Source organism: Sorex araneus, chromosome 8 (assembly GCF_027595985.1).
Source record: "Sorex araneus isolate mSorAra2 chromosome 8, mSorAra2.pri, whole genome shotgun sequence".
Taxonomy (NCBI): domain Eukaryota; kingdom Metazoa; phylum Chordata; class Mammalia; order Eulipotyphla; family Soricidae; genus Sorex; species Sorex araneus.
Window position 1 is genome coordinate 46,017,824 of NC_073309.1, and position 117,991 is coordinate 46,135,814.

Below are 117,991 nucleotides of genomic sequence, written 5' to 3' on the forward strand. Positions count from 1 at the left end.
TTTTTTTTTTTTGCTTTTTGGGTCACACCTGGCGATGCACAGAGGTTACTCCTGGCTCTGCACTCAGGAATTACCCCTGGCAGTGCTCGGGGACCATATGGGATGCTGGGATTCGAACCTAGGTCGGCCGCGTGCAAGGCAAACGCCCTACCCGCTGTGCTATCGCTCCAGCCCCCACATTGTATCTTTTTAAACTAGCAAACCCTTTTACTATTCCTTTCCCTTGTACACCTAGCCTTTGTTCTGGAATTCACAGAGCCCTAGCACTTTTGTGCCAGACTTTGATCAGAGGATGGGACAGTCAGGTTACCTGATGGCTTGAAGAAAGTCCAGTTATCGGGACCAGGAGATAGTATAGGGGCCAGAAAAGTAAAATAGGGGGTTAAGGTGTTCCTCTTTCTTGTGGATGACTGCAGTTCAATTTTCAGCCTCACATATGGTCCCCTGAGCATCACCAGGAGTGATCCTGAGCACAGCCAGGACACTGGGTGTGGCAAAAATAAGGATCCTCATCCATTGGGGATAGGAATGGAGCAGTGCCCAGTGGTTTCCAGGCTCCTGGTTCTTTGATTTACTGAAGGTAATGTGAAGATCAATGCTAAACACTCCTTACATCGCATTGAATTCTCATGCTCATGGTCACAGACTAACTGTGGCCCCGCTCGAGCAAATCGAAGATCAATGGGATGACAAGTGATACAAGTGATGATCACAGAGCTAACTCTCCCAGTGGTATAAATGAGTACACGAGCTAATGCATCCAGGGTGAGCTATGTGGAAAATAGCAGATTTTCATTCATACCAAGTTCTGATACTTGAATTTCTGATTAGCAAAAGTCATCATCACTCAGGGGCTGGAGAAATAGCACAGTGGGTAGGGTGTTTGCCTTGCACTCGGCCAACCCAGGTTCGATTCCCAGCATCCCATATGGTCCCCTGAGCGCTGCCAGGGGTGATTCCTGAGTGCATGAGCCAGGAGTAACCCCTGTGCATCGCCGGGTGTGATCCAAACAAAACAAAAAGTCATCGCTCAGACCTGACTTTTGAGCTGTCACTGACCAGGAGCAAACCCTCCACAGGGACCTGTCCCATCTCCACATCCCCCTCCACCTGTCCCAGACAGAGACCAAGGGAGAACAGGCATCATTTCTCTGTACAGTTTTTAATTTTTTATTTTTTGATGTTGTTCAGATGAATGACACACTCAAGTTACAAAAATGGGGCCTTAAAAGAAGCACATTGTACAATGAACAAGCAGATTGGAGTTAAGAACACTGAAACGCTAACCCGCTACCACGAGAAGAGACAGGGAAGGGGAATACAGGATGGGCAGGGAGGGGCTGCCAACACCGGGGTCAGACAGAACTGAAAAGGGGGCTGACTTGGTGAGAACGGAGGAAAGGCAGGTCTCCAGGGCCTGCTCAGTCTCCCAGTACCACTTCGGTCTCCCTGGCCCTCTGTGCACCACCACTTCCCAGCCACTCTCCAGCCTGGTCCTTGAGTGAGTAGGCAAGACACCCACCCCAGGAAGGGCTGAACCAATCAGATCTTTGCAAGGTAGGGTGGCAGGTGGCACCTCACCCTGGTGTGGCCTTAAATTTGGGTGTCGGTGGTGGTGGCGGCGGTGGTGGCGACAGTGGAATAAGAAGCCAGAAAAGAGCTGATCAAACCTCTGGCCCCTGCTTTTCCCCAGATCTGCCCCTTCCTCGTGCCTCCAGGATCCAAAGGCCCTCTACAAGTTTTGGAGAGAGACCCCCAGTCACCCTGCAATCATATAAATAAATACTGAGCCCCTGGGCTTGGGGGGACAGACTGGGGAAGGGCAGCTGGGTGGAGGGAGGGAAGGAGAAGAGGAAGGAGGGCAGAGGGGAGGGGTCACAGACATAGTAAGTAGTTTGTCTCCGTCCCAGCAACACCTCTCAGGATTTTTCTCTCCTTTTTCTTTTGTGTTTGTTGAATAAGGAGCTAACATCTCAAGGACAAATAGTTAAAAATATACATTATTAATTTTTTTTTTTCTTTCTCGCCTTTCTCATCGTCATCTTGCTTTGGAGACTGCTGAGGTCAAAGTTCAAACCGCACGCAGGGACTGCGGCTTGGAGGTTTTTTTTTTTTTTTTTTGCTTTTTCTTTTTAAATTTTTTTCACTTTTTTTTTCCAACGTATAAAAAGGTAGCGGAGTTGTCTGTGGGTTTTTTTTTTTTTTAATGGTTAAATCTTTGGTTTGTTTCTCTTTTTTCTCTTGGAGGCCTTTATCTCTCGCACTTGCCTTTCCCACCCAGAGGCCAGTGGGGCCCGTGTGTCTCAGTCTTGCTGTCGGTCTCACTCTCACCCCGTTCCCTCCACCCTGGCCCAGCCTGACAGGAGCGAGAGGCACCTGGGATGTGGGTGGGGGAAGGAGGACAGTCACCTTCCCACCCCATCCTCATAGGTGTGGGGCTTCGAAAACCCTCTCCACCTCCTCCCGGGCAAGATGTGGGCTAAGTTCACATCTTTCTCCTTTAGCCCCACTCCTCCTGCGGAATGGGTATCCCATGTCTGCCCACCCCTACTTAAGCCCCCCTCCCCACCCACCCACTTCCAAGCACACCTCCCAGAAGAGAACAGAGAGGGGAGTCTGAGTTACTGGCATTGTTTTTTTGATTTTTGGCACACTTAGAAGGCCCACGCCAAGGGCAGACCCTCTCTCCCTCCCTCAAAGCAGGAGGTCAGGGTTGGGGAGCAGAGAAACCCAGGGACCTCTTTTCTCCAAATCCACTCACCTTCCTCTCTTTTAGCCCAGGGCCCTGCCCCCTCCCACTGCCCCCCGCCCTCAGAATCTCACCTAGCTCAGAACCTGACCTGGGGTCCCTGCTCCCATGCCGCACACAAAGTTTCCCAACCCCCCCAACTCTCTCGTTCACACACAGACACACGGACGCAGGCTCTGTACAGACCACAAAATAAAAACGATGAGATAGTTTTGTTTCCCGGAGTCGAGACAGGGGAGACTGGAGTAGAAAGGGGTGAAGGGGGGTGGGGAGCATGAATTCCCCCACCCTCACCCCAACCCTGGCTCCCTCCAGCCCCCCCCAGCCCCTTGCCCTGGCTGGCCCCCAGCCAACGATATTTGGTTTCCTTTTTTTTTTTTTAACATTAAAGTTCTATGAGGTATTTGGTGCCTTATCTCGAGTCCTCGGGGGAGGGGGCCCGGGGGGAGACCTGGGGCACACTGGCCCCTCCCTCCCTCCCACCCCCTTCCCAATATTTGGTTTCACAGCTGTAGTTAAAGCTTGGGATTTGGTATTTCTGCCCCCTCCCAGGAATTTCTCTTTTATCCTTGTTTTTCTTCTCCTAGTTAAGGGGGTTGAATGGGGAGGGTCCCCACCACCCCCGGCTGCACGGGGGTCCCTCCACCACTGTCAGGGCATCAGCCCCCTTCCTGCCCCCTGCTTCTTCCTCTCCTCTCTGCCCCCCTGCCCGCCTGGGTTTTAGGGTGCGGAGAGGTCCCAGGTGGTGGCAGGCGGGAGGAGGAAGCAGGAGGAAGTGGGCAGCGGGGAGTCCTGGATTTGCTTTTCCTTTTTTTTTTTTCTTTTTTTTTTCATTTTTTTGGTTTTTTTTTTTTTGTTTCGTTTTGTTTTTTGGTCTAGAATCATAGTTTTTGTTCGAGTCATCTCCACCATGCCTTCCATGCTGCCTGTCATTTCAGAGGGGTTTCCGTTGTCATTCCTTGGCTCCAATGCAGTCCTCCTTGTCTGGTCAGGCGCCTTTGGCCCCCCCCATTGCCGCCACCGGGGCTGGGGTTCAGGCCCCTGCTGCCAGGCGCGTCTCTTCAGGAAACAGGAACGGCCACACTGAGAGGCAGCGAGGGCAGGAACAGGTGACTGGCATCGCTGGCGTCCCGGCGAGGAGGGTCGGAGACTGAAGCGTCTCCACTGCTGCCCGACGAGAGGCCCCCCCAGACCCCTGCTTTGGGGAGTCTCTGCTGCTCCTGGCGCAGCCCAACAGTTTCCTTTCCCGGGGCAAGAAGGGCAAGAAGTTAAAGAGAACGCGGAGGCCTCTGGGGGGGGCCCTGGGGTGGCCTCTTCTTGGTGGGGCGTCCGGCAGCACAGCCTGTCCCAGGACTCTGGGCCCCCCTCCTCCTGCCCAGCCAGGTGGGAAGGGGGGTGTCCCCACAGCGGCTGTGGTGGGGGCCCAACTCTGATTTCGATGGCTCGCGTCCTTCACAGCAACACTTTGGTTTGAGGAGAGACACGGAAAGGAGCTTGAGAGAGGCAGGAGGGGGGCGAGGGGCGGGGTGGGGGGTGGCAAGCAGAGAGGAGAGGCAGGAGAGAACAGAAAAAGGAATCAAAGGAGAATCAAACCACCCAAAAGTTTGCTACTTTGCCTTCGTCCATTCTTTTTGCTTTCTTATCCATTTTTTTTTCCTTCCTGTTTCCTGTTTTTTTTTAAAGCTTTTTTTCAGTTGATGGGGGGTTTAGGGGGTGGTGGAGCGGGGAGTTCGGGGCTCTGCACCCCTGTCCCTGACAACCTCTCTCAGCCCTGCCACCCGCTTCCATCCGCCCCGGCCCAGGCCAGGCGCTGCCCCCGCCGCCCCTCGGCTTCCCGAAGAAGACGACACGACGTGCATGAGGTATTTGTGAAGAGAAAGAAGTATCTGTCCTTCTGTCCGACTGACCGGCCGCCTGGGGACCGAGGCCTGGCCCCCCGGGTAGGGAGCGGCTCCTTCTTCACCCAGTGTCCTCGTCTTCTTTCCCTTAAATATATATATCTCTATAAATTCTTTTTTTTTTCTAGTTTTCATTTATTGTTTGTTTTTTTTGTGTTTGGTTTTTGTTTGTTTGGTTTTTTTTTTTTTTGGTTCAAGACAGCTGGCCTCTCCGACGGTGGGGGGCCAGTGGCTCCCAGCGGCTCTCCCTTGGTGGCGAGGCGTGTCCAGGGCTGGGCAGAAGCGGGGTGTCGCCGAGACTCTGGGGCCCAGGATGGGCTCAGATGAGGACCGTGGGTCATGGTCCAGATCCCGTCAGCCGCAGGGACCCTGATGGGCCGCCCCTGGAGGAGCCCCACCGCGGGGTGCGTGCGTGTGTGCATGTGGGGGGGGGCGAGGGGGACAGGGGAGACGAGGTGAGTTCTTTTTGGTTTCTGGTCGATGTCAAGAACGGGAAGGATCCCACGGATAGGCACTGGAATATGAATTTCTTTTTTTTTTTTTTCTTTAGGGAAACTGACAGACAAGGATGGAAAACAAGACGACTCGAAGGCCCAGCATCCCCGGCCCCCTTGCTGGAACCGGCCACCTGCCCACGGACTGGGCGCAGGGGGAGGTTCCAGAGCAGAGAAGGGGTGATGGGGTGCAGGGCCGGGGGCAGGGGTTGTGAGAGCTAGAACTTGGCAAGACGGCCTAGCCCACCCTTCGAAGGGAGAGGTACAGGGACCACAAGCTGTCCCCAGCGCTCTCCCAGGGCTGGGGGAGGGAGGAGGTTAAAGCACCCCCTGCCCACGGAGGAGAGCCGGGGCCCAGGGAACAGAGGGAGACATGGGTCGGGGGACACATTCTGTTGAGCACAACGCTAAAAATTCTGTACATCCTTTGGATGAAGCTACGGAATATTTGGTGTACGGTGTCGGGCCTTTCTCTTTACCTTCCGGAAAAGAACGTTTGCTGGGTGGCCGGCCCTCCCCGTGCCCCTGGGCCGCAGGTGCCCTGTCTGTGCGGCCCCAGGGCAGGGGGCCTGGGGCAAGGAGGCTGGCCCCTTCTCTCTTTCCTTCTCAGGCTCCCTCGAGGGGAGGCAAGGTGGGGCTTGGTGCCCCCAGCTCGGCCTGGCTGAGGTCCAGCGGCCATGGCTCCCGGCCGGGCTGGGGGTCATATTTGGTGTCGTAGCAGTGAGGGGGTACACGCTGAGGTCTGGCTCGTGACTGGTTTTTGGTTTGGTGGGTTTGGTGGGGACGGGTTTGGGGGCGTTTTTGGTTTGTTTTCTAGTCACCTCTGGTTCCTTTGGGGCAGCTGGTTTCTGCTGTGATTATTTTTGGTTTTCTTTGCCGTTGGTCGGTTGCTTTTTCTTTTTGGTCGGTCGGTTGGGTTGGGTTTTGGTCTTTGCTCCCTGGTCACTCCTGCTGCGAGGACCCTCTGTGTCCCCCGAATGCTGGCCTCCTCGACCAATTTTTCCCAGACTGGGGGCCGAGGAGGTGGGGGTCAGAGGAGGAGGAGGGGGGAGGCGGGGAGCGCCCTCACTCGGCCTTGGACCCGGCCTCAGGGCCTCCGGGGGTCTGTGCTGCCCCCTCGCTGCACGTGGAGGAGGACGAGGAGGACGACGAGGAGGAGGAGGACGAGGACGAGGAGGAGGACGAGGAGAGTCCGGGGGACTTGCTGGAGATGGAGGCCGCCACGGCCGCCGCGGCCGCCGACACCAGGCCCACGCCCGGTGGGGCGCTGAGCAGCGGCAGCCCCGCGTGGTTCAGGAAGAGCGGCGAGGTCACCAGGCCGGGGCTCCCCGGGGCCGCGCCGGCCGCCCCCAGCACCAGGTTCCCGCTGCTGTCAAGGCTGGTAAGGGGCAGGGTTCCACCAGAGGCCAGGGCTGGCAGGGGGGAGAAAGAGAGGCGGGGGCTGGGGGCGCCTTCCCACCGCCTCGCCGCCCCCTCTCTCCCTCCCACTGCTCCCCTTGGCACCCCCCAGAGGTGAGATGGGGTGAAGAGGCAGCAAGCGATGCAGTGAGCGGAGGGCAGAGCAGGGGGCGGGGGGAGGAGGGGGCAGCTGAAGGCAGGGGGCAGGGCTGGTGGCCGGGGAGTAGTGGCGGGAGGCGGCACGCACCTTGGATAGTGGCCAGAGGGTTGTTGCTCATGAGGGCCGGGCTCAGCCCCGAGCTCAACCCCACCATTGTGCTTCTGCAAGAGGCAAAGCAGAGGTTAGCGCGGGCAGCTCCCCGCCCCGAAGCCCCCGCAGCCGGTCAGCGCCCCGCAGCCGCCCGCGCGCGCGGGCGCGCGCGACCCACTCACCCCGTGCTGGGGTTCAGGCCCGACAAGCCGATCGCCGAGTGGCTGCCTTGAGGGCTGGGGTTTGTGCTGTTGGTGGTGGCCGGGGGTGGAGGCGTGGCGGAGGGGATGGAGTTGAGCGGGGGCGCGGCCCCGCCCCCGGCCCCGCTGGCTGTCCGGCTGGGGTGCAGCGTCCCCACAGCTGAGGATAAGGTAGTAACTGCGGAGAGAGAGACACACACGCCTGAGCCGCGCCCTCTCCCCGCCCCCGGGTCTGTGCCCCCCGCGAGGGGTCGCGGTCAGAGCAGCTGCCCCGTGCCCGGCGCACACCCCACAGACCCGCCCCGCTCCCGCACGCCCCGACCGGAACTGCGTCCGGGAAACCCAGCCCCGGGGCTCCCTCTAGCGGCCAGGCCGGGGGCTGCCGCGGAGACGGCCTCGGAGCCCAGCCAGCCTCAAGCCCCGCGCCCTGGGCAGAGCTGTCACCTCCCCTCTTTCCTACTGTTCAGATCTCCGCTCTGGGGACACGGCCCCGATCTTCGCCGCCGAGTAACTGAGGCGAGGACTGCAGGGGGCGGAGTTTAAAGTTCTTTCCCAGAGCTTTGGCCATCTCTGTCCCAGGAGGGCTCTGGAGGCCTTTGCCCAGCACGCCCTACCCCAGGAAGCGGGTGCGGGGTGCAAAGTGTGAGCACATAGGCTCCTTCATCTCTGTTCCTGTATGGAGCTGTGACATGTCTAGGGACCGAGACTCAGCTGTGAGGGCACTCTGGGGGGCAGCTGTGAGCCAAGTGCATCTCTCTTTGGCAGCAACCTGTTCTTGTGTGTGTGTGTGTGTGTGCGCGCGCGTGCATGTGTGTGCGTGTGTGTGTATGTGTGTGAGTGTGTGTGTGTGTATGTGTGTGAGTGTGTGTGTGTGTGTGTGTGTGTGTGTGTGTGCGCGCGCGCGCGCCGGGGCTCAGGAGGCCCTGGGATCCCTCCGTGTGTTTCCTGGCTGACTGGACCTGAGGGTGTGCTGCTCCAGTCCTGCAGCGGTGAGGATCATCTCTTGGGGCCACCTCCGCATGGCTGGGGGGCCTCTAAGGGTGCACCTGGTGATGTTCAGGGGACCATGTGGTACCAGGGATTGGCCCGTGCAGGACCAGCACCTTGGTCCAGGCACTGTCCACCAGCCCACACCGTACGTTTCTCTCTTAGGAAGTCATGGAGTGGGTGAGGAATGCTGCTGTGGCCCGGGACTGTGTGAGAACCCGGGGCCCATGCTGTGACCCCACCCCAGACCCCACCCCAGCATCGTCAGCACCCCCTGACCTGTTGTGCTCAGACTGCTGGAAGCTTGGGACAGTGGCAAGGTCCCGGCGCCCCCTTGGGGTGTAACCTAGGGAGGGAGGAAAAGAACAGGTCAGGCCACTGATTCCCCATTGCCTGCCCACAGGACGAAGGGGGAGAGGCCCTGGGGGACCAGGCTGGGCATGCTTCTGCTGGGGCTTCCCTAGGCTTCACGGAGTGACCCCCATCTTCTCCGATGCTGCCAGCTGACTAAGGTTCTCGGCAGATAGCATCATCCCGTTGGGGCACGGATGGTCCCATTACCCTGGCCATCGGTTTGGCCATACTGAAACCCCCTCACCTCCAGAGGCTGTGGGCTCTGCCCTTTAAGAGCAGGCATGGAGACAAGAGCAGAGAAGCAGAGTGACCCCTCAGTTTCTGAGAGACCCCCCCGTCAGGCAGTGAGAGGGAGCGAGAAGGGAAGGATAAGGTGTGTCCTGCTCTGTTTTCCTGCGGTCACGGGCAGCCTCCTTCTCAGCTTTCTTGCCTCTAGTTTCAGCCTCCCCTCACCACTGGGAGCCTCTCTGTTCTCACTCAACACCCCCACTTAGCTCCTCCCAGCCCAGAGTTCCAGTTTAAGCTCCAGAGCATGCAACTGGGGGTCCAGCCCTGTTGTACCCCCCATTCACACAGAGCGAGATTCCAACCCCACCCGATCTCACTGGAGCATCTCACACGGCCATACACCCAGGCTTGGGGGGGTCTCTTCCTATGTTCTGTTCCTTGGGAGCACTCAAGTTTGGGGGCCACACCTAACAGTACTCAGAGGCTACTCCCATCTCTGCTTAGGGGTCCTTCCTGGAGGTGCTCAGGGGACCAGGTGGTACCAGGGATTGAACTGGGACTGGCCACATGGAAAGCAAGTGCCTTAACTAACCCCTGTCCTGTCTCTTTGGCTCCACACTTGGGCCCCTTGGTTCATTCCATGACTGGCAAACTTGCTTTTTTTTTCTTTTTTCTTGCTTTTTGGGTCACACTGAGCAATGCTCAGGGGTTACTCCTGGCTCTGTACTCAGGAATTAATTCTGGCAGTCCTTGGGGGACCATATGGGAGCCAGGGATCGAACACAGGTTGGCCGCGTGCAAGGCAAACACCCTATCTGCTGTACTATCACTCCGACTTCAAAACTTGCTCTTGTCCCTCATGCCTGCCCTCAGCCCCGCACGGACAGAGTCCCTGGGGTCTTGTGCCCCCCCCTCTGCTGCTGTGAAGGTGTCTGCCTGTGTCTGCCCCTGAGCCCGTTTTGTGTGTGTGTGTGTGTGGGGGGGGGGTCTGTCCCCTGCCTCCATTCGGTGAGAACTCTGTTGAGCTATGCTGTGTCAGTGGGTGCTGGGGCACCCAACCCAGAGACCCCCACAGCTGTCCCTTCACTCCTGTCCACCCCAGGGTGGACCTCCCAGCCTCAGCCCCAGGCGCTGCAGACAAGCAGGGAGGTTATGCCTGACACCATACACAGCCGAGGGGCAAGGAGGTGGGGTGGTGCCCGCGGGGCTCTGGGTACCAGGTGGGGGCTGTAGCTGGCCGGCTTCCCCGGGCTGGGCAGCATGGGGGCGGCACTGCAGGGGTTGATGCGTTTCTCCTTCTGGCGCCGGTTGCAGAACCAGACGCGGATCACCTCCTTCTCCATGTGCAGCTGCTCGGCGATCAGCAGGATCTCCTCTGAGGTAGGCTTCTGGTTCTGTGGGCACAGGGCGCCTCAGTGGGGGTCCTCCCCACACCCCTGTCTTCCCTGGGACCCCTCAGAAGTGGGTTCTCACCGCTAGGAAACTCTTCTCTAAGGCGAAGCGGACGTTTGTCTCGATGCTGGTCCTCTTCTTGCGTCTCCGGCCGGGGAGCCCGTCAAAGCCCAGGCTGGGGCTGCTCAGCTGGTTGGGGCTGGGCAGGCTTGAGTCCACAGACATCGTCTCTGTGGTCGGGAGGAGGCAGATTGGCGGTGAGCGGGCGCCTCACTCCATCCTGGCCCCTTCCCCGTCCACCGGGCCCTGCCTGTCCACCCGGCCCAGTCCCACCTGCATCGTTGAGCCACTTCTCCAGGAGGGGCTTGAGTTTGCACATGTTCTTGAAGCTCAGGTTGAGGGCCTCGAAGCGGGAGATGGTGGTCTGGCTGAAGTCGTTGCCATAGAGCTTGCCCATGGCCAGGCCCACGTCACCCTGGATCCGTGGGCCAATGGGACGGCTGTCAGGGTTGGGGACTCAACATGCCCACCAGCTGGCCCGCCCCGCCCTCCCCGCCCCGCCTCTCCTGCGACAGGCCACGCCCCTTAGCCACGCCCACCTCCACTCCCGGGGCATCACCACTGACCTGCGTGAAGCCCAGCTTGATGCGGCGTTGCTTGAAGGTGCGGGCAAACTGCTCCAGCTCCTCCAGGTCGCTGGGCTCCTCGGGGTGGGATGGTGGCTCCAAGCATTTGGGGGGCTGTGGGTGCGAGAGGCGGGTCACGGCTGGGTGGGAACGCCCCAGGAGGCCCCTCTGTCACTGCCCATCAGGGTGACACGGCGCTGTCTCCCTCCCACGGACCCTCTAGCTGCCTGGCACTGCCTGGCACTGCCCCGCCCAGCCTCCAGGCTCCCAGCAGGCGCTGCCAGCCAGCCTCAGCCAGCTGGGCGCCGCAGCTGGGGGGGCCTGTCCGCTAGGTCCTGCTCGGCTACAGCATTTCTGGATCACTCAGGCCAACCTCTGAATACAGAGAACTCAGCTTCCCCTCTGCAGGATGGGAGGATTTGGTTTAAAATGTGTAGTTTGCAGGGCCTGAAAGACTCCTAACTGAATAGCTAAGGAGCTGGAGCATGCGCTCTGCTTGCCGGAGGTCCCGAGCACCAGGAGTGAGAAATAGCCCCTGTGCAGTGCCAGGTATGCACCTCCCAAAAACCGTAGATTGAAAGTAAAGGAAAAGTAAGTTGGGGACCAGAGAAATAGTATAGTGGGTAGAGCACTCGCCTTGCACGTAGCCAACCTGGGTTTGATCCCCGGCACCACATGTGGTCTCTGAGCCCTGCCAGGAGTGATCCCCGAGTGCAGAGCCCAGAGTAAGCCCTGAACAGCTCTGGTTTCAGTTTTCTTTTTGTGTCACATGGTGATACTCGGGGATTACTTCTGACAGGGTTTGGGAGACCCTATGTGGTGCCAGGGATCAAGCCCGGGTTGGCCATGTGCAAGGCAAGCACCTTACCTACTCTACTCTCTCTCTCCAGGCCCAGTCATTTTTTTGGGGGGGCCACACCCAGCGATGCACAGGGGTCACTTCTGGCTCTGCACTCAGGAATTAATCCTGGCGGTGCTTGGGGGACCATAAGGGATGCCAAGGATCAAACCCAGGTCGGCTGTGTGCAAGGCAAACATCCGACTGCTGTACTATAGCTCTGGCCTCAGTCATTATTTTTAATAGGTAGGGTAATCAGGTGGGCATTTTTAATAGGGTAATAAGTGGAAGTAGGGGGACCTGGGAGAGGTTTTTGCAAAGAAGCTAGTGCATTCCCAGGAATACCTTATTTCTCTAAAACTAAAAATTTTTAGGGGCTGGAGCAATAATACAGTGGGGAGGGCACTTGCCTTGGTTCGATCCCCAGCACCCCAACACCCCACCCCCCGCCAAGCCTTCAGAGTGATCCTGAGCCCAGAGCCAGGAGTCAGCCCTGAGCACCCCTGGGTGTGGCCCAAAAATCAAACAAACAAACAAAAAATCCAACAAAAACAAGCAAAAAAAACCTAAATTTTTTTTTCTTTCTGGGTCACACCCGGCGATGCACAGGGGTCACTCCTGGCTCTGCACTCAGGAATCACCCCTGGCGGTGCTCAGGGGACCATGTGGAATGCTGGGAATAGAACCCAGGTCCGCTGCGTGCAAGGCAAACGCCCTACCCACTGTGCTATCGCTCCAGCCCCCCAAAAACCTAAAAATTTTGAAGAAGGTGGAGGTGTGTGTCAGGAATTGGTACTCACAAATTCTTGATCTAGTACCCAAATACCGGGGGCTGGACACATTTGGGGATTCAGATATTTTTCAAATTTTAGGAAGACTGGGGATGGAGTGATAGCATAGCGGATAGGGCATTTGCCTTGCATGCGGCCGACCTGGGTTTGATTCCCAGCGTCCCATATGGTCCCCTGAGCACCGATGGGGGCACTGCCAGGAGTGACCCCTGTGCATTACTGGGTGTGATCAAAAAAGCAAAAAAATAAAATAAAATAAAATAGTAAGACTACCCAGACTGGAGCATATGTCATAGGCAAGATGATCTCCCTCTGGGTCAAGGCATCAGCCCATCACCGGACACATCCGCAGGTCTCAGTAAAGCATGAATATTACCCAGGGTGTAAAGAGAATCTTGCCCCAAGTCGCCTCACAGCCTGGCGCCCACATTACAAGAAAAGCTTGAATTTCTGAGCACTCCGGCTTTCAGTTTCAGAGCACAGCTAAGCCCTGTGTTAGTCCCTAACTGCCTGGCCTTTCTAAAAGAGTTTCTGAATTTTTTTTTTTAAAGGGATGTTTAAAACACAGGTAGGAGGGAACTTGGAAATCCTTCAAGGATCATGAGACATACTGAGTGAAGTTAAGAAACCGAGTAGCAGGGGGGGAAGGTGGCTGAGAGAAGTGGACAGGGGACACTGAGCTGGCACTAAATGGCAGCAGAGAGGGGCTGGAGCGATAGCACAGCGGGTAGGGCGTTTGCCTTGCACGCGGTCAACCTGGGTTCGATTCCCAGCATCCCACATGGTCCCCTGAGCACTGCCAGGAGTAATTCCTGAGTGCAGAGCCAGGAGTAACCCCTGAGCATCGCCAGGTGTGACCCAAAAAGAAAAAAAAATGACAGCAGAGTCCCTGGCCAAAGCTTCTAGTTTGTTTAGAGAAGTTGGGGGATCTGGCACCTTCTGGGAATTTCTATGTTTTTTTTTTGGGGGGGGTGGGAGTAGGGAGCACCTGTCAGTCCTCAGGCTTACTCCTGGCTCTGCTCTGAGGACTCACTCCTGGCGGTGCTTGGGGGACCACATAGGATGCCAGGTATCAAACCCAGGTCAGCTGCGTGCAAGGCAAGCGGAAGGCCCTGAAACCTCCTGGGTGCGCGCACCTGTGCTTTTAGGGGCCACAGAGGACAAAGCCAAAGCTCATAGGAGCTCGAGTGCTGGGAAGGGCAAGAGCTGCCGGCCTGGAGAACCCCTTTAGTCTCAGAGGATGCAGCTGACAAAGTGACGCAGTGGCTCCAGACATGGTCTGTGGCAGAGGTGGTCCCATGGTCCTGTCTGCATTGCCACCCTATGGAGGTGGACTGGGCCGTACAGGGAGAAGAAAGCCACGCCCGGCCGCCTCCCGGCGCCCACCCCTGCTGGCCAGCTGCTGGTCCGAGTGGGGACTCACCTGTGTGGGCAGCCCGGCCCGGGGCTGGGAGGTCAGCAGAGCTCCCTGGGTTTGCTGAGGTAGCTGGAATAAATTTGGCGTCGGTAGCAGGCCTGGAGAGATAAGGGTGACAGAGGGGTGAGAGGGATGAGGGGTGGAAGGGTCGTGGGCAGGCGCGGGGAGGCAGGTGGCTGTGGGTCGTACCTGGCTGGCTCTGCTGGGCCTGTGGCAGCAGGAACTGAGCGGGTGGCTGGAGGTGGTGGCCTGGCACGAGAACCAGCTGCTGGAGCTGGAGTAGCTGCTGTATGTCCTGTGGGAGGAGGGTGGGCAGGAAGTATGACGGCGGGGGTCTCAGCCCAGGCCACACTCTGCACCCTGCGCCCCCCGGGGTGCCTCACAGAGCAGCCTGGTGTGAGGCCGTGAGGGACAGAGCTCTGACAGCCCCTCCCACCCCGAGGGGCCTCCCAACCCCAGCTTATACCTAGGCCCCCCAGGAGAACTCCTGCCGCACCTTTTCTTCCTTGATGGGATAACTGACGTCTTTTAGCCTCATGGAACGGAAAGAGATTTTGTGTGTTTTTTTTGGGGGGGTCACATCTGGCAATGCACAGGGGTTACTCCTGGCTCTGCACTCAGGAATCACCCCTGGCGGTGCTCAGGGGACCATATGGGATGCTGGGAATTGAACCCGGGTCGGCCGCGTGCAAGGCAAACGCCCTACCTGCTGTACTATTGCTCCAGCCCCGAGATTTTGTTTTCTTTGATTTCACTTTTGGGGCCACATCTGGCAACGCTCAGGGCCTATTCCTGGCTCTGTGCTCAGGAATCACTGCTGGTGTGGCTCAGTGTGCCATAAGAGGTGCCGGGGATCGAGCCCAGGTCGGCCACATGCAAGGCAAGAGCCCTTACCACACGTAGGATCCTTCCCACCCCACAAATCATATTTTCTGATGAAAGCAAACCAGGGGCCAGAGAGATAGTCCAGGAGGTAAGGCACTTGCCCTGCATGCTGTGGACACCAGTTCTAATCCCTGGTTGCACATGTGGTCCCCTGAGCCTCATCCGGAGAGATCCTTGAGCACCCCCATTCTCCATCTTCATGTGACTGCCTCTCCTCAGAGGGGAGGAGGAACTCAAAACTCGCTCTAAGTAGGAATTAGAGCTTCTCGACCGCCATTCCCAGGGATAACAGGTTTCCTGGGGGTGGGGGCGGGACTGTACCTCCAAGAGAGCACAGTCTCCTTCCACACCGAGCACCCGCTAGAGAGGACCGCCTGGCAGGACGACTGAAGCCAGCGCGAGGGAACGGCCGGCGCCGGCCCAGATCCGCCGCTAGGAGGCGCCATCGCTCCACCTGCCGGGTCTGAAGCCACGGGGGGCCGAGCGAGGCGGGCGTCAGGGCACCAGAAGTCGGAGCCCCGAGGGTTAGTGCGCGGGTGCGATACACACGCGGGCAGGTGGCGTTCCGCTCGCCGCAGCCTCTGACCTTCCCCTCCGGCCAGCAGGGTCCCAGGGACACGATTCAAAGGGATCCCCGCAGCTGCATTCTTGACCACAGATTGGGGGCGGAAGAACCAACCACCAGCGATTTGCACAACTAGACACTCACGACCGTGGGCTGGGGTGGATTTGCCGGCTCGTGGGCAGAAATCCAGGGCTGTCAACTCGAGGTACCTGCCCGGGCCACCCAGAGCCCAGGGCAGCCCCACTGGGCCCCCAGCCCCGCCCCACACCCCTGTCCCAGGCGGTGTGCCCAGTGACTCGCCATCGCCACCATGAAGAGGTGACGATGCTGGTTAGAAGGGGTTACTGGCCCTTCTTAGTCAGGGACAGGCTGGAGGGGAGTCAGGAGGGAAGTGCATCTGCGGGGTGTGCTGGGATGGAAGGATGGAAGGAAATAAAGCGAGGACAGGGGCTAAGGAGAGCGCAGAGGTGCTTGCCTTGCACACAGGGAACCCGGGTTCACATCCCCAGCACTGGGGCCTGAGCGACAGCACAGCAGGGAGGGTGTTTGCCTTGCTACCCTACTTGGGTTCGATCCCCAGCATCCCCAAGGGTCTCTCAAGCACCGCCAGGCGTGATCCCTGAGCCTAGCCAGGAGTAACACACCAAAGGGTATGGCCCCAAAGAAACAAAATAACAAAAGAAATCCCCAGCACTGCACAGGCTCCCCTGACTATCCGCCAGGGGTCGCTCCTGAGCACAGAGCCAGGAAAAGCCCCTGAGCACTGCAAGGTGTGGTCCAAAAGCCTGTCTTCCCCCTCATCTCGCTCCAAATAACAGAAAAGGAAAAAAAAGGCAGGCCAGTCTTCACAGGGCTGAGGGCTAAGTCATGACATCACCTTATGCCTCTCTGGCATGAGCCTCCGGGCACCCCCTCAGGGCACCTCCATGGCTATGTCTCCCCCCATGAGCACTGGGGACCCTGTTGGATTTCATGCTCTCTTCTTCTTCTGAAAACTCACAACACCTGGCTCCTGCTGACAGCTCCCCAAACCCTGCCCTCCCCCTGCCCCCCAGCCACCGTGGAACCCAGCTGCTCACAGCAGATCTAGGGGTCCTTCTCAACCTCTCAGACCCTCACAGAACAGCCTTAGAGGCCCCTCCAGATGTCCGTAAGGCCTGTCCCCTTCTTGGAAGTTCCTTCTCTCCAAAGTGCTTGGCAGCCCCTGTGATGGGTTAGTGGTTCAGGCCACTTACCTGTTGGGGTACACTGATGCTGCCCCCATCCTTAGCACTCACCCCAACTCCTCTGCCGCCCAAAACTGGCCTGCTTGCTGTCCCAGTCCCCCAAACCACCTTCCGTTGAGCCCAGAGCTCAGAAGTCACTCCCCGCCTTTGCCCTCTGCCTTCCTGGCGCTCCCTCTGCCCATTCAAGCCTTGGTTCATATGCAGAGCCCTCACGGACACTTGTTCCAACCTCCTGTCCCCAGTGGTGTCCATCCCCAACACGACACACACACTAATAATAAGAAAAGCTCAGGGTGGAGGAGCTGGTTCTTGCAGCAGAGAGAGGTTCGACACCCAGCATCTCATTGAATCCCCTGAGTCCACCAGGAGTGATCCCTGAGTGCAGAACCTTGAGCACCACTGGGTGCAGCCCCATAGATAAAGGAATATAAAACACAAAACTAAGGGGGCTGGAGCTATAGCACAGCAGGTAGGGCGTTTGCCTTGCACATGGCCGACCCGAGTTCAATTCCCAGCATCCCACATGGTCCCCTGAGCACCGCCAGGAGTAATTCCTGAGTGCAGAGCCAGGAGTAACCCCTGTGCATCGACGGGTGTGACCCAAAAAGAAAAAAAAACTAAACTAACTAAAATAAAAGGAAGGTCCCAGGGTGGGCGTCTTCCTGGAGGAGGGGCTGTCTGGGGAACAGACAGGAACTAGGGAGCTCCCTGGTGCCTTGGAGGGGGCAGGGGTGATCTGGGAGTCTCTCTGTGTGTTGGGATGGGGGGTGGGGATGCAGAGACTTCTGTGGGGTCCCTGCAGGGGACACTGGGACCACCTCGAGACTGTGCTCAGGTTGCCAGGCTCCAGCCCAGTGTGGCCTTGGTGGTCAGGGGAGGGTGGCAGGGGACAGCAACCCTTCCTGCGGGGCTCCCCACACTGTCCACCTCAGTTCACAGATCTCACTGGATGCCCCAAAAGATACTTGAGGCATCCCAATCCCTGAGAACAGCCCTTCTTTGGGAAGGTCTCTGCAAGATGGCCCAGTGAAAAGTGGCCCTCTGGGTCCTTGTGCCAGGGAAGGAGTCTTGACTAGCAGGGGAATCAAGTCACCTTGGTTTGTATTTGGGCCATACCTGGAGGGGCTCAGGGATCAATCCTGGTGGTGTTCAGGGGACCATATCGGATGCTGGATATTGAACTTGGGTCAGCCATGTGCAAGGCATGTGCCTTAAGTCCTGTACCATCTCGATGGCATTATTATTATTATTATTATTATTATTATTATTATCTGTTTTGGTTTGGGGACCACACTCAGTGGTGCTCAGGGATCACACCTGGCAGTGTCCAGGGAATCCTAATGGGTGCTGTGGATGGAACTGGGATAGACGGGATGCAAGCAAACACCTGAACCCCTATACTCCCTCTCCACTCAGGGTTGAACCTCACCCAGCAGTGCTCCGAGGCTACTCCCGGTTGTGCTCGGAAGCGACCCCTCGGAGTGTTTGGGGGACCCCATGTGGTGATGGGGATGGATGGAGGGTTGGTGAGATGCAAGGCTGAAGCATCTCTCTGGCCCCTCTGAGACTCCTGAGGGCCGATGGAACCACCTGGCGTGTGGCTGGCAGGGAGAACGATGCCCTCTGTCCCCCAGGCCCTGCCCCCATGGCCCCTGTTGGCCAGAGCATGACCCCTGAGACCCTTACCTGTGCTGTGAGCTGGATGGGCTGGGACAGGGTGAGCTGGGGGGTCCCGGGGGGCTGGCTGGCAGGCTGCGGTGGTGGCAGGTCGCCTCCCCCCGAGGACGTGGGGGGCTGCGAGGCAGAAGAGGAGGCAGAGGAGGAGGAAGAGGAGGAGGAGGAGGAGGAGGAGGCGGCGGCGGCGGCAGCGGCGGCCGTGGACTGCTGCACGGCGGCGGCCAGGAGCTGGGCCTGGGCTTGCTGCAGAAGAAGCTGCTGCTGGGCGGGCATCAGTGCCGTGAGCTGCAGGCAGCGGCGGGTGGCAGAGGGGCGCGGGGGGGGGGGGGCAGAAAAGGTGCAGAGGCGCGGGGTTAGTGCAGGGGCTGTGGGCAGCGGTAGGGGGGAGAGGCAGAGAAGGCGCAGTGGCTGCAGGGTTAGTGCAGGGGCTGCGGTCAGAGGTGGGCGCCTGCGAGGGGCCCTGCGGGGAACCCCCACACCAGCCCCGGGCACTTACCCCAGCCAGCTGGCTGCTCGTCAACATGAGCTGGGCCTGGGGCAGATGCGGCTGAGCAGGTGGGGGCGGCGGGGGCGCAGCGGGGGCCGAGTCGCCACTGGGGTCTTCAGCCTTGATCTGCGGGGGAGAGAGGCAGGGTCCGGGACCCCAGAATGTTAGGTGGAGGCCAGAGAGAATGCTCACCTGTGAATCAAAGAGAGGGCAGGTGGCTGGCACCAGCCGCCCGGGGTGGGCGCAGGGAGGAGGACGGGGCGGGGAGGGGGCTTCCCTGGTGGGCAGATGGGAGGGCGCGTCCCTGCACCCATTCCCCATGAGAGGGCCGCCTTTGGGGTATTTCATCCTATGGGGAGGGGCAGCACGTCCTGTGAGGAGTTCTGGGTCCCACACCCCTGTCTGCTTCTGCTCTGCCTTGGTCAGTGGAGGGGCACGTTATTGGGGGGGCTACGCCCAGCCGTGCTCAGGGCCTGCTCCTGGCAGTGCTTGAGGGACTGTATGAGGGTTGGAGACTTAAACCGCGTACAAGGCAAGTCCCCAAAGCTCCTGGCCATCTCACTGCCCTGCTCTTGGAATATTGCTCAAAAACTAATCCCTGCCGAGGGGCTACGGGAGACTCCAGGTTCCATCCCAGGCACCATGCAAGAATCGACTGAGCCCTCAGAGTGACTGAGTGATTGGAGCGATAGCACAGCAGGGAAGGTGTTTGCCTTGCACGCTGCCGAACTGGGTTCGATTCCTGCGCCCCTCTCAGAGAGCCCGGCAAGCTACCGAGAGTATCTCGCCCGCACAGCAGAGCCTGGCAAGCTACCCGTGGCGTATTCGATATGCCAAAAACAGTAACAAGTCTCACAATGGAGACGTTACTGGTGCCTGCTCAAGCAAATCGATGAGCAACGGGATGACAGTGACAGTGACAGTCTGAGCCCAAGAGAGACAGTTTGGGGGGCTGAGGCCCAGGCTGTGCCAGGGAGAACAGTTCAACAGAGCCCTGAGCAACCCCCGGAGACAATTCCCCCAGCACTGGGCCAGCAGGGGTCCCCAGCAACGGCTGGGGCGACCCCCAAACAAAGCAAGCAAACAAAAACACAAGCTACAAAGGAAAAGGCAAAAGGAAATTGGCAGATGCAGGAAGGGAAAGGCAGCGCAGCTGTGGGCAGGGAGGTGTGGACAATCATGGACAGTCAGAGGTGTGGAGGGAGAGGCATGACTGGGGGGAGAAGTGGACAGGGAGGCGTGGCTCCCCCTGTGACTCGGTTCAGAATCTGGCCGTGAGTAGGGGTGAGAGCACATCCTCTCTGCAGGCCGAGTGAGGCCTGGGTGTTGCTGAACTCGTGTGGCTGTGGGGGCATCTCACATCAGACAGCCCCAGGTGGGACTCACCCTCTGTCCCTCCTGCGAGTCCCCTGAAAAGTCTGATGGGGGCTGGGGAGGAAGCGCATAGGGCTAATCACACGGGAGAGATCAGGGCTGGTCCCCCAGCGCTGCCGGGTGTGACCTCCCAAAATGTCAAGAAAGAAGTCTGGGGGCGGAAGACACAGCACGAGGGGGTTAAGGCACTTGTCTTACACACAGCCAACCCAGTTGTGCTCCCTGGGACCACACATGGCCCCCTGAGCACTGAGCACAGAGCCAAGAGCAAATCCTATGCAGAGCCGGGGGTGGGTCTCAAAACAAACAAGTCTGATGGGTAAAGGAGCTGCACAGGGGGGTTGGTGGTGGTGGTTGCCCTCCAGCCTCACGGGGCAGCACGAGGCTGTGCCAGCCGCCCAGCGTGGCAGGGTGTGGCATGTGGAACCGACACGGGGCGTGGGGGCGGTGTCTGACGGGAAAGGCCTGACCCTGAAGGTCAGTTTCAGGGGTGCCAGGTGCGACATGCAGCCAGCGTGGAGCAGAGAGACGGGTGGCGCAGAGCCCGATGAACGTGCTGGCGACCCACGGCCCGCCCCCAGGACCCACAGCTGGTGGATTTTGGGGAAAAGTGGGGACCGGCATCTAGGCTGGGGGGTGGGAGACTACTCTTCTCAGCTCTTGGGGGCCCTCAGCAGAGGCTCCAGGACACCTGGCTCCATCCCCACCCCGCTGGTCCCCCCCTGAGTCCAGGGGGGCAGCACCGGGCCCAGGGTCTGGCACTTGGCAAGGCCTCGGGGGCACATTAATGATCTGCTTTCATTTCCATGTCAGATGAGTCTTCTTTTCCATTCGTGAAGTTTCCATTTAAAAAAAAAAAAAAGCTGATTTCAGCTGTTGGAAATGTGAGGTACCTCACAGGGGGACCGGAGTCAGGCCCTGCCGGTGTGGCTGCCCCCCACCCCCCAACTTTCCACAGCAGCAAAGCCTGGAAAACGAGCCAGAACGAGATTCTCCTGCGAGTGGCTGTCGGGGTGGGGCAGAGCTGCTCACGCAGTTACAGAGTGGTGACCCCGAGGCCGCTGGGGATGAAAAGCCAGCGTCCGTCCGGAGAGGGGGTGAGATGTGAGATCAAGCGCCCCAAGGGCGGACAGACACCCCAAGCCAGGGGCTGGGCTTCAGGGGATGGCAGTCATGAGCTCCTCATTCCTGGGCACCCCCTGTAATGCTTCACCGGGGAAGGAGAAGCATCAAGATCCTGTTGTGAGAGTGTGCGTGCGTGTGTGTGTGCGTGCATGCGTGTGTGTGTGTGTGTGTGTGTGCTGCACGCGTGCATGGGGGGGCTGGAGAGCAGAGGTCAGAGGTGGGGGGTCAGCACACTGTCCCCTCTCCTGGGCACTTGGGCAGGGCAGCACAGCTTAGGTGGTGGGTTATTTCGTATTTTTTGTTTTTCTTTTGGGGGGTCACACCTGGCGGTGCTCAGGGGTCACTCCCGGCGCTGCACTCAGGAATTACTCCTGGCGATGCTTGGGGGACCCTCTGGGGTGCAGGGCAAGCGTCCTCCCTGCTGCACTATCATTCCCACCCCTTAGGTTGTGAACTAGAACCCAGAGTGCCCCCTTGTTGAAGCGAAAACTGAGAAGCCCAGAGGGGAAGGGGGTCTGCCGAGGACCCCAGGACAGGTCCAGCCCCCCGCCCCCCACACTTCTGACAGGAGCCCCGTGCCCTGGGCAGCAGCACCCTCCTTTCAGACCTGCTGCCCCATCAGCCTTGCCCCCTTCACCCTGGTTTCCTGGGATGGCCCCTGGGTCTGTATGTTGGGGGGCTGGAGGTCTGGCCCCCTCTTTGGGTCAGGGAAGCTGGGATGGGGGCGGACCCCAGCTTCCTGTTGTTCAGCACCCTGGGGCTCTGGGGGGGATTTCCCTGGCCACCCCCACCCCCCAGGGAAGGGGAAGGAGCGGGGTGAGTCACAGACTGGGGTGGGAGGGGCCTCAGGCCTCTGTTGCGGGTGCCGTGTGGCCCTCTGGCCTGGGGCCCCACAAACCCCCCCACCCCAGCTGTGTGGATGGGGGGGCTTACCTTGGTACTGGGGCCAGTCGGGGACACAGAGAATGGGGCGGTCTTATTCTGGGGGTTCTGCAAAGAGAAAAGTGGGGTGAGGCTAGGGCAGTGAGGTGAAGCCACTCCTGACACCCTGCCCCCCACTTCCCTGCCCCCCCACCCCCACCCTCCCAGCCTGACCTGGTGGTTAGTGTCTGGTCCATTTTGCTCGGGATCTATAAGGAGAAGGGAAGGAGTCAGCATGGCCCTGGCCCCTCATCCCACCCACCCCCCTGCACCCTTCCACCCTGCAGCCCTGGTCCTCACAACCTTGCCCCCTGGCTCCTTGTCCCTTGCACTATCCCTCTACACCCCTGCCCCCTCTCCTCCCCGCCCTCTGCCCCCTGCCTCCCACCGTCTGCCCCCTGCCTCCCACCCTCTGCCCCCTGTCCCCTGCCCTCTGCCCCCTGCCTCCCACCCTCTGCCCCCTGCCTCCCGCCCCCCCCTGCCCCCGCCCCCCCCCTCGAGCCCCAGCTACCTGTGTGCTCTGACGGTGAGTCCAGGCCTTGCTTCTCGGCCTCCAAGGGTTTAGACATTCTTATTTCTGGGGACAGAGTGGGTGGAACTGGGGTGAGGGAGAGAGCAGGACTCAGCGTCCCTCCCTCCTTCACCGGTGAGGAGGGACACCCCAGCCTGTCCCCAGCCCCCCGGCCCCCTTGCAACCTCTGCGTGTCTCATGTCCTGCCCCTCCAACCCCCAAAATATAGCCCCGTGTACGCGGCCCCCCACGCCCCCGGCGCAGGGCGGGCGATAGAAACCAACAGTGCCGGGCGCGGGGCACAGGTTTCGGGGAGGCACATTTTCCACCCCGAGTGGGCCTGGAGGAGACGGGTTGCTGCACCCCCAGAGGGACTCGTCACGGGAGCACTTGCTGTGATTCAGCACCCTCGGGCCCGCCTGTTCCCAGCCCTCCTCTCCCTCCCAGGGCCCCCTGCTCTGAGCTCGGCCACCCCACTCCACCCTGACCCTGGCGGCCCGCCTGCCCGCAGCTCTGCCCGGATCCCGGCTGCCCCCACGGCCCGCAGCCGCACACATGGACCCTGGAGACCCAGGGAGCGTTGAGGGGAACCCAGTGCCCCGGCCAGACCCCTTGATGACCCTGGGGGCGACTTCACCCCCTCTCCATGGTCACCTCACGCCCTCCCCGTCCCCTCTGAGCCTGGCCCCCTGCCCCCACTCACATCCATACTTCACGGGACCCTGAACCCAGCTTTGCTTCCCTGGCCCCCTACCCCCTCCCTCAGAGCCCCCCAGCCCTGCTCCCCCCTCTCAGGGGTGCTGCATGCCGAGATGGTTGAGGAGGCCCGTGGGAGCGAGAGCTGGTGGCCGGCGTGGGGCTGAAGTGGAGATGTTTTGCAATGGAGGATTGTGCAACGTGGCGCCCCGCTCTGGAGCCAGTGCTCCCCCACTCTTCTCCTGGTGGGCCCCGGAGGAGGGGGCGTGGGAGCCACCCAGCAGGGTAGGTGAGAGGCAGCACGGGGTGGGGGTCCCACCCCCTTGCTCCCAGGGGGGTCCCAGCAGCAGGGCCCGAGGACACCCACCAGAGAGACGGCTCCAAGGGCAGAGCGAGCAGGGCCGGGCCGGCAGAAGGCCGCCCGGGGTGCTCGGTGGGAGCACTGCCGGGAGCAACCCCAGGGCCCCTCAGCACAGTCAGGCCTGGCCCCGAAACCAGGACAACAGAGAAGAAGGAGCCCAGAAGAGCTGGAGGGTCGTCTCGGAGGCCGAGCACGCGGAGGCCGGGATTCGCGGGGGGCCGTGCTCCGGCCTGAGCGCCGCCGAGTGTAGCCCAAGTGTGAGCGTGGCAAGAGGGTCCGGCAGACACAGGCCAGGCCAGCCTGAGCGCACTGCCAGGCCCACGGGAACAATGGGGGTGAGGACGGGCGGGGTCTGGGACGTCTGGTGTGTGTGTGGGGGGGACGTAGGGGGGTGTCTTGGCCATTCGGGTTCTGGATCCGTTTGATGGTTCCCCCTGAGTCTACAGGGATGTTAAAATCCACGCAGCTGTGCACTGACACCATGACCTTTTTTTTCTTTTTGGGTCACATCCGGCAATGCACAGGGGTTACTCCTGGCTCTGCACTCAGGAGTTCCCCTGGCAGTGCTCGGGGGACCATATGGATGCTGGGAATTGAACCCAGGTCGGCCGCATGCAAGGCAAATGCCCTACCCGCTGTGCTATCACTCCAGCCCTGAACTTTTACTCTAAGGACGTGTCTTCATTGCAATGCCAACGGGCAGACAGAACCCTGCGCCCAGTACTCTTAGGATGCAAGTGGGGTGGGGGGCGCAGCCCCTGTGTCTGGGCTGTGGGGTTGGAAGGGGAGAGGCTTCCCTCCTCATCTCTCGGACCCCGAGAGATGAGGAGGGAAGGAAGAAGGGGAATAGCGGGGGGAAGAGTCTTCCCACTCAACCCTTTGGCCACTCCTGGATCTGGGCCTGCCCTGCCCACTGACTGCAAACCCTCCCGTACCCCAGTGCCCCCCAACACCCTTCCCTGCATGGTGCCGGTGCTCTGGGCCCTCCTCAGCGCCCCATTGCCCTGAGAAAAACCCAGACTTACCCCCCCACCTCCAGCCTGGATTTCGGGGTGTGGCCCTTGTCACCCTCCACTGCCCGTCCCTCTCCCCTCGACACCCCCCCGCTGCCCGGTCCCTGCACTTGGGGGTTCTGCCTGACTGCGGAGGTGGGGGGGCTGCTGCTTCCGGTCACTGCCCGCCCTCCCGCCCACACCCACTGACGCCTGCTCCTCTTCTGCATCTGTCAGGGGCCGAGTGGCGCCCCCACCCCCACACTTGGGCTGCAGGCTGAACCCTGATGGTGACTTCAGGGCCTTTAAAGGGGCAGCTGAGGGGCCAGTGCAATAGAATAGCAGGGAGGGCGTTTGCCTGGCATGCGGCTGACCTGGGTTTGAGCATCCCATAGGGTTCCCCGAGCACTGCCAGGAGTAATTCCTGAGTGCAGAGCCAGGAGGAACCCTTGAGCATCGCCAGGTGCAACCCAAAATGCAAAATAAAATAAAATAAAATAAAATAAAATAAAATAAAATAAAAGGGCAGTTAAGGTAGAATGAGGTTAGAGGTGGGTCTGGCCTGGCCTGGGCCTTTCCTTCTTTGATTTATATTTTTTGGTTTTGGAGCCACAACCGGCAGTGCTCGGGGCTTAGTCCTGGCTCTGGGCCCAGCGATCACTTCTGGCGGGACTCAGGGGACCATAGAGGGTGTCAGGGATTGAACCTGGCTCAGGCATGTGGAGGAAAAGCACCTTCCCCCCTGTGCTATGTCTCCAGTGCCTGGACGGGGTCCGTCTCTCGGCCCGCTGGGGACCCCCTGCAGGCACCTTCCCCTCGGCTTCCCACACCAGCACCCCTGGGAAAATGATATCTGTGTGGAAACTGGTCACCAGGCAGCCTCCCAGGGCCCTGCCCCACCCATCCGGGCCCAGCCTGGCTCCACGATGGCCCTTGGACCACCCAGCACTAAGGTGCATGTGACAAATGCAGACATCCCCTCAGCTGCCGCTGTCCTGCTGACTGTCCCCAAGGTGAGGCCTCTGCCTGGGCCGCTGCTCCCCACGGTGCATCCAGACACCCACTCCTCACCCCACAGGCCGAGGTCCAGGCTCCCTCCTCTCGGGCTTCACCCGGGGGCCCAGCCTCTCCCCTCACCGGTCTGGGAGGATGGCGCCATCTCCCCCATCTTTTTGCTTTTTTATTTCGATTTTTCTAAATAATTTTTTTTCTTTTGGGGTCATACCTAGCATTGCACAGGGGTTACTCCTGGCTCATGCACTCAGGAATTACTCCTGGTGGTGCTCAGGGGACCATATGGGATGCTGGGAATTGAACCTGGGTCGGCCGCGTGCAAGGCAAATAAATTCCCTACCCACTAAGCTATGGTTCCAGCCCCTTTCGAAATAATTTTAGTTCTCGTCTGTGTTTGATTTTGTTCCTTCAGTTACACCCCTGTGTGCTCTGGGCTCATTCTTGGCAGTACTCAGGGGACCCTATGGGATGCCGGGGATCAGACCAGGGTTGGCCGCATGAAGGCCATTACCCTCCCCACTGTCCTATTTCTCTGCCCGCATCTTCCATATCTGATTGGAACCCCTTCCAGGCCCCAAGTCCCCTCCCTCAATCCTCCTTTGTCCCTGTCCATCCCCTGGTGACCTCTATGATCCTGCTCCTCTTCCAGGGCCAGCTGTCATGTCACCTCCTCTGTGAAGTCCCCCTGGACTTGCCAGGTGGTGGGAGTCTCTCTCGTCGGGGCCCCCATGCCCCTGCCTGCCTGAGACAGCTGGACCCCCTGGGCAGTGATGCCCTCACCCCAGTCTGAGGGGTCCATGTTGCTATGATGAATGATGCCAGCTGAGGCCCCGGGTCCCCATCCCGACCTTCCCAGCATCCCGGCCCGAACCCGCGTGTAGCTGCCCCTGATGCGCGGGGTCTCGGTGTCTGCTGGGACCCTGGCTGGGAGGCAGGAGGGCTGAGGGCAGGTGCCCACCTTCTCCTTCCCTCAGTGCCCTCCCCACCCCAGGAGCACCCCTGTCCTGTGCCCCGTGGTTCCTGCTCCTTCTCCCCCAGAGCCTGCTGGGAGAAGAGGGGTGCACCCAGGGCCCCCACCCCACCCAGGGCCACTGTCAGGACCCAAGCAGGGGCCCCAGGGAGCCTGCCAGCCTCTGCCCCAGCCGCTCCTGTGGCCACGGGGGCTACTGGACAGGGCGCTTCCTGGTTGGGGGTCAGCAGGGCCCCTCCCCCCACTCGCCTGGACTCCCCTTCCCTTCTCCAGTCCCAGGCAATGAGCCAGGATTTAGGGGCACTGGGAAAAGCAGGGCCCAGACCCAGCAGGGCTGCCCATGCCCCCGGGTCCTGCCCATTTGGGGCCCCGGTCTCTGAGTCCCCCTGGCCCTCCCCACCCCGACTTTCACTTCTCTTCTGCGTTTCCCCCAGCCGGTTTTAGCAGACTCGGACCAGCTTCTCGTTAGCACTTACCGAAAACGGGCCTAAATATAGAGCCCTGCCCCTCACCCTCCGGGACGGCCCTGTCCCCTGGGCCCCGTCCTCACAGCCCGCTCAGATCCAGGCCCCGGCCCGGGAGCCCCTGTGGGCAGCCTCTGTGCTGCCAGGAACCTCGAAGGGCCCAGCTGGCTGCACCCTGCCCCCAGGCTAGCGGCCCCAGCCCCAGCTGTGTCGGGGCAGGCAGACTTCTGGGCTCTTAGGGGGATGGTGACCCAACACAGCAGCAACACGGCAGAGGTGGCCCCACAGCTGTGCTGACGGCAGGCAGAGCTGCCACAGAGTCCCACACACCTGTCACGGACCCCTCCCACTATGCCTGCCCCAAGACCCCAACCACACCTGTCACGGACACCCATCACCATGTCTGCTACAGAGACCCCACCACAGCTGCCATGGACCCGCCCACACCTGCCATGGACTCCCACACACCTGCCGTGGACCCCCATCACCACATCTGCTACAGACCCCCCACCACACCTGTCAGAGCCCCTCCCCTGCCTGCCTGCCCTGGAGCCCCTCACACCTGCCATGGCCAGAGGCAGGCAACCCGCAGTGACAGCAGACACACCTGGACAGATGTGCTGAGTACCTGGGCGGGAGGCCTGCGGGAGACAAGTGCCCAGACACAACAAGGGCCAATCTGTAAAACACCCCCTGAGGTGGTCTGCACACTCGTGTGTGCATGCGTGTTTGGGCACATACATGGACACACGCACGCACAGGTTTGGATGCATGCGTGTTTGGGCATACGCATGAACATATGTGTGTGCACACACCCAGGGACACCTCATCCTGGGAGACTGCCAGGGTGAACCCCTGAAACTCGTTTCCCAGGGCGGAGACCAAGACCAGACCCCTTGGCTGAAGGGCATCCTGCCCACAGGGGGACCCAAGGGCGTGCCCCACCCTGCAGGGCCACGCCGGGGAAATTCCATCAGAAGAGTCTCACCCGGAACGGTGCCCACAGGCTCCCATTCCAGGCCTGATGGGGGAAGACTCAGCAGGGGGCAGACGAGGCTCCTGGGCAGACCCTGGGTTTCTGGGTACAAGTACATCTGCCTGCAGTTTTTGCCAACAGTCACCTCAATAAAGACACACACACCATCCCGCACATCACCCGCTTTCCACCCTGCAACCCCCCTCTTTCCTTGCCTTCTCACAACCACTTCTGTCTCAGCTCAGACATCACCGCCTCCATGAAGGCCGCCCTGATAGCCGCCCCACTGAAGTGGGCTCCCCTGTGCCACTTGCATCCCCGTCCGATCTGCCCAAGCCTCCTCTGCCACATGACGTCAGGTCTGTCTCCCTGCTGGACTGCGGCCCACCCCCCCTAGGATAGTCCAAGCCCCACCTTTTCCAGTATAGAGTCGCTGGGCCATCACAGAGCTGTGCGCAGAGACCCACTGACAGTGCAGACAGGGAGACCCTGAGAGACCAGAGCCCCCCACGTTCCAGACCCTATGTTTACACAACTTACACCCAGGACCTCAGCCCAGCAACTCTCCACGCCCCTTCCCCTGCCAACACTGAAACCTGTCCAGGAATAATACTTGGTGCTCTGAACCCACTGACATTGGAGCCGGGGTTGGGGGGGCGGTCATCTGTAGATAAGCACACACGAATGTAATATAATTTCTGGTGGCCACAAGTGCAGTTGAGAGAAGGCAAAGCCAGGCTAGAGGAGGTTCAGAGGGGCAGGACTAGCTGCCAGTTTGGATGAAGAAATCAGGGAAGGCTTTCCAGAGGAGGTGACCAGAGAGTCAAATGAAGTAAAGACGTGAACCAAGATCCTCACCCAGGCTCCCCTTCTCAGCTATGCCTGCCCAACGCACACAGACACCTGACAGTCACACTCTGGCGACCCAGAACCACTCACAGATCCCCAGGTCACACAGTCACACATCGGCACAGCCTAGTCATTCAGCACCCCCAATCCCGTCTGCAGCCCCCACCCCATCATTCACTGTATCACTGTCATCCAGTTGCTCATGCGGGTACCAGTAACGTCTCCATTGTGAGACTTGTTACTGTTTCTGGCATATCGAATACACCACGGGTAGCTTGCCAGGCTCTCTGAGAGGGACGGAGGAACTGAACCCAGGTAGGCTGCGTGCAAGGCAAATGCCCTACCCGTTGTGCTATCGCTCCAGCTCCCTCCCCCCCATCATTACCCACCTTAAGTTGAAGGAGGCCCGCACCTTGCTCCACCTCCCTCCCACCGCCTCCCCAGAGCCCCGGAGCAGAGGGGTAAAGCACTCCATCTCAGCACCCCCAAGCTGGTGTTGAAAAGGAAGGGTGAGGCGGAGAGAGGGCAAGAGACGCGGGGTGGGAGAGGGAGCGCAAGGCAGGACAGGCAGCGAGCGGCGGGGGGTGGGGGGTGGGACACAACCCCCAAGGGTCAGCCGCGCCCCCGGCCCCTTACCTGGAGCCCCCATGCTGGTGAGAACCATGCTGCCCTCCCCGGGGCTGGGGGGAACAACCGTGTCATCTCCCCGCCCTCTCTGGGGACCCAGCGCTCGCTGCCGGAAGTTACCCGGGAGGAAACCACAGCGCCCGCCTCCTTCGGAAGGGAAAATACCCCGGCGGGCAGCGGACCCCGAACCTGGCGGGGCCGGGGCGGGGCGGCGTGGGCCGGAGGAGGGCAGCTGCGCACCCGTCCGGCCGCGGCCCGGGGGAGAATGCCCACCGTCGCTGAAGTTGGGGGGTCTTTCCCCGGGCCGGGCTCAGCACTTCCTACTCTACTGGCCGCCCGTCCTGGGGCCGTCGCGCTTCACTCGACTTTGCAGATGCAAAGACTGAGGCCTGGCCAGCGCAGAACCGAGGGCGCCGGGAGCCGCGAGGGGCTCGGCCCGGGGAGGCGCAGCCGCGGGTGAAGCGCGGCTCTGGGGGGGGCGCGAGGGGGCCCCCCGCCGCGCACCTGCCCGCAGGTGAGGCGTCCCGGGCCGCCAGGGAGAGCGCGCGGGGCACGTGGAGAGAGCGGCGAGGGCCGGGGGTTCGGCCGGCGGCAGCAAGGAGTTGGCTGGAGCGGGGGCGGGAGTTGGGGGGGCACAAACGCGAAGAGCCCCGGGCCGCTCGCCGGCGGGACCCCGCGCGGCGCGCCCGGGCCCGTGCTTTCCCCGGCGCCCGCCAGGGGGCGCGCGCGCACAGCCACTGGGCCGGAGGGCGGGGCCGGGCGCGAGCAGGGCGCCCCGCCCCCCCACCCGCGCGCACACCTGCGCGGGTCACACAAAGGCGCAGGACTCCCCGCGCCGCGCCGCAGACAAAGGCGCGGCCTGGCCCGCCGCCTCTTCCTGCTCCAGGCCCCGCCGGCCCGGCCCAAGCGCTTCCGGGGAGGGGGGAGGACCCCAGGACTCGCTGCGCCCTACGCCAGCGGGGAGGGGGGCTTTTAAATCCCGCGCGCGCACTCAGAGGCCTGGACTCACACACACACTCTCTCTCTCTCACACACACACACACACACACACTCAAGTATTTGCACACATGGACCCCAGGCTTCTCACGGGCGCATACGCAGACTCCCCCAGAATGAACCCTCCTGCCCCATCTCACTCCAGGCTCCCCCCTTGCCAGGGACACAAGGGTGCCCACTTTCACCCACGGCACTCAGGTGGGATACACACACACACACACACACACACACACACACACACACACACACACAGAGGCCCACCTCCATGGGGCTCGCTGTACTCCAGCACGCCCAGGCATTAGGCCTCTGCAGGGCGGACCAGGATCCTCTCACATCTGCTCTATCTAGTCCCCAGCTCTCAGCTCGCCCGAACATCTCTTTTCCTAGATCTCCAACCTCCCCCGCCCCCAGTGTCCTGGGCTCCCCCATTTCCAGTCCCCTCTTCACTTGGCCCAGTGGCATATATGGGAGTCATCTGGCTGCTTCCACAGGCCGCCTGTGTTGAAGCCGTATTTGTCCAGTGAGCTGTTTTGCGCTGAGATTTATGTTGGGGGTTGGGGGCTTGGGAAGGAAAATCAAGAAGGACCTTATGGAGGCGAGCAAAATGCTACCAAGTGAGCCCCATGGTCCACCCCGACAGGGTCAACAGAGTCTGCCGTCCTGTCCTGTCAGAAGCTTCGGGAGGCAGAACCACGCTGCCCCTGGGAGCTAGGGGCCAGGGTGCGGCCATTTCCAGGGGTGCTGCCTTCCCTGCCCTCACTGCAGAGGGGGGCAGCCTTGCAGGTTGCCAGTGGGAGGAAGTGTCCACCCCCTGACTCTTCTGCAGCATCCCCCCAAGGCTGGGAACCTGGCAGGAGAAGGGCCTGCCCATGAGAGGGTGAGCGTGTCAGTCTGAGGGGCCTGGTGGGTGGGACCTGGCAGCGGGGATCAGGGAGACCCTGGGCCGGGGAGGGGACATCGGAGACAGTGGCCTCGGGGCCAGAGCAAAGGCCTCGAGTTCTGCGGAAGGCGGCAGGTGAATGGGGAGCAGCGGTGGGGGTGGCACTGGGGGTGCGGGGCGCTGGGGGGCAGGGGGCGGTGCAGGGGAGGCCCGGCCGGGCTCAGGGCTGAGCGGTAATTAAAGGAGACGTAGGGGGCTCCCCAGGGCCAGCGGGGCTGGTAACTGACACGCGGGCCCCATTGCTCCGCTCATATTTCTCACCGGATCGATACGTTTGACTCCCGACAAGACAATAATCGCTTGTACGCGGCCGGCGAGTCGATCAAATACATTATTAGAGCGAGGTCCCCCGGGGGCCGGGCAGGAGTGGTAGTGGGGGGAGCAGCCAGCCCACTGGGGACAGCAGAGCGTGATTCCTCACCCCTCAGGGCCCCCCAGCCGTGGCCTCTTCCTCCCCGCTACCCCCGGGGACCTTCCTGGTGGCTTGGTGCCCGGCCCCTTTCTGGAATTTCACCTTGCGAGGCCACCGCACTGTCCGGGTCATCAGCACGGTGTACCTGCTGTACGTGGGGCCCCTCTGGGCTCTCCCCCACCACACACGTCTTCTCCGTAGGGCTGTGCGGGAGGTGGCGAGAGGCCCTTGGACTGCCCTCCTGGCAGGGGGCGGGCAGAGCACTGCAGCCTCACAGGTGGTGAAGAGAAATCCTTACAGGAAACCACCTGCCTGCGTCTACATGGCTTCCTGTCTACACAGCCTCTCATCATCTCCCATCCACACAGCTTCTCGTCTACACAGCCTCTCGTCTGCACAAGCTCCCATTTATGACTTCCTTGCAGAGCCAGGCCAGGGTGGTTGGAAAGCAAGTTGAGGGCTGGCACGTGCGCGCGCACACATGGAGAAAAAGGGTGTCTAGTGGGTCCTGCTGCAGAGTCTTGGGCTCTGCCAGTTGGCCATGGGTTAGACCATCAAGTCAATTCTGGTCCGTCTAATCCTCATCTTCCAGGTTCCAGCCCATTTCCGGTTTGGACAGGCCCTGGGCCTGGCCCTCTGAGCCGCTTCTCCTGTGGCACCACATCAAGTCAAACTGTCACCAGCCCATGTGGGCTTAGGAGTGTGATGCCAAGGGCTTAAGTACTGCCATGGACAGCACCTGGCACTGCCCGCCGGTGCTGGATGAACCCATGCACTGTTCTTCTCCCCACCATCTGGGCAGGAAAAGTCTGCTACCATCGCCTTCCTGCTCAAGTCTTTGTTTTTGAGGCCACACCCAGGGGCTCTCGGGGCTTACCCCTAGCTCTGTGCTCAGAAATCACTCCTGGTGGTGCCAGGGAGACCCTATGCAAGGCCGGGGACCAAACCAGGGTCAGCTGCATACAAGGCAAGCACCTTACCACTGTCCTAGCCCTCCAGTCCACATTCCCCTTTCTTTATTTTGTTCATAGGGGTCTCCTCCACAGTGTTATACCCCGGGGTACTTGGCCTAGGGGCAGGATTGGGGATCAAACTCAGGGCCTCACTCCTGCATGGCAGGTGCAACCATTCTTGGGGCTAACGCTCGGCCCATATTATTACGCAGGCTTTGCATGCAGGAGGCCTGGGTTTGGATCCCCAACACCACCTGGTCCCCAGACACCTCAGGAGTAACTCCTGAGCACTGGCAAGTATGGTAAGGCCAGGCCAGGCTCTGAAGATAGTGATTCAAAGTGTGCCCACCATCCAGTGCACCTCAATAGTTGGGTAATAGGATCTGGGAGCACGCAGGAGTACGGTGCTCACCTTGCTGGTTCCAACCCCGGCAGCCACATGTGCAGGGAGCACTGCTGAGGACAGAGCCAGGGATAGCCCCTAGAACTGCTGTTCGTGGCAAAATAATAATAATAATAATAATAATAATGTAGCACTGTCACTGTCGTCGCGTTGTTCATCGAATTGCTCGAGCGGGCACCAGTAACATCTCCATTGTGAGACTTGTTGTTACTGTTTTTTGGCATATCGAATATGCCACGAGGAGCTTGCCAGGCTCTGCCGTGCGGGCAAGATACTCTTGGTATCTCCAGGCTCTCCAAGAGGGAAGGAGGAATCGAACCCAGGTCGGTCATGTGCTGTGCTATCGCTCCAGTCAATAATTTTTATATTAATAATTATTATATTAATAATAATAATACATAAGGCAAAGATGGGCTTTTTCTTTCCAGTACAATTTACAGAACAATCTCCCCACCCTCTTGCCCCTCCCTCCCCATAGAGAAACCAGAAGTTTTATCTCTTGGTTTTTGTTTGGGAGCCACACCTGGCAGTGCTCAGAACTTACTTTGGCTCTGTGCTCAGGGATCACTCCTAATGGTGTTTGGGGGACCATGTGGGGTGCCAGCAATCGAACCCAGGGCAACCACGTGCGAGGCAAGAGCCTTACCTTTAGTACTGTCACTCCAGCTCCCCAAAGTTTTATCTTTTTTGAAACATTTTCTACATATTTATATGAGCACACATATATGTGAATAAAAAATCAGGATTAAAACAAAATAGGTACATATTATATATAGTTATATACACTGACACCCCCTTATAATTGAGCCTGAATTTTTTTCTGGGTTAGATCATGTAGGTCTATTTCAGTCTCTTAATTGTTGCAAAATATTGATGAAATGGTTTTGACACAATTCACTTCCTATCATGGCATTGGAGGGCATTTGGGTAATTTCCTTGTTTTTTTTTTTTCTTTTCCTGCTATTACAAACAACATGACCATAAAATACATACAGAATCACTCTGAGTTTAGCATATGTATGTTGTCACTATGCATCATTTCTATATTACCTTTGACAGAAACTCTGTTGTTGTTTTTGGGGGGCCGCACAGGGCTGTGCTTAGGGATTACTCATGGCTCTGCACTCAGGGATCACTCCTGGCAGAGTTCAGGGGTTCATATATGGGTGTTGGGATGAAACCAGAGTCAGTCGTATGGAAGCAAGTTCCCTGGCCCCTGTACAATCTGTCTGGCCCTGAGAGCAACTTTTTTCCCCCTTTTTAAAAGTCATTCAATAGCTGTATGATTCCTAGTTGTAAAAAGCTTTCATAGGACCTGGAAGAGGGGGTGTGCCTGGGATGAAGGAGTGGGGGCCTGGAGAGGGCATTTCCTCAGAGGAGAGGAAAGGTCGGCCAGCAGGTCAGCGCGGGCCAGTAGGAATGCAGCACCGGACCCGGCGTACTGGCCTTGCAGCCTTGCGGGTCCTGAGCTCAAGTGCCCGGTGCCCGGTTATGCCCTGGACATGATCCTGACAGCTCTGCTGTTTGAGCCTGGCAGCCCTGAGAACTGTGATCCCAGGTGCCACCGAAGCCTGTGGCTCGTATCCTTGCTACAATCTTTCCGGAAAGAGTCCGCGGCATCCGTCACCATGCACCCACCTGGACCAATCACGAGGCCCAAGCAGCAGGTGCCTGGCACCGCCCTCCCACGAGGCCCCGCCCCCGTCTGGAGGCCCACCCCCTAGACCAGCCTCCCTGCACAGCGCGCAGCTCCCCTGGCGCACCGTCCCCTGAGCTTGGAGCTGTCCAAGTGCTGAAACTCAAGTGCCCTCGACCAGGGGCTGGAATGCGTCCAAGGACTCCCCGCTGCCTCTAACAACAGCCCAAACCCCTCTCACCCCAAAAGCGAGATCACACCCCGCGGGTCAGCCTCGCTACAAGAGGCCAGTGGGTTACTTTTTGTTTGTTTAGGGTTACTCCTGAATCTGTGCTCAGGGATCAAGCCTAGCAAGTTCGAGGAACCGGGAATCAAACCCTGGGCGGCTGCATGCAAGGCAAGCAGCTTCCCGGATGTACTGTCTCCAGCCCTCCTGGGTCCCCATCTTTAAGACCTTTGACTTTAGCTGGCCCCTCCTAAAGGATGCCCGCCGGAATCTTTCTCCTTCCCCTGCAGGACTCAGTTCCGGGGGCCACCCCGCGGAGATCCTCTTGGGGAACTTCCACGGCACTCCACAGTTCTCTCCTGAGGCTGCCACCCTCTGCGCCCCAATGGGAGCTCTCTGAAAGGACGTTTCCTTTTCTGCCCGTCCTCTGAGGTGTCCCCGAGACCCCCACGGTGGGTGAAACAGAGGGGTGTGCAAACTCAGTTTGGGGACTGAACCTCTCAGACTCCCCTGAGCCAAAGGTGAAAAACTTCGGGAATGCTGATTCCTGAAGTCCAAGCCAGGGGAGCCCTCACAACCTCTTCCTTTGGGGGGAACACACCTGGGGTTATCAGGGAATAGATGCTGGGGGAACACGCAGCACCCGGGATGGAAGCAGGGCTCCCACATGCAAGGCCTGTGTCCCAGCACACTGAGCTCACTCCAGCCCTGCAGCCTGTTAGCTGCTGTGTCTTCAGAGAGCACCTTCTGGGTTTGTTCATCTGTTTGTTTGGTTTGGGGGCCGTGCCTGGCAGTTGCTCAGGGATTATTCCTAGCTCTGAGCTCAGAGATCAGGCATAGTGGTGCTCAGAGGACCAAATGGGATGCCAGGAACTGAACCCAGGTTGGCTATCGGCATGGCCAGCTGTACTGTCCCTCTGGCCCCCAAAGTTCACCTTCCTTCCTCTGTTCAAGCTCTTGGTGCTTTCACATCCTTTGTGCTTTCTATGTTTGACACACACACACACACACACACACACATTCTATCGACCTCTCCTGAAGCCTCCCCACTCCTAAAGTCTTCCCTGCTTCCCCGGGAGGCCCACTGAGTAGTGATGACTCAGTCTCTCCGAAATCCCAGGAAGCATCTTGGGTCCTGGCAATCTTGGAACTGGGTGCTGGGTGGAATCACCATCCAGTGCACCCGCCCCACGGGGAGAGGTCGAGGGTATGACTGGATGCCAAGTGGTACTCAGGGGTCTCTCCTGGCTCTACGCTGAGGGATCCCTCCTGCCAAGCTTGGGGAATCATGTGCTGGGAATTGCACTCGGGACAGCCGCATACAAGGCAAATGCCCTCCTCGCTGTACTATTGCTGTGGCTCCCTCCAGGAATGTTGGCTGCCTGAGGGCCCCTTATCCCTGCAGACTACAGTCATCTGGACAGGACTGGAGGAGCACTTGTCAGAAAGGCTGGCAGTAGAGTCTGGAAATGGGCTTTTCCCATTCCCTTGCTGTGTGACTCTGGGAAAGTGAGTTCACCTCCTGAGCCTCCAAATTGAGGCTGTTCATCAGTGCCATAAGGGCGGGAACACAGGGGGCCACTTTCACCTTCAGTGGGATGCTTGTGCCAAGCCCACAGAGGTTGCCATGTTCACCCAGCACCCGTGATTGGGAACCACCATCCACAACGGGCGGCGCAGGCACCGGCTGGACAGCGCACAGTCGCGAAAGGGAGTGCGACCTGCAGAAAGACAGGCAACAGAACGATCAGATCTGTCCGGTCTGCTACTGTCTGCGGGAATCACGCCCCCGTTTTCACTGGCTGGTGCACGTGTGGAGCCAGTGCAGTGGGCAAAGGCCTGGGAGGTGATTGTGGGGACCCGAAGGGAGGGTTCGCCTCTCCTGCTCCGGGCTAGGTAAGAAGAGTGGAGATGCATTCTTTTTTTTTTTCCATGTCTCAGTGACCAGGCTATGGCGACTGCTGAGGAAGAATAGCCCCATGCATAAATCACAGAATCACTCTGGCCCCTTCTATCCACTGGAGAGCTGTACATGAACAACAGCATCCAGAAACCACAGGGCCTGAGATGCATTCTTTATGAAGGAAATATCCTAATATAGGTGAGCACAGAGCCAGGAGTAAGCCCTGAGCACAACTAGGTAGGCCTGCAATTCTCACGAATAAAACAAACAACAACAACAAAAACAAAAACACCCACCCACAGGTGAGTCCAAAGCAAAGAAATGAGTGTCTCCAAAGTGAGGCCAGGGGAAGGAGTGATAGTACAGCAGGTAGGGCATTTGCCTTGCACGTGGCTGACCCAGATTCAATCCCCAGCATCCCAAATGGTCCCCCAGCACAGCACCACCAGGAGTAATTTCTGAGTGCAGAGCCAGGAGTAACCCTTGAGCATCGCTGGGTGTGACCCAAAAAGCAAAAAACAAAAACAAAAAACACAAAAACAAACAAACAAAATAAAAACCAAAGTGAGGCAGAAGGGAGCTCCAGCAGGGAGGATGGGAGTCCCCAGGGTGGGAGCTCAGGGTGTAGCCTGCCTCCTATGTTTGCATCTAAGTGGAGCACGCATAGAGGTAGGCTCCATTAAGATCAGGGAAACCGTCCCTGGGGCACATTCACAAGATGACGCTTCCTGCAGGAAGCCTTCCCATACTGCTGCAGACTCTTCTGCCCCGCCCACTGCCCCTATCAAACTCAACAGCCCCCTTTGTTGCCTGCAGTCCACCCGGCTGAGGCCCAAGCTGCTGTCCAGGGTGCTAGTGGGCACCACCATGCCTAGTAAGGCAGTGTCCAGATACCTCAGCCTGGGCACTCGCCTTGCATAGGGTGACTTGGTTCAATCCTTAGCACCCCATATGGTCCCTCGAGCCCCACCAGGAGTGAGCCCTGAGCATAGCCAGGTGTGGACACTGCCCCCCTCCACCCAGGACACCTTGGGCTGGAGTAATAGTACAGTGGGTAGGGAGCTTTTCTGGCACATAGCAGCAAAGGGTTGGATCTCCAGCACCCTATATGGTTCCGGAGCCCAACAGGAGTCATCCCTGAGCACAGACTTGGGAGTAAGCCCTGAGTACCACCACGTGTGGCCCAAACACAAAAACAAACAAAAAACTGGAGCTGGGGGCTGGGGGGGGGAGCACCCACCTGGCCCCAGGAGGAAAATGGGTGGAGAAATCAATGACCATCCCTTCCAGCCCCAGGAACCCTGCCAAACCCTCTGAGATCAAGCCCCTGCTCATCCTGGCTCTAAGTCTCTCTGACTCGACTGACACTGACCCAGACCTGCTCTCTGCTCCCCTGCTTTGCCTGGGGGCTTCATCCACATGCATCCACAGTCTGGATGCTGTCATTACCCCTCCCCTTCAGGGGAGCACCCTGAGGTGGGTCCAAGCAGACAAAGGCGGGCTCAGAACCCAGCTGTCCCTGCACCCCCCTAAACTGTCGTGGCTGCGTGAACTGCATCCCCCTCCCCTCAAAATGGTATTTAAATAGATCTCCCAAAAAACCTTGTAGAGATGCATCAATGGAACCATGTTACCTAAACTATAATAATAAAAAAAGAAATTATTTTCAAAACATTCATCTGTTGGGCAGGAAAACTGGAAAGGGGATTTGGGCACGCCTTGGATGGAACCAACCCCAGTGTGATCCCCACACCACATGGCTCCTTGAGCACCAGGTTGGTGGTCCCAGGTGACTGCTGGCACCCCAGGGTCCATGCAGCACCCCACCCTTGGGTCCCCGCATCAAATCTTCAGCCCAGCTGCTCAAGAATCACTGATAGGGGGCTGGAGCGATAGCACAGCGGGTAGGGCGTTTGCCTGGCACGCGGCCGACCCGGGTTCTAATCCCAGCATCCCATATGGTCCCCTGAGCACTGCCAGGAGTAATTCCTGAGTGGAGAGCCAGGAGTAACCCCAGTGCATCGCCAGGTGTGACCCAAAAACAAACAAACAAAAAAGAATCACTGAGAGGTGCCCCTGGGTTTCAGGAGCACCTCCCGGAAGGGCCCCCACAAATAGCCCTTCCATGTGACATTTTTATTGTCTCTGCTAATGGCACAAGGCAGCACCTCCATTCTGGTGTTCCCCAGAATACTGGGGGCTTCCAAAATAAGATGTGGCTTGGGCTACTCTCAGCGTCTGTGGAGCTTGCTGAGTCCTTGCTGTGTGTATTTGAAAAAGCCACTCAAGCTCTCTGTGCCCCTTCCAGGATGAGGTGGGTGGCCTTTGAGGAGTTTGCCTCAGGCACTGATCTACAGACCTTTATTTTGGGGGGTGATGGGGGAGAGCTTGGGGGACCACACGTAGAATCCAGGATCGAACCTTGGTCAACAACATACAAGTGAAGGGCCCATGTCCCGAGATTCTGTTGACCTCCTTGGAGAAGTCTTCTCCCAGGGAAGGGGGCTGCCCCAACCATGAGAAAGTGCCCGACACCATGGGGACCAAATGCTGAGCTCGGGGCACTTACAGAAAGCAAGGGACCTGGGGACACGTGGAGGTTCCTGCCCTGACTACCAGCCAGCAGGAGTCCTGCCAGAGAAGCACCCAGAACCCCTGGGAACAGACCCACATGCAGATGAGGCTTCTGATGCACCACTGGCTAGAACTGTCCAACGGGGCTCACCGGACGTTCCTCCCCCCATATGGCCACACAGTGCTTTTCCCTCTCCTGACCTTCCACCCACTGGCCAGGGACATCGACATCAGGGACAAGGACTGGACGGGGGCTTAGACGGTCATGTCCCCATCCCTGGATCAGGGGTCACCCGCACTTCGTGCATGACCCGCCCTGCCCTGAAGGGGTTGGTGATCACAGGCGGGCCACCTGGCGCCCCTCCCAGGAGCCTGAGCGGTGCTGTGGGCTGTGTCCTCACTGTGCCGGGCCTGTGTGCCCACCGTCTTATCTCCTCCTGCCCGCCTCGATGCCAAGCTGAGCTCTTCCTCGGGAGGGAGGCGTCGGCTCCTCTTCCCCCGCCTCTGGAGTGCGTGTGGATGCCCCACTCCCCTCCATGGCCCCCTCACCCCTCTCACTGCTGCCTCTCCAAGACCCCCTTGCTGCACCTCCCCTATCTGCCCATCAACTGATTGCGTCTCCCACGTTCCCCTCGGGCAGTGTCCCGGCCACTGTCCTGATTCTTGTTTGACCTTTTGCTTTGGGGAGGGACACACCCAGGGATGCTCAGGGCTGACTTGCAGCTCTGTGCTCAGGGATGACTCCTGGTGACTCTTGGGGGATCCGACATGGTGCCAGGGCTGGAACCTGGGTCGGCCACATGTAAGGGGAGTCCCTGCACCCCTGTCCTATCTCCGGCCCCCACTCCCTATTACTGTCTCTCCTGACGGGGTGCCCACCAGGGGGGATTTTGCCATGATAGTCATTCAAGGAGATCTTGCAGCCCGCTCCACCCTCTCGTGGGTCCTCCCGCTGTCGCACCCCTGCCTCTGCCCTTCAGGGCTCTATAGCTCCTCAGCTCGAGCAGGACCGAGCACCTGGGCAGGGCACCAGTGCCCTGAGCCTCAGTTTCCACTTCTGTCGAGCCTGGGTGACTCTGTTCCATGCAGAGTGTCAGGGAAGCCGAACACACAGCGGTCTCTTCAAGTCTGAAAGCTCTGGGACCCCGAGTGCAGGCGGGGCTGGGATGCAGGCAGGGCCGTGCGTCCGGGACACAGCCTGCTGTCAGTTCCCTGGCTCTGCCCCTCTGCAAGAAACTGAGGCTCAGAGATGAGACCCCACCTTTCCGCGGGGTCCCCCAGTCCAATGCCATGGCAGCACCAGGACTGGAACCACCTGTGTGGAGGCAGGGACCTGCCCTCTATGATGAACTCTGGACCACCATTGTGTGTGTGGGGGGGGGGGCGCAGAGAGAGGGAGCTGGTAAGGCAGACCAGCGGGTCTGAGAGCCTCGGTGTGCCCTGTCTGTCCAGCAAGACGATGACTAGTGCCACCAGCATGGGTGGCTGGGGCCTTGGATAGGACAGGTAGGAAGCCCAGGAGAGGGACAGCTGTGTGGGTTATGGGACCAAAGTCCTGGGGGGCCGCCGGGGGGGAGAAGAACAAGAAGGGCAATCACAGAGGACAGCTCAGAAGAGGAGGCACATCTGCAGCCCCCTGGGAAGGACACGCAGGACCGAGCTGGCCCTTCCGTCTCCACTGCCACCTGCCAGAGCCCAGCTCAGCCTCCGCGCAGGCCCCCCGGTGAGAACTATCTCCCAGGTGGCTCCCCACCAGTGTCGGCGCTGAGGGGGGCATGTTTCGGCCTGAGTGAGCACATGGGATGTGTGGGTGGGGGCACTTGCTTCAGAGCACCACCAGCCTCTTCCCGCCTGCCCGGGGGGGCTGGCACCGAGCTCCTCATGCCCCCTTCCCAACCTGGAGGCCGGTGGGGGGAGGGTTGCGAGGCCTCGGAATGAAATATGGGCACTGCGGGAGGGAGGGGAGAGCTGAGTCCTCCCCAGAGGCGGTGGCCTCCTCCCCAGCCTCCTCCCTCCAGCACGGGCATCTCTCGAACCCCCTTTTCGAGTGTGGCCACTGAGGAAGGGCCGAGGGGTGCAGACAGGCAGACAGGAGTGCTGTGTCTGCAGGGAGAGCCTCTGAGCTGGGGTTGCAGTGGGTGAGCGGGCGCCGCGGCTTTCTCCAGCTGCCTCTTCCCAAGTTCAGAACAGGGGTGAGGGCAGACATGTCAGGGGCGTGGGACCGTGGGGTGGCCCTGCTCCCCAGGCTGGGAGCCTGGAAGGCATTGGTCTCCACAGGAGGGGCTTCACTTGGGGAAACTGAGGCTCAGGGCAGGAAAGCCAAAGCACCTCACCCCCCCACCACCACACACACAGAGGCAGATGGATGTACCCAGCTCTGTCCCTGCAGGGCTTGGCCCTAACTCTCCTGGAGAGCAGAAGGGCCTGGGACTTTCCGTCCCTCTGCACCACCCACCCCTCCCAGGGCCGCACTGGCTTCCATGGCTTCAGGAGACAGAGATGGAGCATGTGTGAGACAGGTGGGGAGGGATGCGTGAGGGAAAAAGCAAAGGGGCTGGAACGATAGCACAGCGGGTAGGGCATTTGCCTTGCACGCGGCCAAACCGAGTTCAATCCCCAGCATCCCATAGGGTCCCCCAAGCACCACCAGGAATGATACCTGAGTGCAGAGCCAGGAGTAAGCCCTGAGCATTGCCAGGTGTGACCCCAAAACAAAACCCCCAAAACAACAACAACCGGAAAAGCAAGCGGCAGGTCCAAAAAAAAAAAAAAAGAGGTGTGTGTGTGGGGGGAGGGTCTTGAATCCTGGGGGCTGTGGGGTGTGGGGAATAAAGGGGCTGCAGGCACACTGAGAGACAGAGACCGCAAGAGACAAAAGGCGAGGCTGGGGGGGGGGAGCAGGCAGGCCGGTGGGGCCTCCCTTCGGCTCACCCCACAGTCCTGGGAGGCGGCACTGCCCTCCCCGGGGCCGAACAAGGCGGAGGCAGGCGCGGAAGGGCATCCGAGCCCAGCCTGACCTGTGCTCCCCCCTCATCCCTAGCAGCTCCCCGACTTCAGTGTGGAAGGAGCAGCCCTGGAGGGGGTTGCGGGGGGCTGCAACCCGCCTGCTCCCCGCCCTGTGTCCAGCAGCTTTGCTGTGTCCCTGAATTTCCCCCCTCTGTTTCCCTCGACCAGTGTCCATTCTGCGTGCCCACCCCGCCACCTGTCCGCCTCCGGCACCCCCACCCTGTGCACACATCCCAAGCCCACCGTCCTCTCTACAGGTTTGGGGGTGAGGAGGGGCTGTGGCGGCGGTGGCCGCAGCTGAGGAGGAAGAGGAGGGCATGGCCGGTGCTGGTTCCGTGGTGGGGGGCAGTGGGAGGGGGTGGAGGGGGGCTGGGGGAGGGGTGGCGAGGCAGCGGGTTGAGGGGGGGGCAGGAGCGGGCTCACATTTGGCATTCAGGGCAGCTGACAATAAAAATGCTTTATTGCCAAGAAACTGGATCGATCGGGGCTGGAGGGGGCCGGCAGGGGGGACGCGGAGGGCTGGGCACAGAGGCCGGCGGCCGGGCCTCCGCAGCGACCAGGGCCCAGCCGCCCTCCCCCCTGCGCCCCCCTCCCCGCCTCCTGCCCTTTCTCTCTCCTGCAGCCACCGCTTAGTTCTTATTATATTTTTTCTTATATATTTTTCCCCCAGCTTCTGCTCCTGTTATTTTTTTTCTTTTAATTTTTTTTTTCAAACTCGGCCCACACTCCCGATGCCGCAGGCGGGTGGGGGTGGGGCTGAGGCTGGGGGGGGCCCACCCGTCCAGGCCCCTCTACCCACAACCCCCAGCCCTGGGCTCTGGGCCGAGCCCCACTTTCTCTCCACATCCCCCCATGCTTGCTGAGATCACCCCCCCCCAGCCCACCCCACGTGGCCACTCATCTCCTCCGGCTACTCATCCTGAGGCCCCCCCACCTCACACCCCCTACCCAGGGCGCCAAGCCCGGCTGGACTTCCCTCCCCTCCCCCCTACCTGGGCCCCTGCTCGCTCCCAGAGCCATTTGGCTGATGGTCAGACCTGTCCGTCAGGGGCGCTCGGAGCCCCTGGGGACGCAGATGGGAGGAGGGAAGGGGAGAGGTCGGGGGTCAGGCCACGTCCCCTCAGCTTGGCTCTCTCCCCTCCCCCTCCCTAACAAAGGGAGCAGCAGCCCCAACGCTGGGGGGGGTCTGCCTGGTGCTCGGGGAGGCCAGTGGGCGAGGGGCTGTGGCCACGGGGATGGCCACGGGCAGGAGGCGGGTGGGGCCTCCCCCTCAGGTCAAGGCTAAGGTGACTCCCCAGGCTGGAGGGAGGAGGGTCTGCACAGACAAAGAACAGAGCCCCGGGGAGGGGGGCTGGGGTCCGCACCTGGGACCCGCAGTCCCGGCTGGGCTGAGGAAGGGCCGCAGGCACCCCTCGGGCCTGGGCTCACCCTGAGGCAGCCCAGCCTCCCCCTGTGCCTCGGGTCCGGGATCTGGGGTCTTCCGAAGCCTTCTGGGCTGGGCAGGGAAATGCGGGGGAACCAAGGTCCAGAGAAAGGAGAGTCGGGGGTGGGGTCCAGAATGGGGCACCCACCCAGAGTGCACCTCCCTTCCCTACCCTCCTCCCTAGGAGACCCCCCCCCCCGCAACACACACACAGTCAGTTTCACCCAGACCCCATCAGGGAGGTTCAGAGGACTGAGGAGAGGGACAGGTGTGGAAGGTTCCAGAGAGCAGGAACCTGGGCTGGTGGGGGCGGGGACCAGGAGAAAGAGATTCCGAGCTGGCCTGTCTCTAGCTCTGTGTGGACAGGGCTGGGGACGGCAGGAAGCCCTGGCCAGGGAGCCAGGAAAGGGGGTTGACCATCCGAGAGGGTGTTCCCTCTGCCCATAGTCACACAGCATCCGAGGAGTCACCCTCCTCCTCACCTGTTTTAACCCCACCAACACAGGCCCCCGACTCTGTGCCCCCCAACACAGCCTCCAGCCAGCCCCCCCGTGGAGACCTGGGGGGGCCAGGGTGGGGAACGGGCACGGGGAGAAAGGACCAAGGAGACAGCCACAGAGGGGCCGGCCCCGGACCCGCAGCCCAGAGGAAGAAGGGGTGGATTCGGGCCTCTCTGAGGAGGGGGCGGCCGGGACAGGCCTCCCCAGGCTGCCAAGGAGGCCCCAGCTGGGCTAAGGACTATCGGGGTCCCGCAGCCCTCCCCCAAACCTCCCCTCCCTTCGCTCCCTCTTTCTCGGCTGGCTATCGACCGGCCTGTGACATGGTGGATCAATACGGCAGGGATATAAAGCCGCCGGCCGCCGCCGCCGCCGCTCTCTCTCTCTCCCCGCTTGCCTCGCCTCCCCTTCCCGCCGCTGCACCCACGCCCCCCTCTGAGGGGGCAGGGTCCCCCCAACCCCGAACCCCCGACTCCGCAGCAGTGGGGGAGCTTAGGGAGGCCGAGAGAGCTTGGACGGCCAGGAGAGGGGTGAGTAAGGCAGTGGGCAAGGCAGCAGCTGGGCAGGGGGGGTCACGGTGGCAGGTAAGGGGGCCGGGACCGCCGGGGGACAGTGCCCTGGAGAGCACAGGCAGCGGCGTGCGGAGCCGGGGGCCCTCGGATGGAGCCAGGGCGCTGGAGGCAGGCAGGGGCCCTGGGGAGTGGGGAGACACTTCCGCGCCCAGGGGTCCGGGAAGGCCCCTGTAAGCAGATGCCCAGGACAGCGGCCTCCCCAGGCCGACTGCAGTCCCCCCACCCCGGCCGACCTGCGTGCTGGCCCTGGACTCTTCGAGGGCAGACCCCCAGCCTGGCCTGCACCGGTACCCCCAGTGGGCCCCCAGCGCCAGGGGAAGGTGGCAGTGTGTGCACGCGTGTCCCTGCTCCTCGTGCCTGGGTTTCCCCGGAGCATGCGGGCCCAGCAGGGAGAGCCTGGCCCCCACCCCGTGTCCCACCCCCACGTTCGCATCTGTGTGACCCTGAGACTTGGGGTGTGTCCCAGGAGCCCCCTCCCTGCACGTGTCCCCAAATGTCTGAGTGGGGTCACGCTGGCTGAGCCCTCAGCGAGATGAAGTGGGGGGCTGGGGGGCAGGCAGGGGCCTCTGACACCAGGTCCTGGGGTGGCCGTGCACAGGGTACCCTGTGTGCAGGGAGGAGCCTGTAAGGTGTAGGGGTCCCGGCCTGGGGGGTGACCCCTGTCCATCCCAGGAGTGGCTCCGGTGTGGCAACCCTGTGTGCTAAGGGCTGAGAGCAGGCTGGAAACTCTGGGAGGGTCCCTGTGTGCCTGCCGTGGTGGGCTCGGAGCGGGGGTGGTGTCGAGGCAGCAGACGCCAGTATGGGGGGATGCTGGCCGCCGGTCTGCTGTGGGGCTCCTTGTCCCCAGACCTCAACGTGAGGGCCTGTATCCCCCTCGCCTCCCTCCTGTATGGCCGAGGGGCCCCAGAGTCGCACCAGGTGGGCTGGGGGTTCTCCCCCCTCCCCCCGGTGGCTCCAGACCGCTGCTCCTAGCACCCCCTGCTCTGGCGGAGGTCACCTCAACTCACCAAGCGACCTCCGTCCCTCCCAACCCCCCCAGCGCCACCCGCTCCCCCCGCCCTCCCCCACCACAAGTCCAGTCCAACCCAGACAAAAGCAATTACTCCTGAGGTTGGATGTGAGTGTGGGTGTCAGAGACAGAAAAAAAGGGGGGAAGGGAGGGGGAGCGACACACACACACACACACACACACACACACACACACACACACACACGCAGAGGCAGGGACCGAGCCGAGACCCCAGGAGACGGGGAAGGAGCCGGGGCGAGTGCGAGACAGCCATGAAAGAGAAGGGAAGGGACAGGGATGGCCGCGGAGGACAGGCACGCGGGGAGGGGCGGCAGGACACAGAAACAGAGACAGAGGGGGACAGGGACTGGGCTGGGAGGAGCTTGAAAGGGCGGGGTCCGGAGGGAAGGGGAGGAGGGGCAAAGATTCAGGGGGGCAGAGGGGGCTGAGTTTGGTGCTCCCCACACCAATTTGTGTGTCTGCGTGTGGACATGTGGGCGCTTCTCACACATATACATGTGGGCGCTTCTCACACATATACGTGCACCTCACAGTGCCCGGCACACGTGTCTCACGTACATGCCTCGCACACATGCCCACACACATGCCTCACACATGTGCCCTGCACACATGCCTTACACATATACCCACACACATGCCTCACACAAACCTCATGCATGTGCCTCACACACGTGCCCTGAACACACATGTCCCCCACATGTGTCTTGCACACATGCCCCACACATGTGCCCCGCACAAGTACCTCAGACACATGCCTCACACACATGCCTCACACACAGGCAGTCCTTGCTTCCCCAGCCTTCCTTTCCCTGCACTCTCTGGCCCTTGTGAACAGGAGGAGCTCTGTGTGTGTGTGTGTGTGTGTGTGTGTGTGTGTGTGTGTGTGTGTGTGTTGGGGGCGGGGGAACAAGATGGACACTCAGGCGGGGACCGCAGCTGGGCTTCCTGATGCTGGGACACAGATGTCCCTCCCACACGCCCTGCCACCCTCTCTCCCCACACTGAGGGATACCGAGGGGGACTCGTTCTTGCTCCCCAAGCACAGCGGCAGGGGTGGTGGGGCCCCGTCTCTCTCCTGCTGCACTTGGGGCTCCACTCTTCCATCTCTGTGTCCCTTTGTCCCCCGTCCCAGCAGCACCCTCCCTCCTGCGTCTGCTCTGGATGTGCCCCCGGACCCCCCAGGAGTCTCTCTGCCAGCCAGCTCCCCCTGGGGTGTCTCTGGCCTCCTGTCTACATGTGTCCCAAGTGTCCCAGGAAGAGGAGGGGGAGGGCAGGCGGGGGGAGGGGCTCCCCTCTTTCCCTTTCCTTCAAGAGCTTTTTCTCTTCCTCAGCCCCTTCCTGCCCACCGGGTCCCCGTGTGGTGGTCTCTTGGGACAGAAAGCCAGACGCAGACAGCACGCGCCCGGCGTGGAAGACTGGACACCAGTGGCAGTGCCGAACCCCGAGCCCTCAGCGGGAGTTGGGAGAAAGGAGGGGCCACGGCCGCCCGGCACCCCGATGCAGGAGGAGGGGAAGGAAGCAGAGAGGAGACCCCCAGGGCCACCGGAGTCAGCCCGGCGTGCCTCAGAGCCTGACCCCTGGGATCAGCATGTGGCACTGGGGTCTGTCTTCGCCGTCTGTGTGACTGTCTGTTGCGGGGGGGCCCAGGGCCCGCAGTCCCAGAGGCTGCAGGACACGTGGGTCCCGTTTCTCACCACACCCGGACCCCCGCTGTGCGGCACAGCAGGGAAAGCGGCCTCGAGAGACTGAGCCCCGCATGCGGGGTCGTCAGCCGCCTCCCAGCACCCTGGTGCTTCAGCAGACAGGAGCATCAGCACACGCTCCCCCCAACTCCATCTACACCCTGGCCCCGACACTGACGGCCGCCACTCTCTTTTGAAAGCCCTGGCTCCAGGCCTGCGGGAAAACAGACGGGTACCGCCTAGGGCCCCCCACTCCCGCACTGCCCCCTGCTGAAGGACGGCCTCCCCACTGCCTGCAAGCTGGCCTCACTCCAGGCCGGTGCTGGAAGCCCCCCCAGCTCAGCTCCTGCTTCTGCACAGCCCGACTCACGTGTTACCCTAAGCCTGCTCTGTGACTCCAGGCCTGATCCCCTCAGAAGGTCAGAGCACACGAAGGGGGACGTGGAGGGACATGCCCCCACCTGACTTGGGAGGGACTTGAGTGCCCCAGGGTGCAGCTGTACCCCAATAGTGAAAGCCAGCCGAGCCTGCCACCTCCCCCTCCCCACCTGTCCAGCCAGACCCCGCTCTTTGGCTTCTCCTGACCTCTCAGGACCCCCCTCCCCCACACAGTCCCCTCGGACTCCTGGGACCTCCCAGGTGGCTCGTCACCCTCTCCCTCGCTGCTCTCAGGCCCCCCAGGTTCAAACTGGTGGCTTTGTACCCATCTTCTCACCCCGGGAGGCTCCCCTTGGTACCCCTGGACACCGGCTGCAGGAATAAACGGGCGGCTCTGGGCTCTGCCATCTGTGTGCTCACGTTTCAATCCATTCCCCAGACACGACCGAGCAGAACAAATGCCTGGACCTGGAACCCACCTGGCCGGCTAGAGGAGTCCCCCTCGATGTCCATGGGAGCCCCGATTCCATTTACCTGGTGGCTAGCTGGACAGCAGCCCCGAGCAGCCCCGCTGCTTCGTCCACTGCCTCAGTTCTAGCAAAACACCCGCAAGTAGCCCCAGTATCGTCTAGGATTGACCATCACCCTTCACTGTTACACATTTTTGTGGGGGAGGTTTGATTTCTGGCCACGCTGGGCAGTGCTCAGGGGCTACTCCCAGCTCAGTGCTCAGGGGTCACTCAGTGCTGGGGATCAGACCTGGCACTCAACCTGTGGAGCTCTCTGGATCCCCCAGTTACATTTTTCACAGGGGCTGCATGCAGTGGGCCTGGAGTCCTGGGGTCACTCCAGGTGAGGCTGGGAGGGGGTTCAGGCGACCTGCCCCCACAGCCAGCGTGCCCCACGTCTTGGCTAGACGAACACAGACGAGCTGCCATCCTGTTCTGCCTCAGTTTCCTCCTCTTGCCATGGCTGACCCACACCCCTTCCCCAGAGTTCCCAGGAGGGCCAGCCTCATACCTGGCACGGAATGTCAGTGTCCTCAGGAGGACGCAGCAGCCGCTGCCTGGTGTGCCTGGGAAAGCTGGCACACTGAGGTGGCCCAAAGGGCTAAGCACTGGCAAGGCAGGCAGGATGCCCGGACCCTAACCCCAGCATGGTCCCTTTAGCTTCGAGCCCCTGAAGCCCTGAGTCCCGTGCACGCACGCGCGCGCACACACAAGCACACACAGACATACACAAACAAAAAACTTGAGTACTACTTAACCTCCGGCAGTCTAAGCACAATACTAAAACCAGCAACCTGATCACGACCTTCTCCAGCTCTGAAAACAACGTCCTTCAAACGCCTGCAGACTTCAACCCGAACCCGACGCCTGGGCACAGCCCAAAGCCAGCAAAAGTTTCCTGCAGCGATGAGGCTTTACAGCCGGGAAGCTCCCTGAGGCTCCCTCCCACGCAGAGCAGCCCCCTCCGCAGGGCTCTGAGACCCCCCTCCCCCTGGAGGAAGCTGCCTGCACCTCCAACTGGGTGCCTTCTCTGGGCAAGTGTCCCGCAGCTGGAGCACTCATGGGGAGGAGGGGGTCTTCTCCGGGGAGAAAGGCCACGGCCATGGCTGTTTGAGCTGAAATCTATGGGCCAAAAAGGAACTGAAGTGTGTGGTTTGAAACTTTCCCCTCAGTGCACACGTGTAGCACTAAGCCACTGCACAGCCGTCTGGCGGGTATCCGGGCTGTGCTTTATGATCAGAAAATCCTCAGGACCAGAGACATGGTGCAAGGGATAAGGGACTTTTGCCTTGCAGAACCTGGCAGGACTCAGGTTCAATCCCGGGCAACCAGGAGAGACCCTCGAGCACAGAGCCAGCAGAAAGCCTTGAGCACTGGTGGGGGTGTCTCCAAAACAACAAAATATTTTTTAAAAATAATAAAATAAAATCAGAAAATCCTGGGTTGTGGAGATCTCTTGAAGGGCTTTGCATGCCGGGGACCTGGATTCAGTCCCGAGCACTGAATGGGCCCCTGAGCACCCCAGCATTGTGTGAACTGAAAAGCCAAAATAATAATAATAATTTTTTTTTACTGGAAAGTCTGGAGAGTGAGGGCGGCTCCCACAGGGGCTGATGAATGGAGCTGGTGGGGGAAGTGGCCCCGTCTCCACATACGTGCGCGTCCCCCGACAACCCCAGCACACCATGGGCTGACCTGAACTCTAGCCCTTACCTGCTTTATGGGGTGCACGTGAGACCCCCCAGGTGCCCAAAGCCTTGAGGGAGCTCCTCTGGTCTGCACTCATGTAGGGGGCACCTCTGCAGATGGGGGAGGGGTGCAGGCAACAGTTCCACCAACATTGTGTGGTGGGTGCAGACAGGGAAACTGAGGCTCCCTAGAGTGGCCCCCACAGTCTTTTCTCAGCTGCCTGAGGAGACAGAGCCCTGACCGGGCCCCCCACAGGGGGGCGTGGCCCAGATGAGTGGGGAAGGAGTCCCCTAACCCCCGCCCCGGGAAGAGGAGGGGAGAGCAGGGGGCCGGGACAGCCCTTACCTCTTAGGTAGACGCAGCGAAGCTAATACATTCAGGCCACCAACCCGGTCCAGCCGAGAACCTGGAGAGAGAGGACACGGGTCAGTGCGGGGGGCCTGTGTCTTCCCTGCCGCCACACACTTCTGAGTCAGGGACTCAGGGAGCCCCGGTAGAGTTGGCGGGTGTAGACAGCATGTGTGGGGGGTAATAAACTAGCAGTACAGGCAGTGTGGACAGAAGGGGCATGGAGGGCCAGAGGGAGCCCTTTCTGCAGGGCCGTCTCTGCTGGCTCATTCCTGGGGTGCTTCCAGCAGAGTTCCTGGCCCCGCACAGGTGCCACGCTCTCTGCCCAGTCTGTGAAGGGGTGCCAGGCAGGCTGGGGTGAGCGAATCAAGGAGGCCTTCAGGGCCTGGGAAACAGGAGGGACTGTGGGACATGGACACGGAAGGCACAGCCCAGGCCTGGCAGGCAAGTTCACTTTCTTTTAATTTTCATCTTGGGTTACACCTGGCGATGCACAGGGGTCACTCCTGGCTCTGCACTCAGAAATTTCTCCTGGCAGTGCTCAGGGGACCCTATGGGATGCTGGGAATTGAACCCGGGCGGCTGTGTGCAAGGCAAACGCCCTACCCGCTGTGCTATCGCTCCAGCCCCAAGTTAACTTTTTTGTCTGCTCCCTGCAGAGACTGGGCTGAGGGCCTCCAGCTCAACAACTCAACTTTTTAGTCAGCCAGAGAGAGAGGGACTCACCTCTGCTGGCCCTGGGTCTGCCGAGATGGGCTCAAGGGAGAGAGGCTGGGCACAGCCGCTGGGGCGTGGGGAGTGGACATGCCCCGTCTTTCTAGCCTGTTTTTTTGTTGGTTTGTTTTGGGGGAACACCCCATGATGTTCAGGGCTTCCTATGGGGTTTTGGGAATCGAACCCAGGTCGGTCGCATGTAAGGCAAGCGCCCTCCCTGCTGTGCTATGACTCTAGGCTCATGTCTAACTGAACACACTTTGTGGGAAGGATGGAGATGACAGCCAGGTCCAAGGAAGAGCCCGGCCCCTAAAAAGGGTGTGTGCTGGGGGCCTCCCTGAGCCCGGTAAGGACGCACAGGGACCCACTTCACAGACAAGATCAATGAGGTGCCCCCACTTCCAGAACCAGGCCCAGCTCCTGGGGGTACAGCCAGGAGTCCCGTCTTCCTGTGGGTGCCCCCTGAGACAAACTGTCTGAGCTCAGGGCCTCGCGGTGGGTCTGCAGAGAACCGGGGGAGTGGCAGAGGAGTGCCTGGTGCGGGCAGAGCCAAATTCCATGTTGGGTGCCCCCGGGTCCCTGGAGCACCTACGGGTGTCGCCCCTGAGCATGATGGGCTGGACCCTGAATGTTCCCCGCTGAATGTTCTGGGGTGGGGGCGCTCCCAAGAGAGGAGCCCGGGGGAAGAGGTATAAGCTGCCCAGGGAGCTTGAAGGGGGGTGGACTCCTCGATGCTGCAGACCCACGAGCATGGTGCCTAGTGGAGGCTGAGCCCTGGGGTGCCTGAGGACCCCTGGGCAGGGGAGGGGGAGGGTGGTGTTAGTGCTGGCAGGACCGAAGTATAGGAGGGAAGAGAAAGCGGCAGAGAGCGAGACGAGGGTGAGGAGGGGCAGACAGATGGATGGACAGAGAGGAAGAGGATGGACAGGTGGGGATAGGAGACAAGAGAGAGTCATAGGCTGACACGCCAGAGAAAAACCCAAATGGCAATGAAGAGGGGAGACTGGGAAAAGGATTCGAGTCCGCCCAGCTCCCCCAGGCCCTCTGCTCCCCTACCTGGGGCTGGAAGGGGACCAAGCTCCCCGTCCCTGGGGGGAGGGAGGAGCTGGGGTTTCTCCCCCTTCGGGGCTGCCCCCACCCCCGCCCCGCCCCGGAGCTAATCAGCGGCTGTCATCTCCACCGTGAGGTCTTGGTTAAGGAGATTTAGGGCTGGGATCAATAGGAAATTTAAAAATCGATGCAGCGCGCAGGGCAAAATCGATGGCGTTTAATCGCCTTGCCGATTCCCAGTCAAAACAATTAGCCGCGCTGAGTGTTGAACACGGTGGCGACACGGCATTAACCGTCAATATTGGTGTAAGTGATGGTGGGGCGGGCAGGGGATCCCCGGGCCCGGGCGGGGGGCCTGCCGTCAGACAGTGCCACAGGCCCAGGGGTTTCCCCAAGGCGGAACCCCACGTCGGCAGAGCTGGGGTGCACCACTGAACCTGCCTCCCCCGGCCCCATCCCCTGGCCTCTATCTCCCCAACTGTACCTCTCCGGCCCGGCTGCTCCCCAGTCTGCTCCTCGGCCCTGCTCCCAGGCCCACACCCCGCCACGGCAGGGGGACAGCGCTGTACCCCAGCAGCGCCTGGATCCTGCCGGGTCGGCAAGAGGGTGGTAGCTACAAAAGCACTGTTTCACAGAAGGGGAAAGACTGAGAGACAGAGCGGGAGGAGCCGGCCCCCAATTTGGGGTTCAAAATCTCGGCATAGGAAGTGGAAGAGATGGGACTTGGAACCCCAATGTTTCTGGCTCCAAAGTCTGTGTGCCCCACCCATGCGCCCCAAGGAAGGGGAAATTCCCACGCTCCTCCTCTCAGGCTCCTCAGTGTTCACTGCTGCCCACCGGCCTGGCCATGAGCTCCAAGGGGTCACCTGGGGTCTGGCTTCTCTTGGGAGTCCCCCATCACCACGCAGCGTGGTGCTGAGCTGAAGTCTGGAACAGAGCCACGCCCCCGTCCCGAGACAGTCCCCTGAGGGGACTGAGAGCCGAATGACCGGCTCCCGCAGAGACCGAGTCCAATAAGTTTGGCAGGAGCTGTCTTGGCATATTTTGAGCAGATTCCGAGAGGGAAAGCCACTAGCTCAAGGTTACACAGCCAAGAGGGACAGTTCTTTGGACTGGACTCTGAGGGACACGGGTCACAGAGTAAACATCGCAAGTCTGCAAGCAAGAGCAAGTGGGGAATGGGTGTGCAGGAAGCGGGGTCCCAACAGAGGACCCCCCCAATAGGGCCAGGAGGCAGGGGAGTGGGGGACAATAAGAAAGGCAGGACAGAAGTGTTGTTGCAAGGGCTCTGGGCTCCAAACTGGCTGGATGGGATGGGGACAGCCACGGCGACACTCACTTCTTCCGCACCTGCCCACGGGCTCCCTATGTGGGGTGCAGAGGGGGCCCGGGTAGAGGCCTTTCCCGGCCACCTGCTCCCTAGATCGGAAGAGCAGGGCGGGGGTGTAGGAGGGGAGGAGGCCGCGAGATGAGTCGGGCATTGATCTGACAAGGTCCTAATCAAATGCTCAATATCGCTGACCTGACCACTTAACCTATTGATAAGCTGGCAAGGAAGGAGCAGTGGGAGAGAGCCAGGGAACCTGGGGGGGGGGCGCCTGCTCCTGGGCCTGGAAGGGGGTGGTCTCCTCCTTGAGGCCCCCACCTCCACGCTGACAGGTGACACAGTTTCTGTTTGGGGGCTGCTACTCGCGTCGCTGCCTCCTGTTGGCCCCTCAGCCATTCTGAGGGCGACCAGGGGTTCCCCCAGCTCCCAGGGGCCCGGGTCAGCTCTGCAGAGCCTGCAGAACTGCCCCTGGAGCCCCGGCCTCCTCATCACCTGTGACTGGATGATTAGAGAGGGGAACCCCGAGAAGCTCCCAGCTCTCCTCTGGGAATTGTTCCCGTAAAGTGACAGCCCTAGCTCAGGAAGACTTGGGGGCTATAGGAAGCACCCCCGAATACACCCCCAACTCAGGAGCAGATGCGCCCGTGGACACATCGCGGCCTAGGCATGGACTCCTTCCCACGCAGGGGAGCCCGGGGATCCTGCAGACAGAACCTGCACCCCAGCCCTGAGTGGTCTCCGCGCCCTGGGTCCCTCGGTCCACGGGTCTCTCCTCATCGGGCCTCCAGAGAAAAGCAGGGAGGGCCTAGGTCAGCATTCCCTGCGTGGCCTCAGGCGCCTGAATGCCCACCTTTCGGGGGCTGAACCCACAGGCAGAAAACGCTCTAGAAGGATAAACATAAGGTTTGGTTGTTGTTTCTGGGCCAAACAAGAGATTACAAAGCGTAGGGCACTTGCCATGCATGCAGCAACCCAGATCTGACCCCCAAAGTCCCTGAGCCCCACCAGGAGTGATCCCTGAGCGCAGAGCCAGGAGGACACCCTGACCACCACCCGGTGTGGCCCTCTGAGACCAAAACTCCTCCCCGAAAGGCTTCCCCCCCCTTTGTCTGGGGGATTTAATTAAACAATCATGGTGGGGTGTTCCCCTCAAATCTCGAAATTTCTGGATCTTTCCTTTTCCCACTTGCAAAGGCCCTGCTAGGGCATCCGTGGGGGCCTCCCCTGCCAGGCTCCTCTGTTCCCCTGTGCCCAGCCTAGCGTCGATGGCCAGCCCCGTGAAGGGCCCCTCTGACCCAGCAGAAAGGAGAGAGGACCCCCCACACACACCCCTGCAACTCCCGTATTCTGTGTTCTGAACTGCAGGAGGGGAAGCGAAGCCAAGGTTGGGAAAGCAGCTCCTGCAGGGACAGAGGCTGGGGTGCCCACTAGGGGTCTAGTGAGTGGTCGGGCGGGGGGACAGCCCACAGGGCCAGGGGAGCTCAAAAGCAGGGCACAGCCTCACCGTGCAGAGGTCTGGGGTTTCACTTCTGGCATGGCAATCAGGGTGGCACTGGAGGGCTCAGAATTATTGCTGGGCACATGTGGGAGTGGCCCCTGGGCCCCCAGACCACTACTTGTAGATGCCCCATCCCCCAGAGGGACAATGGAACAGTCATCTGCTTGCTGTGTGACCCTGGCATGCTGCTGCACCTCTCTGAGCTTTTGTTCCTTCAGACATAGGAGGGGAGAATCAGGACAGCTTTTTTTTTTTTTTTTTTTTTTTTTGCTTTTGGGTCATACCCAGTGATGCTCAAGAGTTACTCCTGGCTCTGCATTCAGGAATTCCTCCTGGTGGTGACGGACGGGGTGGGGGAGACCATATGGGATGCCAAGGATCGAACCTGGATCGGCCACGTGCAAGATGAACGCCCTACCCACTGTACTGTTGCCTGGCCAGGAATCAGGGTAGCCTTTTCCAGCTCTTCCTAGGAGCGTCAGAGGGCCAGGACTGAATGCGCGAGGGAACGAGCTTGGGAGGACCGGGTTCAGGTGCTGGTGTGAGGAGCAAGTGAGGGGGAAGGCAGTGAAGGCGAAAGGAGAAAGGAGGCCTGGGGCATTGCACCTGAAGGAGCACACGCAGAGACTGGGTTACTAAGGTCTTTTTCTTCCTCTTCCTTCCTTCCTCCTCCTCCCTTCCCTCTCCCTCTTTTCCTTCCTCCCTCCTCCCTCCCTTCCATCTCCTTCCTTTCTTCCTCTTCCTCTGTCCCTTCCTTCTCTCCCACCCTCTCTCCCTCCCTCCAGTCTTTCCTTCCTTCTTCCCTTTTTCCTTCCATCTCTCCCTCCCCCCATTCTGAGTCCGGCTCTAGGCCAGAACCTCAGCAGAACCTGCCGTTCTCACAGGAAGGACTCAGAAAGGGGAGTGGGGGCCGAGCAGGGTGGCCCCTCTCTGGGTGGTCTCCCAATTGTCTCTCGGCTCCCGCAGCGTCATGCAGGTGGGCTGTGACCATCTCTGGAGCTCTCAGTCCAATCTGGGCACCACGATGCTGGCGCCACCCGCGGGTGAGGGGGGGATGGCTCTCCTTGGGGTTTGGTTTGGTTTTGGGTTGGGGCGGAACTCCCGGCAGTGCTCCGGGCTTACTCCTGGTTCTGTGCTTAGGGATCACTCCTGACCGTGCTTGGGGAACCACAGGGAGAGATGCCAGTGCCTTCCCCACTGTCCTATCTCTCTGCCCCCTCCATGCCCCGTGGGGAATGCCGGTAGGGGCCCCAGGCCACAGCTGCCACAGTGTCGCCTCACGTGACCCCCTTCAACCCACCCAAACCTCATTTTGGTCAAGGCTTCAGAGGAGCAACATGAGGGGCTGGAGCCATAGCACAGCGGGTAGGGCGTTTGCCTTGCACGCAGCTGACCCGGGTTCAATTCCCAGCATCCCACATGGTCCCCCGAGAACCGCCAGGAGTTATTCCTGAGTGCAGAGCCAGGAGTAACCCCTGTGCATCGCCGGGTGTGACCCAAAAAGCAAAAATAAAAACAAAACAAAACAAAAAGGAGTGATGTGATTTGCCTGTGACTTCCTGGGCGGGATGCAGAGTGACCCCAAAGTCTGGAGTGTCCCCTCCAAGCCTGCAGAGTGTGTTTGGGGGGTGGGAGGAGGGTGACGGCCAGTCAAGTGGGGGTAAGTGGGTGCTTGGGGGCAGTGTCGAGGGGTGCGTGGGAGGACTAGGGGGTGCCTGCTCAGGGTGGGTCAGTGTAGCCTGTCCACAGCATCCAGGGTGGACAGCAGAAGCCGCTCCCCCCTTCTGCTGGCAGACCGGGGTGACAAGGGTAAGGACTAGCATGTGCCCCTGAGCACCTCCTGGTTCCAGGTCCACCTCGGGCCTCAGTGGATGGGGAGATGAGTCCCGTGGGGCTGGGCAGGTCCCAGGGGCTATGACTTGGAGGCTCGAGGTTAGGAGAAGGGCCTGTGGGGGTGTGGGGCAGGCTCTGAGCAGCCCCCCAGATAGAGAAAGGCAGGTCGAGCTCTCCCGGACAGGAAACGGGCAGGGGCGAGTCTGGGTGTGCTGTTTCCTGGGCCTGGGCTCTGTGTGGGGCCGCAGCTTACCTCCCTGTAGGCGCTGGTGCCCGGGCGCCCCTCCATGGCTTCTCTGTGCCCTAAGAAGGGGCTCAGCTGGGGAGACATCTCTGAGGCCTGGCATGCCCTGGGCTCCCTGCACCCAGCGCTGCAGGGTCCCCAAGTACCCCTGGAGCGTCCCCCGTGGCCCCCAGCATTGCCAGGCTGGGCTTCGTATTGCTTGCAGGAACCCGAGGAACCCCTCAGTAGGGCAGGAGAGACCCCTGAACAGTACCAAGAAGGTGCTAGGAGCTTTGTCTGCCCACACTAGGGCACCTTTCAGCCTGGGAAGGGCTTGGCACCTCCTGGGGTCAGCCCCGGCCACGGGAGGCCTCAGGGAAAGGCACAGTATTAGCGGCCACTGATGGATGGTGCTCCCCGGACCACACCCCAGCAATCTCCACTGGGGGCCAGGTATAGCTGTTGGGGGGCCCCAGGAGAAGGAGCAGGGGAGGGAGGTCAGCAGAGGCTGCCGTGGCCCCTCCCCACCTCCTGCTGCCCCTCCTCCACCCTGATTTACCTGACTGAGGCCCTGCTCATTCCTGGGGTTCTTTCTTCAAGAGCCTTCCATCTGAGAGCACCTCCCATTCCTCCTCTCCTGGTCACACAACACCTGGTCTTCCCCCTGCAAGCCCCCTGCCCCCTGCCGCATCGCCTCTTCTTCCTGGGGCTCTGTCAACCCTTCCCTCATTGCCTTCAGAGGCACCCGGGCACCTGGCTGCAGGCTGGAGTAAGGCAGCATTCCCAGAGGGTGGGGACCCCCGTCCCCCATCATTTGTTCCTGCTTGTGGGAGGAAGGCCTGGGGCGTTCAGCGTGGATGTCTCTTCCCTAAGCTGCTCCCCCATCTCTGCTCCATCTCCCTAGGACTGTGCTACCTTGACAGGAAGGGCCTTGGCACCCCACCTAAGCTTCTGGGGTGCCCGCCCTCCTTCAAAAGTCCTAAAAACCCTGTCTCCATCTCACCGTCCCTAAATCATCGCTCCCTGCACCTCCCACCTTTGGCCCCTTCCTTCCAGACTCAGCATCGCCCCACTTCCTTCTCACCCTGGAAGGAGGTCATGGCAGAATCGGGGAGGGAGGGCGGTGCTCTAGGGCCTCTGGCACATGGGTGCTTCCTCAGGGGACTGAGTGGCCCATGGGCACATGGGCTGGGGTGTTGCTGTGTTGCTGGAGGTATCTGCAGAAGCTCTGCTCTGGGGATGTTGGGTCCCTCCCAGTCCAGGGGCTGGTGGGAACTGGCCATGTGCTGGGGGTGGGAATGGGGGTGTTTACTCATCTTGTTTCCTAGAGCAGAGTCCATTCCCGCTGGCCTGTGAGCTCGTGTCTGGGTCCACAGGTAGCGATGGTGTCTGTGTCTTTTCCCAGCTTTGACCTGTCTAGTTGGTGTTTAGGAGGCTGTGTGTGTGTGTGTGTGTTTGCATATATTTGTGTATTTTGGGACTGGGACAGTGGATACGTACATATCAGTCTATTTCAAAGCTTGCAGTGCGGGGCTCAGAGAGCGAGCAGAGAGATTCAGGTATTCGCTTTACATGCAGCCGACCTGGGTTTGATCCCCGGTACCACAGATGGTCGCCTGAGCCCCTGCGACGGGTGAGCCATGAGCACGGCAGAGCATGGCCTTCCCCCACCCCCAGATTTGCCTTTGGTGATCTCTGGAGTTTGGTGCGTGTGTACACGCATGCGAGTGGCTGGTGACACGGGCATACGGATACCTGTGTCTCTCCTGTCCCGGCTGCTGTCGCCTCCCTGCCCAGACCCCTTCTCCATCTCACACACGCTCAGCGTGCCATGTGCATGGGGAGGGCCCGGGGTGTCAGCGAGCTCTGGGTCAGAAGGTTAATTTCTCGGCAGCCAGGCAGGCTGGGCCCTGAGGGGAGTGGGGGGGAGGGGCTGGTCCCCACAGCCCCTCTGATAAATATGTATTTGGGGCTGCTGTGCTCAAAGGTCATGGGGGGGGGGGAGGAGGGGCGGCCTGCAATGCGCACGACTGCTGGGTCCCAGTCAGGCCTAGCCCTGGCCCTCAACCAAGCACAGGGATTCCGGCCATTCCAGCCCTGGAGGGCAGGACCCCAGCCTGTGGGCACCCAGACACCCATGGTGCCAAGGGTTGCACAAAGACGCCCAGCGGATGCAGGCAGCGTGGGGAGCGAAGTGCCACAGACGCCCCTTCTCCCTCATCCAACCTTCACCCCTCCCCCCATGCTAAAAAAGAAACCCCGGCACGTGGGGGCCAAGCACCTTCCCCCTACCCTGCACCTGATGGACACAGGCACCGCTCCCCGCGCCGCCCCCCCCCCCGCCCCGCGCACACACACATACACACACTCACACACAAAGGTGCAGGGGGGTTCCGACCAGGAAGGGCCCGGCCCTGCGCGCAAACACACCCAGACACAAAGGCCCGCACACGGAGGCCTCCCGTGAGTCCAGGAGCCACGAAGTTCTACCCACTCCGGGAGGCGCCCAGCGGCCCTGGCCGAAGAAGGCGTGTGCGCACGCGCGCGCTCACACCTACCGAGACCCGGGCGCGCCTGGGCTGCGCTCAGAGCCCGGCCAGGGTGGGCTCCTGCGCCCACGCCACCCGCTCAGGGGCCCTTCCCCGCGGGGCCGGGCTCTGGGCCAGCTCCAGCCCTGCACGCCATCATTGGTCCGGCCCCGAGTCACATCCATTGTGCAGCCTCCCCTCCTCGCTCGCTGGCCAGCCGTCTCGGCCACCGGCCGCCTCGGCCATTAGCCGCCTCCCGCCTCTGGCCTGCGTTTGCTGAATCGCCCTTACCTGGCAGAGCCGTCCAGACCACGGGAGCCCGTTCCGGTCTGCCCAGCCCTTTCCTCAAGGGAGTCTGCTGGCCCCCGGGGTGTGACCCGCGGCCCCTGCCTCACGGCCACCCCCCCTCGGCACACTGCTCATGCTGTCATTCTTCAATGACCGCCGGCCTGGCTGGTTCTGGTGGACCCGGAGACGGTGTGTGAGTGAGTGTGCGTGTGTGTGCGCGCCTGCTTGCAGGCATGTGTGGACAGCGGGACGGCTCCAGGCGTGCTCTGAGCCAAAAGGAGTGTGCGTGTGAGTGTGTGCATGTGTGTGCGCGCGCGAGCCTGTGTGTCAGCGTTGAGTGTGCGCCGGGGCCCGCGCGCCTGTGGAAACGGGCTCCGGGTGCCAGTGGCTGCGCTTCGAGTATGTGGCCCTGTACATGGGGAGTCGGGGCGTCCGGGGCTGCGTTTCCCTTGTGCGCACCTGTGTGTGCACGTGTGTGCGCCTCTCTGCAGAAGGGGCTCAGTGCAGAGGTCCAGGCTGGTGGCAGGGGGGTGGGGGCCTGGGGCTGCGCGGGGCAGCGGATGTGAGGAGCTAGCCGAGTGCGTCTGCTGACCCCTTTGCCTGTGTTTGTGAAAGTGACAGATGCTGCCTGCCCGGCCTCGCTGCTGCGGATTAAGTCCGAGAGCACCACATGAGTCCGCACGCCGGTGGGGGAGGGTCCCTGGCCGACCGCACACACTCACGCGCGTGCGTGTGTGTGCTGGGGCGGGGGAGGTTGTTGCCCACCGCAGGCCTGGCGGGACAGGATCCCAGGGACATGGGCCGTCCGGGGGAGGGGGGGACTGTACCTGAGTGGGTGCCAGGACGGAAGTCTGCAGGCGCACACTCATGGGTACCCCACGAACCCGAGGACCCACGACAGAGGATGGAGAGGAATGTGCATGCAAGTACATGTGATAACGTGTGTGCTCTCAATCAGACATGTGCACGGGATCCCGGGGCTGCTCTCGGTGACCCTGTCCTTCTACCTCTTCTTGTCCACGCCTGGGCGTCTCCATACCCCAGCTCCCTGCATACACGGAGGCTCCCAGGGGTCCCCCAGTCCCTTTGTGTGACCCCCCAGCACTCCTGAATCCCACGACTAGCTGTGACGGAGCCGTGAGTCCATGGGTGCCTCACGACTTCCCTCACGACTGGGGTGGGCCTGCTGCCATGCCCGGCTGGCTCAGGGAGCCACTTCTGGGTGACCCTCGCCAGCCCCTGCCCTGGGCTTGATGAGCGCTGAGATGTAGGAAGAGGCACATTCCCATCCCACATGTCTGGTGGGCTGCAGTGTGGGGACCGTGAGCACTTTGCACCCCTGTCTTTGCGTAGGCCCCTACCGAAACGGCCCGGGTGGGGCTGCTACCCTGTTTCACGGGCAGCCCCCCTTCAGGATACATGGTAAGACACAGCCCGCAGACCCTGGCTGAGTCCCCTGTCCTCCGCAGGCATCTATCCACCTGTCAGGGCTGGGAGAAGGACCCGTGGATGGACATGGTGGGTGGGAGGGAAAGGCTGGCGCTAGAACGAGGCGCGACCCTCAGACTGCTGGCCGGAGAGAGGCCAGACCTCGCTGCCGGCCCTCCTGGCTCTTTATGGGCTGTGAGGATGGTGTGGGCCGCAGACCCCACTGCGGGAGGGGGCGGCCCTGGGGCTGCTGTGGGAGCCAGCCCACGTGACGGGTGGGGGAGCCTGGTCATCCTGTTATTAGATCAGGAGGGGCTGGCCCATGGGGGGAATGACAGGTGATATATATTTAGAAGAAAGAACTGAGACCCCCACACCCACTCTCTGCTCTAACGATTCCCCGGGTTTTTCCACCCTTTTAAGCCTGGGGAAAAAAAAAAGAATCCTGGAAATGCAGCAGCACGGGTCAGATACGACAGCGGCTCCCTGGCCCTGTCCACGCAGCCTCTGGCGTGGCCATCTGCCCCCCCCCCCCGCCCCACGTACATTAGGATTATACATCAGGGCTCGGATGAGGTCTGTCTGGTAGGGTGTGGAGGCTGACCCCACCCCCAGCCCCCGAGTGGCTGTCGTGGATGGGGGAAGGGATTCCGTCCAGGGCCCCTGTCTACAAGGGGAAGAGTCTACCCCATGATGGAGGTGGGCTGACACGACCATGGAAGGACCCGTTGGAAATCAAGCCCGGCCAGCCCGCCGCCTGGGTCTCTCTCGCACACTTCTCGTGCCACCGTGGGCCGGGCACACATGCCATGCCCAAGTCCCTTCCCGATACCACACTCTCCAGAGGTGAGCGTAGCCCGGGCCCCCGAGGGTGACACTGCCACTGGAAACGGGGGTTGCGCCTCTGCCACGGGCACCCACCGTTATCCAGAAATCAGGATGCTGGTGCAGAACCCAGGGACGGGCCGCTGGAGAGATTGCCTGCTCCCCTGACCCACCTCCCCCTGGATGGCACCCCACCCCCAGGCCCTAACCCTGGACGCTTTGTTACCACGTAGAGTGGGGGACGGTTTCTGTGGGGGACTTTGGGTGGGAACGTGTTTGTGTATTTTGCTTCCATGAACCCCGCTTCTAGGGGACCGAATGCCCGCCAGTTCTGTGCTCCTCTCTCCCCCCTGGCCCTGGCTGCTCACCCTCTCTCTCTGCCCCCCCACCCCAGGCTGTGGAGGCCCCTAATAACACCCGCAACAACAATAGTCGGGGCTCCCTGCAGTCAGGCCACTTTCCCAGGTGACCTCGGGCAGCGCGGCCTGTCCTATGCACGCACACCGCCCTCCAACCGGGGGCCCGCACACATGCACACCAAGCCTCTGTGCCCACCACGCCGCCCCGATGGACTCGGACCCCCCCCACCCCGGCGCCGGGCCTGCACGCACACACGCCAGCTTCACATGGCAGCGCCCCCTCATCCCCCACGCACACGCACATCCCGGGAGCCATGACCATCAGGATGACGGAAGGAACAAGAAAAATACACACATGACTCCCGCGCACACATCCTCCACAATGGGGGACCCCTCTGACCGGGATCCCCGCCTCCCCCCACACCCCCCTACCACCTTAGCTGAGGCGGCCAGGCCCCGCGCACAGTCAGCCCACCCAGAACAGCCCTGGCCACATGGACACACAGGCCTGATCCACACGCCCCACTGCCTGCCGCCATGGCCGGACTTGGTCCACGCCAGCCCCCCATTGCGCACTGCTGCCTACTCCGCTGACCTGAGGGGGGTGGGGGGGTCGAGTACCTGCCAGAAGGGCCAGGGATTCAAAGAAACTGAGTTCAGCGATTCATTTGGCTGGGGCTCCCCAACTCCACAGGCCCCGGGATTGGGGGGAAGAAGCAGGGAGCGGTCAGCAGGCCAGAGGCTTTCTCTTAGGGGTTTGTCCCCGGGACTCCGGGAGCCTCTGGGGGAACCACCCCCAGGATTTCCCTGTTCCCCGCTCCCTGTCCACACCCAGCTCTCTCCAGGAGCTCTGGAACCAGGACCCCAGTCAGCGACCCCAGGACTTCTCTGGAGAGGAAAGGGGAGACCCAGGCCCAGAGCACGGGGAAATGAGGTTGGCAAAGTGGGGGCGGGGGCGTGGAGGGGGTGGGGGAAGGTGTTGGTGGGAACTTGGGGGCTTCTTATCTCTGCTCAGAGTCCCTCTCCCTGTCACGCCAATGCTACAAAGTGATGAATAAATGAAATTGAGGGAGGGGACCGCAGGACAGGGGACAAGGGAGATGAGTGGCAGGGAGGAGAGGGAAGAAAAGGAGAAAGGGGGGGGAGGGAAAAAAAGGGAGGAAAGGGAAGGGAGGGTGGAGAGGATAAAGATACGGGGGAGAGAAAAACTCAGGGAGGGGCCCTGGGGCCAGGAGGAAGAGAGAAACTGGAAACAGGGGGAAAGAGAAGGAGAAGCTGGCCGAGGAGATGGAGGAAAGAGGAGCCGAGAAAGGACAAGAGAGGAAGAAAAGAGAAGGGGGCGAAGGGGCAAGCGGAGGCAGCCAAAGGGGTTCCCCAAGTTACAGACTTTGCCCAGAAGACTGAGGGGCGCACGCTGGCTCCCCAACATCACTCCTGGTCCAAAGCGCCGCTGCCTGCTCCGGACCCAACCGCCTCGGCTTCTGGGCGCCCATCCCGGCCGCTCCCGCTCCTGCCGGCCACCCTTCCGGCAGCCCCGGGTACCCCATTTCCTTCGCTGGCCCCTCATTTCCACACCTCCCCACCCATGCCCGCTCCTGCGCCCTCTTACCTCTCCCCCCAAGCACCCTGCTTGCTTTGGAGCCTCACACAGCAGCACCAGCCACCGCCTCCTCCTCCTCCTCCTCCTCCTCCTCCTCCTCCTCCTCCTCCTCCTCCTCCTCCTCCTCCTCCTCCTCCTCCTCTTCACTACACCGGCCCCCACACCCCCAGCCAAGGCGGGAAATGGGCACCGCCGCCAGCCCCGGCCCCCTCTTGCCTCATTTTCTCCCCGGCCAGTCCCTGCCCCAAAAGCAGGATCCAGACGGGGATCCCGCCCTGCCCAGCCCCAGAGCCTGTCCAGAGACGCGAAGCCAGCGGGAGTGAGTGCCGCCCCCCTTGCTGACTGGAGGCTCCTGTTTTTTGTATTTGGTCGCCCGGCTCCCATGTATTTTATTTTCATCCGTTTTCTCTCCCCCCCCACCCTTTCTTTCCATTTTCCTTTCTTCCCTCTCCTCCACCCCCCAACCTGGGGTGGCAGCGGCCGCCGCCGACCGCGGGTCTCCTCGGCCGGCTCCGGCCGTCCGTGGCTCTTTCTCTGCGCCCGGCTCGCCTCCCTCCTTTCTCTCCTCTGTCTCATCTCTCGCTCCCGTCCTTTCCAATCCGCCTCAGCCTGCTGCGCTCTCCTCTGTCCGCTGCCTCTTCGTCCACACCGCGCCTTTCCCCATCCCTCTTGCCCCTTCTCCCCCCTTTTTCTTCCTCTTCTCCTCTTCGTCCCCATTTCTTCCCATCCCCCCCACCTCCACGCACATCTCTCCTTTGGTTCTCTCGCTGCCATCGAGAGCAAGCCGAACCCCCCACCCGCGCGCACACACACACACACATTCCCCAAATAATAAAAATACCCAGCCAGGGGGCAAAGCCCCGCCGCCGGGCGCCGGGAGGGGAGGCGAGAGGGCCGGGGCCCCGGCTGCCGGAGCGCGGTGCGCAGCGCGCGGCGCCCGCCCGGCTCCCCGCCCGGAGAGCCCTCTGCAATAGGCCGAGCCGGCTGCATTAAGCTTCTTGCAATCAATAAAGCGCGGGTCAGATTATGCAAAGCGCAGATATTAATATGCAAAGTTTTAAAGATTTTTAAATGGAAGGGCGAGCGCGGCGCGGGCGGGCGGGCAGGGGCTGCGAGGGGAGAGGGAGGAAGGGAGGGCGGGCGGGCGGGCGCGCAGGCGAGCTGGGGAGAGGAGGAGGCTGCCCGCCGCCCGCCCGCCCGCCCGCCCGGCTGCGCCGCGCCGCCTTGCCTTACCGCTGCTCCCATCGGTAGGCGCCGCTGTCTTCGCCATGCGCGTCAGCTGCACGGCTCCGAGGGGATGGCCGAGGAGGAGCCGCCGCCGCCAACGCTGCCCCCGCTCCCGCTCCCGCTCCCGCGCCCGCTCGCTGCCTGCTGCTGGCGCTGCTCTGGCCGCTGCTCCTCGCCTGAGCTGCCGGCGCGAGCCCAGGCGCGCGCCATCCCCGGCTCCCACCTTGTCCCCATGGCAACCCCGGGCCCAAGGATGCTCAGAGAGAGAGCGCGAGCGAGGGAGCGCGGGGGGAGCGAGGGAGAGGGAGAGGGCGGGGAGCGCAAGGGACACGGAGGCAGGGAGAGGCCTGAGAGCCACAGAGATACAGAGACCCACAGAGACGCGCAGAGACAGAGAGACATGCAGAGACAGAGAGACACGCAGAGACAGAGAGACGCACAGAGACAGAGGCGCTCTGCCAGGGAAGGCGGGGGAAGAGAGAGGGGGCCAGTAGATGGGGACACAGAGACGGGAAGAGACCAGAGAGACACAGAGACACAGAGATATGTGAGACGCAGAGATGCTTGGAAAGATACAGGAGGGACAGGGGGTGGTGGGGAGCACAGGGGGACCCCAAGGCAGAGACAGACCAGAGACAGAGACCAGGGAGAGCTCAGGACACAGAGACAGGAAAAGACACAGAGACAGGAAAAGACGCACAGAGACAAAGAGATGGCCAGACCCAGAGATACCCAGAGACATGGAAAATTTGGGAGCACAGGGTCAGAGTGAGGGGATGGGCCGAGGCAGGTCAACCTCGAGGAACCATAGGAGGGAGAGGCCCCGGGGCCAGGGGAGAGGGGACACCGGGACCCCGGGTCGAGAAGGGAATCCCAGCACCAGAGAGATGCCAGAGACATCAGGATGTGCATGGACACTGGAAAGGCGGTGTGTGTGTGTGGGGGGGGGGGGCGGGGAGCAGATGGGGATGCCGAGGCAGAGTGGCCTCCACAACCACAGAGACCTCAGAGACAAAGAGACAGGGCAGGGAGAAGGGTCAGAGCAGGGAGAGAGATGAAGAGCCAGAACAAGTCATGGGGAGACAGACTGTCCGGGAGGGTCGAGATGAGAGATAGAGATGAGAGAGACAGAGACAGGCAGAGACAGAGACACAGAGATGGAGACGCTGAAACCAGAGACAGGCAGAGGCAGAGACACGGAAATCAGAGACAGTTGGAGACACCAAGATCAGAGACAGAGACAGGCGGAGATGGAGACATGGAGATCAGAGATGGAGACACAGAGATGGAGACACAGAGATGGAGACGCTGAGGCCAGACACAGAGGCAGCCATGTGCAGTGTGTGTGTGGTGGGGGGGCTAAAGAGGACACAGAGAGACAGAGGAGTACAGAGATAGTGAGACAGGTGCACAGAGATGAGAGACAGGCAGAGCCAGAGACAAAGAATGAGATTCAAGAGAGCGCAACAGGCAGATGGAGGCAAAATCAGCAGGACACCAACAGAGACCAAACGAGAGAGACTGAAGCAGAGACAGAGACAAAGGAGGGAGACAAGGAGACACGGAGGCCAGAAAAAGAGACAAAGCAGCAGAGACAGCAAGAGACACCCAAGACAGGACAGAGACTGGGCCGGCAGACACCTAGGAAGACAGAGGGACAGAGAACAAGAAGGAGCGGGATAAGCACTAGGGGCCCATGGGAAACGCAAGTCGGAGTCGGATACGAAGGGAAAAGTGGGGAGCAGAAGGAACAGTGATGATGGGTCCCCTGCACCACCGAGGCCCAGGGGGGAGTGGAGAGAGGGCAGTGCCCGGTCCCCCAGCACCTCCCCTCCAGGCACAGTAAGCCTGGGGCGGGAAAGGGGGGCCTAGAGGGAATGAAATCTTGGGCCAGGAGGGGGCGTGGGGGGCGTGGCACGAGGCTCCCGCGCCGCTGCCGCCCCCTGCCGGCAGGGTCTCGGAGGTGCGGGAGGAGAATGGGGCTGCAAGTGGTACCCGGCCCGGGCGGGGGTAGGCGGGAGGAGGGTGGCGGCGGAGGGAGGCCGGGAGCGCGCAAGGCGCGGGCTCGGCTCGGCTCGGCTGCCGCAGCCGCCAATCGCTTTGTTACCCGCCCGGCCGGCCCGGCGGCGCGAGTGGGCACACGGGACCCTGGCGACGCGTGCGGGAGCGAAACACGAGAATCCTGACTGCCCACGTGCACCGGGCAGGCTCCCAGGACCGACGCTGCCCTTGCATGGCAGAAATAAATGCGGTAAACACCTACCGACCGACCCTGCAGGCGGACAAAATAAGTCCACAGTCCCGAGCGCACCGAGCGACCCACAGAGGCCCCGCGGGACCGCACCGCGCAGAGCACAGCGAAATCCAAGAAACACCGGCCCGAGGGCGCGCACGGCTGGGCCAGGACTAAGGCAGTTCATGCGGAAGAGGCTCGGAACCGTGTCGACCCCTGCAGGGGGCAGGCCCGACCCCACACTGTACACCGCACGGAGGGGGGCCTGTAGGAAGGGCCCGAGGGCCGTGCCTGCGGTGTAGCCCGGCGGCCCTAAAGGCTCTCCCCACGTCTATGATAGACCCCCCTCCCTAAAGCGGGTTCTGAAGACACTCCCTCCCCAGTGCGTGTGGCAAACTAATACAAGAAACACCCACCCCGTGTGCTTACAAAGACACCCCGCCGCTAGCATAAGGGAACTCAAAAAAGTGTGGGATGTATACGTGGAAGCCCTTCCCTCCTCCCACGTGGAAGGAGCTACACACACACACACACACACACACACACACACACACACACACACACACACACACACCGCGCTGCGACCCCCTGCCGGAAGTACACCCTGCAGACTCCTGCGCGTCCCCTAGTGGGCGTGCACAGGAGTGCAGGCACCCGAGGGAGGCCCGGGAGAAAGGCCATCCTAGCGTGCGCAGTGCAGGGGTGTCCTGCTGCCTGTCTCTTCCCATCGCCTACGGGGACCAAGTGTGTGTGGAGGGAAGGATTATCCCTTGCGGGTATAACTAAGTACAAACGGTGATGTATACGGCAAAAGCGCACTGCATGCTCTGATGTGCGCATCCCACATTGCTGCCTTGGGGGCCTTAGAGGTTTCCTGGGCCGCGAGTGCTAAGGCTACATTAGAGAGGGTCTCCGCGGAGAACAGGACAGTGGGGACGGCGCTTGTATTGGTACACGACCGACCTGAGTTCCATCTCTGTCATTCCATAGGATCCCCTGAGCCCGCCAGGAGTGATCCCTAAGAGCAGAGCCTGGAGTAAATTCTGAGCATCTCTGGGTGTGACCCAAAACCCATAATAATAATAATAATAATAATAATAATATTGTTATTATTAATAATTTAAGGGTCTTTCACAATAATAGTTTCAAAAAGTTATTCTCATAAAGAAAAGGTTTTGATGGGGCTGGAGAGATAGTACAGCGGGTAAGGTGTTTGCCTTGTATGCGACCGACCTGGGTTCAGTCCCCAGGTCACCTGAGCACTGCCAGGAGGAATTCCTGAGTGCAGAGCCAGGAGTAACCCCTGAGCATTGCCAGGTGTGACCCAAGAACAAATGGAAAATAAATTTCAAAGAAAGAGAGAGAGAGAGAAAAAGGTCTGCATACATTTTCCTCAAAGACATAAAATATCATCCAAGAAGCACAAGAAAAACATGTTCAACAACTCTAGTTTGGGTCAATGAGAGCTGCAGTTATGTAAAGAAATTCCCATTCACACTTGTTAGGAAGGCACTGCCTGGGGGGGGGGGTGCCTGACCCCAGCCTTCGAAAAAAGAGGCATCTCCTAATTATTAGACAATCCCTGCGATGCCCTCTGTTGATCCTGGATGATTGATTGACTTGTGGCAATTGATCCCCATTGCCACAAATGCTCTCGAGGGCTCATCCAACTCTTGGTAGCAATCCCACAGTGAGAATATGGGTGCCATCCCTCTTCCCAAAGCACCCCAGTTGCAGAAGGCCTGGCTGTCTTTGATGAGGCAGGTGTGATGAAGGACCATCCTGGGGAAGAGGGCACACGCTGGGTCTTTCCAGGTGGGTCCAGACCTCCCTCCCTCCTCCTATGCTACCTCTGCACCTTTCTCTCTCTTTCTCTTTCATTCTCTCTCTCTTTGTTTTGGGGCCACACCCAATCACACCCAAGCTTAGAGCTTACTCCTGGCTCTGTGCTCAAAGATCTGACATACTCCTGACATATGGGAGGCTGGGGATTGAACCCTGGGTAGTCGTGCATAAGGCCTGCCCACACACCCTGCCCACTGTACTATCTCTCCAGCCTCCTTCTGTACATTTTATTTTTAGGGGGTGTTAACTGTTCTGGTTTTGGCCTTACCCAGCAATGCTCAGGGCTTACTTCTAACTTTGCACTCAGGACTTACTCCTGGTGGGACTTGGAGGACCGTATGGGATCAAACCCAGGTCAGTCTCACCTTACCAGCTGACTATCACTCCAGCCCCCTCCCTCTGTGCTTTCTGAAGCATGTAGAGTTGGTACCTGGGGTAAATAGAGCACAGCAGGCTACAAGCTCTGGACACACTCACTCCTGTGTGAGAGTGACATGCTTCCCACAGAGGCTCACACTCACAGAGGCATCTTGTGTGTGCATGCTTGTGTATGCCTGTGTGTATGTGCACATGAGTGTGAGAGTGTGTGTGTGTGTGTGTGTGTGTGTGTGTGCGATAAGGCTTGGTTCTTCCTTTTAGCCATGAGGATGCAGAGGGTAGAGAAAGGATGGGAAGAAGAGAAGTAGAATTAGACTCGGGATATCCTTGAACAGGAAGAGAATGGGGGAGATGAAGAAAGGAGGGTGGCTGGGAGGAAGAAAGGGAGGTGTGTGTGGCGAACATAGGGACATGAGGAGAAGGAAGTGAACTGAGGAGTGGGAAAGGGGGTGGGGGAGCCAAGAGAAAGGAGAGAGATTTTGAAGAAATTGCCCCAAGGACCTCCTGCAGGAAGGTGTTTCAGTGGGATGAAGGGCAGAAAGCAGGGCAGCGGGCAGAGAGATATCACAGGAGTTAGGGCATTTATCCTGCAGGGACGTGGTCAATCTGCTTCATTCCTGGGCACCACACATGGTTCTCTGATTCCCACCAGAAGTGACCCCTGGGCACAGAGCCAGGCGGAAGCCCTAAAGTACAGCCAGATGTGGCCCAAAAATCAAATAAAGAAAAACAGAGGGGCTGGAGCGATAGTACAGCAGGTAGGGCGTTTGCCTTGGAGCGAGCGCAAACCTCCGGGCAATGCCTCCGTGGACTCCGTGTAGCCATTGCCCCCTGGTGGCGGAAGAGCTGCATTACCGAGGACGGAGGCGCAGTCCGAAGTTCGTCCAAGGGAGATGGCAGCCAGGCCACTCCCATCACGGTCCCCACTCCCAGGCCGCCTTCTCTTAGGTAAGCCCCGCAGGTGCTTCTCGTTCCTACTTGATCTGCCTCCCTGCGGGCCAGGACCACAAATATCTTTCCTTTTTGGGGGGTCTTTTTGGGTCACACCCAGCGAGGCACAGGGGTTACTCCTGGCTCATGCACTCAGGAATTACTCCTGGCGGTGCTCAGAGGACCATATGGGATGCTGGGAATCGAACCCGGTTGGCGCGAGCAAGGCAAACGCCCTACCAGCTGTGCTATCACTCCAGCCCCCACAAACATCTTTCTAAAGTTCTTTTTGTGGGGCTGGAGAGACAGGACGGTAGTTAAGGTGTCTTGCATGTGACCAACCCGGATTTGATCCTTCACATCACCTGGTCCCTCAAGCTCAATCAGGAGTGACCCCTGAGCAAGAGGCAGACATAGATCCTGAGTACCTCCAGGTGGAGCTTCCAGCCTCCCTACAATAAATTTTTTTTTAATTAAAAAATCCCTCACGGCAGAGCCTGGCAAGCTACCCATGGCATATTCGATATGCCAAAAAACAGTAACAAGTCTCACAATGGAGACATTACTGGTGCCCACTTGAGCAAATCGAGGAGCAATGGGATGACAGTGACAGTGACAATTAAAAAATAAAAAAATCCAGAGCATGGTTGACATGAATGCTGTCTCTCTGGAAGAGCTTTTGGGCTAAGGAAGACACCGGTAAGAGGCTCTTTTGAAAGGGGGACAGAGGAAGAAGAGACCCTCTGTGGACCAAAGAAGCTGGCAGAGAGGAAGGAGAATTATGTATGCCCTACAAGTGTAGAGTAAGAAAAGTTCCTCAAGATGAAGTCATGAAATTTGCTTATAAATGGATAGAAATTGAGAATATTGAAATGAGTCAGAAAGAGAGAGACAGACATAGAAGGACTGCGCTCATTTGTGGAGTATAAAATAACATCACATGAGACTGACACCCAAGGACAGTAGACACAGGGCCAGAAATATTGCTCCATGGTTGGAAGCCTGCCTCATGAGCGGGGGGAGAAGGCAGCCGGAATGGAGAAGGGATCACTAAAACAATGATGGTTGGAAGGATGGGTTGGGATGGGAGATGTGTGCTGAAAGTAGATAAAGGACCAAAAGTGATGGCCTCTCGATATCTATGTTGCAAACCATAGTGCCCAAAGGTAGAGAGAGAGCATGTGGGAAATTGTCTGCCAGGGAAGCAGGGGTGCGAAAGGGGGGTATACTGGGGAGATTGGAGGTGGGAATGTGCATTGGTGGAGGAATGGATATATTTTTTAATTTTTTATTTATTTATTTTTTATTTATAATGTAAGAGCATTGCTATTTATTCAGCCATTGATTAAGCTAATTGAATTGGGCATGAACTCCACATTACTTTAAATTTTTAAAAATTTTATAAGTTAGTTCACAATGTTTGATTACATTCAATATTCAAACACCAATCCCACCACCATTACACCTTCCTACCACCAAATTAGGGATGTTTCCATTCCAAACCCCAATCAATGTCCCAAAACACAACCAAGAAAATATATTTCATATTGTCTGATATGAAGTAACTGCTGAACATGCCTTACAAAAAAGTGTTCATATAGGAAACAGAGTGAAGGTTGTTCTATTTTGGCAGGAGCCATTAAGACATTCTATAGAATATCACTAAGATGTTGTTAAAGTTTGGGTAATGTGAGCTTTGGTGTATATATCTGAAAATATGTAAATATGCATATATATATTTCCCTCTATGATTTGTTGCCTACCATCTGAACCCCATCAAACGTGGTGTGATAATTATGGAGAATGGGTAGGGAGTGTTTTATGATGTGTCGCATGGCCACTTATGCTGCCATGTGTGTGGTCCAGGAATATGTTTACTCATATGTGAGGTTTGGCCCAAGTGTGTGGGGAATGGCCTTGAGCGTGGCGGCTGTTGGGTTGTGGAGGTTTTTGGCTGTTGGAGCTGGGTCCCTTGGGATGGGGAGGGCTCTCACCCACCCCCTCCGGGGCGCCCTGTGTGAGACAGCCTGGGCAGGGTCTGGTGGCATGGTTATGGGGGGCTCACATTATGCTCCCTTTCGGGAGAAGCAGCTGTGGGATCCAGACGGTGGCCAATGGCGAGGTTATCTGGCACTGGCAGGAGGTGGTTTATGGACATGACCCCTGGGTCGCTGGATATTGGGGAAATCGAGCAGAGAATCTCCCTCTTGGTCCTGTTGAACCCAGAGTCCAAGGTCACAAAGTTCTGCATTACCTGGGTTCCGTAGGACTTCACTCGTGCATGAGGCTCGGCCCGAGCTGTGGGGAGCAGCCTTTGGCATGGGAGCGGCCTTGGGCATGGCGGCAGCCATTGGATTGTGGAGGTTTTTGGCTGCTGGATCTGGGTCCCTTGGGGCAGGGAAGGCTCTCACCCACCCCCCTCTGGGGTGCCCCTGTGAAGACAGCCTGGTGTGGGATCAGGACATTCTCCAGTGCTCTCTTTCAGGAGTTTTACTTTATAGCCCCTGGGTCTTGGCCATTGGTGGGATTACATGGCACTGGGGGCAATTTGTGGGTGTGACTGCCAAGCTACTGGAAAACTGGGGATCTGGGTGGAGAAGGCCCAGTCCCGATCCAAGTGGGCCTGGAGCTCTCAGTCACGGGTTCCCGCCTATGTCTGTGCTACAGGCCCTCTAACTGCGTCTTTTAATCTCTTTTAAGATTTATGAGTCTCTGAAATAAGGTCAATAAATGAACTTATATAACTGAGCCGGAGGTGGTTTGTGGATGTGTTTCCCACATACCTAACTTTTGGCTGTTTAATTTCTTGGTAAACTTGGCCCCAAGTCATTGGGGTCTGGCCAAAGGCACAGCAGCAATTTTGGGGTATCCGGGAGTCTGAAGGCACCATCAGGTTCTGATGCACTCATCCCACAGGTATAGGTTGACCTGCTGGTGGCACCATACCCTCAGGGATGGGTGTTTGAACATTGTATGACTGTAACTCAAACATGAAAGCTTGTAACTGTATCTCACAGTGATTCAATAAAATAAAATTTAAAAAAAAAAGAAAAGTTCTCCATACTTGTGTGATTCTCCTGTGCAGGAAGTGACTGACCTGTCCTCTAATAAATGGAATATATCTTGAAGGGTGGTCACACCCAGGTTAGGCTATAAAACAGCCCCTGCTCTCCAATTTCCGAGTGTATGAATCTCTTTCCTCTTCCCTCTCATCATTAATCCCAAGAAAAACCAGGATATGCTATTCCTCCCTGCTCCCACATACACAGAATCTATGAAAGAATGGAAGTTTGATGTTTCCAGATGCTAGCTGCTTTGTTATGCAGAAGTCGAGGAAGGAAAGATTTCCAAGGTGGAATGGGGGACCAGAGTCGGGTGTCACTGGTCAGTGGGCTTCAAACTGTAGATCAAAGGGCTAGAGTAGCCACTGTGTGTGGCCCAAACAACAAGGAACAACAAACTGCAGATAAAGACTGGAAATGTTGGGGCTGGAGTGATAGCACAGCAGGTAGGGCGTTTGCCTTGCACGCAGCTGACCTGGGTTCGAATCTCAGCATCCCATATGGTTCCCCGAGCACTGCCAGGAGTAATTCCTGAGTGCATGAGCCAGAGTAACCCCTGTGCATTGCCGGGTGTGACCCAAAAAGCAAAAAAAAAAGACTGGAAATGTTATTGCGAGACCAGACAGATAGTACAGGGATACAGAAAGCACTTGCCTTGCCTACATCAATCTCAGTTTGATTCCCACACCACAGGGAGTGATCCCTGAGCACAGATCAGAAGTAAGCATTAAACACTGCCCAGTGTGGCCCAAAATTTTTAAAATGAATGAAAAATAAATAAAAACTGTCCTTGGAGTTGGTGAGGGAAGGCCAGCCATCAGCTAGACTCAAACAGTTGCATGGGTGGAGACTTGAAAGCATGAGAAAGTTAGGGGCTCTAAACTGGGCACCGCCTCCATGCCTCCCCCCACCCCCCATCTCATTTGGGCACTGTGGCCTCCACCTGCTTTGCAGCCCTTTTTTTTAAATTTATTGAATAACTGTGAGAACAGTTACAAAGCTTTCGGGTTTAAGTCTCAGTCAGACAATGATCAAATACCCATCCCTTCGCCAGTGCACATGTTCCACCACCAAGAACCCCAGTATATCCCCAACCCCCACCCTGCCTGTGTGGCAGATGATTTTCACTTTACTCTCTCTTTACTTTGATTACATTTAATTTCAGACAGAAAACCCACTATTATTATTTGGAATTTTCCCTCAACAATCAGGCCTGCTGAAAAGTCATCATTAGATAATTTGTTTTCTATTGCTGATAAAGAAGAGCATATGATGTCCAAAACATGAGATTTTGGAATTCTGGTATTTTAGTAATTAAGTCCAGAGGTATTTCTGCCAGCAGCTGCTGCATTCCAAGATTGGTTTGTGTGCCTCTGGGATCATGGCCGTTCAGGAGTGGAGGAGCTGTTTGTGGGCGGCCACTTGGGGTCTCATCTTGGTGGGGAGCAGGGCCAGTTCCACCTCCCCATAGTGAGATTTCTCGAGAGCCCCATCACTGCAAGCTCCTACCTCTCTGTCCAGTTGGCTCTGAAAGGTGGTGGTTGCCATGCTGCCACAAAGGGGAAAAGGCTGAGGGACAAAAACCCTTCCCCTCCCAGGATGGCACAGAGCCATAGAGGAAGCTATGTACAGGAAGCTTAGGCCTTTCACAGTCCAGGAGCATTTCTGCCAGCAGCCGCTGTGTTCCGAGATTGGTTTGTGTGCTTCTGGGATCATGGCCGCTCAGGGGCGGAGGAGCCATTCCTGAGCATTTTTTTTTGTGTGTGTGTGTGTGTATCAGGAAAGAGCGTGAGGCTGCATAAGTGGCTGTGGGGTTTGGAGAAATAGTCCTGGTCCCCACATACCGGAGCCATGTTTTTAGAAGCTCATGGTCGCTGGAATTCCATCTGCAGAAGGCAGGGAGACTGCACTGCTCCATTTGGGGCACCCCGGTGCTATTGGCTCGGTTTGGGGTCCGGAGCATTATCCAGCATTGTGGTGCCTGCCGGCCAGGATTCTTCACTCTGCTTCACAGCCCTTTCCTCCTGTTCATGCAAAATCCTCTCTGATTTTCCTCTGAGCAAGGCCCTGGTCTACCCGATGATTCCATTCCTATAGGTTGGGGTGGGAGCACCATGGATGAGCAGGCACCCAGGACAGCAGGGGCCACGTGATGCCCAGTTCACCAATCCCAAGCCCTCCCTGAAATCTGGATTATGCTGACATGACCAAGGGACCTAGCACCAGGGCAGGGCGGATTTCTGCTGCCCACTGAGGCCTGTCACCCCAACCTCAGCGCCCTCCTGCCCTTGTCTCTGACCTTTTCAGAAACCTGGTTCTTGGGGTTCCCCTTGCTTCCAAGGGCTGCACCTTTAGTGCCTGCGTTGGCATGAAGCAGTCTCACTACTTGCAGCCAAAGAATCCTAACACATGCTTGTTCCTTCAAGAATTGTGGTTGGATAAAGCCAGAGTAATGGCACCAGAAGACCCAAGTTCGATGTCCCAGCACTCCATAGGTTTTCCAAGTCCCACCGGGAGCCAGGAAAAAGCCCTGAGCACTGCCAGGTGTGGTCTAAAACTGAAAAGAAAGTGACATAGCATAGCGATAGGTTAGAGAGATAGTATAGTGAAGAGGTCACTTTCCTTGAGTATGGATTAGATCTCAGGCATCCCATACAGTTCTCTGAGCCTGCCAGGAGTGATTCCTGAGCTCAGATCCAGAGTAACCCCTGATTATTGTCAGGGGTGACTGTGAAACCAAAAAAAAAAAGAGTGAGAGGAAGGAAGGAAGGGAGCGAGGGAAAGGGAGGGAGAAGGGAGGGAAGGGAAGGAAGAAAGAAGAAGGAGAAGGAAGAAAAGAGGAAGAAGGAGGAAAGAAAGGAAGTTAGGATGAAAGGAAGGATAGAATAGAATTGTGATTGTGGATGGGGATCACCGAGAGTACAGGAGTTAAGGTTCTTGTTTGCACATGGATGACCCCAGGTTGAATCCTAGCCCCCATGTGGTTCCCAAGCCTCGCCAGGAGTGATCCTTGGTTGCAGAGCTAGGAGTGAGCATCCCAAACTAAAGAAACAAGAACTGTGGCTGGACTGTGGGGACACTGCATGGGCACTAGAGGGCGCACTCAGGAGAGGTTTGGGTGAGCTCCTCTGCAAGCTGGGAGATCTTTGTGTACATCTAGTGGCTAAAGAGGAGCTAGCAGAGGGGCTTTTGAGACTGAGGAGGGAAGAGATACGAGTAATATTCGGGAGGGTGATGGGGGAACCAGGCGTGGCGGAGACCAGAAAGAAGCTCAGGGAAGTGGAGCAAACCTGGGCTTGGATCCACACGGGTTGCAAGAGGGTGATGGGAATCATGACCAAGGAACCTTCACTTCATTTGCTGAAGGTTGGGGTGGGAGCACCCATAGGTGAGCAGAGACAGACAGGTGCAGACTGAGCAGTTGGAGTGGCCCCACACATGCTGTGGAGCCCCACTCTGAGTCTAGCTCCCCCAGGGCAGAGTGAGTGCTGGTGGCTGACGTAGAACTGGGTGTCAGGACTCAGCGGGGTGGACTGGTCACCTTCGGGTTTGCCCTCTGCCTTCTCCCCCAATGTGGACAACTTGGGCTGAGCTCCCTGGTTCCCTGACCTTTCACTGGGTTCTCCAGAAGGGAAGCACCTCGGGACATTAGAGAGGAGTCTGTCCTCTCTTCCCTCCTTCCCTCCCTCCCTCCCTCCTTCCCTCCCTCCCTCCCTACTTCCTCCCTCCCTCCCTCCCTTCCTTCCTTCCTTCCTTCCTTCCTTCCTTCCTTCCTTCCTTCCTTCCTTCCTTCCTTCCTTCCTTCCTTCCTTCCTTCCTTCCTTCCTTCCTTCCTTCCTTCCTCCCTCCCTCCCTCCCTTCCTTTGTCTCTCATTGCAGGAGCCATGCCAATGCCACTTCCTTTCCTCACCACCATGGACCCCACGGCTTCCTATGGTCCTCTTCTCACTGGGGAGTTCCCTCTACCTTGCCCACGGCTCTGCCAACAGCCCCTTCTCCAAATTGGCATCCAGGAACCTGTTATGGTGCCTTCTGTCTCCTGCCGAGACCCTCACTGCTGGGGCAATCATAGAGAGATCAGAGGGCCCGACCTGTGGTGCAGGCGACAGAGGGCAGCAAGGGCAGCCAGGTGGGGCCAGGGAGGGGAGTGCTCGCACCAGGCTGGGTGGCAGGGCTGGGCTCAGAGCACAGGACACTAGGTGGCAAACACAGGAGACAGCCGTGGGTTGTGGTTAGATGGGGAGAGACAGTACAGAGAGTTGGAGAGAGAACGGTGGGTCAGACATTTGCCTTGTACACAACACACCAGGGTTCGATCACTGTCAACCCATATGTTTCCATGAGCACTACCAGGAGTAATCCCTGAGCACAAAGCCGGGAGTCAGTCCTGAGCACCGCTGGATGTGACACTAAAACAAAAAATAATAATATGTTTGGGGGGACCCAGGGCCAGAGAGAGAATACAGGAGAAACTGCCTTAAAACACAGGCAATTCCCGTTCAACCCCCAGCATCGCGTGTGGTTTCCCGAGCACCCTCAGGAGTGACCCCTGAACACAGAGCCAGGAGGAAAGTGGCTGAGCACTGCTGGTTGCACCCCACACTAAAAAAGAGAAAGAAATGTAAGGTCAGAAGTTCCAGGGACAATCCTGACTCAGGTGCCAGGCAAATGTGTCCCCCTGCCTCAGGGAGTGACATCTCCGTCTGAGAATGCATCGCCCACCCTGGAGTGAGGAGCCTGACACCCACCAGCAGTTGTGCAGGGGGTGAGCGTGGGACCAAACTGACATGGCTGCACTCCCAGGCGAAGACCAAGTCTAAGACTCAGTCATAGGAGGGGAGGGTTGAGCAGGAACAAGGTCCCTGACACAGTGGAAAGACGCTGATTGGACAGGTGACTGGGAGGATGGGCGTCACCGAGAGACTGGTCTCGAGTGGGAGGAAAGGGGATAGAACCCTCGGGCACTACCCAAGGAAGCTGGGGTCCCATGCAGCCAGATGACAGGTGAGGGTAGGGGCTGGCCCACAGGCTTATGTGGGAGCCCCGGGTTCCATTCCCAGCACCACAGGGCTCCCAGAACATGGTCAGGAGGGACTAGTGAGCACTGAGCTGGGAACTGTCCCTGAACGCCACTGGGTGTGGTCCCCAAACCCGAACAATAAATAAACTTGGCGTTCACTCATCTGAGCTCCTAGTCCCTGCTAGGACATTTCAACAAGTCCCCCAGTCCATGAGCCTGTTCCCAACTAAGCCATGATCATGATATGAGAGGGGATGGCTCTGACCCACTGTGTGGCAGCTATCATACAGGCGCATGTTGCTAAGTGGCTGCTGCTGGACGGGGGAGGGGAGATGTAGGAGAAACAGGGGAGTGAGCACCTGGTAAAGCAGCAGAGCCTGAAGTTTCCAAGGGACTTTCTGGACCCCACTTTAATTTTTTTTTTTTTGCTTTTTGGGTCACACCCAGTGATGCACAGGGGTTACTCCTGGCTCTGCACTCAGGAATTACTTCTGGCGGTGCTCAGGGGACCATATGGGATGCTGGGAATCGAACCTGGGTCGGCCACATGCAAGGCAAATGCCCTACCCACTGTGCTATTGCTCCAGCCCCTGCATTCTCTTCATTCTTAACCTAAGGCTTAAGATAAACAAAAAGGCTGGGGAGAGGGCTCGAGGGACTGCAGGGCAGGCCCTGAGCATGAACCCTTTAGAAATAGTTCAACAGCTATGTACCCTGAAAGATGTCACATCTCTGCAAACAGTGAATGTTGCTTTAGGTGACCATAAAAAGGAGCTTTAATGTGCTTTAATTAGGGACACTGAGACTATCCTGGATTATTCAGGGCCCTAAATATCACCACTTCAGGTAGTGGAATATGGACATGGAGGAAGATGGAGACAGAGATTTGACAGAAGAGGCAATGTAATTCTACAGGCAAAGATTAGAAATGAGACCATGGGCAGGAGCGACAGTACAGTGGGTAGGGCGTTTGTTTCTCTTATACTCGACTAACCTGAGTTTTAATCCCCTGCATCCTATATGGTCCCCAGAGCACCTCCAGGAGTAATTCCTGAGTGCAGAGCTAGGAGTAACCCCTGAGCATCGGTGGGTGTGACCCAAAAAGCCAAAAAAAAAAAAATGAGAGAGACCACAAGCCAAGAGTAGACAATCTTGACCTTGGAAGATGTTGGAAGAGTTTGGAAAAGAGAAGAAAATCACTCCCAAAGTCTCTGGAGGGATTACTGCCCTGACAATCCTCTGATTTTATCCTGGTAAAATTGATTTTACATTAATGGTTTTCAAAATGGTGAGAAAATACATTTGTTGTGTTAATCCATCAAACTTTGAGGTTGGTCACACCAGTCACAGGAAACTAATACAAGCAAGATCTACCAAACCTGAACATTCTTTTTTTAAAAAAATTATTTATGTATGTATTTATTTTTTGAACATTACAAAGCCATTCATAATTGGATGTCAGTCATACAGTATCCAACACCCATTCTTCCACCAATGTACATTGCCCAGCACCAGTGTCCCCAGATTCCCTCCTATCACCCCCAACCCCACCCCATGCCTGCTTCTTTGGCAGCCATTTTCCTTCTCTCTCTCTCTCCCTCTCTCTCTCTGTCTCTCTCTCTCCTTTTGGGCATTGTGATAACCTGAACATTATTATATCATGTCCAGCAATTCCACAGTGCAACAGAAATGTGAACATTCATACACACAGCGCAGGCGACTGAAAAAATAGTACAGCAGGTAGGGTGCTTGCCTTGCACATGGTTCAAAGTGTGGCATCATGTATGGTTCCCTGAGCCCTGCCAGGAGTGATCCCTGAGCACAGAGCCAGGGATGTGAGCACCACTAAGATCTTACTCAGGGCTTACTTGCATTACTGGGGCTGGAGACTCTGTAGAGAGGTAAAGTGCTGCCTTGCACATAGCTAACCCAGGTTCAATCCCCAGCACTCTATATGGTCCTCTGAATATAGTCAGAGTGTTCCCTGAACACTAGAAGTAAGCTAGAGCTAGAAATAAACCTGGAGCACTGCTGAAATGAAGAAGAAGAAGAAGAAGAAGAAGAAGAAGAAGAAGAAGAAGAAGAAGAAGAAGAAGAAGAAGAAGAAAAAGGAGGAGGAGGAGGAGGAGGAAGAGCAGGAGGAGGAGGAGGAGAAAAAGAAGAGGAATAGGAAGAAGAAGAGGAATAGAAAGAAGAGGAAGAGAGGAAGTAGAGGAAGAAGAGGAAGAAGAAGAAGAGGAAGTAGAGGAAGAAGAGGAAGAAGAAAGGCAGAAGAAGCAGAAGCAGAAGAAGAAGAAGAAGAAGAAGAAGAAGAAGAAGAAGAAGAAGAAGAAGAAGAAGAAGGAGGAGGAGGAGGAGGAGAAGGAGGAGGAGGAGGAGGAGGAGAAGGAGAAGACGATGACAATGACAAAAAAAGAAGAGGAAGAGGGGAAAAAAGAAGAGAAAGAAGTAGAGGAAGAGAAGGAGGAAGAGAAAGAGGAAGAGGAAGAAGATTAAGAAGAGGAAGATGAAGAGAAAGAAGAGGAAGAGAAAGAAGAGGAATAGAAAGAGGAAAACGAGGAGGAGGAGGAGGAGGAAGAAGAAGAGGAGAAGGAGGAGGAGGAGGAGAAGAAAAGGAGGAGGAGGAGGAGGAGGAGAAGAAGAGGAGGAGGAGGAGGAGAAGAAGAGGAGGAGGAGGAGGAGGAGGAGAAGAAGAAGAGGAGGAGGAGGAGGAGGAGGAGGAGAAGAGGAGGAGGAGGAGGAGAAGGAGGAGGAGGAGGAGAAGAAGAAGAAGAAGAAGAAGAAGAAGAAGAAGAAGAAGAAGAAGAAGAAGAAGAAGAAGAAGAAGAGGAAGAAGAAGAAAAGATATAAAGCATCAGTGGGTGTGGCCCCAAAATAAAAACAAAAACAGCACAAGAATGTTCAGACTCATAAGCATTATTCCTAACACTCTCAAAGCAGAAACAATTGATCAAAATGTCCATAGCAATGGGAGACTACCTGTGGGATAATCCTAAAAATGAGTAGCTACCAAGAGACATGAACAGGAAGAATCTAAGAAAAATGACGCCAAGCAATAGCAGGGACACAAAGGAACACTGTTGCAAGGTATTTTAGCGACTAGTTGGATAATGGCTTGAATCCTGGAGGCTTCTCACCTCCTCTTCAGCCCTTCTCCCGGTGTGTGCCTGAGTCACAGTGGGCGCTCCCATGTGGCAGGTGTATCCCTTTCCCAGGAGAGACCAGCAGCTGGAAATCCCCCTTGGCGTCCTTCCCCTCAGGAAGGAAATCCCCAGCTATTGTGTAATAAACGGTTCCTAAGCTCCACTAACAGGAGGAGGGGGAAGGACAGGCTGCCTCTCAACTGGAGCCACGGAGCAGCAGGATGTGCGGTCTCTGAAACAATAACAGCACCAGGTGCCCCAACAGAAGGGAAGGAATGGCCAGGAGATCTCTCGGAGGCACGGAAGCACATGCCATGCATGCCTGTGGCCTCAGACTCAGCTCGGAGATTTAGGGTCCACACTGCTGTGCTGGGAGTGCCCCTGCCCCTCAACTCCCAGGGTGAGTGTCCAGGTGACATGAGTTAGGAACCTGAAGCAGCGCACCGGGCGGATCCCTGGAACCTTTGGACTGGCTCACCCTTGCAGGCACCCAGGCAGGCAGGCTCTCGGGCTACTTCTGACGGGGAAAAGGGTGTAGTTTGGGGGATGATTCACTCAGATCAGTTGGCAACTGGAAGTTGGTTAGAGGAGCAATTGATGGAAGGTGGTTCTGGAGATTTCCCATACCTGTTCCTGGATGAATGGTGGCAGGGTGCTAGCAGAAAAAACAGACAGATTCCGAGCGAAAAGATGCTCTTATCAAAATTAATGGCCCTACCAGTGGGGGTGCACACCAGACTCTTAGGCTTATTATACCCTGTTTCAATCAAGCCCATTAGAATACATTTGTTCAATCACTCTGTAGAACTGAAATCTGATTTCTACAGAGGGCAAGTTACAAACACAGTTTCCTCTCCACCTTCACTGTAAACCTGCCAGACAGCATAATAAACCTGGCTTGTTCTTTGGCATGAACACAGCAAGATTGGAGAATTCTCCATTTGGGATACCCCATTATTTACCGAGAGGTCCTGGGGTTGGCTGAGAAAACAGGAGACACGCGGCATTAATATTTACCTGTCACCTCAGAGTTACCAGACCAGGCCATAAGATGTGACGATCAGGTCCCAAGATGAGCTGGATGCAGCCAGGGGCCTGCAGGGTGAGCTGGAGGTGTGGCCTTGAGCCTTCACTTTCCTGGAGTGTCCTGCAGAAAGGGGTCCATCCCCTCCCTTCTTCAGGACTTGGAGGGATACTCGTTTCCAGGTTTATCTTGATGCTGAGAGCAGGACCCAGGCTGGGTCAGTCCTTACAGAATTGCAGATTCTTTGCTTCCCATAGCAGAGACAATATCCAGTCCTTCCTTGAGTTGACAAATCTCTAGGGTTTTGGGGGTACTTGTAACCATACCAGTTAAATACCTGCTCTCGGGGCTGGAGCAATAGCACAGCATGGAGGGCATTTGCCTTGCACGAGGCTGACCTGGGTTCGATTCCCAGCATCCCACATGGTCCCCTGAGCACTGCCAGTGGTAATTTCTGAGTGCAGAGCCAGGAGTGACCCCTGTGCATCGCCGAGTGTGACCTAAAAAGCAAAACAAACAAACAAACAACAACAAAAAACAAAAACCTGCTCCCATCATTTAACCAATCCCTTTGACTCTGTTTCCCTGGAAGAGAATTTTGAGGTTCCACAGCTGGTTTTTCTGTCTGTATTAGAGGTAAACCCTATTACAGAGAGAAAATACTTCCTATCTGGATTTATGCAAATCAACAGTGCCATTGTTAGGGCCAAATCAGCCGAAGTACTGCCATGACAGGCTCTGCGACCTTTGAACGGTCTCGGCCTCTTCCAGAAATAAGAAATTAGCTCGTTTCTAGTAAACAAGGGTAGAGGGTTGCAAAACTGTTAAAGCAGAAAAATCAGATGATCGTCAAAGATTAACTGTGCAGAGGTGACCTGGAGGATGCAGGCCACAAATATGTACTTTACAGATCGTGAAAGGAATTGAGTAATGCGCACTTGCTAAAAGAATTTGCTTAACCTAGTGCTCGGGGTCCTTGTTGAAACCCGCTGCGCCAGGTGGATACTTGGACCCCAGCTAGCTGGAAAATAAACCTTGCTACGTGATTTGCTTTATTGACTCTGTTCTCTGTCCTTGATGGGTGGTCGACTCCGCACTCTAACACCATGAAGCATCAAAAAACATACTAAAGGTGCAAAGAGAGAAAAGCAAATATTTTACTTTATTTCAATGAGAGAGCTGGAACGATAGCACAGCGGGTAGGGTGTTTGCCTTGCACGTGGCCGACCCAGGTTCGATTCTTCCGTCCCTCTCAGAGATCCCGGCAAGCTGCCGAGAATATCTCACCCGCACGACAGAGTCTGACAAGCTACCTGTGGTGTATTCAATATGCCAAAAACAGTAACAAGTCTCACAATGGTGACATCACTCGAGCAAATCAATGAGCAATGGGATGACAGTGACAGTGACAGTGACTTCAATGAGATGCAATATACCCATTTGCTGTGGGTTCTGGTTGAAAGACGCTCTATGATCTGTGGAGATAGAACATACAGTTTAACAACGTCATGCCTATCTCATTTAGTTCTGTGTTGAAAACCTGGTTTTCCAATATAAAAGCACTATACCAGGAGTCCAGATCATCCGTCTAATATCTTTTCCATTGATATTGTCAAAAAGGTACTAGAACAATTATGCAAATATAATTTAAAGAGTTTCTTGTAACAATACAAGAAACAATAGTTGTAACAATAATTTGAACAGTTTCTTTCCTGAAAACACAGCCTCAAACCTACACATTCCTTTATATACTCAAACCTGTAAGCTCTTTTTCCTTCCATTTCAAAGCCAGCTTCAACAGGATTCCTTTCTTTTTCCCACTGACGATATCCATTCTCTTTCTTACCTAAAATATACATCTACACTCTTTATAATCACATCTCACAGATTTAACCTTATCTTACTGAACTTAATACAACCTGGGCTTCCAGGTTTGTTCATAAATTGCTAATCATTATATCAGTTAGCATGACAAAACTGTACTCTGCAATACTATTTCAAAAGCATTACATCAGTTCTATAGATGTTCAAAAGGCTTTAAGATGCTCACAATTAAAGATCTTAAAACATATTGATATCGGTGGGCCCATGGGTGACTTATGTGAAACAGGGAGGAGAAAGACGGTCACTTTCTCCCCAGCCGCCTCTGCCACCCAGGACCCAGGGTTACTGGGTTCATGTCTTGCCTCGCAGAAAGGAATTTCAGGAGTAGACAAGCAGTGATTTTCAGGAGTAGACAAGCATAGATTTCATTTGGAGGGTTTTTGAAAGTGTGGATGGGAAGAGAATGTGTGTGTGTGTGTGTGTGTGTGAGAGAGAGAGAGAGAGAGAGAGAGAGACAGAGACAGAGAGAGAGAGAGAGAAAGAAAGAGAGAGAGAGAGAGAGAGTAACACACTGAAGAAATAATGCGGGTTCTCCAAGAGCGGAGAGAGAGAGAGCCCGCAGACACGTTCCAGCATTAGACACAAAGGCATGAAAGTACACATCTCAAGAGGGGAGATGCAGATGACACATGTGCTCGGGCACCACATGTGCTCAGCCACATGGGCGCAAGCAGCACATAGGTTCGGGCAGCATCTGCGCACCCTTCCTTTGTTCCAGTTGGCTTTTATAGGGTTTCTCCAACCTGCCCCCATGTGGGGTTTCTTCCTAGGTAAAAGTTCGTTGCTAAGGAGGTTACCAGGGAGGCTGGGAGTGGTGATGGTCTTCTTTGGGCTGAATCACTAAAATTAATCAGATTAAAGAATTTAATCTGGGTAATTGAGGAATTTCCAGGGTATTTGAGGAATTTCCTTCATGGGGAGGGGTCCAATCTCCTCAGGGTCCATTGCTGCTCAAGGTCTTATCTGTATCCACAGCCTGAGAATTTACCTCCCAGAAGTTTTGTTGACCGAGTTTCATTGCCGAGGGCTTTTCCCTGTCCACCTGCCTACATCAATATCACTCTTGGCAAAAGTTCACTTCCTATTAGGAATTAGTCATAAAGCCTATTGAAAAGTTTTATCTTTAGAACTTCTATTTCTAGGAAAACAGACATTAAAGGGCTAAAACACTCAAAGAGTACCACGAAACATAAAAGGATTTTACATTTGTGGATAAAACTCTCTTAAGATCAAGACTAGGTTGATACCTGGTACAAAACTTACATGAAACAAAGTTATATTAATAATAGGATACATTTTTATGTACTGTGTGACCTAATTAACATTAGTCTGAAAAAAAAGGAAGTTATTTTCCACATAATTCTCTACTCTCAGAAACCACGAAAGTTGAAATTACTCTTTAAAACAGGCTGGCTGTTTTAAAACTGCCTTTTTAAATTAGTCTCTTATTAATAACTGTTCCCTGGGTCTCTCCTAGAAGGGAGGGCTGAGATAATGGAGCTTTAGTTTTCTCCAATTTTAAAACTTTTAGGAATCTAGGGACTGGAGTGATAGTATAGCGGGTAGGGTGTTTGCCTTGCATGTGGCCAACCTGGGTTCGATCCCAGGCATCCCATATGGTCCCCCATGCAATGCAAGAGTAATTCCTGAGTGCAGAACCAAGAGTAACCCCTTAGTGTGACCCCCAAAAGCAAAATAAATTAAAAGAAAAATTTTAGGAACATATGTGTTTAACTAAATTGTTAGTTTTTTTCTTACCTCAGTTATTTCAAATCATGCATTATCTAAGACAGGGGTTTTCTGTTTTTTTTTCTTTTTGGGTCACATCCAGTGATGCTCTGGGTTACTCCTGGCTTTGCACTCAGGAATTACTCCTGGTGGTACTCAGGGGATCATATGGGATGCTGGGAATCGAAACTGGGTCGGTCGCATGCAAGGCAAACTCCCTACCCGCTGTGCTATTGCTTCAGTCCCCTAAGACAGGTATTTTAACAATCACACACACACACACACACACACACATACACACACAAAACACATGTTTTCAGGAACAGAAAAAAGCCCTTGATTCTTACCAAACTTTTAGGTATCAGTGTAAGGAAATACTTGAACTGCCAACGTTTATGGAGATATGAGAAAACATCTTTTTATTTTACTTTGATGGTGTCTGTACCTCTGTTGTTAGTAAAACAGCACAATTACTCCTTAAAATAGACTAAGCCTTACAAGGACAAGCTTTGCACTGTCTCACAAAGCTCTCATCTCATTTCTGCTTTTGGCTCTAGCTCCTTGCCCTTTCTAAACAGTACAGGTTCTGGAGCTGAAAGAATTTCAGGGGATCAGGAACCTTTTAACCTTTTATAGTAAGAGATCTAGATTGAGAATTTCAATTTCTCTCTAGGCTCAACATTCTGATGACTTTTAACCCTGATCTAAGGATTTCTACTTCCGATTTCAACCTGGTTCTAACATTCCAGTGTTTGACACACAGGAAAACAGACCAATTGACTTTAGATAGAGGGGTGGCACACACACACACACACACACACACAGACTCACACATATACGGTTGATTGATCCATCTGCTCCAGGGAGTTCAGGAAGAAGGATCAGGATCATCCAGGCCACAGAAGGTGGGAGGGAGAGTGATAGTACAATGGGTAGGGCATTTGCCTGGCATGCGGCTGACCCAGGTTCCATCCCTGGCATCCTATATGATCCGTCAGCACAGCCAAGAGTTCCTGAGTGCATAGCAAGGAGTAACACCTGAGCATCTCTGGGTGTGACCCAAAAAGCCAAAAAAACAAAAAATAGGTGGGAAGGGGAGAATGTGGGTAGGGAACAGAGAAGACAAGCTGGGAAGATAAGCGGAGGGCAGTGGGGGTGGTCAGTAACAGAATGCCCCAATTACAGAGAATTTGGAAAGTGAGACAGACTAGAGAAGAGAGGGGGCGGGAGAGAGAAAGACCTGATTACAAGGTCCACGCACTGGCAAGTGATTTCAGAGGGCCATGAAAGTTGATAAAGTTGAATAGTCAAAGGTCCCATTTCAGGCCACTTTAAGACCTTCTGCTGGGGAAGGAATACTGAGGGCAAACAATATTGCAGAAATGTATCAAACGTTGGGGCTGGAGCTATAGCACAGCGGGTAGGGCGTTTGCCTTGCACGTGCCCGACCTGGGTTCGATTCCCAGCATCCCATATGGTCCCCTGAGCACTGCCAGGAGTAATTCCTAAGTGCAGAGCCAGGAGTAACCCCTGAGCATCCCCGGGTGTGACCCAAAAAGCAAAAAAAAAAAATTAGAAATGTATCAAACATTGGGTGGTATCAAGTGCCTTCAGGGAATGCAACAGTACCCCAGAGGGGTGTTGGGCTCAGGTTTTGATTTTAGATGGTCTGTCTGAATTTGTCCATGACCACCAAATCACCAGGGGAACGGGGAAGTTATCAACCGAGAACAGACATCTCAAGTACCGTTAGATACTCCCAATAAACAGAGGTGAGAGGAGAGGAAAAGAACGTGTTCTCTGGGGCTGGAGAGATAGCACAGCGGGTAGGGCGTTTGCCTTGCACGCGGCCGACCCGGGTTCAAATCCCAGCATCCCATATGGTCCCCTGAGCACGGCCAGGGGTAATTCCTGAGTGCAGAGCCAGGAGTAACCCCTGTGCATCTCCAGGTGTGACCCAAAAAACAAACAAAAAAAAAAAGAACGTGTTCTAACCTGTCTCCTCACCAGGGAACAGAGGGCAGAGAGAGAAGGGAGAGTAGGCATAGTCAGTAGCTCCAACTTCCCAAACAGGGGGTACCCTGACACAAGCTTGCGATTTCCACGATTTAGGCTGCAGGGCGGAGAAGTGAAAAGGTCACGGAACAAAAACAGACAGAGGGGCCATTTAGACTTACCAAGGCAAGTCCAGAATCCAGGATGCGATGGTTGTTGATGCATGGGCCAGGGAAGAAAAGAAAAGAATGTCAGCAATCAGAGTAAGGGCTGGGTTTTAGGCACCATCATGATAGATCTGGGGACCCTGACCTACGTAGAAGCACACAGACGAATAAAGCAAAGAAATAGGAGTTTATTTGGGGTGCACTCCTGGATGAACCCTACTAACCTCTGATGAGGCTGGAGTAGAGAGACTAAGCAGATTTTTAAGTGTCTTGGGCAGGAAAGGTAACACAGACCAGTGGGAGTGGTACACTTGGGAAGCAGAGGATATAGCAACCAGGCTTGGGATGGGCCATTAGCCCTGTCTTCAGTACCAGAGGGGCAGGGTGATCTCCGATTGCCAGGATGTGTGGCTATTTTATCAGCTGGCCACTATATGATCCCTGAGTGAACCTTACACTGTCCATCTGTTCAAGGTTGATGGCTCGGGAGTCACTCAAGACACACTTGTGATAAATGCTGCAGGAACCCTGGGGCTTGTTCTCAGGCAATTAGCCTCACCCAGTGCTGCCCTCCAAGCCAGAGATTCACACGGGGACAAAGCCACTCCCAGGCAAGCAGCAGGCCGGGTACCGAGGCTGGCACTGGACAGCATGCAGTGCGTTGCTTTTTGAGACCACAAAGCCTAGAGTACATCAGGACACAGGACAAGACTGAACCACCCTCTCCCAGCTCTCGGCCACCAGCAGCACTCGCTCTTCACTCAGCCTGAGCTGAATGCCGTTATCCTGCCCACAGGAGGTAGTAGCTCTGTGCAGAAGGCAAGACCTAGGCTAGTGTCCATCTGTCTATTCCCCCAGCCCATGGACTGACTGACCACCACCAGGAGACCAGCATAGTCACCCCACACCCACAATTGCCGGATTGCTGCACTGCTGGGCTGGATACTGGACTTGCTCCTCCTTGGAGCAGGCCTTGCCGTCACGGCCGCAGCCCCCAACATAAAAATAAGCAAAGAGGTGTAAAGTGAGTGGCCAAGGTCGGCAGTGCATGGCAGCCTTAGGCCACTGCAGCCGATTCCAAGCCTGGAGCCTTCAGCATGTGCTGTGTGGCCTGGCCCTGCTACCTGCTGCAAAGGGCTGTGAAGAGGACTCGGAGGGGCAAAGACCGGTGCTCATGCAATGCCTTCTGGGATTTCTGGGATTTCTGGGAACTCAGCCGCCTCCACACTGATGGGGCAGATGCTTTACCTCACCCCCTTCACCTTTTACAGGCCGAGGAAAAGATGGGTGGAGGGGTGGTGGGTGGAGTTCCTGCTCCTCACATTGACTTTCTGCACCTGCACTTCGTCCTCGCCCAACAGAAAGCCGGGTTCCTGCTCATCACATGATTTCTCAGCAGCTACAGTACCTCTTCGCCCCCCCGCCCCCGCCCCTGCCAACTGCCAATCCTGTTCTTCCTGCATAGCTATTTAAGCCCATCTCCCTCTGCATAAGGAGCCACTCAGCCCCAGGACCCTCAGCACGAGCCCTCGGTGGAGGCCAGGAGCAGGCAGGGAAGAGCAGCAACCGTTCAAGCCAGCAATAGCACCTTCACAGACAGGCGGCAGCATCCCACAGACCATAAGGTGAGTCCCGGCTCTGCCACTCTCTAGCTGTGGGGCCTTGGGCATGTGACCTCACCTCTCTGAGGCTTTTTCCCTATCTGAAAAACATAACGAGGGGCCCTGCTACATGGTGGTGATGTTGGTGGACCCCACGAATGGCTTATGTAAGGCAGAGAGGAGAGAGACGGTCACTTTCCCCTGATCCACCTATGAGATTTAGCTGGGAAGACTAGTACTGATAAAGTCTGCAATAAACCCATGCTCGGATCAGGGAGTTGATCCCCACCCAGTTTCTCAAGGAGCCACGGACTCAGGTTGGGATGAGGAGTTACTCTTTGCAGGAAGGAAAAGTCAGTCCTATGCCTTACCCAGGGTTACTGGGTTCTTGTCTTGCCAAGTGGAAAAGAATTTCAGGAGTAGATGAGCAGTGAAGTAAAACAGATTTTATTGGGAGGTTTTTGAAGGTGAGGAAGAAAGAAAGTGTGAGAGAGAAACATGCTCAAGGGAGAACACGGGCTTTCCCAAGGATGGAGAGAGCCCCTACCCACATCCCAGAATTAAATAGGAAAGCACAAAAGTACACATCTCAAGAGGGGAGATTCAGGCAACACATCTGCTCAGGTGCCACATGTGCTCGGCCACATGGGCACAAGCAGCAGATAGATGCAAGCCCTCCCTTTGGTGGCTTTTATAGTGTTTTTATAGTGTTTTTCCAAGCCGCCCCCAGTCTCCATGTGGGGCTTTATAGCTAGATAAGAGTCTGTTGCTAGGGTTGTTGCTAAGCGGGTAGAGTTGGGAGTAGTCTTTGAAACTTCTTTTCCTGACCTTTCTTTCTCTGTTCTGGGCTAAACGGATTAAAGAAAGAAATTGTGGGTTCTCCAGTAGTTTCCTTCAGGCTTTTTTTTGTAGGGAGTGGTCCAGTTTGTCAGGATCTGTTTCTGGAGGTCTTATCAGGTCTTGCTTTTTGAAGGGAAGGAGGGAGAGAGATTGAGACAGAGACAGAGTAATGCGCTCAAGAGAGAACACGGGCTTCTCCAAGGGTGGAGAAAGACCCTACACACATCCCAGACTTAGACATGAAAGCACGAAAGTACACAGCTCAAGAGGGGAGATGCGGGGACACATGTGCCCCTCTCGACCTGCCTACATCAGATTCCCCCCTAGGGATTTTACCACCTTAAATCTTTAAGGGGAAAATGATTGAAGTTTTTTTGACTTCTGGAGCTGCTTCATGCTGCCAAAGGGACGCTGACCCTGGCTGCATAAGGGGTGAACTCTCATGTTACCTTAATTTTTAATGGGCCCCAGGCAATGAATTAGTAGCGTTCCTGAAGTTATCTGAAAGAAAAGATCAGATCAATTAGACTGAGCGATGGCATTTTGAAATGATTAGACCCTGGATAAGTAGAGGGTCCTTTCTGACCCAGTAAGGGCAGAGTGGTTCACCATCTTAGAGAACTCAAGAGTTAAAACAACAAAAACCAAAGCAACATAATGCCTACCCACTTCTATCATAAAAGATGGAAAGGAATAACTCCTTCACCCACAGGTTTGGTTGATAGAAAATGACTTCCTGGGGCTGGAGTGATAGCACAGCGGGTAGGGCATTTGCCTTGCACGCGGCCAACCCAGGTTCGATTCCCAGCATCCCATATGGTCCTCTGAGCACCGCCAGGAGTAATTCCTGAGCGCAGAGCCAGGAGTAACCCCTGTGCATCGCCGGGTGTGACCCAAAAAGAAAAAAAAAAAAGAAAGAAAAAGACTTCCTGTGTCCAGATTTTTCAGTTTTTCTATTGGACGTAGAAACACCAAGCCACCTATCTGGATTCTAAGTACAGATTGGGAAAGCTTCTGCCCATCCACTGAAGCTATCAATAAAAACCAAGTTATACCTCGAACATTTGAGCATTTTGATCATTTGCAAGAGGTTAAGCTGCCAGTCCTACTCTGGATAAGTTCCTTCATGCTGAACAGGTGTTAGGAGAGGAGGCCCAAGATTTCCACTAGGTTTATTAATGGCACATAGAGCACAGTTCTGAATTACTTTTACTGTCCTGTTCAGTCCCTTTCTATGGAAGACGGTTTTCATTATGTTATCAAAGTATTTTTTCCCAGATGGGAAGCTTTATGGGCTGGAGTGATAGCACAGCAGGGAGGGTGTTTGCCTTGTATGCGGCCACCTGGGTTCAATTCCTTCATCCCTCTCAGAGAACCTGGCAAGCTACTGAAGAGTAACTCACCCGCATGGCAGAGCCTGGCAAGCTACCCGTGGCGTATTTGATATGCCAAAAACAGTAACAATAGGTCTCACAATGGAGACGTTACTGGTGCCCGCTCGAGCAAATTGATGAACAACGGGACTACAGTGCTACAGTGCTATGGGAAGTTTTACATGTTTCCTTAAACAATCCATTTCCTTTTGAAGCCTTGTGCTAATACCCATTGTTCCTCTTCTGCAGAGTATTCTGGCTTGGATGAAATATTCTCTGGATGGGGTATTAATCCCCTAGTGGAACAAGAATTAAGAGCTGTTAAAAATGCTTGTTCTCTCCAAATGACCATATGTGTTCATAGAATTAAGGCTGACTACTTAGAACCAGTTTAGTAGGTTCAAGAGCAAGTTTGTCTTTTTGCTGACATTCTCCTTGATAAACCTCTGACTTCAACTACCCTGGTCAGACTAGTGAGAGCATGTACAACTTTGAGTTCCTTTATAGACTAGGCTGCTTACTTTACAGTCAGTAAACCAAGTTTTATCTGAATTACCCGAAGGGGGTAGCTTTTAAACCAATATTTAGAATACATTTATTCAATCACCTTTGTAGAACTACTGTTGGCAGCCTGTGCCAGTTGAATATTAAGAGAATTCTTCTACTGGGGACATGTTGTCTAAAGGCTGGATTATAGAGAACATTTTCTTGGGGTTACACATTCTAAGGACTGACTATCTTGTTTTTCTAGCGGGCTCTTTCCTAGTTCTGGTGGCAGAACATGTTGCTAAGGTGTATCAATATATAACCAAGAAAAATATCATTAAAACTATGTAACTAAAGAAAAACATGAGGTCTAGAAACCAAGTATATTCTAAACTCATGTATCCTGAACTTTCCTGAATATTTTTCCAATGTATAATTCCTTCCTGAGACCTATAAAAGTCTGTTGCTTCTTCAATAAAGACGCTGTATGAGCACTCTTGTCAGCCCTCCTTACCCTGTTGCCCTTCTCCCTTCACCTTGGGGACCCTGTTTGACTTAGCCACATGGGACAAGGCAAACTAGAATCTGATTCTTAAAAAAGCGTGGTACAGAAACATGTTTTTTTCTCCACCTTTATTTTAAAATTCGCCAGATGATTTAACAAACCTGGCTTGTTCTTTTGCATAAACACAGCAAGATTAGATAACTCTGCATTTGGGGTATCCTGTTTTTTAACTGAGAAGTCCTGGGGGTTGGCTAAAGACAGGTGAGACACCAATAATGGTATTTAATACTTTACCTCAGAGTCATAATTACCCAGACCTGGCCATAAGATGTGCAGATCAGGTGCCAGGAAGAACTGGAGGTGGCCTCAAACCTTCAGGTTGAATTGGATGTGGTCCTGGGCCTCATTTTCCATAGAGGTGTCCTGGCAGAAAGGAGTCCATCCCATCTCTTCTTCAGGGCTGGGAGAGATCCTGGTTCCCAGTTTTTTCTTGCCACTGAGAGTATGACCCAGGCTGAGTCAGTCATTGCAGATTTCCAGATTCCTCATTTTCCATAGCAGAGATGATTTCCAGCCTTTCCTTGAGCTGGTCTGCCTCTAGGGGTCTCCCTGAGATTTGTAGATATTTGAAACAGTACCTGTTTAATACCTGCTCCTGTCATTTAGACCAATTCATTGACTTTCCCTGGAAGAGGACTTTGGGGTCCCATAGCTAGTTTTTCTGTCTGCATGAGGGGTAGACCATATTACAGAGAGGAAAAACTTTCATCTGGATTTATGTAAACCAACATAGCACCATGAAACATCAAAAACATACTGGAGGTATGAAGAAGAGAAAAACAAATATTTCGCTTTACTCACAATGAGATGTAATAGACCTGTTTTGTTGTGGATCCTAGTCAAAAGAAGATAAAAATCTGTAGAGATAAAGCACACAATTTTTCATATTTAATTCATTCAATCCCATGATGAAAACCTTGACTTCCCATTATCTAAGAGCACTAATAATCCGTCCAATATTTTTTTCCATATATCTTGCCAAAAATGTAGTAGAACAATTCTGTAGATGTAATTTAAAGAGTTTCCTATAACAATTCTGGTTTTTAAATTTTTTTTATTTTATAAAGTAGTTCACAATATTTGATTATACTTACTATTCAAACAGCAATCCCTCCGCCATTACACCTTCCCACCACCGTATTTTGGATGTTTTCATCCCTGCCCCAAAGCAGAAGCAAAATAATATATTTTGTATTGTTAGTTATGAAAAACTGCTGAAAATGCTACAAAAAAGTATCCTTAGAGGAAAGAGTGTGTTTCACTCAAGGGCCATTAAGACTTCTATAAGAGATTTCTTACATGTTGTTAACAGTTGTGCATTGTGTGGTTTGTATACATATATCTTTTTAAAAAATGTGTATTTTCCTCAAAGAAAGGGTTGCCTCTTTCTTTGAATCCTATCAAACGCGGTGCAGTAATCTTGGAGTATGGTTAGGGTGTGTGCTTTTATGTATTGAACAGCCGCAAATGTGGCCGTGTGGTCCAGGAACAGATTTACTCATGGTGAGGCTTGGCCCAAGTGTGTGGAGAGCGGCCGTGAGCATGGCGGCAGCTGGGTTCTGGAGGTTTGAGGCAGCCGGGGCTGGGTCCCTTGGGGCAGGGAGGGGTCTCACCCACCCCCCTCTGGGGTGCCCTGATGAAAGAGCCTGGTGCAGGGTCTGGTGGCATGGTTATGGTGAATGTCACATTATGCTCCCTTCTGGGAGAATAGGACAGGTGATCTGAAGGTGGCCTATGATGAGATTATCTGGTGCTAGCCAGAGCCAGGGGTGGCTTATGAGTGTGACTGCTAAGTCACTGGAGACAAGGAGATTCGGGCAGAGGATCTCCGTACCCTGTCCCGTTGAACCCAGAGTTCTAAGTCTAAAAGTCCTGCATAATACCACTCCTGGGAATATATCCCGGAGAGACAAAACAAATGGTATAGTAGAGATGGCATATGTATTTCTATGTTCATTGCAGCACTGTTTACAATAGCCAGAATCTGGAAAAAACCAGAGTGCCCCAAAACAGATGACTGGTTAAAGAAACTCTGGTACATCTACACAATGGAATACTATGTAGCTGTCAGAAAACATGAAGTCATGAAATTTGCATATAAATGGATCAACATGGAGAGTATCATGTTGAGTGAAATGAGTCAGAAAGAAAGAGACAGACATAGAAAGATTGCACTCATATGTGGAATATAATGTAACTGAGAAGTACAAGTTGGCAACGATGCAACTTCTGGCAGATATCTCTCTGGACTTAGTTACTAAAATACTAAAATACAGAAACCCAAAACTGAGAGGCCGCTAAGTGTGGTCACTCGACCTCATACCTCTTCATCCTCAGCAATGGAAAACAAATTATCTAATGCTTCCTTTTCAGCAGGTCTGACTTTAGGGGAGAGACTCTCCAAACAATAATAGTGAGTTTTGTTGAAATATTGTATGCAATCAAAGTGAAAGTAAAGTGAAATTTATTAGTTACACAGGCGGGGGGTGGGCCAAGGGTGGGGGGGCTAGGGGCGTGGGGGGGTTAGGGGTGTGGGGGGGCGGGTGGAGCTATACTGGGATTCTTGGTGGTGGAATATGAGCACTGGTGAAGGGATGGGTATTCGAGCATTGTATAACTGAGATTTAAACCTGAAAACTTTGTAACTTTCCACATGGTGACTCAATAAAAAAAATTTAAAAAAATAAAATAAAAGTCCTGCATATCTGAGTTTTTCCAGAGAGTTACTCATGGGTGAGGCTCGGTCTGAGCATATGGAGAGGGGCCATGAGCATGGTGGTGGCTGGGTTCTGGAAGTTTGTGGCTGCTTGGACTGGGTTCCTTAGGTAGAGGAGGGGTTTCACTCGCCTCCCTCTGGGGCAAAACAATACAGTTTGATCTGTTCCTTTCCTTAAAACACAACCTCAAACCTTCTACACATTGCTTTACATTCATTCTGTCCTGGAACTTTCCTTCAACCTATTTCAAAATCAACTTCACTTTAACAGGATTCACTTCCTTTTCTCCCACTGATAATATCTCCATCCATTATCTTTCTTACTTAAGACATACATCTATATTCTTTATAGTCATTTCATAACTTTAAACTCCTTATTTTACTGAACTTAGTACAATATGATCTCTCAAGTTTAGATGACAAAATGTTCTCTAACCTGTTTTATAGATATTCAAAAGGTTTACAGTGCTCAAAATTAAAGTTCTTATAACATATATTCACTTGGCAAAAGTTCACTGCACATTAGAAATTAACCAGGAGACATCTTTAGGATTCTGATTTCTAGGAAAACACAGATTAAAAAAAAGATTTAAGCACTCATAGATTACCATGAAACAGTAAGGATTTAACACTTGCGTACAAAGTTCTCTGAAACTCAGGACTAGGATGATACCTGGTGACAAAGCTTTGCATGAAATAGTTATCATAACAATAGCATGCATTTTCACAAACTGGACAGACTGGTTAACAGTATAGTCAATAAAAGTTGACTAGTTATTTTTCCACAATTTTCCATGCAATTCTTCATTCTCAGAAACCACTAAACCACTAAAGCTAAAGGGGCTGTTCTTAGCCACTTAGATTTTTTTTTTAATTGAATCACCATGAGAACAGTTAGAAAGCTTTCAGGTTTAAGTGTCAGTCAGACAGTGATCAAACATCCATCCCTTGGTGCACATATTCCACCACCAAGAACCCCAGTATACCCCCCTATCCCACCCCCACCCTTCCTGTGTGGCAGATGGTTTTCACTTTACTCTCTCTTTACTTTGAATACATTCAATGTATCGACAGAAAACCCACTATTATTATTTGGGGGCTGGAGCGATAGCACATTATTTGGAATTTTCCCTCAACAATCAGACCCGATGAAAAGGCATCATTTGATAATTTGTTTTCTATTGCTGAACTCGAAGAGCATATGGTGTCGTGCAGCTGCTGTTGCGGCCACGTAGTTTTGGATTTCTGGTATTTAAGTAATTAAGTCCAGAGGGATTTCTGCTAGAGAAACCGTTGGGTTTTGAAATTGGTTTGTGTGCCTCTGGGATTATGACCATTCAGGAGCGAAGGAGCTGTTTGTGGGCAGCCGCCCAGGGTCTCGTCTGGGCCAGGAGCAGTGCCAGCACCGCTGACCATCCCCAGAATTCCCGCAAGCCTTGTCACAGCAAGCTCATACCTCTGTCCAATAGGCTCTGAAAGATGGCGGTCACCATGCTGCCACCGGATGGAAAGGCCAAAGGACAAAAACCTTTTCCCACCCGGTACAGCATGGGGCCGAAGCTTAGTTTACAGTCTAGGAGCATTTCTGCAAGAAGCTGCTGGGTTCCGAAATTGGTTTGTGGGCCTCTAGGATCATGACTGTTCAGGAGCGAAGAATCCATCAGTGGGCGGCCACTCAGGGTCTTGTCTGGGCCAGCCACTTAGATTTTAAAGTGACCCACTATTTTTTTTTTAAGTTCAGAAGCTGGTCTGGCATGCAGGAAAGCTTGTTATCTTTAAAACTTTTACCAACGCACAATGCTATGGCTTCAGGTTATCAGGCTGAGGTCTGAGATTACCTTATTAAGATCTTTGCTAAGTAGCACTGTAGCACTGTCATCCTATTATTCATCAATTTGCTCGAGCGGGGACCAGTAAGTCTCCATTGTAAGACTTGTTGTTACTTGTTTTTGGCATATCAAATACGCCACAGGTAGCTTGCCGGGCTCTCCGAGAGGGACAGAGAAATGGAACCAGGGTCGACTGCGTGCAAGACAAATGCCCTAGCCACTGTGCTATTGCTCGAGTCACTTTGATAAGTAGCACTAGAAATTTCAGTTACCTAAAATCTCAGAGATCAAATAAAACAATGGTAAGATAAGTTTTGCTACCAGTTTTGTGACTCTAGAAATTCATGTTTTAAACTAAGTCATTACTCTTTTAACCTGTTTTGATGGACCACAATTATTTCAACTCACAAGATTTTCTAGGTCAAATATTCTAATAATCCAATGCAGATATAAATATGTACATTGACATAATCGCATAGGACCTTTGAACCATCAATTTTTATGAAATACAAAAAAATCTTCGACTTTATTTCAATAGTTCTTGTACTATAGTTATTTCAAATCATGAGCTTTCTACACCAGATACTTTGACAATTCCACAAGAATAAAAACATGCTTTAAGACACAGAACAAAGTCCTTGGTTTTTACCAAACATTGATATTAGCATAAGAAAACACTTGAACTGCCAATATTTATAAAAACATGAGAAAACTTAATCTTGATGTCTTCTATACCTCTGTTATACCTCTGTTATTTGTAAAGCTGTCAGGGTCCTGGCCAGTAGATCTCAGCAAACTGGAGTATGATCCCCCAAGCCACCGGACTTACTCCCTATGGGAGAGGGAGTGGGAGGGGGAGAAACCTCTGCCCAGCCCCTCTGTGCACTGAGGCCACCCCACCGCCACCACCAAGAAAGAACCACGCAGAGTGGGGAAGAGTTGGAGGCAAGCAATTCTCATTTTATTAGCTCTCACACAAGGATATTTATGCAAAAAGTTTAGGGCAGCTTGGATATTGTGAACACCTGGTTATCAACTCTCGTCATAAACACTTTGCTGGGCCCTTTACACATGTTAGCTAATGATTTATGTTTCCTGCTTCTCAAGGTCTGGTATATTAGCTCAGACAAGTGGTGACTTTCAGATTTCATCCCATTATCTCCTCAACCAGGGCGCCTTTCTGGGTGGAGTGCTGGCGCAGGGCCTTAGGCCCGTGTGAAGAGAGCCTGCTCCTGCTTCTGAGGGCAGGGGATTTGGCCAGGGTCTCAGGCTGGCTGCTGTGACCCCAACATAAAGAATTCTCATTAAGGTTATCTCTGCACTGTCTCACAAAGCGCTTGTCTCTGCTGCTTTCGGCTCTATCTCCCTGCCCTTTCTAAACATTACAGGTTTTGGAGGTGAGAGAACTTCAGGGACCAGGAACCCTTTAACTTTTTCCAGTAAGATCTAGATTGAGGTTTTCTTTTTTGTTTGTTTTTGTTTTTTTGCTTTTTGGGTCACACCTGGCGATGCACAGGGGTTACTCTTGGCTCTGTACTCAGGAATTACTCCTGGCGGTACTCAGGGGACCATATGGGATGCTGGGAATCGAACCCAGGTCGGCCACGTGCGAGGTGGTCAGAAGCTACCAGCTTTTGATCAAGACTAGTTTCGAGACAGGGAGTTAGTATTTTCTTACATGACATGGGGATAGGCTGCCTTAGTGACACACTTCTTCATTCCTGATATTAAACAGTTAATCATATGATCCTGCATTTTCCTGCCTCCTCTGCTTTGGTAAGCCCATTTCTTTTACTTCCTGCAAAATGATCTAACTGCAAAATGGTCTGGTGATGCAAACTGCCACTCACTGGCATCTTTTCCTGTGCTTCAGTTTAAACTCAAGCCATGTGGTGTTACAGAGGTCAACAAGACGTTCCTTAAACTACCTAGTTGGAAGCTCCTCTGATGTTTTAAAAACAACCCAATTGAGAATCTTTGGGTATCGATTTCCCATATTTCTTGAGTGCCAGCAATGACCTATGAAAAAGGATGCTTCCTTGGCACACTTTTCTCTTAGTAATTTCTCCCAAGGGTTTTTGTCCCCTTCTGCCTAGATGGCTGTGGCTCTAACTGATGTCGGTGGGCTCCACAGGTGACTTATGTGAAGCAGGGAGGAGAAAGACGGTCACTTTGACCCCATCTGCCTCTGCCATCCTGGACCCAGGGTTCTTGTCTCGCTCACAGAAAAGAATTTCAGGAACAGACAAGCAGTGAAGCAAAACAGATTTTATTTGGAGAGTTTTTGAAGGTGTGGAGTGGGAGAGAGGGAGAGAGAGAGAGAGAGAGAGAGAGAGAGAGAGAAGGAGGGAGGGAGAGAGAGAGAAACATACTCAGAGTGAATGCGGGCTTCTCCAAGGGTGGAGAGAGCCCCTAGGTACATCCCAACATTAGATATGAAAGTAATAAACATCTCAAGAGGGAAGATACGGGTGCCACGTGTGCTCGGCCACATGGGTGCAAGCAGCACAGGGGGCTTGGGCAGCATATGCACACCCTTCTATGTTCAAAGTTTTTATAGGCTCTTCTCAGGTTGTCTTTTTTTTTTAATTTTTATTTTTTAAAAAATTTTATCACCATGTGGAAAGTTACAGAGTTCTCAGGTTTATGTCTCAGTTATACCGTATTCAAACACCATCCCTTCACCAGTGCCCATATTCCACCACCAAAATCCCCGGTATACCCCCCGCCCCCCACCCCAACTGTATAACTGATGAACCTCACTTTATTTTCTCTTCACCTTGATTACGTTCCATATTTCAACACAAAACTCACTATTGTTGTGGGAGTTATATCCCCAAACAAGATAATCCTAATAAGGAGGCATTTGATAATTAGTTTTCCATTCAAAGATTGTATGTTTTCAGGTTTTAGAAAAGGTCGAGTGGCTGCGCTAGCGGCCGCGCGGCTCGGATCTGTCCCAGTCCCGAATCCTGGAGCCGTGTTAGTTGCTGCTCAGTGTCGCCAGGGTTCCATCTGGAGAAGGTGTGCTGGCGGCACCTCCTCCCTCCGGCCCCCCGGTGTTGCTGGTCCCGATTCGGGTCCGGAGCATTGTCCGGGCCGCGTTGCTCACCAGAATGCCTGCCGCTTCTCTGTGGATTGTCTCAGGTTGTCTTGATTCAGAATGTTCTGGAGTTTTCTTGAGACTGAATCACAGTTTAAGGGAGAGGTCCCAGGGTTTGAGGAACTTCATGAGGAGGGTCTAGCTCCTCAGGGTCAGCTGCTGAAGGTCTTATCAGTCCTCTGTTTTCTATATCCACAGGGTGGATCAGCTTTAGAATTTCCTCCCATTAGTTTTGTTGGGGCTTGAGCGATAGCACAGCAGTAGGGCGTTCGCCTTTCACGCGGCCAATCCATGTTTGATTCTTCTACCCCTCTCGGAGAGCCCGGCAAACTACCGAGAGTATCGTGCCCACACGGCAGAGCCTGGGAAGCTACTCGTGACATATTAGATATGCCAAAAACAGTAACAATAAGTCTCACAGTGAGAGACGTTACTGGTGCCCGCTCGAACAAATCGATGAGCAATGGGATGACAGTGACAGTTTTGTTGACCAAAGTTTCATTGCCAAGGGCCTTTCCCTTTCTTTCTTTTTTTAAAATTATTTATTTATTTAAAAAAATTTTTTAATTCTTTTATAGAATCACCATGTGGAAAGTTACAAAGCTTTCAGGTTTAAGTCTCAGTTGTACAATGCTCGAACACCCATCCCTTCACCAGTACACATATTCCGGGCCTTTCCCTTTCTATCTGCTTACATCATAAGCAGCTCTGGAGCAGTATGACCACAACTGCATGTCGGCCAAATGTGGCTTCTCCAGCGCAACATGGCCACAACCTCACGTGGGCCTACCTTGAGTCAGAAAATCACAAGGAGGACATCTCCACCAATGATTTCTGAGCTACCCCAGGTGTCCCTGAGGCCTTCCCAGTCGTCCACCATGATCTCGGCTTGCATATGGAGCCAGACCTAGAGTGCCGTGGGTTCTCAAGAGACCTTGCTACTTTGAAGGGAGAAGAGAAAAAGTTCTGCCTTTCTTAGCTTTCTAAGTATCCCATTGCCTTTTGCTGGCTTGTTGTCTTCCTCAGGCTTCTTACCTGTCTTTTACCCCTTTTTCTTTCTTTTTTTTTTTTTTTTGCTTTTTGGGTCACACCTGGCGATGCACAGGGGTTATTCCTGGCTCTGCACTCAGGAATTACTCCTGGCGGTGCTCAGGGGACCATATGGGATGCTGGGAATCGAACCCGGGTCGGCCGTGTGCAAGGCAAACGCCCTACCCGCTGTGCTATTGCTCCAGCCCCTTTTACCCCTTTTTCTTTCTGCGTTAAATTGCCTAGAGCTAAACTGCTGGCTGTCTTCAGTCGCATCTCAATTGACCTCCAGCTGATCCTCTCGTTAGACTGAGACTGAGTAGGGAAAGAATTTTCTGCCCGAGACTTCATCTGCCTCAATTTCCCTGAGTCTTCTCACTAGTGGGGTTTTTCTCTAGTCCCTTCCTCCCATAGTGAATGGTGACAGGAGACAAAAGAGGGCTGCCTCTTTGCAGAGAACATTCAGGTGCTTGCTTGGCTGGTGGTGGACTTAGCCGTACTGGTTCAGCATTGTGATTTGTGCCCGGCATCTATGCCAGTGCCACCTTGACTGTACGTCCTCCGTGGAATCGCAGGCACCCAATCGAGCTCCGCGACTTAAAGGGACTTTAAAAGTGCCAGGTCATGGGGGCTGGAGTGATAGCACAGTGGGTAGGGCGTTTGCCTTGCATGTGATCGATCCGGGTTCGATTCCCAGCATCCCATATGGTCCCCTGAGCACCGCCAGGGGTAATTCCTGAGTGCAGAGCCAAGAATAACCCCTGTGCATCACTGGATGTGACCCAAAAAGCAAAAAAAAAAAAAGTGCCAGGTCATGGAGCCACAAAATCACGATAGGAGGACCTATCGGGGTGCTCACACACGCAGACATTCACACAGAGGTTATCATTCCTCCCCCACTCCCCCTAGAGATTTCCAAGGCAGCATAACTCCACAGTAGATTTTCCACAGATTATCTCCTTCCTCTTGGGTTTCTTCACTGCATCGTCCCATCTGGGTCGCCATCTGATGTGGTTAATGTGAAGCAGTGAGGAGAAAAATGGTCACTTTCTCCCCAACTGCCTCTGCCACCCGGGACCCAGGGTTACTGGGTCCTTGACTTACCTCGCAGAAAAGAATTTCAGTAGATGAGCAGTGACGTGAAACAGATTTTATTTGGAGGGATTTTGAAGTGAAGGAGGAGGGAGAAAGAGAGAGTAACTTGCTCAAGAGAGAACGCGGGCTTCACCAAGGGCGGAAAGAACCCCTATACACATCCCAGCATTAGATATGAAAGCATGAAAGTACACATCTCAGGAGGGGAGATGAGGGCAACACATGTGTGTGGGCACCACATGGGCGGAAGCAGCACATGGGCTAGGGAAGCATATGCACTCGCTTCCTTTGTTCAAGGCCATCTTTATAAGGTGTCTCCAATCTGCCCCCATGTGGGGCTTCTACCCAGGTAAAAATCCGTTACCAAGGAGGTTTCCAAGGGGGTTGGGTTGGTGATGGTCTTTGAAATTCCTTTCCTGGCCTTTTGTTTCTGCAGGAGCTTCTCCAGGTCTCTTGTAGATAGGTGAGGGTCTCATCAGGCCTTAGTTCCTGTTTTTTCCTGTTTTCTGCGAGGTCGGCTTTTGCCATTACCTTATAGGGGGCCTTCCCTATCTGTCTGCCTGCCTACATCACTCTCACCCTATGGCGGTGGGGGAAAGCCTGAAGCAGGCCAGCCCACAGCCCATGTGGCACCCGGTGGGCCCACAGCTGGTCCCGGGCTAGAGTCTCACGTGAAGTCTCCACGCTGTTTCCTCAAGACTGGCATGCACTGCTTGGCGTGTGCCTCTGATCATCCCTAGCCACACTAGTGGCTTGAGCTACTGTCCCCTTTCCCTGGGAGGAAACGGAGGTCCCTGGGCTCAGTTACCTAGCTAGGAAGTGACAGAGCTGGAATTCCCACTGAGGGGTCCAGTTTCAGAGCCCAAGCTCGAAGCACCTGACCTGCGGGTCTCCACTTCCGCCAGTCCAGCCGCCCGCCTAATGTGTAAGACCTAATTAGAGGCCATCCCCAGGGCCAGGGAAAATGATAGAGTGTGCCTGTAATTGCAGTGGCAGCGACCAGAAAGCATCCACAGGAAACAACACTGGCAGAGACATGAAAATTACAGGTAGGTGGAGCCAGGGAAGTGGGCATTCCCAGGGCGGGCATTAAATGGGCCCAGACTGTCCCTGAAGGGGAAGGCAGAGCTTCCGGGCTTAGTAGAGGGGTCCTGGGCAGGAAGTCTGGACCCCACAAGTGACCTATCCCTCCCTGATGGGGCCCATAGCAGATGCAGGTACAGACCAGGCCCAGCTTGCTGCCATCAAGGCCAGCAGGAAGAAGGGGACTGCCAAGCCCTTTTGAGGTCACAGGTCAGTGGCGGGGAGGGAGAGCACCCAACAGCATCCTGGGCCCTTTGAGGCAGGGGCGGGGCTCTGCTTTCCAAAAGAATGGAGTTCCTGAGGCGTCCTGCCTGCCCACCTGGCCAGAGCGAAATGGAAGGGCTTCCTGGTGAACAGATAAGTCCATATACTTAGGAGTCCTAGATGGGGTCCCACTCAACCTTCCTGGGGAGGCTTGAGAATATGTGCTGGGGACCAAGGCTCAGTGCTCCCAGGGTCCCTGAGTGAGGGGGTCAGCTTTTTCCCAAGGGAAGATCGCTAGACCCAGCTGCCACCTGCAGGCCCCTCACTAGATGCTTGAGCCCTCCTTAGCATCAGGATCAGTACACTGGGGCTCAAGCAGCCCTAGATGTCCAGTCTGGGAAATGTCCTCTCGGGGAGCCTGAACTCTGACCCCTGCAACAGAGCTGATCAGGCCACTGCAGTCCCAACCACCTGCTCTCCACTACATAGATGCAGCTCTCCACGACAGAAATGCAGCAATCCTCGACGCAGGCACAGCTCCCCACAATGCAGACCCAGCTCTCCATGATGCTGACGCAGCTCCCAGTGATACAGCCAAATCTCCCAGTGATGCAAACTCAAGCCTCAGTGACGCGGATGAAGATTTCAGTGATGTAAACACAAATCTCATAGAGGCAGACATAGATCTCGACAGTACAAAAACACTTCTTGACAAAGCAGTAGATGCTCTACATGATGCAGACGCAGCTCTTGGCAATGCAGATGCAGCTCTCTGCAAAGCAGACCCAGCTCTCCATGATGCTGTCAAAGCTCTCAGTGACACTGATGCAGCTCTCCGCAAGCTACACAGAGCTCTGCGCGAGGCCAACTTAGAACTCCAGGGTGTAGAAATCTGTCTCCGCTATGCCAACAAAAATATCCACCAGGCAGATCCAATGCTTGCAACACAGACCCAGCTCTTCATGACACAGAAGCAGGTCTCCAAGACACAGACCAAGCTCTCTATGACACAAAGACAGCTCTCCGAGACACAGACCAAGCTCTCTAAGACACAGAGGCAGGTTTCCACACCGCAGACACGGCTCTCCGTGACACAGAGTCTGCTCTCTACGACACAGATGCAGCTCTCCACGATGCATACCCAGCTTTCCGCGACACAGTCACAGCTCTCCGCGACACAGATGCAGCTCTCCATGACATGGAAGCAGCACTCCGCGACAACAAATGCAGCTCCTGCAACACAAACCCAGCTCTCACGACACAGACCCAGCTCTCACGACACAGATCCAGCTCTCATGAAACACACCCAGCTCTCGAAACAGAGAACCAGCTCTCATGACACAGAAACAGTTCTCCACCATAAGAAGCCAGTTGCAAACCCAATCGTTAGGGTATGGCGTTGGGTAACTTTCAACAAATGCGGGCCAAAGGGGCGGGAAACAGGGCAGCAGGTAGGGCACTTGACTTGCAGGCAGCTGCGTCAGGTTCAATTCCTAGAACCATACAAGGTTCCCAGAGCTCCACCAATGCTGGTCCCTGAGCACAGAGCTGGGAGCAAGTCCTCAGTGCTGCTGGCTGCTGCTGGCCAAAAACAAGACAAAATAACCCCCCCCAGGGCGTTACCGGCACGCCTTCCGCCCAGAGATGATCCGGAGCCGCAGCATGAGAAACAGACCCTCCGCTCCTAAAGACTGTGATCCTGAGGTCTCCTAACCCATTTTGGCACCAGAGCAGATTCTTGCAGCCATGCATTTTGACTGTGAACTGAGCTAAAATATTAGAAACCCAAAACTGCGCGGCCGCGCAGACTCAGAGTCTTCACTCTCAGCAATGAAAAGAAATTATTAGATGATGCCTATTCAGCAGGCCTGATTGTTGGGGAAATTTCCAAACAATAATGGTGAGTTCTGTATGAAAATATGGAATGTACTCAAAGTATATAGAAAATAAAGGGAATATCATTAGCTACTTAGGTGGAGGTGGGGTGGGAGGGGGGTGTATTGGGGTTCTTGGTGGTGGAACATGTGCACTGGTGAAGGGATGGGGGTTTAATCAGTATTTGACTGTGACTTAAACCTGAAAGCTTTGTAATTTTTTTTCACGGTGATTCAATAAAATATTTTTTATATTAAAAAAATAACCCCCCCCAAAAAAATGGGGACAAGAATCAGTTAGGAGAGACTGAGGGGGTGGGGAGAGGGCAGCGGGGCAGGTGCTGCATGCAGTAGCCCTAGGTTGGCTCCAGCACAGGCCCTGGCACACCTCCAGGAGTGACCCCAAGCACTGAGCCAGGAGCAGTCCCCTGAGCACCACCAGGTGTGGGCAAACACAGACACTGTCAGGTCTTGGTGGGAACTCTGCCCAGCAATGCAGGGTCCCCCAGGACTACCAGGTATGGTCTTGAAGGTCTGTTGGTGCTGACAACAGAACTGTCAGGCTGCACAGCTGGGCCAAGCCCTGCCATACAGATGCCCTGGACACCAAGCACTGCTGGGGAGCCCTGGCCCATAGCTCCAGAGCACTGTCGCCTCCCGCCCTCACCTCTGCCCCAAGCTCCCTCTACTCCCTTACCACCCATACTCCCTCCGGTGCTCCTGGTCTGGCCTGGCCTGAGTCCTCTATTTGAAACATTCTCCTAGTCGGCCTCACGAACCCCACTTTCCATCACCCCCTCAGCCCCCGCCTCCCCTCAAGGCTGACTGAGGAAGTTCCTCCCTCTCTCCTACTACTGGGAGCTGGTGGGTGCACCAGATAGTTGCAGAACCGGCCACCAACTGTGCTGGTGGGAAGATATTAACAGGTTTTCTAAGAGAAATAGAGAATTGGTGAAACCATTAAGCCCCAGCTGTGAGGAGAAAAAAAAAAAAAGCAGAACATACCTTAAACCATAAAGCATGGCTAGGTGTGAACATCTGAGCTCCTGGCCTGGTGGTTGAGGGGCGACACCCCTTCCTTCCCTCCTCTTGCAATTTCAGACTGAAGAGTTCACCCAGTCCCCTTAGCACAGCGACTTTGCTCTACATATGTCTGCCTGACAGTTTTCAATAAAGCTTTTATTTTTTTATCATTTACAAGTGGAGTCCGACCTGGTTTCTGGCAGCCCAGCCTAACAGAAGCCAAGTCTCATTGGGCAGGCCTGAGGCCTTCAGGGCACATGCAAACGTCCCAGAATCTCCTGCTGAGGCCAGGCCTGCCACTGAACTCACGGCCTCTCTTCTCTCAGCCTGATTCTGCCTCCCCACAGGGGCTGCCACCCCATATCAACAGCTGTCTGTGGACCTGGAGGGTGGCCAGTGAATAGGACCCCTCTCAAGCGTGGCCTTAAGCACCCCCAGTTTAACTGTGCATGGCTCAGTCCCCCATCACTGTTTATGGGTTGACACCTCCCCAGACCGGGTGGGATGTAGGGGGCTGCTACACCGGGAACTAGGATAGGGAGGCTTCCCCTTTTCAAAGGGAGCCAGCCCCACCCTGCCTGAGGCAGCAGACAAACCATTTATGTCCCCCTGATGTAGGCAGGTAGACGGGGAAGAGCCCATGGCAATGGAATTCCTGGAAAGTAAGAAACCCAATAGCCTAAGGCTGCCAAAATCCCTCCTTGAGGACACAGGAACTAAGGCCTGATGAGACTTCACCTGGCACCAAGACACCCAGAGGAGGCTGGACCCCTCTCCAAGATAAGCTCCAGCAGAAACAAAGGCCAGGAAAGGAATTTCAAAGACCATCAACCACTCCTAACTCTACCCCCTTGGAAACCACCCTAGCAATGAACTTTGACCTAGGCAGAAGTCCCAGATTTGCTACTTGTGCCCATGTGCCTGAGCACATATGTCGCCTGCATCTTCTCTCATGGGTGTGTGCTGGGGCTCTCTCTCTCCCTCTCTGGAGAAGCCGAGCATTCTCTTTTGAGTGCATTACTCTCTCCCTTTTCTCTCCCTCCTTCCCCTTCCTAAAATCCTCCAAATAAAATCTGTTTTTACTTCACTGCAACTCTCCTCCTGAAATTCCTTTCTGTAAAATAAGACAAAGACCTGGAAACCCTGGGTAAGGCCTAGGACTGGCTTTCATTTCCTGCAAAGCGGAATTTCTCGTTCCAGTCTGAATCTGTGGCTCCCAGAGAAACTGGGTGGTGGGGATTAAGTCCCATGCCTAGAAGACCGAGCAGACGTCAGGTGTGACTTGATGGTCACCTGGTAGAGCTGGTGGGGATCTAGTCCCAGGGGCTCATCCGCAGACTTTATCAGTCATAGCTTTCCCAGGCGGTCCCAGGATGGCAGAGGTGGATTAGGAGAAAGAGACTCTCTTGATCAGATCCTGTAACTTCACTCCTAAAGCCCTGGGTACACCCAAATTTGCTTACATAACAACCTCCCAGCCAGGCCCTGCCCTGCAGAGGGTACCTGAAGGCTCTGGGCCAGCAGGCCTTCCTCTGGCTCGCTAATCAGCAGGCAGGGACTCGAATTCTATCCTGCCAGCCAGGTGACCATCTGGGGACAACCACAGGCACAAGCCATCACAGCCTGTGGGGCTCTGACATTTGTCTCTATAGCAACACCAGCCTGCAGGGTCACTCGGGCACTGAGAAAGACAGGGGACAGGCCAGGCAAGCTCAGCAGACGGCAGGTGAGCATGCCAGGTCCAGGACATCTGGGAACTAACTGATTTCCCATTTCCAATTTTCCACCTACAATGCCCCCCTCTGCCACTGACAGGAGCCGCTCACAGCAGAGTCCTAGGGGGCATGCCCCTCCAGTTCATTCAATCTGAGGAGGGGGCACCCGAGAGTGTGGGTGTGTGAGAGGAGTCCACCTGTGCCTGCTCTTCCCTCAGCACAGGCGGAATCTCCCGAGGGTGAGCACCGAGCATGCACCCCACTTCCAGAGCCTCTCACTGACTGCAGGTGCAGAGAGTTCCTGCTTCCTCAGCCCCTAAACCCCCACCAGAAGTCCCCTGGACCTCCCAATGGTGAGGACTTGCACCCAGGGCCTTGTATACACTGTGAAATCACAACTCACCTGTTAGCCAATTTTTGAGATGAGGTCAGGGTTCTTTTCAAAACTGTTACTGGGTGGTGGAGGGAAGTGGACACTGGTGAGGAGATTGGGGTTGACACATTCATTATATGCCTGACACCTAATCCCTGGAAAACTCTGTAATTTCATGGTGACTAAATAAAAACAATAAAATGAAACTCTTACTGGGGGTTGCAGAGTCCCCAGGATGTCGGAGGGCGTACTCTGTATGCTGGAGACCCAGGGTCCATCCTCAGCACTGCATGGCCAGGAATGATCTTGGAGCATACCCAAAAGTGTCCCCAAGCACTCCTAAAAACAATAAGAGAGACACTCACAAGTGAATCTCAGAACCAAGCAGCTCGCTGCAGGGATGACTCCAGACCATGTGCCAGGCTGGTTTCACCAGGGCACCTCATATAGGAGCAGGCGACCCCTCTCTTGCCCTCCACCAGATAAACACTGGCAGCCCCAAGCCTCCAGAAATGAATTCCTGTGATGCTTGTGGCTGATCTTCACAGGTTTGTCCTGAGCACCCCCACGCAAGAGAATAAATCCGCTGAAAAAAACAGATATGCGGGATGAGTGACTGAAAGGGGTCTAGACTGGGCCATCCCTTCTCACCTCCCTGCCCTTCTAGGGTCCGGGCTGTCACATCCACTAACTGCCTCCGGGTGACATTTAAGCACATTAACAGCCATGATCCAGACTCACAAATGAATCTTAAAACCAAGAAGCTCAGTGCAGAGATGGCTTCGGACCCAAATTATCTTAATTTTAGGGGCCAGAAAGATAGTATAGCAGGTATCGCATCTGCCTTGCATGTGGTGGATCAGGGTTCAATCCCCAGCATCCCATCTAATCCCATGAGCAGAGCCAGGAATAACTCGTGAGTGCAGAGCCAGGAGTAACCCCTAAGCATCACCTGGTGTGACCCCCAAACAAAACAAAACAAAAATTAATTTTTAAAATCCCAGGAGCATGCAGCCACAGAAGCGGCCACGCAATAGCTCTTATTGTTTTTTTAAATTAAATTTTTTATTAGTGAATCATCGTGAGGTACAGTTATAGACTTACAAATTTTTGTGCTTGTGTTTCAGTCATACATACAATGCTCAAAAAAATATGGAATGCTTCACGAATTTGCATGTCATCCTTGCGTAGGGGCCATGCTAAACTTCTCTGTATCATTCCAATTTTAGTATATGTGCTGCAGAAGCAAGCACTATTTGTTTTTTTAAGCAATACAAAATAAATTATTTTTTTTCTTTTTTGAGTCACACCTGGCGATGCACAGGGGTTACTCCTGGCTCTGCATTCAGGAGTTACTCCTGGCAGTGCTCAGGGGACCATATGGGATGCTGGGAATCAAACCCAGGTCAGCCGCGTGCAAGGCAAATGCCCTACCTGCTGTGCTATCACTCCAGCCCCCCCAAAATAAATTATCTTTCATCTGCCTGTGGGGCAGGCTTGAGTGGTGATGGGATATTTTGAGATAATAGTGGTGGGATTGGTGTTGAAATATTGAATGTAATCAATTACTGTGAACAAATTTATGAAAATAAACATTAAAAAAAAATATCATGTAAGATGTAAAATAATAATAATGACAATAAGAGAGTTATGTGAGTGGAAAGGTAGTATAGTAAGGGGAGTTGCCAACCCAGGTTCAATTCCCAGCACCATAAGTGCCCCAATTCCCACCAGGAGTGACCCCTGAGCACAGAGCAAGAGTAAGTCCTGAGCACAACTTGGTGTGGCCCAAAACAGAAACCAAAAACTAAAAGTTAATTACGGGGTCAGACATAGAGAGAGCTGGTGGGGCTGGAGCTCAGGCCTTGCCAGGTCTGACCCCAGCACCATGTGATCTGCACTCAGACAGGAACTCCTGGCACTGAGCTTGGAGGAGGTTGCACACAGCCAGATAACCCCAAAGTCGTCGTCGTCTTCGTCGTCATCATCATCATCATCATCATCATCATCATCATCATCATCATCATCATCATCATTTGTTGATCGTCGAATTTCTCGAGCAGTCTCAGTAACGTCTCCATTCGTTCTAGCCCTGAGATTTTAGAAGCCTCTCTCTACTTGTCCTTCCCAACGATGCTGCATTGGATGTGATGGCGATCTGGCTGCGACATCTGTCACCCCATTGATCCCCAGGGTCGATTCGGCTGACCTGGCTGGCTAGGCGGGTGTCCCCTTCCTCCCTCACCGCTCCATGTGCGTCCCTCCCAAAGCCGTGCACTCGGTCAAAGAGGACAGCCTTCCTTGAATAGAGATGGACCAGTCTTCGGTCAAGGGTATACGAGTAGCTGTGCTCCCCTTCTAGAACCTCCAAACAAGCTCTCAAAACCCCAAAGTGCCAAACTGAAATAAGTAAAATCAGTTACCAGAGCGGGGGCTATGAGGGGGGATACTCAAACCACTGGAGTACATGCTCTGCATGCTGAAGGCGCAGGTTCAATCCTCAGCACTGCATGGCACCCCCAGGATTTCAGGGAGCAACCCAGAGCACTGCTCCACGTTTAGTCATTTGAGTGCGATCCTGAAAACAAAAGTTTTAGTGGGCCAGGGAGATAGTTCAAGAGGTGAATGCTGGGTGTGAACATAGGGCATAGGTTCAATCCCCTGCACCCCATGATCCTGCAAGAACCACGACAGGAAGCAGCCCCAAGCACTGACAGGTGCCCTCCACCAAGAAAAACAGGGATCAAGACTGCCAGATTTGGGGCTGGAGCAATAGCACAGCGGGTAGGGCATTTGCCTTGCATGCGGCCGACCCGGGTTCAAATCCCAGCATCCCATATGGTCCCCTGAGCGCTGCCCAGGGGTAATTCCTGAGTGCAGAGCCAGGAGTAACCCCTGTGTATCGCCCGGTGTGACCCAAAAAGAAAAAAAAAAAAAGAAAGAAAAGAAAAAAAAAAAAGAAAAGAAAGCGGAGCCCCAGGAAAGAGCCTGAGGCCAGTGATAGGTTAGAGACCCACCCAGCATGATGAGAGGGTAGAGACCTTACCCGGGCACAGACAGAGGGACAGAGACTTGTAAAGTAAAAAAATAGAAGCTTATTGGGGTGCACTCTTAGGAGTACCCTAACGGCCCTTTGTGTGGCTTGTGTTGAATCGTGCCCTGGGGAAGACTAAGTGGGCTTTTAAATTGTCTTGGTTGAGAAATGGGAAAAGAGTCCAGTGGGACAGTAGGTTTGGTCCAGCCTTGTGTTATCTGGAGGAGGTCAAGGGAAGAAGCATGTGATGCCACTGGTAGCTTCCTGGTACCAGGTGGGCCATAAATTCTGTCTTCTGTGAGTGCTAGAGGAAAGGCAATCTTGATTCATCAACAGGATGCCATTTGGTCCAAGCAAACCTTACAGCTAGTCTCAGGCCAGAGCCCTACAAAGCCTGTCCACAGGTGGGGGTGCCCCGTAAGGGCTGGTGAACATAGTGCAGTTCACAGCTGCAGTTCACAGCTGCATCCCCACTGCCAAGAAACCCCTGTCCTCAGAGAGACATGACAACAGTCGCTGTGACACTGTATTTTACAACCACAGTCACTCTTTATAGCTTATTTTCTCTCCATTTTTGTTTTGTTTTGTTTTTGTTTTTGGGTCACACCCAGTGATGCACAGGGGTTACTCCTGGCTTATGCACTCAGAAATTACTCCTGGTGGTACTCAGGGGACCAAACAGGATGCTGGGAATCGAACCCAGGTCAGCTGCATGCAAGGCAAATGCCCCACCCGCTGTGCTATCACTCCAGCCATTATCGCTCCACCTTTACAGTCCATAACCTGCAGATTGGAAAATAGTACGGGTCAGACAAAGAGAATACAGTAATTAGCGAGGGAAGACTGTTCAGTGAAATAAAGCAGGACAAGATCAATGTCCACATCAGTAATATCCAACAACAGGAAAAGAGAAGCAACACATGCATATTTGCTATTTTGCTGGATGATAAGGAACATTTAAGAATGATTATTCATTTACGGGAGGGGACAGAACAACAGTAGAATTGATACTTCAAAGAAAACTTTATATTCTTTTTCTTTTTTTGGCTTTTTGGGTCACATCCGGTGATGCACAGGGGTTACTCCTGACTCTGCACTCAGGAATCACTCCTGGAGGTACTCAGGGGACCATATGGGATGCTGGGAATCGGACCCAGGTTGGCCACGTGCAAGGCAAATGCCCTACCCACTGTGCTATCGCTCCAGCCTGAAAACTTTATATTCTTTAGTTTCATAGAATATGAAAAAGATGGGGGAGTAGGGGGCCCGCTCTTGGGGAAGGCAGAGGGGACCACATCTAGTGGAGGGATGCTACCCTAAGTTTGGTACCCAGGACTGAACCTGGATCAGCTGTGTGCAAGTAAAGTGCCTCAATCTCTATCCTATCTTTCTGGCCCTATGACTTCTGAAGCCTGCACTTGTTTTCCAACAGTCAAAAAATTAAAGAGACAAATAAATAAGCCATAAGTCAAACAGGAACAGAAACAAATATATCTAACTATATATATATTATATGGACAAAACAATAGGAGTAAAGTTATATTTGTTATATAAGTAACTTAAAGAAATATTCTAGCCAAATTCTCAAGTAGGACGTTCTCTGAGGACAGGAAAAACAACAGAAAAATCATTTCATTCAGCAGAAGGATCAGCAGGGACCTGGCACTCTATTATGGAAGCTCTTTTATTTTCATTGAAAAGGAAAGGAGATATGTCCCTACCTCAATTAAGAACCAAGATTTTTTTTCTTTTTGGGTCACACCCGGCAATGCACAGGGGTCACTCCTGGCTCTGCACTCAGGAGTTACCCCAGGAGGTGCTCAGGGGACCCTATGGGATGCTGGAAATCGAACCCGGGTCGGCCACGTGCAAGGCAAACGCCCTACCCGCTATGCTATCACTCCATCCCCAAGAACCAAGATTTTAATGAAGAGAAAATAAATCCTTATAATTAAAAATTATTAATGAATCACCGTGAGATAGTTACAGACTTACAAACTTTCGTGCTTGCACTTCAATCATACAATGATTGAGTACCCATCCCTCCACCAGTGCCCATTTTCCACCACCAATGGTCCCAGAATCCCTCCCACCACCCCCACTCTGCCCCCTCCACCCCACCCCGCCTCGGAAATCCTTATAAATTTTATTGTATAATTAAAAATACAAATATGAACTTTTAAATCTTTGCATTTGGGGTATTTTTCCATTATTTTTGGAACTGGGATCAAACCTAAAGCTTCATACACACCAGGAATGCGATGGTACCACTAAGCCATATAGCAAAACCAAAAATGAACTTGGCTACACCAGACAATGTTCAGGGAATACTCCTGACTCTGCACTCTGGAATTACTCCTGAGGTGCTGGTAGACCATATGGGGTGCAAGGGATCAAACCCAGGTCGGTTGTGTGCAAGGAAAGCATCCTACTCTCTGTACTATCACTCTGGCCTCCAAATGAACTTTTGTTTTTTGGGGGCCATACCCAGTAGGGCTCAGTACTTACTCCTGACTGCACTCAGGGATCACTCCTGGCAGGCTCAGAGGACTATATGGGGTGTCAGGGATTGAATTTGGGTCAGCCGCGTGGAAGGCAAACTCTATACCATCTGTCCTATTGTTCCAGCCCCTGAAAAAGAAACTTTAAAAATCACTACTTAAGAACTAGGAACTCGTAGTTCCCTGAAAGAGCCGAGCAATATTACCCGCACAGCATACCAACATGGAAAACAGCATTGCTCTTTAATAAAATCAGGTTGCCGGGAGCTGGAGAGTACAAGGGGTCAGGCACATCTTACACTCAGCCAACCCAGGTTTAATCCAGCACCACATATGGTCCTCTGAGCACTGTCAGGAGGAATTACTGAGTGCAGAGCCAGGGGTAAACACTGAGATTGCCAGGTGTGGCCCCAAAAACAAAAACAAATGGAGGGAAGAATGAAGGGAAGGAAGGAGGGAAGGAAGGGAGCAAGGGAGCAAGGGAGCAAGGGAGGAAAAAAAGGAAGGAAGGAAGGACGGAAGGAAGGAAGGAAGGAAGGAAGGAAGGAAGGAAGGAAGGGAAGAAAGAAGGAAGGAAGGAAGGAAGGAAGGAAGGAAGGAAGGAAGGAAGGAAGGAAGGAAGGGAGGAAGGAAGGAAGGAAGGAAGGGAGGAAGGAAGGAAGGAAGGGAGGGAAGGGAAGGAGGGAGGGAAGGGAAGGAGGGAGGGAGGGAGGAAGGACGGACGGACTCCTCTAAAATGTCCCGAGGTGCTTCCCTTCTGGAGAACCCAGTGAGAGGTCAGGGAACCAGGGAGCTCAGCCCAAGTTGTCCACATTGGGGGAGAAGGCAGAGGGCAAACCCGAAGGTGACCAGTCCACTCCGCTGAGTCCTGACACCCAGTTCTATGTCACCCACCAGCACTCACTCTGCCCTGGGGGAGCTAGACTCGGAGTGGGGCTCCACAGCATGTGTGGGGCAACTCCAGCTACTCAGTCTGTGTCTGTCTGTCTCTGCTCGCCTAAGGGTGCTCCCACGCCAATCTTCAGCAAATGAAGTGACGGTTCCTTGGTCATGATTCCCATCACCCTCTTGCAACCCGTCCGGATCCAGGCCCAAGTTTGCTCCACTTCCCTGGCTTCGTTCTGGTCTCCACCACGTCTGGTTCCCCCATCACCCTCCTGAATATTACTCATATCTCTTCCCTTCTCAGTCTCAGCCCCTCTGCTCACTCCTCCTCCTTAGCCATTAGATGGACACAAAGATCTCCCAGCTTGCAGAGGAGCTCACCCAAACCTCTCCTGAGTGCGCCCTCTAGTGCCCATGCAGTGTCCCCACAGCCCAACTAATTATTTTGATTCAAAGGAGGGTCAGCCATGTGCAAGCACCTTAACTCTTGTACTACCTGTCTGATACCCCAGTTTCAACCACAATTCTTTTTTTTTTAATTTTTAAAATTTTATTGGATCACCGTGATACAGTTAGAAGCTTTCATGTTTGGGTTACAATCTCACAATGATCAAACACCCATCCCTCCACCAGTGCACATTCCCCACCACCAATATCCTGTTTCCCACTAAGAACCTCACCTGTGGGGCGTTTGTGAGACCGGGCAGATCCCTGGCTCACCCTTGCAGGGGCCCAGGCAGGTTCTAGGGCTACTTCTGTGGGAAAAGGGGTGTTGCTTACGGGAATGGTTCACTCAGAAGGTCAGTTGGCAACGGGGAGTCAGTCCGTGGTTCTGGAGATTTCCTATACCTGCACCTGGATGAATTTTAGGTGGCAGGGTGCTAACAAACAAACAAAAGACAGATTCCAAGCAAAAAGAAGCCCTTTTTAAGGGCCCTACCAGTGGGGGTGCACACTAGACTCTTAGGCTTATTAAACCCTGTTTTAATCAAGCCCACTAGAATACATTTGTTCAATCTCTCTATAGAACTGAAATCTGATTTCTACAGAGGGCAAGTTACAAACACAGTTTCCTCTCCACCTTCACTTTAAATCTGCCAGACAGCTTAACAAACCTGGTTTGTTCTTTTGCATAAACACAGCAAGATTGAAGAACTCTGCATTTGGGATACTCCCTTATTTACTGAGAGATCTTGGGGTTGACTGAAAATAGGAGACACACCAACAATGGCATTAATATTTACCTGTCACCTCAGAGTTACTAGGCCAGGCCATAAAATGTGATGATCAGGTTCGGAGATGAGCTGGATGTGGCCTGGGGCCTGCAGGGTGAGCTGGAGGTGTGGCCTTAAGCCTTTCACTTTCCTGGAGTGTCCTGCAGAAAGGGGTCCATGCCCTCCCTTCTTCAGGACTGGAGAGATCTTTATTTCCAGGCTTATCTTGATGCTGAGAGCAGGACACCCAGGCTGGGTTAATCACTGCAGATCTGCAGATTCTTTGCTTTCCGTAGCAGAGATGATTTCCAACCCTTCCTTGAGTTGGCCTGTCTCTAGGGTCTCCCAGAGGTTTGTGGGGTACTTGTAACCATACCTGTTAAATTCCTGCTCCCATCATTTGACCAAACCCTTGGACTCTGCTTCCCTGGAAGATTACTTTGAGATCCCACAGCTGATTTTCCTGTCTGCATTAGAGGTAGACCCTATTACAGAGAGGAAACGCTTCCTATCTGGATTTATGCAAATGAGCATAGTGCCATGAAGCATCAAAAAACATACTGAAGGTGCAAAGAGAGAAAGTCAAATATTTCACTTTACTAACAATGAGGTGTGGTATA

The 117,991-nt window shown here is 55.5% G+C and overlaps 1 protein-coding gene and 2 non-coding genes across 8 annotated transcripts; all 3 read right to left on the reverse strand.

Annotated features, from left to right (window-relative positions):
• Positions 1–2,594: 2,594 nt before the first annotated feature.
• On the reverse strand, positions 2,595–65,652 carry POU2F2 (POU class 2 homeobox 2). Of its 6 annotated transcripts, none has more exons than XM_055146039.1 (17): positions 65,426–65,652; positions 50,517–50,577; positions 22,394–22,459; positions 22,057–22,091; positions 21,895–21,951; positions 18,472–18,588; positions 17,985–18,260; positions 13,812–13,917; positions 13,629–13,720; positions 10,577–10,690; positions 10,284–10,425; positions 10,032–10,180; positions 9,776–9,952; positions 8,256–8,322; positions 6,972–7,167; positions 6,787–6,860; positions 2,595–6,553 (listed from the first exon to the last, which is right to left on the reverse strand). In XM_055146039.1, the coding sequence occupies exons 3-17, from the start codon at positions 22,449–22,451 to the stop codon at positions 6,207–6,209; spliced, it is 2,007 nt and encodes a 668-aa protein (XP_055002014.1). In that variant the 5' UTR covers positions 22,452–22,459; positions 50,517–50,577; positions 65,426–65,652; the 3' UTR covers positions 2,595–6,206. The 6 variants fall into 6 exon arrangements, with proteins under 6 accessions (XP_055002014.1, XP_055002015.1, XP_055002013.1 ...); XM_055146040.1 differs by lacking the exon at positions 65,426–65,652 and adding an exon at positions 64,202–64,266; XM_055146038.1 differs by lacking the exons at positions 50,517–50,577; positions 65,426–65,652 and adding an exon at positions 29,352–29,436.
• Positions 36,839–36,970, reverse strand: LOC129406918 (small nucleolar RNA SNORA84). The gene has a single exon (XR_008631336.1). It is a non-coding gene; the product is annotated as a small nucleolar RNA SNORA84 (small nucleolar RNA).
• Positions 65,653–110,883: 45,231 nt separating the features above from the next.
• On the reverse strand, positions 110,884–110,990 carry LOC129406944 (U6 spliceosomal RNA). Its single transcript, XR_008631351.1, has one exon. It is a non-coding gene; the product is annotated as a U6 spliceosomal RNA (small nuclear RNA).
• Positions 110,991–117,991: the final 7,001 nt, after the last annotated feature.

Bases quoted from the DNA above. Each gene is read 5' to 3' on its own strand.
- POU2F2 (XM_055146038.1), bottom strand. From the start codon at position 29,379: ATGGTTCTCACCAGCATGGGGGCTCCAG. The intron at 13,918-17,984 runs GTAAGGGTCTCA...CTCCTCCCACAG, and splicing joins CCATCCAGCTCACAGCACAG to GACATACAGCAGCTACTCCA. The intron at 10,691-13,628 runs GTGAGTCCCCAC...TCGCACCCACAG, and splicing joins GGGCCGGGCTGCCCACACAG to CCCCCCAAATGCTTGGAGCC.